Source organism: Haliotis cracherodii, unplaced genomic scaffold, assembly GCF_022045235.1.
Source record: "Haliotis cracherodii isolate W230 unplaced genomic scaffold, xgHalCrac1.p SCAF_5, whole genome shotgun sequence".
NCBI lineage: Eukaryota > Metazoa > Mollusca > Gastropoda > Lepetellida > Haliotidae > Haliotis > Haliotis cracherodii.
In genome coordinates, this window is record NW_027266308.1 from 45,021,131 (window position 1) to 45,141,880 (window position 120,750).

General features: G+C 39.6%; 5 protein-coding genes across 7 annotated transcripts in view; 3 read left to right on the forward strand and 2 right to left on the reverse strand.

Annotated features, from left to right (window-relative positions):
* LOC139442495 (PHD finger protein 10-like) overlaps nt 1-6,270 on the forward strand; it is a 21,961-nt gene extending 15,691 nt beyond the window's left edge. Inside the window, exons 10-14 of one of the 2 annotated variants that reach the window (XM_071223307.1) lie at nt 1-48; nt 3,188-3,341; nt 4,310-4,422; nt 5,030-5,154; nt 6,146-6,270. The exon at nt 1-48 is cut by the window's left edge and continues 54 nt beyond it. In XM_071223307.1, coding sequence (XP_071079408.1) covers nt 1-48; nt 3,188-3,341; nt 4,310-4,422; nt 5,030-5,154; nt 6,146-6,170 — 465 coding nt within the window. In that variant the 3' untranslated portion in view covers nt 6,171-6,270. Of the gene's footprint in view, nt 49-3,187; nt 3,342-4,309; nt 4,423-5,029; nt 5,155-6,145 lie in introns of those variants that run through there. The other variant, XM_071223308.1, reaches the window with a different exon arrangement.
* Nucleotides 6,271-7,629: 1,359 nt separating this feature from the next.
* On the reverse strand, nt 7,630-8,328 carry LOC139443706 (uncharacterized). The gene has a single exon (XM_071224642.1). It carries the CDS (start codon nt 8,326-8,328, stop codon nt 7,630-7,632), a length of 699 nt encoding a protein of 232 aa, XP_071080743.1.
* Nucleotides 8,329-9,555: 1,227 nt separating this feature from the next.
* Nucleotides 9,556-26,546, forward strand: LOC139443080 (transmembrane protein 179B-like). Its single transcript, XM_071224012.1, has 5 exons — nt 9,556-9,678; nt 12,996-13,189; nt 17,098-17,244; nt 18,367-18,454; nt 20,120-26,546. The coding sequence occupies exons 1-5, from the start codon at nt 9,577-9,579 to the stop codon at nt 20,300-20,302; spliced, it is 714 nt and encodes a 237-aa protein (XP_071080113.1). The 5' UTR covers nt 9,556-9,576; the 3' UTR covers nt 20,303-26,546.
* Nucleotides 26,547-33,078: 6,532 nt separating this feature from the next.
* On the forward strand, nt 33,079-107,229 carry LOC139444217 (mitochondrial import inner membrane translocase subunit TIM50-like). Of its 2 annotated transcripts, XR_011651749.1 has the most exons (11): nt 33,079-33,487; nt 35,641-35,672; nt 39,438-39,459; nt 40,352-40,410; nt 40,534-40,653; nt 40,905-41,012; nt 41,321-41,419; nt 53,365-53,521; nt 67,444-67,547; nt 70,082-72,477; nt 107,209-107,229. XR_011651749.1 is itself a non-coding variant. In XM_071225138.1 (10 exons), the coding sequence occupies exons 1-10, from the start codon at nt 33,079-33,081 to the stop codon at nt 70,166-70,168; spliced, it is 1,197 nt and encodes a 398-aa protein (XP_071081239.1). In that variant the 3' UTR covers nt 70,169-73,030. The 2 variants fall into 2 exon arrangements, 1 of the variants encoding a protein (XP_071081239.1); XM_071225138.1 differs by lacking the exon at nt 107,209-107,229 and having other exon boundaries at nt 70,082-73,030.
* Nucleotides 98,520-99,044, reverse strand: LOC139443708 (uncharacterized). The gene has a single exon (XM_071224643.1). It carries the CDS (start codon nt 99,042-99,044, stop codon nt 98,520-98,522), a length of 525 nt encoding a protein of 174 aa, XP_071080744.1.
* Nucleotides 107,230-120,750: the final 13,521 nt, after the last annotated feature.

Consider the following 120,750-nt stretch of genomic DNA (forward strand, 5'->3'; position numbering starts at 1 on the left):
TCGGATGGGAGTGAGTCAGAAGCTGAAGAGACCAAGGAGGAACCGCTGGTATGTACAACTGTCTTTCTTCATGTCTTTTGCACACTTCGGTCACAGGATGTTTGTCACTCGGAAAATGTGAATGTGAATAGTTTGTGAAGTCACATCTTGGTGTCTCCTAAACAGCTGCAGTTGGAATTCCCGGACAGAATTTGTGCCAAGTCACATATGCTTGTTTTACGAGGCAACTAAAAGTTATTGGATGGTCAGACGCAGTGATTTGGTTATTGTGTGTCATCATCAGCATGGGACGTTGCTCATACTATCAACCACTGATTTGGCTGGTCCAGACTTGATTCCTTAAAGCTTCAGTGATATTGTGTGAGTATTGTTGACTGCAGTGTTAAACAATAGTCACTCTATCACTCTGCTCCTTTCCCTTTCTGTTGATATGGCAGTAACATTGTCATGATTGAAACAATCACACTTAATGCTACACAAATCTAGAATCTTTCAGATAATGTTTTGGTGATCTAACCTAAACACTCTTTTCTAGGAGTCTTTTCATCTCAACTAGCCTGAATGGCCATGTGAGCATATGCCATCATCACAAGTCAGCATCCTTAAACTTTCTACATTTTCATCTTCTTCTCCAAAATGGCGAAGATGTGTGTGTGTGTGTGTGTGAATTTTTGTCACTATAAAGGGTTCAAGTTTGTTCAAAGCATCAAACTTGGAATTTCAGTATGGCTGCCAGTTAGCCATCTTTGATTAAAAACAATAAAAGTTAAAAACTCTTCATCTCAAAATCTTAAACCTTGTATAGTACCTAGTTTGTTCAAGACATCTTGATTGGAAATCAAACATGGCTGCCAGTGGTCACATTGGAAAATGCAAAAAATCATGAGTCATCCATCATATACTTATCCACCTCAGAAACCACTTGACCAATGAAGTTGAAACTTGTCATGCTCGTTCCCACCAATGAGGACACCTGAATTGGTCAAGAGCTTGGAATCTGATTTTCAATTATCATGACAACCATATTAAAAAATCTATTTGTGTCCATTACTCTCTCATTTTTGGTTTCAAAATGTCATGAAATTTGGTACATGCAGTGTTAGTAGTGGGACTCAATATATATGTTCCATTTTTTGTGATATTTTGAATTTTGACTTTCATCATGTTGATTTCGTTTTTCACTTTGACCTTGATTTGACCTTAATTTGTTTGCACTTTGGCCTTACTGAAAGCTGAAACGTCATATGGCCATTATTCACACATTTTGTTTGAGAATGGAATCATATTTGGTATATATGAAGTTAGTAGTGTGCCTCGACACAAATGTTCCAATTTTTGCAATATTATTAATTTTTACTTTCATTTGACATTTGCATTTTGGACCATGACCTTAGATTTTTTCAGCATGCATATCCTTGCACTGTAAACATCATCTGCTCAGGAAGAATTGAACCAGTAAAGTTGAAACTTGAAATGGTCCACATTTTCCTTTCGATGAATTCATATTTTGTTCAGATCATTAAGATTTTGAAGATGGGAAATATTGTTTTAGAAGAATTATTCTTCTTAGAAGGTTTATGAGGCTCAGACTTAAAACTTTGTGTGAAGTAAATGTAATCGTTGTTTATTGCAACAATTGTGCTACAGAAGTGCAGATTTAGAATTTTTTGGATAGGAACTATTTTCAAATTATTTAAAACTTTTGTCCTCAGTATTTATTCAGAACATATTTGAATAGCAATGCTGACAGTAACTTTTTTAAGTTGCTATTTGACATTATAAAGTACATTGTTGACTACATATCCAGGTGAGCTACAGTGCTTTTGCACTATTTTCTAGTATAAAAATGCTCTGAAGTGGTTGCAATTAGTTGTAAAATTACTGATGTGTCGTAAAGCAATATTTAATTAACTATTAATTCACTGTTCTGAAGGGTCTCCTCCCATTAGTAAGACAGCCCAGTTGTGAGACACCTTAAAACAACAATGTCAAACCTGGTTGCACATGTTAATCAGGTAATTAACCCCTATCATGAAAATGGACTTGTCTTATTATAGACAAAAGAAATGACTCAAGATGCTTGATACCCTCTTTTACTTTATTTCATTCAACATTTTAATTCATCCATCCCTTAAATCCACTGTTTTAAAATATTCGCCACTTAGAGTTCAGTTAAAGTTAATTTCACAGTTGGAGATATCCCCGAAAGGGGACCTGGAGAGTACCTCTTTGACTGGTAATGAACTCAACCTGCTGCAGACCTGCCATGATAAACTCATTTATTTCCTGAGAATATTCAAACAGAATTACTGGCCTACTCATATTAATTAATCTGCTAATCATGGGCTGTGACCATTGTTAAGTGGGTAGACTGGCTGTGTTTGATTAACTAATCCCACCTACTCCACTGTCTTACAATGGGTGTCTCACTAATGGGATGTCTTACTAATGGGATGTAACCTTCTGAAGTGTTATCATGATTAACTCATGTACCGTAGGTAACCTCAACTCTTCCAAACAAATAAGCTCTGTAGTAAGTGTACAGTACATCCACCTAGTGCACTCAAAACAACCCACTCGTCCCACAGTAGATGACCAAATGGGGGAAACACAAATATGTTCCTACACCCGAAACACAAGTGTCAAAACATGTGATATCACCCTGGGCAAGTGACTTACTGTATTCAACATAATAAGCACCCAGGGCACTCTCAAAATTAGAAATAGGGGACTCTTATTAGAATATCATTTTGGTGAGAGGAAAAAACAGAGTTGAAAGATGTATTTCAGCCTGAAATGTTTATGTAAGACAGATATATTTTTCCAGAATTTAATTGCCAATAATTAAGGGTGCATATAGCACGCGAGTGCATATTATACACGAATATATAAGTCTTGTGTACATTAATCAGTTGGAAGGGGTGGTAATTGGGATTGTTCACTAGCCAATATATTAGCAAATATTGCTGTAGGCGCTTATTAGAGCAGGGCGCTTATTACGTCGAATACGGTAGTTCAAATATGCCCATGTTCACCCAGCAGGGAATGGGTACCCGATTGTGAGGAGGATGTTAAAAAAACACCTGTAGGCAGCTTGAGCTTTGTATATAATAAATAAACATTGTGGGTGGACATATCGAATGTGTTCTCCTTGACACTCTGACTCACTGTGACCATCTACACCTAGGCTGAGCCGCTTCCTGAGGAGAAGTGTCGTATCTGCAACAGCACGGATCCCCCACCGCCGGAGAAGAAGGTCCCTCGGAGGAAGAAGGTGAAACAGGAGAAGTTGGCAGCTGACGACCAAGAAATGATCAAGTGTTCCGAGTGTGGGACTGTTGGTTAGTGGCAATTTAGAAGCTCACTTACTTTTCACTACCTACGCGGATATCCCCTTTTTGAAACAAACTAACACATTTGGTGATATATTAAACAGTATTAGTCAATTACTAAAAGAAAATTGCCATGAAAACGAAAATCACAGAAAGTACTCCTGCTTTTCTGTTTCCATGGTCGCTTGTCCTATTGATACAGTTACAGGACCTGTGAAGATAAGGGGTAGAATAGGTCTCCAGCAACCCATGCTTGCTGTAAAAGGCAACTATGCTTGTCGTAAGAGGTGACTAACGGGATCAGGTGGTCAGGCTCGCTGACTTGGTTGATGCATGTCATCAATCCCAATTGCGTGGATCGATGCTCATGATATTAATCACTGGAATGTCTGTTCCAGACTCGATTATTTACAGACTGCTGGAATATTGCTGAGTTCAGCGTTAAACGGCAAACAAAAAACAAACACGCAAACATAGCAGTACACATTTGTGGAATGTCAGCATTGTGTGGTGGTCCGATCTATTTCAAACCTGTTCGCTGTTACCTCTTGTCTCTAACATGTCAAGCTAAAATATAAAGCGAATTTGACAACATGCAGCATGTAAACAAGTGATGTCATGACATGTAAGATTGGACATTCTTTCATCACCTGCCTTGGTGAATCAGTGGGAAAACAGTGGGTTTCAAAACTACAACATGATAAAATAAAGTGGCAGTCGGTTTGTGATGTGTGTCATCATGCAATGCTGGCATACCTCAAGGCACATGCTCTCAGCCACTGGTTTGCCTGGCTTTGACTCAATTATCTACCGGCCGTTGTGATGTAGATGGAATTATGCTTCCTAAAACAAAACTCACTCACTCCTCCCACTGCCATGCCCCCTGTATCATTTCATGTTTGGGGTGATATTTTTGAACACACCTCCTGACTTGATATTTTCTGGTCTTATAGCATCCCCCTATATTTATGTTGCAGGACACCCAAGCTGCCTTGACTTGACCAATGCTATGGTGTCAGTGATCCGAACCTACCCCTGGCAGTGCATGGAGTGTAAGACCTGTGTGGAGTGTATGGACCCCTATGATGAGGTCAGTACATCAGATTTCATTCTTCTAGATTTGTACATGTTCAATACAATAAATCATGACATTATTTTATTTGGTTTAATATGTGCGTTTGGGGGGAATTGATAAAATATCTGAAATAAGATGTTCATAGAACCAACCTTAAAAACTTAAGAGGCTAGGGGACAGGCTTAGCTAATTATTCCTATTAAATGCATCAGTTTCATTGTTTACAACATGAAAAGGGTTCTATGGCTGTAAGTTTTCACCAGAATTCGCTACCCAAATTTTAACATTTGACTATTGCATGCTGTTGGTCAGATGAATTGTTTATATTTGTAGTACGATCTCATATGCACATTATCTTCACAAGATTTAACTCTCACAAAGTAAATTCTGTTTGGTGTTCTTCCATTCCCAGTTCAATGAAGATGGGAATGTAAGAACACCAACATAACTTACTTGGTGAGAGCTTTCCATGGGAGGAAAAAACATCCAAACTCATAATTCGTGTATAATGCGCACCCCCTTCTACACAGCTGTGTTTTTCCGAAAAAAAGTGCGCACTATACTCAAGAAAATACGGTATATCTTGTGAAGATTATGTGCAAATGTTGTGTGATTGTTGCAGGATAAGATGATGTTCTGCGACCGATGTGACCGAGGCTACCACACGTTCTGTGTGGGCCTGAGATCTATACCCACTGGCAGATGGGAGTGCCGGAGCTGCAAGGGAACAGACACACCACGATCGAGGTATTTGGGCAGGGAAACAACCCGTGTTTTTTGGCCTTTCTTTTCCATGTCACAGTGAATCTTCCTTAGTCTTGGCCCAATTGTTCCAGGAACTCCATCGACCAGCCATTATAACTGGGACCACTTGTATTTGTACATTGTGACATTACTCCGTAACCTTGATGCACTTCCTGAAATATGTAGATCTGGACAATTCAGTAGGAATGCAACTGTCCGAACTAATGGAGGTTTACTGTACACATCTTTTCCAGTGATTGCTGACCTTTAATTTCTTTTCCTATCCACTCATTAAGCAAGACTTTGGGTTGATTTGGAAACTTAGGGGTCACCTGACTTGTTACCTGTGAAATTGATTTGCCAGGTTTTAGAAATATAGTTAGAGACCTATGTAGATTGGTCGTATTTGTTTCAGGGGCTAATCTATCAAAATAAATAGGTTTGACCTTGTATTATTGTTTTTAGGCCTGACTTCCTCTTTCAGTATGCAGGAGTATAGCTGTATATAAAGTATAAACTGTGTGCATTGTGTTACACACCTGTGGGGGATCCTGGGTAAAACCATAGGCCCCCATCAACCTATACTTGGCGTATGAGGAGATTAGGTGGACAGCTTTGCTGACGTGGTTGGTTGAATACATGTTATGGTATCCCAATAGTGTGGATCAATGTTCATGTGATCAGTCACTGGTTTGTCTGGCCCAGACACACTTATTTACAGACCATTGTCATATAGCTGGAATATTGCTGAGTGTGGCATTAAACAAACTTTGTTCTCTTTGAAGACAATCTCTCTATACTTATTTCTATAGTGAACAAAAAAGTTAATGGTCATGAATATTTTTTTGATATTCATTTTGTAGTAAGGACTAAGTGCAAATTTCATAAAAATATCCCCAAAATATTCATGATCACAAAAGTTTATTGTTCAGTATAGATCACATTGGAAACCCATGCCATTGCAGTTCAATATTCCTGTTTTTCTTGTTTTCAGAAAGAGGACGACCACAGCGAAATGACCATTTCTTTTGCTCAGCTTTTTACTCATCTCAAAACATCAACATAGATTTTCTTTTCATCACATTGCTTGGCAGCTACAGTATTTATGAACAATGAAATAAATTCTTTTATTGAACAATGATATCGACAGTGGTGTTTTATTTTCAACAAGGAATCAAAGAAGGAAATATGTGCCAGACATAAACTGAGATATGATACTTTAAGAAATTCATCTTTCTTCACCAATATAATATTACTGAATAATTTGCAATGGTTTGATGTGGATTCTTGGGTTCAAATCTAAGAATAGCCAAATAATAATTCTTAATTTGTCTGGACCATATTTGAACTTGTGAGTTTCACCAAACTTGTAAACAAGCATCTCTGAACTTTCCAGCAACACTAAATGGACATGCTGTGATAGAACTTAGATAAAGTTCAAATCAGTATGAGTGTGAGTGAGTAAGTTGGGTTTAACGCCGCTTTTAACAGTATTCCAGTTATAAGTGTCAGCTTAATGTGTGAGGAAAGCCCGAAGTGATGCAGGTCTCAGATGTTTACCACTTCGGTGAAACCCACGTTGACAAACCTAGAAACATATTTGGGGCGAACCGGGATTCGAACCCACAATCATAGGTTTCTGACTTGCCCAAGGGACGCAACTCTGCACAGCGAATCATGGCGCCTTAGATGACTGGGCCACCCATGCCCCCTTAAAGCAATATGAAAGTCACTGGAGTCACTCACACAGTGGTTTCACGGGAATGTCGCCCCTACTAAAAAGCGTCTGGTACTGAAAATAAATGAATCATCAAAATGTTTATTTTTATTATGTCTCCTGATAGTATCAAGGACCCTATTATACAATAAAACATGTTATACATACATTCCATGTTGACATCACTATCAGTACTTCAAGAGGCCACCTGAAACGGCAGAAAGACTTTCATCATGTTCATATCAATAAAAAAAATGAAAAAAATGATTGACATGGCCACTTGTTTTTGTTTTTATTTCAACCGATATAAATATCCGTGAAACAAAATTAAAAAAGTGTGGCCTACTGGGTGATGTTTTGGTGTAGGTTCTAACACCGTTATCAAGCAAGTATCACTTGCTTGATAACAGTGTTAGAACCTACACTGAAATGTTACTCTTAATTGTACAAAAGAAGTTGTTCATCCATATAACAGATCCTTACTTAGTACTCCAAATTTCTAAATGCACACACTATTTACTGGTTCTATGATATCCTTAGCAGCTATGGTTTCGCTTTGGTTGAGTACACTATGATGCTTCTACATGACTTCTTGTAACTGCTGTGCTTTAGTCATCACATATTTGTCCTATGCGCTTACACAGTATTTTGCCTGGGATTCATTGTATTGACTTGTCACTGTCTCGCTTTTCACTGAACAACACTTCATTGCAGTGGGGAAAGCAAGTGAGTGAGGTGCTTCACACTGCTGAGCAGGAAAATCAAGATGGCTGCTGATCACATTGTTTTGTCATGTTGATTTCACTGGTCTTGCTGGAACTAGCATGTTGTCTAGGTTTTGAGAGGACAGTTTCAGTGATTGTACTGGTCTTGCTGGAGCTAGCATGTTGTCTAGGTTTACAGAGGACAGTTTCAGTGATTGTACTGGTCTTGCTGGAGCTAGCATGTTGTCTAGGTTTACAGAGGACAGTTTCAGTGATTTCACTGGTCTTGCTGGAGCTAGCATGTTGTCTAGGTTTACAGAGGACAGTTTCAGTGATTGTACTGGTCTTGCTGGAGCTAGCATGTTGTCTAGGTTTACAGAGGACAGTTTCAGTGATTGTACTGGTCTTGCTGGAGCTAGCATGTTGTCTAGGTTTACAGAGGACAGTTTCAGTGATTGTACTGGTCTTGCTGGAGCTAGCATGTTGTCTAGGTTTACAGAGGACAGTTTCAGTGATTGTACTGGTCTTGCTGGAGCTAGCATGTTGTCTAGGTTTACAGAGGACAGTTTCAGTGAATGTACTGGTCTTGCTGGAGCTAGCATGTTGTCTAGGTTTACAGAGGACAGTTTCAGTGATTGTACTGGTCTTGCTGGAGCTAGCATGTTGTCTAGGTTTACAGAGGACAGTTTCAGTGATTGTACTGGTCTTGCTGGAGCTAGCATGTTGTCTAGGTTTACAGAGGACCGTTTCAGTCATTGTACTGGTCATCCATGATTGATGACTGTTGTCCTTCATTAAGACCCTGAAGGTTAATCACTTAAAATAAATCAGTGTGAAGTGTAAGGTTATAACTTAAGGGGGAAGTTCACACAATTAATTATCTAAACTAATAATCTTTCACTTTTTGGGGACAAGATATATTAACCTGATTGACATGGTTCTGAAAATGATAAAAAAAATAATACATTCTTAAACTTAAAGATACCTAAATTGATTTTACATATTTCATGTTTTACAAAATTATATCTAAAAAAGGGAACTTCAACATGGCTCAGTTCTGCTTGATAATGTTGCACAATGGTGCCTACTGGGTGCCATAAGTTGATATTTTCATGTAACTATACTAGTGTCTGTCTTGCAAATAGAAAGAAGGCCTCAAGAAATAATTCACATATTGTTACATTTCATCAACTCTGTTATTAGCCACATGTCATTCAGGAGTAAGGTGTATAGGTGTCATATTGAGAAATATTGAAACTATTTGCAACTTCAGACATGGTTCGTGATAAAACATGTTTGACTTTCACCTTTGAAACCACCTCATGTATTAAAGATTGTCAGTGGTTGTGTCGTTGGTCTAGTTCATTATCATTTAACTTTTGCCCTTGGTGACTGTGTGATAGGCTGGCCTTGAATAGCTGCAACATTGGTTATGCAGTGTTAAACAATATTCACTCAGTCACTGTGATAAAATGAAATCTGATTTAAATCTAGACAGGAAGTAGACCACGTTTAAATAATCATTTGACAAAATAATATATATACCTAATCAAGGTAGAATTATATTTTATTTCTCTTCACTTGTTTATTAAGAAATCTTGTACCAGCACACTGAGGAGTTTATTTTATTGATAAAACAATAATACGTTTTGTTGATGATACAAATATACGTGAGCAAACTTTCTTTAACTTTGCAAATAATTCGAACTGAATACTGTAATCTCTGTATAAGGGAAATAAGGTAAAACGCTGATAAATTACAGAATATCTCATAAGACATAATTAGTAATGCAACGTCAATTAGGCATGCCAATTAGAAACCAATCAGAAACAGTGCGTCTATATCCTTTCTAAGTGATACAATGAATAAAATATATAACATGTAACTTATTCGTGTTGCGCAACACCTGTGATTTCCCTGTCGATTGCGTAAAGACAACAAGAGTTGCCTCCCCTTACTCTCATCGTAAGAAGACTGCAAAAGATCGTCCTGTCGCTGTCAACATGCCGTTCATGCTGGATGTACAGCTTATTGTACAGGGATTCCTGTACTTGACAACTTTTGTCTTGGGTTTTGTTGTGTCTATACCACTCGGGGTTACCACGGTAGGTGCTGTCATCCATGTATTCTTGTGAATTTTACGAACAATATCTTGGCGGGTCGTCGGGTCATGGCGACGCCCCTCAGGGTTGTGCTTCATTTTGTTTGGTTGTAGATAAGATATCACCAGCTTTTCGGGTGTTGATAAACAAATCGAAACCTCCAATGTAGTCCTAAATATTATAAACGAGTTCGGTGACTGTATGCACCTTTTCACAAATTTCGTGTTCAAAAGATTACAATATTTGCCTTGAAAAAGATTTAACCTAATCAGGAAACGAACATAAATTCATTTTTTGTGCGTGAAATAACTGCAACATCGCTACTATACATCACAAAATGTGTGTGATTTGGATCTATGCGATAGCAAATAAAGGAATGTTAAACCGTGCAGGAAGTAAAGTCCTTTTTTACTTGTCCCTGTATTTTGAAAATTGACCAGTTTTATATTTGCACACTTGATCTATTCACACATAGTTTGTAAGTTGTAAGTTTGTAGCCCTATTATTTTTGTGATGTTACATGAAATGTAGATTCTTTATATTTAAACTTGTTCAATGTCTGTAAATTGAAAAAGAAAAAGTAAAACAAGTCATAGGATGTGTAAACTCTATGAACTTTGCTCTCTCTTAATTTGTTTCCTGAGGAAGAAAGATTTTACCTTGACTAAAAATTGGAAAAATATGTTATTCACGTTGAAATCTATTGCAGACTAACCACAGGCCAAATATAATAAATTATCACATAAATTGGGAGTGAGTGAGTGAGTGAAAGCTAGGTGCTAAATGCAGCTGTCAGAAATATGTTATCAGCAGCCTGTAACTATTGGTTGGTTGGTTGGTTTGTTGTTAAACCCTGCACTCAGCAATATTCCAGCCATATGACAACGTTCTGTAAATAATCAAGTCTGGACCAGACAATCCAGTGATTAATGTCATGAGCGTTGATCCACGCAATTGGGATCGATGACATGCATCAACCAAGTCAGCGAGCCTGACCACCCGATCCCGTTAGTCGCCTTTAACGACAAGCATAGTCACCTTTTATGGCAAGCATGGGTTGCTGAAGACCTATTCTACCCCGGAATCTTCACGGGTCCCAGTTAGTTTAACCATGGACTATTATTATCCGAAGTGGGAGGTGGATATAGGAATGGCTTCTGTCTGTCTGACCTTCCATCCATATTGTTTCGTTTCAGAAGCAAAACTCGGAAAACGTTTAATATTTTATTATTAATTTGCATTTGTATCAAACAACTGAATTGGAGCCTTTTGAATTTGATGGTATTTCTTAAAAGAACAAAACAGTTTTTGTGTTTTTTAGGCAACAAATTCAAATACATGTAACATTTGTTTCTGGAACATAACTTGGAAACTGTTTAATATTTTATCATGAAACCTTGCATATGTATTAAACACATGCTGAACTGGTATGTTTTGATGTTTTGGTATTTCTAAAAAAGATTTTTTCATGACACTTTGCACTCACACAGACCAGATTGTCAGATGGTGCCTTTTGCTACTTAAGGGTGTTTTGAATTTATATTTTTCCGTTTAAATAGCAACAAGTTTGATTTTGGCTCTGTTCATAGTGGTGTCTACCTGACAGGAATATAAAGTTCGGAATCCCAATTCCATGCTATTGTTTTGATAGCTCAATAACTATTCTTGTATAGGGACAGACAGATTAGATAGAAATTCTCTCATCAAGTTGGACTTAAAGTAACAGTCAGATGATTTGTTCTTGCAAATTCCTGTTTGTTTTTAGTTTCTACTTGCTACATAGATCAGTCTAGTGGTGAACTAGTGCCTTTTGATGATTTGGGATTGATGAAGACAAATTGGACTTGTACTGAAAATGAGGATAGTGCTCGTTTCAGGAGCAGGACTCCAAAACTGTTGAATAGTTCTAGATGAAACTTGTACATCGTACCAGTGGTGAACTGGTGCCTTTTAATGATTTGGGATTATTTAAAAAAATATTTTTTTATGTTTTCTGGATGATAAGTTGGACATTACTGAAAATGAGGGTAGTGCTCATTTCACGGAGCAGAACTCCAAAACTGTTGAATTATTCTAGATGAAACTTGTACATTGTACCAGTGGTTAACTGGTGCCTTTTAATGATTTGGGATAAATTTTAAAAATAATTTTTTATGTTTTCAGGATGATAAGTAGGACTTTACTGAAAATGAGACTAGTGCTCGTTTCCGGAGAAGACCTCCAAAATTGTTGAATATTTCTGGATTAAACTTGCTATTCAGATCAGTCTAGTGGTGAACTGGTGCCTTTTGATGATTTGGGATTTTTAAAAAATACTGAACAGCATTATTTATTTCTTCAATGAAGGTATCCAGCGGCAGTGAACCAAAAGTGGGGTACTTGATTTCCAAACTGCACCAGACCGGGGGTATATGTCATCTGAAGACTCTTTGTCGAGATGCAAAAGCACCAATGAAAAAAAATAAAATCTGAAGCCTTAGTTTCTCTATGATTCGTGGAGGCATGGGTGTCAAGGTCGTCTGAAGCGGCGTGATTCGCTGTGCAGAGTTGCGTCCCTTGGACACGCCAGATACCTATGAACGTGTTTTCGAATCCCGGTTCGCCCCGATTATGTTTCTAGGTTGTTAGCACTATACCCGTGCTCGTGGGTTTCACCGAAGTGGTAAATGTCTGATACCTGCGTCACTTAGGGCTTTCCTCCCCCATAAAGCTGACACGCCGTGATATAGCTGGAATACTGTTAAAAGCGTCGTTAAACCCAACTCATTCACTCACTCTATGATCAGTAACGTCTACAAACACTTGCAATGCCTCATGCAGATTCTCATTTGCAAAACAAATCAAATAAATACATGTAGTCTTAATTCATAAAAAACTTCATCTTTTGGACCTTGCATTGTTTGGCAGCCTTCAAAATATTTACTAGCATCTAATGGCCTCTTCTTTGTCATAGCTGCATCATTATAATGATTTGTGAAATTAATCTAAATGAATACTGTGGCCTACACAATAACATTTGTTTTTTTTTCATCTCTATTTGATATTTCTACGGAATGAGCTTCACATAATGCTACAAATCTTGTGACACAACATTTTCAACATTCAACCAGTGGATTGATGGGTATGGGTAGCCTAGTGGTTAAAGTGTTCCCTCGCCACACCGAAGACCTGGGTTCAATTCCCCAAAAGTACAATGGGCTTCAACCCATTTATGCTGTCCCCCGGCCGTGATATTGCTGGAATATTTCTGAGACCAGCAAAATATATACTCACTTACACAATGGGTTGATGATGCTGAATTTGGAAACTTTTTCTTTCAGATAAACTTCGGTGGACAGTGTATTCTTTATGGAGACATTAAGTGGCAAAATGCAACATTTTTTAAGTACACGCCAACAGACATGCACAACTGCAACTTTTCAATATATCTCAATGTGTTCGGGTGTATCTTCTACAGCCTTGGGATGGTAATCTACCATGGCTATGCCCTGAGAAGGAAAGACCCAAACATCGGGTGAGTGGAGCTTTTTCATTTCCTTATGTGAATATTGGTACCATGTAGAGACTATAGCAGCTTGTCTGGTTACATTTGTCCTCCATCTTGGGTAAAGTTTACCTTTTCTATGGGCGGCCATTCGGTCAAAAAATACAAAGTTGAAAAAAGGACAAAAGTACGCAATTAAGGTCAAATATTACGAATAAAGAACTAAATGTTACTGCTAAAGGTCAAAATACAAAACAGACAGACGAAGGTTAAACATACAAAGTTGAAATAAATGTCAAAAGCACGAAAGGTAGTTGACAATAAAGAACGCCAGATGGCACTGCAATTTGTAAAAACATTCCGAGTTTAATCGGCTTGTTCCGCCATGTATATGATAACTGCATGTCGAGGTGCACAATGTATTACGTCATTCCTCGTGCATTCACCGTCTGATGTCACACATATATATACATGTATTTATAATGTATAATGAACACTTTGTGTATAAACATGTTGCGTTTAAGCTTTGTCACCGATAAAGGGCCTTTTCACAAATACAGTATACTGTGTAATCCAACATCTGCCTAACATTAGTACTTGTATTTTGTATACAACCTTCAAAAAACACTCACTTAACGTTAATCTAGGACTCATCTACAATGATCCAATAATTGTTCATGATTGGTGCAACACTATGGTGCTATGATGCCTAGTTTTGTTTCAGATGCACATTTTCATCTGAAAAGTGATCGTTGTGCGAGAATTTGTATTATTTAACAGCTTTTCGGAAACTGTGCGAACAAAATGCTGCCTAATATCTGAACAACAAATATATATGTCAAAAAAGGTTTTGTATGCATATGTATAACTTAGACATTCATTAGGAAAAATAGCTCGCCATAAATAAAAAAAATCGATTTTCATCTATGATGCCAGAGTTTGTTTTCAAACCATATTTATTTCGCTTGTTTACATCCACATTTATATTTGTGACGTCAGACAGTGACTGCACGAGGAATGACGTAATACATTGTGCACCTCGGCATGCAGTTATCATATACACGGCGGAACAAGCCAATTAAACTCTGAATGTTTTACAAATTGCAGCGCCATCTGGCGTTCTTTATTGTCATCGTTCTTTCGTGCTCACTGACATTCTTTATTGAAAACGTCCTTTCGTGCCCACTGACATTCTTTATTGAAAAACGTCCTTTCATGCTCATCGACGTTCTTTCGTACACATTGTTTTTCTTTTCTTATGACGTCTTTTCGTAACATTTGACTATTAATATTGCAGACTTTTGACATTTATTTCAACTTTGTATGTTTAACCCTCGTCTGTTTGTTTTGTATTTTGACCTTTAGCAGTAACATTTAGTTCTTTATTCGTAATATTTGATCTTAATTGCGTACTTTTGTCCTTTTTTCAACTTTGTATTTTTTAACCGCCCATAATTTTCCAATTCTTCACCCACAATGAGCAGTGATGATTTTTATGTTTGTCGCACCATTGGCATTAGATGCTTTACTGCCTTAATTCTGCATCAACTTTCCAGTTGAAAAGATGGTAAACCTTCTGACTGGGAGTCTTTTTTATTGTTGTTTTATTGTCATGTATATGGTAGAGCTGGTAACATATATATGGCATAACCCTTTTGATCACAGATCATGCAGATGTGGCATAACCCTTCTGTTGTTTCAGTTCACAGAGTGAGTGAGAGGTAAAATTGAATCATATCATCCGTTTTGCAGACTTATGGTGATTACCTTCTGATTGTATCAGGTCTTAGAGTTGACCTAACCATTCTGATTGTTGTTTCAGGTCATAGAAGGTGGCGCAACCCTCCTGAATGTTATTCAAGGTCACAGAGGTGTTTTAACTCTTCTTATTGTTGTTTCAGGTTACAGTGTGAGTGTGTGAGTTGGGTTTAACGCCGCTTTTAACAGTATTCCAGTAATATCGCGGCGTGTCAGCTTAATGAGGGAGGAAAGCCCGAAGTGATGCAGGTCTCAGACGTTTACCACTTCGGTGAAACCCACGAGCACAGGTATGGTGCTGACCAACCTAGAAACATAATCGGGGCGAACCGGGATTCGAACCCACAATCATAGGTTTCTGACATGCCCAAGGGACGCAACTCTGCACAGCTAATCGCAGCGCCTTAGACAACTGGGCCATCAGTGCCCCCTTCGGGTTACAGAGGTAGTATAACACTTCTATTTGTTGTTTCAGGTCACAGAGGTAGTATAACACTTCTATTTGTTGTTTCAGGTCACAGAGGTAGTATAACACTTTTATTTGTTGTTTCAGGTCACAGAGGTAGTATAACACTTCTAATTGTTGTTTCAGGTCACAGAGGTGGTATGACCCTTCAACTTGTTGTTTCAGGTCACAGTGATGGTATGACACTTCTAATTGTTGTTTCAGGTCACAGAGGTGGTATAACAATTTTAACTGTAGAAGGTGGGGTAACACTTCTGATTGTTGTTTCAGATCACAAATGTGGCATAACCCTTAAAATTTTTATTTCAGGTAACAGAGGTGGTTTAACCATTCCGAATGTTGTTTCAGGTCACAGAGGTGGTTTAACCCTTCTGAATGTGGTTTCAGATCACAGGTGGTCTAACAATTCCAAATGTTGTTCCCAGTCACACAGGTGGTATAACCCTTCTGAATGTTGTTTCCAATCACATGTGGTATAACCCTTCTGAATGTTGTTTCCGGTCACAGGTGGTATAATCCTTCTGAATGTTGTTTCCGGTCACAGGTGGTATAACCCTTCTGAATGTTGTTTCAGATCACAGGTGGTATAACCCTTCTGAATGTTGTTTCCGGTCACAGGTGGTATAACCCTTCTGAATGTTGTTTCCGGTCACAGGTGGTATAACCCTTCTGAATGTTGTTTCCAGTCACAGGTGGTATAACCCTTTTGAATGTTGTTTCCGGTCACAGGTGGTATAACCCTTCTGAATGTTGTTTTAGGTCACAGAGGTGGTATAACCCTTCCATTTGTTGTTTCAGGTCACAGAGATGGTATAACCCTTCTAATTGTTGTTTAGGTAACAGAGGTAGTGTAACCATTCTGATTGTTGTTTAGGTCACAGAGGTAGTGTAACCATTCTGATTGTTGTTTAGGTCACAGAGGTAGTGTAACCATTCTGATTGTTGTTTAGGTCACAGAGGTAGTGTAACCATTCTGATTGTTGTTTAGGTCACAGAGGTAGTGTAACCATTCTGATTGTTGTTTAGGTCACAGAGGTAGTGTAACCATTCTGATTGTTGTTTAGGTCACAGAGGTAGTGTAACCATTCTGATTGTTGTATAGGTCACAGAGGTAGTGTAACCATTCTGATTGTTGTTTCAGGTCACAGAGGTAGTGTAACCATTCTGATTGTTGTTTCAGGTCACAGAGGTAATGTAACCATTCTGATTGTTGTTTAGGTCACAGAGGTAGTGTTACCATTCTGAATGTTGTTTAGGTCACAGAGGTAATGTAACCATTCTGATTGTTGTTTAGGTCACAGAGGTAGTGTAACCATTCTGATTGTTGTTTAGGTCTCAGAGGTAATGTAACCATTCTGATTGTTGTTTAGGTCTCAGAGGTAATGTAACCATTCTGATTGTTGTTTAGGTCACAGAGGTAATGTAACCATTCTGATTGTTGTTTAGGTCTCAGAGGTAGTGTAACCATTCTGATTGTTGTTTAGGTCACAGAGGTAATGTAACCATTCTGATTGTTGTTTAGGTCACAGAGGTAGTGTAACCATTCTGATTGTTGTTTAGGTCACAGAGGTAGTGTAACCATTCTGATTGTTATTTCAGGTCACAGAGGTAGTGTAACCATTCTGATTGTTGTTTAGGTCACAGAGGTAGTGTAACCATTCTGATTGTTGTTTAGGTCACAGAGGTAGTGTAACCATTCTGATTGTTGTTTCAGGTCACAGATGTGGGTGATGCCCTTCATCCTTGTGAATGCCCTGTTGACTGTTGTAATATTCATATCATCCTGTATGATCAGTGTGGGCTTCAAGGAGTTCTGTGACGGCCTGCTCCGAGGCAAAGATAAGGGTGCTTCTGTCTATAGGTGAGCATGCAGTTTTATACAGAAATGTACCTTGGGCGAAATCCTGAAACAGAAATGTACCTTGGGTGAAATCCCGAAACAGAAATGTACCTTGGGCGAAATCCTGAAACAGAAATGTACCTTGGGTGAAATCCCGAAACAGAAATGTACCTTGGGCGAAATCCTGATACAGAAATGTACCTTGGGCGAAATCCTGATACAGAAATGTACCTTGGGCAAAATCCTGATACAGAAATGTACCTTGGACGAAATCCTGATACAGAAATGTACCTTGGGCAAAATCCTGATACAGAAATGTACCTTGGGCGAAATCCTGAAACAGAAATCTACCTTGGACGAAATCCTGATACAGAAATGTACCTTGGCCGGAGTCCTGATACAGAAATGTACCTTGGCCGGAGTCCTGATACAGAAATGTACCTTGGCCGGAGTCCTGATACAGAAATGTACCTTGGTCGGAGTCCTGATACAGAAATGTACCTTGGCCGGAGTCCTGATACAGAAATGTACCTTGGCCAGAGTCCTGATACAGAAATGTACCTTGGCCGAAGTCCTGATACAGAAATGTACCTTGGCCGGAGTCCTGATACAGAAATGTACCTTGGCCGGAGTCCTGGTACAGAAATGTACCTTGGCCAGAGTCCTGATACAGAAATGTACCTTGGCCAGAGTCCTGATACAGAAATGTACCTTGGCCAGAGTCCTGATACAGAAATGTACCTTGGCCAGAGTCCTGATACAGAAATGTACCTTGGCCGGAGTCCTGATACAGAAATGTACCTTGGCCGGAGTCCTGATACAGAAATGTACCTTGTCTGAAGTCCTGATACAGAAAGGTTCCTTGTCCGAATTCCTGATACAGAAATGTATCATAGCTGACATCCTGTATACAGAAATGTACCTTGTCCGAAGTCATGCTGCAGATATGTACCTTGCCAGAAGTCATGCTGCAGAAATGTACCCTGACTGGCCATGGCACAGCTCTGGACAGGCTAGTTGGTCCATTTTGGTGACCATTTTTGTCTGTATCCAACCTTTACTTAAAATTGATATGACAACTAACCACTCAAGTATCATCCTGCTGGTATAAGCAGCAATACATTGTCTTGTGTTTCCTTTCAGCTGTGCAGATGGCCAGAGGTGGAACTGGAACAAATTCGGCACCAACTACACGACTGACACCTACTTCACCTATCTCACAGTGACTCAGGTGGGTTCATGCAACAGTAGGATTGTCACAAAACAGGAAACTGATGTACACTAACCCCTGGCAATAAGTTGTGAGGAGTCTAGCCTAAATCCTGATACAGAAATATACCTTGGCTGAAGTCCTGATACAGAAATGTACCTTGGCCAAAATCCTGATACAGAAATGTACCTTGGCCAAAATCCTGATACAGAAATGTACCTTGGCCAAAATCCTGATACAGAAATGTACCTTGGCCAAAATCCTGATACAGAAATGTACCTTGGCCAAAATCCTGATACAGTCTCGGCCCCGTTCTATAAAGTGATAATAGCAATCGTAAAAGTCTGAAAATGCAAAAACAATTATACTGATATCTGCAAATAGAATTAGTTTATTAGTATTTTGTTTTGCATTGCTACACTAAATAGTGCTGGAGAGATTTACTGATTAATAGGTCAATAATTATTATCGAAACATCTGTCATGTCTAATTGACCACAATTAACTGTGCAGAGTTATTTCCCTTGGGGGTGCCCGAGACATATCATAGTTTTGAATCCCAATTTTCCCCGATAATATTTCTAGGTTTGTCAGCACTGAAGTTGTAAATGTCTGGAACCTGCATCACTTGGGACCTGCATCACTTCTGACTTTCCTCCCACATGAAGCAGACACATCCCTATAGAACTGAAATACTGTTCAAAGTGGCTTAAAATCAAACTCACTCACTGTATCATGTCAAATTAATTGTTAAAAAAAGCAAAGGCACATAAAATATAGGATATAGATCTGCATTCCTTTTAGATATAATTTCAATAAACATGGTGAGAAGTAGCTGCGGTAACTATCTCTGAGTTGCTCCCTATGTTGATGTTGACATGTCGCCACACAGGTACCTGTGAAAATCCTGGGTAGAATAGGTCAACCCATGCTTGCCGTAAAAGGCGACTATGCTTGTGGTAAGAGGCAACAGGCTCGCTGACTTGGTTGATACTTGTCATCGTATCCCAATTGCATGGGTCGAATTATATGATATCAATCACTGGATTGTCTAGTCCAGACTCAATTATTTACAGACTGCTGTCATATAGCTGGAATATTGCTGAGTGCGGCGTTAAACAATAAATAAATAAACAAACAAACGCCACACAGAGCTGTTCCATAGTGTTTTCCTAATTGCTTCACGATTAGGAACTTACTGCACTAACAACCCTGCCATCATGTTAATAAATCGTAATTCCACGAAAAGTGCAACACCGTTCACTTCCAAAAACTCTTGCCTTCAAATACTTTTATTTCAATCAGGCAACTTTCAAAGACATCTTATTTGGTTGGAAGCATCGAAAGAAGTTCCGTCATTGCCAAGTGGTGTTTAACTAACACTTCAGTTAGTACAGTCAGAGCCACGGCCAGAGACAAAGGAACAATAGTTTAAAATCAATTAGTGTACACTGTGCGAGCTCTGATTATCTGATTTTGGGTAAGAACATAGCAACCCATGCTTGTTGTAAGAGGCGACTAAATGGATCAGTTGGTCGGGTTTGGTGCATGATGTCAATCACCGGATTGTCTGGTCCAGACTTGATTATTTACAGACCGCCATCTTATAGCTGGAATATTGCTGAGTTTGCTGTTAAACTTCAAACAAACCAAAATCAAAGACCAATGTGTGTTTTGTTCTTCACAGACTGCTACATGGATATCGTTCCTGGTTTGGGCAGCTCAGGTCATCCTGGGAATATTCCGATTTGTTCGGAACCGGCGCTTGCGATCTAAAGACCAGTTCCAAGACCCAGCACCCAGCATAGATTCGCCAAACAATACACCATCAGACTTGGAGAACTTCGCATCGGTACAACCTTCAGCGTGATGCTAGTTTCAGATAATTACGTGACACCATTTCAAGCATGGTGGCTAGTAGGAGGATAACGATACGCCTACCTCGCGTATCAACACATACTGCGATACTTGAGTCATGGCATGATATGTATTGCAATACTTGGTTTGTGCTGTGTTTGTGTGAACTTCACATTCCAGGTGGCCTGGCTAACAAGTGGCTGTAATGTCAACAAGCTTATATTTAACTTGGGTTAAATTGATGATAATATTCTGTTTTGTGATAGTGGACGGGCCTTAGGGTAATGCTAGCCTGAGTAGTTATCAGGCTGGCTTGTTGCAAAAAGCCAACCAGCTTATATATATCTTGGGTTAAATTGATAAGACTCGTTTTTATTATAATAATATTCTGTTTTGCGATAGGCAGACGGGCCTTAGGGTAATGCTAACCTGTGTAGTTATTAGACTGGCTTGTGGCAAAAAGATACTGTGTTAACCCTCAGGCTGCCACATAGAAATATCCTGTGCACTATCGCTGTGCTGAGTTTTCTTGCGATGTTTGGAAAAATGCATACCTTCGTCTAAAAACTACACAACATTACAACGGCAAAACCCACAATTTCCAAATTCCACACTATAACAGTTCAATAATATCTCTAACTTACTATGTAAATATTATAAAGCTTTAACTTGATTATGGGTATATAATATCTATTGCAAAAGTGAAGTTTAACAAAATGTCCAGGGTGACTATTTTGTTCACATTGGGTCATTAGTGCGTTTCATCAGGTTCTCTCATGAAAAGTACTGCAAAGCGATCTTCAGGTTCAGCTGCCATTTTGTGTAAGGTTTCAACAAAGCAGTTGCGGCACCTTTTGTGTTTTTGCAGACTTTGAGGTTTAAGAAGCGTTAATGGAATATCTAAGCATACATATCAATATGAAAAATGGCAATGTTTAACACAGACTGATGTTTACAGATGTCAGTATGTATGTATGACTGAAGGATTGTTTTGTATCACACTTTGTGACTCAATGTGAGCAACATTATCTTGTACAAATACAGGGGCGGTCGAATACCCTAGTGGTTAAAACATTCGCTCGTCACGTCGAAGACCTGGGTTTGAATCCCACATGGGTACAATGTGTGAAGCCCATTTCTGGTGTCCCCCGCCATGATATTGCTGGAATATTGCTAAAAGCGGCGTAAAACCATACTCACTCACTCACTTGTACAAATACAGTGAAGAAAAAAGCAACTGTGGGACATATAGCCAGATGGCATCCAGGGGGTTAAAACATGAACTGGTACATGGGTAGGCGTATTGTGTATTATACTGTCAGGTGGAAATTCATGATGGATCTTTAGTGGCTAGAACATGTAACATAAAAAAAATTCTCTATTTTTTACAATGTTCATGTGTACTTATTTACAAAATGATATTGTCCAAAAAATATTTTCATCAGTATTGAAGGCAAATGTTATAAAATGTTCTGGATAAATGACTTTGTTCAAAGTGTATTGTAGTTCTAGAGTTGGTGGCAATTCATTGTGCAGAGTTGTTCCCCTTAGGTGTGGCAGAATCCTATGACTATGGGTTTGAATCCCAGATCCGCGCTGATCGTGATGTCAGCACCATACCTGTGCTCATGGGTTTTTGCCATCTTAAACCTACATCACTTGGGGCTTTCTTCCCACATCAAGCTCACACGCCATGATATAACTGAAATACTGTTCAAAGTGACTAACCAAAAATCACTCACTTTTAGAATAAAACTTGATTGTGATGCATGCCCTAACGATTGTTTTGTCCATATACAAAATGTGTCAATAATCAAACATAGATTTGTTGCAGGGGTAGCTTTCCTGCACTATTCAGCAATAATCATGATGTTGTATTTCACACATTTCTACACATTTAAAGGGTTTTTAAGCCCCTCCACTTCAGGCACATACTACTTACCTGTGTTACTTTCACACAACTGTCACAACTTGTTTGTATTACTGGCTTCGTCCCAGACTGGGTTACAGGTGTCATGTGAAGTTTCGTTGAATATTAAAGCATTTATTTTTTTTAATTATTTGTATCATGAAAATTGGCAAAACGTATTATTATTTTTGTCTTGCATTAGGACTTATTGAAAACTTGGAGCTCATTGACATCACTATATGACATGACGCTCTTACACTGACAGTGAATAGATGGAAATAGTTGTTCTTGGTTAGTATGTTTTAGACTTGTGTATTTTGGGGGAATAAGAACTGCCTCATTCTCAGAGAGTGTTATCATGGTTATGGTTGTAGGCTTAGATTCCTGTAAGTTTCCCATCACCTGTTTGAATTACTACATAACTCAGTGACAAATATAGGAGAGTTTCTGTATATTAATGTCACTATTTCTATATGTTGTGTCCCTGTTGATGTGTTCACGGTCAAGAGGTAAGAAACATTATACAAGCAGGCAATATCTTGTTTTGGTGTAGATATTTGGACAGCCTGGTTGTCAAAGTAATTATTCAATATTTGTTATTGTTATTTTTAGTAATTATAATTAAGGGGAAAATGAGATGCTGAAGTGTTTGTATGAATCATACCCATGTTGCTGTAGTTTAGTCCATGAAGCTTTCATTTTTTTTTGTCACAAATGTTTTCAAATGTTCTATATATATATGTGCCCATATTTTATTTTTGTTAGTGTTTAAGTCATAATACTGTATGTCAAGTGTGATATGTCATACATCCACTATACATTTGTGAATAGATAATAATGTTCTTTTATCAAGGATATACTGAAGATCAAAAGAAGCTTCTCCAGGTCCCTTATTTCCTGCGATCAGCATATCTGCATATACTTCTTATTAGCTCAGATATGTAGTATGAGTATTATTCCATGTCTTGAAATACATGAAGAAAACAAGGATGTAATACTTAAACATGTACTAACAAGCAAAAGTAACTGTGATCATAATTTATTGATAACTGGAAATTTGTCTTCTACCTGTACACAACAAAACACTTGTCAGTACTGTGAAGAGGTTCTGGGATGACAATTTTGGAGTTTTGGCATTAAAAAAGAATGTGTTCTTTACTTTTCCAACTGCTATACATCGCTTATGGGGAATGTGAAATAATCATACATTCACCATAATTTGTGTTTAAAAACATTTATTAGCGCAATATTAAATTTTTGTTCAATTTTATTGTAATATACATACATGTATATATATCAAAAGCTTTTCTTGTTCACTGTCCCCCCAACACACTTGATGTCTTCTAAGTTTTCACTTATGTGCTTGTAAAGAGTCCATACAAAAGAACATCACAGTTACTTTTACCTTTGAGCATGTGCAGTACCGTTAAGTTATTATTGGCAATATATCTGCATGATATATAATAATATATAGTATGTATGTACACCCATACACCATATATTACAAGTTTATAGCATCATTGTTATTAGAGGAAAATTGTTTGTAAACTAGTTCACTTACATTTGATATTGTTTTGTTTGTGTATATATATTGTTTTTCAATTTGTTATCGGTTGTTTGTAATAAATGGTCTTAAGTCAGTGATGAGACTCATGTCAGTCAGGCAGCCCTCACTACTGGGTGTATATCACAACTTAAAGCAGAAGCAGTATTAATGACATTTAATGGTTTCCTTGTTATAGTTTTGAAGTTATAACAGAGGGACATTATGAGACATGGGATACACTTCGAAACATTCATATTTGTGATGTTACTGTGAGCTGCATTAAATCAGCTATTGGTCACATGGACGCCTATTACCACCTCAGTAGAAAACAAGAATAAGAGTTTACTGTAGATGTGTTAATGTCAGTTTAAAGTTCATATGAATTACTGTTGATGCTTTTATTTGATTGGTGCGTTCAGGAATTTGTGCATGTTATGGGATTCATGCGCCTTGTTTGAAGCAATTGTTATGCTAACTTTCTGCATGTTTTAATGTGATTCTGAATTGAGGTCACATGGTTGTTTGGTTGAGGATGTGACTTGTTATCTATGCATTTCATTTTTATCAAAACTTTTTGATAAACTGTCAAAGATATTTTTGTGTCATCAAGATAATATTTTGTGATGATCTTGGACATGAGAGATCTATTTTGTATTTTATACAAATCTGAAAACATCAAAATATTGTAGGTGCTTCTAGATGATCAGAGAATACAGCAGTTGATTATGGTTGCACATGTGCAGTATATAGATGGAGTGTGTTTCATTGAAAGTAGATGTTTTCCAGCTTGTGGTCTTTGCACATGTTACACTATTTGTCTGACTATATTTTTTCTTCAATCTTATGTCTTCTTAAATTTGAAGGTGGTACGGCTTATATCATTTTGGTTGGTTCACATGACCGACCACAAAAATATAATTAGGAAAAAAGCAGACTTTTAACTGAAAGAATTTAGGTTGACCTTGAGCTACATTTAAGTGAAAAGAAAGAGTAATTCAGACAAAAATAATTAATTAATTAAATTTAATTACTTCCCACGTTGAAACCTGTTTGTTTTCACTCATTGGTAGCAATACAAATCTGGAAGTTGAAAATTACTGTCTCATTTTTTCCGACCTCCTAGATTGAATTCTAGGCCAACAATTTTGTAAACAAACTAATAAGTAATAAGAAGTATCTACGGAAATTTCGGCTATCCAGTTGGATGCTGTCACATGTTCCACTGGACTAATGGAAATACAGGTAGCAGGGGTCCAGGCACACCGATATGTGAGATCAGTATGAAACAAGGGTTATTCCGGGTACGCCATCCTCGATTGTCCAGGGTATTATATCTCCATTCAGTTATGATAAATACCCTGGACCAATTTGCCACAAAAGCTTAGTTTTTAAATTGATGTCACCATCTCGATCTCTCTTATTACTATTATCTTGTAATTTGAATCAAGTTTATATTGAAGTTTATGTCAAATGGGTCCAGCGTATTTATCATAATAGAAAGGAGATATGATTCCCTGTATAATCAAGGGTAGAGTTCCTGGAACTGTAGGCTATAGAATATGGTCAGATATTTGATATTAGTCATGTGCCACTATTATACTACATTGTGACCATATGTATTCATTTTAATACTGGGCCTCGATTAAACACAAGGCCTAGATAAAACACCAGGGGTAAGGAGTGTCTGAAAGAAATATAAATGCCAGGGCATTTAATTGAGGAAATATGGTATTGACAATGTTATTGATGATGATGTGTACATTTCTATGATGATGCTGTATATGGTGTATTGACATTGTCTCTGTGAGAGAGATTCTCATACTCTCTCATCTAGTCTGTATTCACTTTCAATCAATAATCTTTTGTGATTATAAATGTAATTTTATTTAATAGTAGTTTTTTCATCTGATTCAAATGCTCAAAGTATTGCTGCAAGCATTCAATGTATGTGTACATATATGTTTTATAGAAGGAATCTGTTGCTTTACAATACTGATAATCTGATGATAAAACTGTCAATAAATACTCGAACACTGATGACCTCTAAAAAAGTAATACTGTATTCGACGTAATAAGCGCCTAGGGCGCTTTCAAAATTAGAAATAGGGGGCTTTTATTAGAATATTATTTTGGTGAAAAAAACAGAGTTGAAAGATAAATTTTGTGGTTTATGCTGACGGCCTGAACTGTTTATATACGACAGATATATTTTCCAGAATTTAATTGCCCATAATTAAGAGTGCATATTATACAGGAATAAATAAGTCTTGTGTACATTGATCAATCGGAAGGGGTGCTAATTGGGATTGTTCACTTGCCAATATATTAGCAAATATCGCTATTAGAGCGGGGCGCTTATTACGTCGAATACGGTATATTACTATTGTGCTACATGTATCACTAATTTTGTTGCGGTGGATAATCTTGAAGCACATGTAGTATGCAATGAAACCCAGCTGATCCATACCCCGTTGGCCTTGAAACTTTGCCTTTAAATTTTCCAGACAGTTTTGCTTGGGAATGGCTAGATCAATCTCCAAAGGGACATTACTCCATACTCAGGAATCATTAATCTGTGAAGTTTTGAATTTGTTCAATTTAAGAAGGCAGTGCTGTCTGGATATTAACAGTGATTGACAGTAATCCTGTTGCAGGACTGTAGGTCATCCAGAAGAAAACCAAATGCCGGTTATGTTTTAAATGCTCCAGTAACCTTGTAACCTATGTAAGTGTCAGGAGCACTTACTTTGTCGAATACAGTAATACTTCTTTTCTTGTAGTCCAGTTTTTGCTGTATTTTTAAACTGTTGGATTGAAGGATTGTGACTGGGAATGGAGTTACTCTGGTATATATATATATATATATATATATATATATATATATATATACAATTGACACATTATTTGTGCATTAATAATTCAAGTCATCTTTCAATATCAAAAAGTTTTTAATACAAAAGTATTGATTTTTATAGAAATGATAAATAATACAAAATAGTATTGATTTTATAGAAATGATAAATAATACAAAATAGTATTGATTTTATAGAAATGATAAATAATACAAAATAGTATTGATTTTATAGAAATGATAAATAATACAAAATAGAATTGATGTTATAGACATGATAAATAATACAAAATAGTATTGATTTTATAGACATGATAAATAATACAAAATAGTATTGATGTTATAGACATGATAAATAATACAAAATTGTATTGATTTTATAGAAATGATAAATAATACAAAATAGTATTGATTTTATAGAAATGATAAATAATACAAAATAGTATTGATGTTATAGACATGATAGATAATACAAAATTGTATTGATTTTATAGAAATGATACAAACGTGCTGCTGAAGTAGTGTTGTAGCGTGTGTGAGTCCTGATTCCTATGGTAATGGGTTACATGGTGCAATGGTTGGAGTGAAATGGTTCAAGTTGAGTAGGCAAGTTAAAAGAGCTTGACACAGCTGTGTTATTGGAGTGAACAGAGTACAAGAATAATACAGAAACCAGTTACTTCTGATGTTTCTTCAAGCGATGGTAGTAACAGGAATAACCCTTAACATTGCTGGAGTGTTCAGTACATGGAACCAGGGAGTTATCTAGACCTTCTCAGAGAACAATATTCTGGCTGAAGTCTACAGCAAATGTCAGTAGAAAATTCCAAAATTGGAAATGTTGTTTGGTTATAGCCAGTGATAACTAATGCTTTGTATGGGTCATTACGTGCACCATTTGTCTCAGGCAAGGAAACAATTTGTGATTTTTTATTTATGATCATGAATATCAGGCTCAGCATTGATAAGGCAAAAAGAAATAATAGTCTTGGTTCTCAGGCACCACTCGAATCATGATAAAGTCTGCCGCACATTTTGTTTTTATTTCCATTTTCCAAAAAATATAAAAATCCTAATTCTTAAACACAAAGCACCAAAAAATTTGAAAATGGAAACAAAAACGAAACGTGCAGTGAACTTTATGATGATGTGGGCAGTGCCTGAGAACCAAGACTATTATTTTTTTTTAGCCTAAACAAAAACATATTTACACATTCCAGTGTTAGTACTGATTGATCCTTAAAATTAGTTATAATGAATAAAAGATCTGTGTTGTTTGGTGCAAACACTATAGTTGATATTTGTGAACAAGAAGGTTTGAGCTTATTGTACATCAAGACTCACTTTAAATGTTTATAATTCTAGTGAATACCACACTTCCATTACATCATAACCATGATCCTGTATTTTGGCTGTAATCACAGAATAAAAATCTTTATATTTTCAACAAAAGCCCTCTTCACTGTCAACTATACGTGATTAGTTTTACCCACAATAGCACATATCTGGCCACTTGCTTCTTTCCAATACCTGCCTACTAAATGCAGATGATTGGGGAGGTGGGTGGGAGTGCTTCCTATGTAATAAAGTAGTATTCTTTTAGATATTAACAATGATAACTAGTGTTTTGATTATTAGGTGTTTCAAAACTCATTTACTAATGCTAAATCATGAAATAGCTTTCGGGTAATGATCGGGGAGTCAATTTCCTGTGATTAGAAATCTTGTTTGTGATAAATCATGTATAGAATCTCTAGTCATTCTGTCATCTCAGGATTGGACCACACTGTCTCGGATAGTGGATAGTTGATAGAGTGTCTGCCAGTAGAGAGGGAGGTCAGTGGTTTAATCCCTGTCCGCATCATACCAAAATATGTTAAAAGTTGGTACTTGTTGGTTTCCCTGTCTGCTACTCGGCATTAAGGGGTTAAAATAAAGACTGGCTGGCTTGGAGTCAGAAAAATGTGTCTGAGTGGGTTTCCATGTTAAATTGCGGCATGGCGTCTCAGTGAGCTAGCATTATAACACTGGCATTAGTCCAGACTAGTACAAGCAGACACACACATATACACACATATGCATGTACATCGCTATATAAGTGCAATAATCTTGCACGCCTATAAAACCGGCATTAGTCCCTACTTGTACAAGCAGATACAAACACGTCCCTATAATAGTGAAATAATCCTGCACGCAATGTTAATCCCCATTTGCTTCCTCTGGGCACGATGATTGTGGGTTCGAATCCCGGTTCGCCCCGAATATGTTTCTAGGTTTGTCAGCACCATACACCATACCTGTGCTCGTGGGTTTCACCAAAGTGGTTAACTGAGACCTGCATCACCTCGGGCTTTCCTCCCACATTAAGCTGACATGATGTGATATAACTGGAATAATGTTGAAAGCGGCTTTAAACCCAACTCACTCACTTGTCCAGACCCCTTAACACATAGTAAGTCTACTTATTCTGTTACTAGAGAATACAATTAATTCATTCCGGAGTGACTACAAATGTGCCTTCTTGCTTAATGACAGCTTGTGTGTGTGTTGAATATACCTGCCTTGGATAACTTATTATGTATTGCTGCGAATAACTGCAAGATGGCTGATCCAACATTAAGCAGTAATGCCTCGCTATCGTGTACTTGTTCTTGTGCAATCAAACCTCTTTGTTTAAATAAACTGATGTCTCAAACCTTTTCATCTTCAGGGTGCAGTTGTACAAAGTGATCTTAGCGCTAAGGTGATTGTAACTCTCATATCTTAACACAGTATAGCTGGAATGTTGCTGAGTGTGGAGTTAAACAACAAACAAACAAACAAACAAACACACACTTACAACATTCATAGCTAGGGTTCTGTTGTACAACAACACCCAGGACTCTAGTGCATAATTGGTTCATGTCATACTTATCAGTTCTCACGATTAATCACAACAATATACCACATACCGTATTCGACATAATAAGCACTCGGGGCACTCTCAAAATTAGAAATAGGGGGCACTTATTAGAATAAAATTTTTGGGAAAAAAAACAACAGAGTTGAAAGATCGTAAATTTCGTGGTTTATTCTGAGAGTCTGTAATGATACAAACGAAAAGTCTGTGTGTATTATATATTTTCCAGAATTTAATTGCCCATAATTAAGAGTGCATATAACACACGAGTATTATACACGAATAAATAAGTCTTGTGTACATTGATCAATTGAAAGGGGTTCTAATTGGGATTGTTCACAAGCCAATATATTAGCAAATATCGCTGTGGGCGCTTATTAGAGCGGGGCGCTTATTACGTTGAATACGGTATATGTTCATTTATGTTACTGTATCCTGAGGTATCCAAATTTCTATTTCAGTACAGTCCTGATGCACTTTGCCCTTACTGAAACTATGGGTACAATAATTCCAACTACTTTCAGAGTTCATTGTTCTGGTTGTATATCCTTGTGCTACTTTCAGACAGGATATCATCAGATGACCAATCAGAGCAAATTCAGTACACATGAACCTCATTAACCCTGAATCCTTGATAGCTAAAAATAGTGCAAGAATCTCACCAAGTAACTTACAAGCCTTGGAGTTTTCGACTTATATTAACTCGTGTTCGTGTATTACATATCAAAAGACATGAGGTTGAGATTCTATCTATAATCCCAATCTCATTAAGATCAGACCTCAGTTCTTGCTACCGCTAAACAAAGATCTGAGGACATCCCATTACGGGTCACGTCAGAACGACCTTTCATCCGACTAATCAGAGCATCGCTTACCAGATTATGAAAGTGACAGTCGGAATGTGATTTCTGATCATGCAGCCTTGAAAACATTAACTCCGAACGATAGTTACGGGTTTAACGACTGTATCCATACAATTTAGACCATCTATTAGCCATTCCAGAATGTTCTTTTGTTCAGGTTTCAAATTTGTAATCGAGAATTTGTCAAAATACGTTTCGAGGCGTGGTTGCCAATTTGAAATTAGTGCCGTAAAGCACGAGAAAGCTGCCTTCTGATTGGTCATTCCATTGGTCGGTCAAAGTTCGTGCAAGGTCGGTCTGACGTGACCTGTAATGGGATGTCCTCAGATCTTTGTTTAGCGGTTGCGTGAACTAAGATCTGATTTTAATGAGATTGTCTATTATGCAAAATCATTCTTCGAACGGTTTCAGTTTGTAAATTCAGTTATCCAGATTTCGCAACAAATAACGTACCAAAGTTGAAACAAGTCTTGAGTCTGATGAAAGCATCAAGTTATGTTGTTTTACACACAGTATCAGTTCAATGGAGTTTGAGTCAAGGAGCTTTCAGTTCAAAACAAATAATCTGAAAGGCCTTTGGTTGTATTTGGAATTTGTTGTTGCCGGTAGTTTTATGTATGTGTTCATTATAACCATAATATATCAATAAAATGTGTATATATTTTTGTAGCCTTTGTTTTTCTTTTCATAGTATCAATAGTACTCACCTAGATGTAAGGAATGAGTGAGTGAGTATGGTTTTACAGCACTTTCACTGCAGAGGACACCAGAAATGGGCTTCACACATAGTACCCATGTAGGGAATCGAACTTGGGCATTCAGTGTGACGATCAAACATTGTGACCACTAGGCTTCAAGGCTGCTCAATCACCCCTGTAAGAAAGGAAAAGTGTCACACCACCAAGTTCATTGTCAAAATTAGATTTTTATTCCCTGTCACGAAAGGGGGATATAGGTATGGGTGCTGGCCGTCTGTCCTTTGTCCGTTTGTCACGTTTCTTTTCCAGACAATAACTCGGAAACTTTCATACTTCATTATGACACTTTGCACGTGCATCAAACACATGCTGAACTGGTGCCTTTAGATGTTTTGGTATATCTAAACAAAATATGTTTTGTGTTACCATGGCAACAAACCCGAGTAAGACTAAACACATGTAGCATTTGTTTCCAGAGCATAACATGGAAACCATTTAATATTTTATCATGAAACTTTGCATATGTATCAAACACATGCCGAACTGGTGCCTTTTGATGTGTTGGTATTTCTGAAAATATTTTTTGTGTTTCCTTGGCAACAAATACTCGTAGCATTTTTTTTTTGAGCATTACTTGAAAACCGTTTAATATTTTGTTATGATTTTTTTGCATGTGTAACAAACACATTCTGAACTGGTGTCTTTTGAGGTTTCCTTGACAACAAGTTGGACTTAACCCCAAAACAGGTTATTTTTCGTTACCAGAGTGCAGCTTAAAAACCAGATGGGTTGTAGTGTTTATTTCTGGATCATATATCCATAGTCCTTTTAATATATTATCCATTTAACTTTCTATGCACATTAATATATTGTTTTCAAACAACAGTAAATTAGTCAGAATAGTTTAGTTAGAATAATGAATGAGTGATTGAATTTGGTTAAATGGAACCATGAACAATCTTTCAGTTATGTCATGGGGTGCCAGGGAAGAGAGCTTGACATGACAACACAGGTGAAACGCACAAGCATAGGAACGGTGCTTACAAACCAAGGAGAACCAGGGAAGCTACCAGAAAATCAGCAGATCCTGGCATGACTAAGGGACACAATTTCAAACAGCAAAATATTTTGCTCCTTTGACCACTGGTCGAGTTATGTCACTGCTAAAACAATGGTTTAGATGTAATGGCAACAAAACAATGGTATAAGATTACAATATATAGTATGTTGTAAGAATAATTATATATGTGTATACTGAAACACTGAAAAGAGAATGCTGATTTACAAACAATTTTAAAGAAATAATTATTATTTAGTCTTTGCTTTTTCTTTGACAGAAAAAATATACTCTACAAAAATACAGATTGTGTAGTTTTGGTCATGTGACCCTATACGCAATAATCTTCAACACAGACATTTTATGCTTTAATTGGCATTTTATAAGCCGAACTGTCAGTGACGACAATTAACTTGTGGATTTCTATATTGTTTTATTAATACTACATTTTAGTACTGGTGCTAGTGCTCTTTATAAGGATAAAAAGATGTATACCGAAACATCACATTATTGAAATAATATAGACCAGAGACCATATGTTCTCTGTATAGATGTTGAAGACTTCTTTTAGTGCTTCAGTACCATTAACAACTGTATAGAAAATTTGACGCTTCCATTATATATTTTGCTGTAACTAAAACAATAAATACCATATAAATATATTGAAAGTATTTCATTATCATGTTTTATTTGCATAATTTTAGTCACTAGATCCAACAAATATATAAAACAGTAAATACTCAGGAGAAAATAAAAAATAAAACATTGTCCCATGTCAATGATGGTTGTAACAACATGATTTCTAAACATACCAAAAGGGTATGTGAAAATATCAAATTGAGAGATAAGTTATAAACAAAAAGAAAATGCTTAAAGTTTTAGAGAGGAGTTACATTAGCAAACACAATCAGATTTCGTTCTAGGTTTCGTTTCGCAATCCCACTTTTAGAACAGTGATGATCCAAGATGGCAGCCTACAGTGCGTGCATGTGTTTTGTGCAAAGATGTCATTTGCTTAAGAAGTCTGTGTCTCTTGTGACAGTATATAACACCCGACAACAGTGTCTTCATTCACAACATCTTACACAAAGGAAAATCATTCCAACACAGTCCAGCATCGTTTTACTATATTCCACTAAACAATCGGACAATGTCAAGGGACTTACTGATGAAATCTTGAAGGCCAAAATTCTTGCAGAGAAAAGTAAAGTAGAAGGCTCTTCCGATAACAAAACTAATTCTGAAAAATCCAAAGAGGAAGACTCGAAACAGTCACGATGGTCAAGGTGGACAGGGAAGAATGCATGGAAGCTCGGGTTGGGTCTTTTAGGAGGATGGGCAGTTATGACTGTAGGAGGGTTTGTTCATCTATATGGTAAGAATCTTCACCTGTCGCAAGGTTTATGAAAATGACAGTGACTGGCGTGTTTAGAAAATTACATCATGACCAATAAGTTATTGGAAAGTATTGTGCACTGGTTTCATGTGTAATTGCAAGGTAGGCATGATAAATAGGTAAGCATGATATATCTGAGGTAACTTGTACCCTTGTAACTAAGATGGATCCACATGATATAAGAAAAGGCAGTGGCCAGTCAGTTGTCAATGAATTAAACACATTGTTGATTGTTTTGATATTTTGGGAAATCTGACCAAATTACAAATATTGATGACATTTTTGCAAGTGAATTTGGGAAATTCAAGGCTAGCAGTAGCATCACCTTTTCGTCTCATGATGAAAGCATATAAAATGTCTGTGGAAATTGAAGAGATACTGCATGGTTTAAAATATGTTGAACACTACAGTCAGCAATATTTCTGTTTTATCGCTGTGGCCGTAAATGAGCCAGGACCAAACAAACCAGTGACTGATATTGTGACAGTGTGAGCAGTGTCACTCACAATCTAGGTATGATGACAAGCAATCACTGAGCTTGACCACCTGATTCTTTTAGCTGCCTCCTCTGACAGGCATTCATTGGTTTTTAAGTGATGCATTGATACTCAAACAATATTTCAGCATTTTAGCCTACTTACCATGTAGCATCTATGTTGTTACAGGGGGCACGGGTGGCCCAGTTGTCTAAGGCGCCGCGATTCGCTGTGCAGAGTTGCGTCCCTTGGGCACGCCAGAAACCTGTGATTGTGGGTTCGAATCCCGGTTCGCCCCAATTATGTTTCTAGGTTTGTCAGCACCATACCTGTGCTCGTGGGTTTCACCGAAGTGGTAAACGTCTGAGACCTGCATCACTTCGGGCTTTCCTCCCACATTAAGCTGACACGGCGTGATATAACTGTAATACTGTTAAAAGCGGCGTTAAACCCAACTCACTCACTCACTATGTTGTTACAATCAGTCTTTGACACTGACCAAAATTTGTCTGTAGAATGAGAAACCAGTCAAGAAGGTAACCACTGTACAGAGCTGATATATCACTAATTTCAAAAGTTGTACAAACTAATATTGATATTATTTTATCTTATCCTGACTCATACTTATTGCTTATCTCTCTCTCTTCCGAATAGGTAGTGGAAACTTCCGGTGCTGTTCCCAAAGAACAGAGAAAACAGCTCACCCAAATGCACCCTTATTCCGCGCATGCGCATCAGAACCATGTGACCAAGCCCAATATCACGTAGACTTGTTGACGTCAGGTTACTGTTCCATAACCAACGACTGAGAGACCATGCCCCCTGTTTTACTATGTAATTCAGCACATGAGTGAGAAATGATTGTATTAAGATTATTCCTTTTCTCTTAACACTTTAATCATTTAAGGTGAACAAGATTTTAATCTTAGAAACCTTATAAATCCACAAATCTATATGATTTACTTCCATTTTGCTGCTCACAAAAAAAAGGAAGGTGGTCCCCAAATAAATAAAAAAAAAAAATTTACACAGAAGATTAACAACGTTCTTATGGGGTTTATAGAACAGATCGACGTTAATCACATATACAGGTGGAACCTACCACCTACTGTGAGATTCAAGCAACAAGTATGAGTCAGGATAAGATAAAAGATGTATTTTTTAGAGTAAAAATATCATTTATACTTATCCTGACTCATACAAATGAGTACCCTCCCAGCCTTCCCCTCTTTCCACTGATGTGTTCCGACCATTAAGTAGGAAATAAGAGAGAGTGATGAGTTAATGGGCTTGGTCACATGGTTCTGGTGCGCATGCGCAGAGTGCGGGTGCGTTTGGGTGAGCTGTTTTCTCTGTTCTTTGGGGACAGCACAGGACGTTTCCACTACCTATTCGGAAGAGAGAGAGATAAGCAATAAGTATGCCTCAGGATAAGTATAAATGATATTTTTACTCTAAAAAATACATACTTTGTGTGTCTTCAAAATAACACTAGACTTCCAAACGAGCATCTATATTATTTTACTGGTCCTCAGGGGAAAATATACCAGACTCGGACCTGTGGACACTGACAATAATAAGTAACTGAAACAATGTGTTGACTAAAGATTGCTTGTGTGTTTGACAAGCCCTAAACTGTCTGCTTTCTCCTGTCAGGTGCACCTCCAAGAGACCCTGATGGAAACATAGTAAGTAGACATCAACCAACATGCCAATGAACCTATTGTGTGAAGTAGGCCTTCTGTAGATTTTGTAGTTCATGCAGTGTTGCTGACAAATGTCTTGGGTTTCCTTGGCAACAATATATATAAAAAATCTGTGTTTGACCATTCATTGTCATTTACTATGAGCATGGCTGGTGGGTTTCAGCATTAAAAGCTGTTTTTCACAAATGTATTCATTTTTTAACTTATCCTGCTTTACTCCTTAATGCATTTACTGCTGTTTTTTAACAGAAAGACGAAGGTGTGAGGACCAGCTGAAAAAGTAGTTGTTCCAACTAGTTGTGTGGCTAAGTCCATCACACAGCGTCCATGTGACCACAGAAGTGATGACGTCACAGAACCTCACATTACAGCTTGTCAACCCGACTGACAAGTCCTGTATGATCAAGCTGTAGCTAATCTACTGGCATCCCTTTGCTTGTTTATTGTTCAGCGATTGATATCATTATTATGGTTTGTGACTTCACGTCTTACCAAATATTTTTGCAATCACATTAATATATTGTGCAGGCCCTCAGACACCCAAGGATGTCAGACTCTCAAGACCCCTGCCACGTCCAGTTTCATATTCATGCTGTCAGCTTCAGACTGGAAGCCGTCCTCGTCATCTACATCAAAGAGCGCTGCCTCTCCAAGCCTCCTCTGATGCCAATGACTAGGCATATAGCTACACCTCCCAAGATGCTGATAAGCACACAGACGCCTATGCCTTCCCAGGGGCCTTCGACTTCCCCAATGCCAATGCTGCCTAAGCGTATCATCTGCTGTCAGCGCCTGCGCCTCGGGGGCTCTACATGACACCTCCTCAAGCACCTGCACCCTCGGCCCCTCCAGGGTTTGGTCCATCATCTGGCTTCCTGTCAATGCAGATCCCGTTCAAGCAGGCACCACTACAGTCTCTACTGGCACCTTACATGGACCCAGCTTGGAAGCAAATTTTTATGCAGTCCATGTTTCATCAGTTGTTGGTGCTCAGCTGGTTCCTCTTGTGATTTGCTCTACTCCAAAAGCTGCATTGTCGCACAGGTCGGCATCTCCTGGATCTTCCTCTAGACGTAGCTCCAAGTGATCAAGGTCCATTTTGGTGGACAGCATTGGACAAGGACTTAGTGAAATTATCTCTTACTCTGGCATTCAAAGGCTACTTGAATGCGGACTGTCTGCTGATCCACCAGGACTCCAGTTCCGGATCCACAGGTTTGGGTTGTATACATTCTCAGCATCCCTTGGGAAGGCCTAAGAGCGTACGCTTTTGCGCCACCTGAACTTCTTCCCAAGGTCCTTTAATAGATCAGAGCAAACAAGAGCCTTACGCTGATTTTAATTGTGCCTTGGTGGCCTGTGAGGGGCTGGTTCGTGGATCTCAAAGACCTGGCCACAAACAATGCACTCGAACCACCAGGGTGGCCAAACACATCCACACAGCAGGTTACAATACCCTTCTCAAGGCAGGTTTCGTTTGCCCTTCTGGTGGATCTTCAGGGGCCTTAGGCATGAAGGGCTACCCGGCTAGAGCAGCCCAAACCATAACCATGGCACACAGACCTTATACCCATGGACCCTACAACGATAAATGGCGATCCTTTTAGTCCTTTTGTAAGGAGAAGCATCAGGACCCTACTTCAGCATCTCCCCAATTCTAGGCAGAATTCATTCTGTTTTTGTTCAGCAAATGACACCTGAAGGTCAGCACCTTACTGCCTACCTGGTGGCAGTTCAGGAAGATCGCAAAATGACAAAGGTCACTGAACTCCAAGCATTGCTGTGCTCCTTCAGACTAGAGGATCAGAAGGCCAAGTTCAGACCTACTGCCTTGGATCCAAACATGGTTCTCAGTTTACTACATGCTGCTCCCTTTGAGCCTATACACTCAGCTTCTTCACCAAGAAGACGGTGCTCCTCTTGGCTTTAGCTACAGCTGTGAGGGTAAACAAGTTGCATGCACTTGACATCACCTGTTTCCAGTTTGTGCGCAGGGAGCTGTTCATCTTGGGCACACTGGGACTTTTCATGGCCAAGAATCAACTCCCAGGACAGCCTGTAAGGTCCTTCACCATACTGCCCCTCTTCAAGTGTGGGGACTGAAGATGAAGAGGAACTACACTTGTGCCCGGTTTGAGCACTGAGTGTTTTCACCCGATGATCTAAGGCCCAACATGGATCAAGGAGGTGACTATTCATCCTTATGGCCGACCCGTGAAGATTCCGGGAGAGAATAGGTCTTCAGCAACCCATGCTTGACGTAAAAGGCGACTATGCTTGTCGTAAAAGGCAACTAACGGGATCGGGTGGTCAGGCTCGCTGACTTGGTTGATACATGTCATCGATCCCAATTGCGTGGATCGATGCTCATGATGTCAATCACTGGATTATCTGGTCCAGACTTGATTATTTTACAGACCGCCGTCATATAGCCGGAATATTTCTGAGTGAGGCGTAAACAACCAACCAACCAACCAACCAAACACCCTTATTGCCACAGCTTCCCAAACGGATGTTAGCCATAACACAATATCTTTGTGGCTACACGTGATCCACCTTCAGGCTTCTGAGGCCGCTATCCTAGATCCTCCCCAGGCAAACAACCCTCACAAGATCTGAGTGGTCACATCCACCTTGTCTCGCCACTGCATCTGCTCCATCAGATCCACCATGAAAGGATGCTTTTGGAGGTACAACACAGTCTTTGTCAGCCATTACCTGAGGATCCTGGCCTTGGCAGATGTCGAGGGCATTCACAGTTTTGGTCCTCCTGCTGTTGCCCAGCAGGTCATCAACCCCAAACACCATTAATTTCTCAAGCAGTCCAGAGCCAGCTTTCTAACTCTCTGGTGCTTGCAGTCCAGTTAAGAAGGCTTTCATGCTGCAGGCATTGGCTCTCATTTTCCCTCTGGCAGGAATCGCAGCCTGGGTTCCGGTCATCGCAAAGGATGCTGTGATGGTTGCATGGACTTTTTGACGAGGGTCATCCGCCTCCATACTATCAAATTCAGATGCATTAAGGAGTGATGCAGGAAAACTTAATTTTTTAAAGTTTATATCTAAATATTTTTTACATTTGTATACTTATCCTGCATGACGATGTCTAATGTGGCCCACCCGTCGCAGAGCTGCCTCCCCACAGTGTCCTCAGATGTTACAATCAAGCAGTAATGAGAGGTTCCGCGACATCATCACTTCAGTGGTCACGGGCATGTGTGAAGGAATTAGCCATACAACTAGTTGGAACAACTTCTTTTTTCAGCTGGTCCCCTCATCATCGTCTTTCTGTCAAAAAACAGCAGTAAATGCATTAAGGAGTAATGCAGAAAAAGTACACAATTGTTAAAAAATACTAAGATTTTACTCACTAAATGTAAGCTAATTGCATATCATTTGACATAGCTTTAAGACAAGAATAGTATGACTAAATATCCCAATCAGAGTCCAGAACCACAGTTAGTTTGTAGCACTACAACATTCTTAAGTCTATGATAAACTATATAGTTACGATAGGTTGTAACGCTACCAATCTCATTAAAATCAGACCTTAGTTCCAGCTACCGGTACCACTTTGTTTAGCGGTAGCGAGAACTAAGGTCTGATTTTAATGAGATTGTAACGCTACAAACGCTTTGTGGATCTGGACCCAGAATGGTAAATACACGATAACATGATGAATCATACCGTTGAATCTTTAGCATATCTATTATTACATGTATAAACAAATACTGTTCTTTTGTATTGTAGGTTGAAGATGAGTTTAGTAAATGTAAGTATACTGTTACTATTATTTTTGCATTTCTTAATTTATGATCATAGAGCACTGAGATTTAGAACATTGAAGTAATTGCAAAAACTATGACTATATCAACTGTACACGTGAGAATTTTGATCATTTTAACTTTCTTAAAAAAGGAACCTGACATACATTGATATGAATATATACAATTCCAGGGGGTATTAAGCTGTGTCTGAAATAATTGCCAGCCCACCTGCCCGTGGCTGGTAACTTTTCTGTCGGGCAACATGAAATTTTCCTCCACCTGCCGGGGCGGTCAGGTAGCCTAGTGGTTAAAATGTTCGCTCATCACGCCGAAGACCCGGGTTCAGTTCCCGACATGGGTACAAAGTGTGAAGCCCATTTCTGGTGTCCCCCGCCGTGATATTGCTGGAATATTGCTAAAAGCGGCGTAAAATCAAACTCACTCACTCTTCCACCTGCCCGACTGTCTGATAGATAATTTTAAGACTACTTATGTATTCAGTTTTATTATAACCTTTTTAGATTCTCAAGAAATTATTTGACATGATTTTTCTCTTAGTTGTTGCAACTTTTCAATATTCATAATGTCTGAAAGCAGGCAGGTGACCTTGAAGATGGGCAGGCAAATACTTATGGGTCACCTGCCCGACTGTCTTGTTGGGTCTTCGAACACTGGTATTAAGCCTGACTCATTCATTCACTTCATATATTTTTATGACCATGATGATACTTTGAAAACATTTTCAAAATTGCAAGCTTACTTTCATTACAGGATGTTGTTGCTGAGTAAGCTGTAGGAGCATCATAAGCCTGCTGAATATAGTACAAAACTTACCCTGGGGGTATGCGATTACATGTGTTAAATACTCCTCTCATCTTGTTTGTTTGTTTGTTTCAGTGTCCAACGTAGAAGCTCACATGAGAAGGGCAGCAAGAGAAGTGTCAGTGTTTAGGAAGGTAGGATCTCTCTCTCTCGCCTCGTGCCTCTTGCCTTTCACCTTTCCTCAACTTTATAGCATCTATGCAACCTTTTAGTTGAAGTTGTGTGTACTTAATAAGTGGTACTGTGCTTTCTTTCAGACGATACAAGATCCATCTCGCGACAAGTTGTTACCAGATCCCCTAGAGTACCCATATGTCCAGCCACCCTACACTCTGGTCCTGGAGATGACTGGGGTACTGGTCCACCCTGACTGGACAGTAAGTATCAGTCACATCTGTGTTTCATTGACCAGTCTCTCCACCCCCCTAATGTCCACCCAACATCCCGGTCCACGCTGACTGGACAGTAAGTGTTCGTCACATCTGTGTAGCAGTAGAGTGCTGGCGACCTATTCTAACCTGGGTCCCCATGGGCCAAACTTCCATAAAGATTAATTAGATCAGACGTCTGAGATGAGACTTCTGACCTCTTTGTGCTAACTGACTCGATTCTCCATGCTTGTTTTCAGTATGGGACTGGCTGGCGTTTCAAAAAGAGGCCGGGTATAGAGTACTTTCTGCAGCAAGTTGGGCCCCCCATGTTTGAGATTGTCATTTATACATCTGAGCAAGGCATGGTAAGTGCAAGAGTTATCTCCCTTCCACTCATCGAGCAAGATTCTTTTGACAGTGCCGGCCATGTGTTTTTGCAATACATATGACTGTTAGACAAAGGTAATAACACATACCTTGGTCCTGTTTCACAGAGAGGCGTTAAAGCTAAGTTTTTGTGAGTTACCATAGATACACCAGTCGTGGTTCTATTATTACAAGCCTTAAGTTTCACATTCATTGTTTTGTTTGGTTTATCTCAGACCATTTGTTTGCATCTTGAAATTGAGGTATGGTGATATTTAGATTTGTATTATCAAACAATGTTTTTCAGACTGCCGACCCATTGATAAACAACCTTGACCCTAATGGCTTCGTGATGTATCGACTGTACCGAGATGCAACTCGCTACTTGAATGGTCATCATGTCAAGGTAGGGGATGTTTTGTTGTAGTGTTTGTTGTTTAATGCCACTCTCCGCAATAATCAAGCTATATGACAGGCATCTGTAATTAATTGACCAGAGGGGGCACGGGTGGCCCAGTCGTCTAAGGCGCCGCGATTCGCTGTGCAGAGTTACGTCCCTTGGGCACGCCAGAAACCTATGATTGTGGGTTCGAATCCCGGTTCGCCCCGATTATGTTTCTAGGTTTGTCAGCACCATACCCGTGCTCGTGGGTTTCACCGAAGTGGTAAACGTCTAAGACCTGCATCACTTCGGGCTTTCCTCCCACATTAAGCTGACACGCCGTGATATAACTGGAATACTGTTAAAAGCGGCGTTAAACCCAACTCACTCACTCACTAATTGACCAGACAATGCAGTGATTGACATCATGAGCATTGATCTACACAATTGGGATACGATGACCTGCATCAACCAAGTCAGAGCCTGACCACCCGATCCGGTTAGTCACCTTTTATGACAAGCATGGGTTTCCCAGACCAAGTTCACGATTGGAGGGTGGATTCGCTCACTGAAGTCGCCGCAAGACATGGTCGTTGCAGACAGTGTCCAGGCATTAAAAGAGATGCCGAGCAGATGCATGTCCATGGGAGATAGTGTCATGCTCTGTCCTGTAGAATCAGTTGACTGGAGCCCCCTCATGGATCGATGATTTCTGTGCAGTTACACAGTCACAGTAACAATGTCACACTTGAAAACATGTTTTGCATATTGTACCTGATCTCATGGGGATCATATCATGGTTAAAATATTTTATTTATTTCACTGTTTAGAACCAGCTTTCTCATGTACGTCTCACGGTTGTTGTCTTACAGGCTAGGGTAACTGTACCACCATCCAACCGTGGGAAAAATGCAAAGTGTGAGATAGGATATGTTTAAAAATATTCCAATTGTATATTTATATACTTATCCTATCTCACACGCTATATGCCCACCTAACCATCCCTGCATCTCATCTCCTCTAGCCTGTTAGCCCACAAGGGAGGTGGGGTAGCGTAGTGGTTAAAGCATTCGCGAGTTCGATTCCCCCACATGGGTACAATGTGTGAAGCCCATTTCTGGTGTCCCCCGCTGTGATATTGCTGGAATATTGCTATAAGCAACATAAAACCACGCTCGCTCACTCACTCACTCACTCACTCACTCACTCACTCACTCACTCACTCACTGTTAGCTCTGATGAAAGAGAATGAAGTGACAGACAAAGAAGGCACATGATCAGGTTGTGTAGGTTGCTATGCACGAGATTACGTGTGTGTCCCATTTGTTTTGGGGGTGACCATGGTGATGCTGGGGTGTGTACAGGTGGATTGTTTTTTAGAAGCTGGAAACTCTGTTCAAGCACATTTCCACATAGGATTGAAGAAGAAAGAAGAAATGCATAGTGTGAGATAGCACAAGTATATAAATATACTCTTTTTTTTTGCCATTTCCAATTCTAATCCGGGTCTTCACTGGTCTGATGATGGCAGGGAAAAGTTGAAAAAAATATTATCCAAACATATACAGTGCCAGATGCCAGTATGATAAAAGGCTCACACTGGCACTTGTAAACTCTTAGTCTTTCAAAGTCACTGTTTGCAAGCTTGTGTGTTGATGAAGCCTGCAAAATAATTTGCACAAACACAACATTAACTGTATCTGTAAGTGAAAACCATGAATAATTATGCAGATATGGGCTCACATGGCATCATGTTCATTATAGTATCGGATAGCACTCCGAATGTTGCAAGTTTGACTGATTTTCATAATACTTGTACCTTGTCTCAGCTGAGGTGCTGAATTTTAAGTCTGCTCCCAAGTGCTCCTAACAAGGCAGCAAGTTAAATTACATTAAGTAATACGTTAGCACTGTTATACCGAGGCTGTCGTCTCCCACAACTGCTCTTATAGTGAAATCTGCCACAGAGATCTCAATTGCCTCATGTAGCACGTGCGTAGCCACCTCAGCTGCCATGTGACACCCTTCACTCTTGTCTCTTCACTTGCTCCAGCAAGACATACAATCAAGACTGCTCTGAAGCGTTCCTGTTTCTCCAACCATTCGGTGATATTTATTACTATTTATTGTCTCAAATAAACTGTGCTTTTACGGGGCGTTTGCTGTAACTACGCTTGGAAATATTTTTCCCACCCTTTTTTCTATATACTTGCAGGGTGTCTCGTATGCACGTTGCGTCTTACGTTCCCCTGTTCTAGTATATCTTGGGGGTTTACATCACTTATTTCTTTATATGCTATATGTGTATGTTATATGTTCGCATTGCTCGTTTATTTTCTTGTGAAAATGCTCGTTTGTGAATATTTGTGGTGCGTGTGTTGTAACCATGTTTTACTCTTTGTTCATAGTAAAAACAATATCTGACATGGATGTCTCGCCGTCCTCCACCCCCTCTACCCCCGCAACCAGGAGTTGCGGAGTGTGCCGTAAATTCCTGTCTTCTCAGGATCCCCACGATCGTTGCCCGCTGTCCAGGGTTCCTTGCGGGAACACCCGGTGCACCCTGTGCGAGGGTCTGGAGCCTGCGGCGTTCGGGCGCTACAGGCTGTACGTGCAGTCTGTTTCCACCCCTGTGGTGGGCGGCTCATCCGGTCGGGGTCCCCTTGCAGGTACCACTTCCACGGCTACGGCGGATCCCTTGGCGGCCCTTGGGCTGTCCGGGGATTCTGTCACAGTGTAACTTGCTAAACTAGTGGACTCCAAGCTGGCGGCCTTATCTCAGGATAGGCCACTGGCTGTTCCGTCCCCGGCCTCCTCGGTGGCCGCGGGGTCCACCGGTATGGCCGTGTCTCCCGTGGTCACCGGCCCTTCCCCCGAACCGTTACTCCCCTTATCGGTTAAGGACCGCATGGCTGTGGTTTATGACCTCTTTGAGGACATGCCTAAGCCCCTGCCGGTACCGCAGGGAATCCAAGGCTCTGTGGGTTCCGCCTAGTTATTCGAGGAGTCTTCCGACAAGGCTTTCCACGCATCACCCTTGCTGCACGGGATCAAGCCTTCCTTGGAGAAAAGCTTCGCGGCGGCCTCCGGTGGGGTCTCCCATTGCCTCCCCTGTCATGGAGAAAGGGTTCATTCCCGTTTCATGACCTTGCCTTTCCCAAGGCTGGTCCTACTGCGGAGGCCCATGTTGAGCGGTTGGATGTCCGTGCCCCACCGGCTGCTACGATAAAGCAGGCTACCTTGCAGCAGCTGGACATCCTCGCTCTGCACTCCATGCTTGCCATGTCTCACGGAGACACTTACTTGGCTGCAGCGGCCTGTCTCCCACGGACCGAGACCAGCACATTTACAACTGCTTGCTTGGTTTAAATGCTTCCCTGGAGTACGTTGCCGGGGCTTCGGCCATTTGATGAGGCGCCAAGCGCATCTTGCCGCCTCGGGGTTGGACTCACTCGGCCCTGGACAGTTGCGCCTGCCGCAGCCTGTCAGGGCCCCCTCTCCTTCCCCGGTGGGAGCCAGACTCCAGACTTACTGGGAGAATTGGGAACAAGTGTTCGACGACCCGTGGGTGGTCAACAAGATCCGGTACGGCTATAGGCTAGATCTCAAAGCGGATCCGCCGCTCACTGTTGCCCCGTTGGCAGGATTCTATTCGGAAACCGAACTTCCCTTCCTCGCCGATGCCATCGGCAGGTTGGTGGAGAAGAGGGCAGTACCGGAGTAAGACCTACCAGAAATAATACCAGGGTTTTACTCAAGGATATTTCTCGTTCCCAAGAAGGACAGTGCAGAACTCAGAATGATTCACAATCTGACATCGTTCAACAAATTTTACCTGCACAAGCCGCCCAAGTTCAGAATGTTGACCTTGGCGGACCTGAAAGCTCTGATCAAGCCCGCCGACTGGCTCGCATCGATCGACCTGAGGGTTGCTTATCTGCATGTTCCGATCCACTTGGACCATCACAAGTATCTCAGGTTTGTCTTTCAAGGCAGGCATTACGAGTGGGTTGCACTCCCATTCGGCCTATAGTCCGCTCCCTGGCTGTTCACCCGGTTAACCACCCCCATAGTGGGGTTCCTCCACTTTGCGTACCTGGACGACTCGCTAGTGGCAAATCAGATGACCGTCGTGCTGTCTCATCAACTCGATTTAGCACTTCGGCTCTTGGAGCAATGGTGGTGGATTGTCAATGTCCCCAAGAGCGAGTTAACCCCCTCTCAGAACTTGAAGATCATTGGAGGTCGGTTTGACACGGTGACCCATCGTCTCTTTGTCCCCCAGACCGGTGGCACAAGATTCAGGTGAGGATTGCCAAAGTCTTAGCGGTGCAACAGACTGTTCACTTTTGGGCTACTTGTGTCAGCCCAGGACTGCACCAAACGGGGTCGTCTCCAACTCCGCCCGCTGCAATGGTTTCGAATCCAGTTGTTAGCACAGGTGGAGAACAGTGCTTCCGTCGCCCTCCCAGATCGGCTCCGACCGCATCTGGAGTGGTGGACAGTCCCTTGCAACGTCTTATCAGGAGTCTCTATGCGGCCCTTCCAGGCCACGTTGAACCTGTATACAGATGCCTCTCTAGTGGGCTGGGGCGCCCATCTAGAGGAGGAGGTGAGCTCAGGGCTGTGGTGCGTAGACGAACTAGGTCTTCACATCAATTGCCTCGAGTTCAAGGCAGTGATCAATGCAGTCAATCACTGGAAGCATCGTCTCTTAGACACCAGGCTCATGCTGGCGACCGACAACACGACGGTAGCCTCACGATCGAGTTTTACGCTCTGGTGGACAGTTTCCCGTGCCAGGTACGCGCCCGTCACATTCCCGGTGTGCGGAATGTACTGGCAGACGCTCTGTCGAGGCCTCAGGATCAGAGCCCCAAGGAGTGAATGCTCAATCAAGTAAGAAGTGTTTCTGTGGCTGTGCAAACGCTGGGTCGTCCGATGGTCGACCTGTTCGCAATCAGGTTCAACAATCAACTCCCATTGTTTGTATCACCAGTCCCGGACCCGAGGGCCATCGGTCACGATACTCTCGCGTTAGACTGAACGGGCATGGACGCTTATGCTTACCCGCCGACGGCGTTTATACCACTCATTCCATTGCTGGCCCAGGTCACGCAGTCGCCACTTCCACTGCCTGTGAGACCGGATCTCCTGATCCACCCTCACACCCGTCAACTTCATCCAAACGCAGGGCAGTTCAATCTGCACACGTGGATGTTGTCACCGAGCGACTGAAGAGTAAAGGTTTTTCTCGTCGGGCGTCTCGGGCATACGTTAGTATGCATCGTGATTCTACCCAGAAGGTGTATAATGTCCGTTGGGCTATTTTCACGAAGTGGTGTCGTAAACATCACATTCATTCGCCAGAAAAGGTATCTGTGCAGGATATTGCTCGTTTCATGTCTCACTCTGAGAGACCCGGAAACTCTCCGGGGGTTCCATTGCCAACTATGTCTCTTCCGTTGCTACGGGACGTTGCTTTGGGTACCAGTCTCTCAAAAGAGCCGGTGATTCGGGGTATTATCAAGGGTTTCAAACAGCAAGATCTTAAGAAAGGCCGCCTTCCGGCTCTGGCCTGGGATCTTTCCTTAGTGTTGAAATCACTTACGGAAGCTCCATGTGAACCCTTGGATAGTGCTTTGTTTCAGCATGTGACTTGAAAAACAGCACTTCTCCGGAGAGAGAATTCACTGTAAGATCACTCAAGGAAATCTTACATCCTGCTGATACTGAGGACAGATCACTGTGTCCCGTAAGGGCCCTTAAGTATTATCTTAAGGCCTCGAATGAACGTAGACAAGGGCGTGACCGTCTGTTCATATCGTGTAACCCTAATCAGACTGCTGACATAACTCGCAACTCGATTGCGTTATGGCTTCATTCTGTCATCAATCTGGCGTACCGGTCTCGGTGGTTACCGGTTGCGGGGTCAAACCCGCACGAGATCAGGGCGCTAGCGGCAACATTTGCCCTACACTCCAATATCTCTGTTCACAGAATATTGAGAGCTTGTTATTGGCGTTCTGACTCGGTTTTTTGCCAATCATTACCTCAGAAAGGTTTCTGATGACGACATGGAAAGTGTGCACCGTCTTGGGCCGCTGATCTAAGGGGTGTGCCCAGCGCAATTCCGTACTCCTCAGACGTCATACCTTGCACGGTGGTCAATCTGGGTCGACTCCAATGTTCCCACTGCTGTGGATACAGGAGTGGGGATCCCGCAAACCAGCACACTCACACCACAGGTGAGGGCAGCTTTTTGTGTGTTTTGTCCTTATTTGTATTTTGACAATTATGTATTTAATTGTCTGTTGTGTATTCCAACCTTGTGATGCCTGCTTACAAATACTGGAATTAGGTCACCCGCCTAACACGAGCAGTCAGGCTCGGGTTGTAGGTGCTCCCCACTGCCTACTGTGGTAATCAGCCTCGGTATAACAGTGGTAGCGTATTACTTAATGTAATTTGTAGAATTTTCCTATTCAGAATATTCTATAAGTAATATGTTACCACTTGGGCTGATGCCCGCCCGACTGTCACCAGAGCTCTTGCTCTCGCTAGAGACGAGTGAAGGGTGTCACATGGCAGCTAGGTGGCTACGCACGTGCTGCATGTTAGCAGTCCTCATAAAATTATAGCCAATCCATCCATAGTTTTGTGCTGTTGTGGTTTTTACCTGCAGGAACGTCAGGTTTTGCTAGTAGATACAGGTACCAACTTTTCCTTCAGGTTAAGATGGCTGGCTCAGGTGCGATCAGACACACTTGTGTCCTAATGTACGGTTTTCCTACCAGCACCTAGTATCCCCAATACAAGTGGATGATCATTGACGCACTGAAGACTAGTGAATGCACTGATGACTAGTGAATGCACTGAAGACTAGTGAATGCACTGAAGACAAGTGAATGCACTGAAGACTAGTGAATGCGCTAAAGACTAGTGAATGCACTCAGCAGCAAGCTATGAAGTCTAGGGGGCAGAGGTGGCCCAGTCGTCTAAGGCGCCGCGATTGCTGTGCAGAGTTGCATCCCTTGGGCACACCAGAAACCTATGATAGTGGGTTCAAATCCCGGTTCGCCCCGATTATGTTTCTAGGTTTGTCAGCACCATACCCGTGCTCGTTGGTTTCACAGAAGTGGTAAACGTCTGACACCTGCATCACTTCGGACTTTCCTCCCACATTAAGCTGACACGCTGTGATATAACTGGAATACTGTTAAGCGGCGTTAAACCAAACTCACTCACTCACTATGAAGTCTAGTCCTGCGTTTGGATTCGGTCACACAGAGCCTTGTGTCAGTGACCCCAGCACAACCACCAGGCTGTGGGATAATTGCACCCTGTCATTGCAGGATAGGAGGAATTTACAGGAATCTATTCCATATATGATGAACTTGCTACCTGCTAGACAGGGGTTAGGCCATCCAGCCTCCACTCATGCTGTTGACTGTCTCCCCTGTACTCTTGAAGCACGAGAACATCAAGGGCAGCTAACTCAGTTTTCACACTGTGGTATGGCCACTATTGGGTACCCTTTTGGTTAAAGCATTTGCCTAAGGTCCGGGGGGTGGTCGGGTAGCCCAGTTGGTTAAAGCGTTCGCTCGTCACGCCGAAGACCCGGGTTCGATTCCCGACAGGGGTTCAATGTGTGATGCCCATTTGTGGTTTCCCCCTGCCGTGATATTGCTGTAATATTGCTAAAAGCGGCTTAAAACCATACTCACTCCATTCCACTCCTAAGGTCCGGAATTCAGTTCCCCACATCAGTACAATGTGTGAAGCCCTTTTCTGGTGGTTCCACCATGTTGCTGGCATACTACTAAAAGTGGCGTAAAACAAAACTCACTCACTGTGGTATGGATATCGAAGACATGAAGCTGATTCCACATTGTCCTACAAAATATGGAATACACAGATTCCTGTAATTTTCATTGTTAATCCATTATTTTGTCAGTTAACAGTGGTAGTATTTCAATGAATGGTTAGGGGCTGTAGGGTAGCCTGGTGGGTAAGGCGTTTGCTCATCACGCCGAAGAATTTTAATAAGTATATAACTTAATAACTAGCAAACCTCTCTGTAAAATTAAATCGCTTTTAATTTTGACAATATACACATGGTTCATTTTCCTCGTGGATCAGCTGTTTGATGATTAATACTGGCACTTTGACACTTAACTTTGGGGAAAATACACACAAAATCCGTGCTACGTCGTAATCAGTAATTGTTCAGTTGGGTCAAACATAGTCACCTCAAAATGCCTAGCAGTGACACTTCTCAACAGATGCCCACATAGAGATCTGTATCATCATCCTGTCCCCTGTCTGGCTAATTATCATTTTGATCAGTCAGTTGTAAGGAAAACATTATTCTTTTGTGATAAATTTGATTACTGTTACTGAAACATGACACTTACGTTGAGAAAGCTATGAGATAGCTATCAGTTGCTTAACAGGATGAAATGAAATGAAATGGTTTCAAATCATTGTCAATCAATGATGACAAAACTAATGTTTGCTTATTGTTTATTGGTTTCCATGGTTGTGAAGCAGTGTGTGTCATTTATTTCCAATATCTGTTGTTTTGTTAAGTAGGTCGTGCTGACATTGTCAGTGAGATTCTCGACACTTTTTTTTTTCACATGAGAAAAGTGCAGACTAATCATTATTATCAGTGTTTCTTGGTTCAATAATTGATTAGGAAAACAGTCGCCCCCTTGCATGATTGCTGTTTTCAGGGTGGGTCCCATGAACAGAATATTTGATGATGATTGTTTCAGATGAAAAAGTATGATCAGAGTTATTACATTAACAGTGTGCGGGCGTGTGATTATTTATGTATAGGAGAAAATCATGAATTGTTAATTTGTCGGCAGGAAGAGTTGATTGTGTTGTCTAGTTCAATAGATTCTCTCCTTTAATTAAAATGAAAAAAGAAACTGTCTTCAAATTTAGAACAATTTTGTGCCCTTTCGGTCCCGTAGATGTATTTTATGTACTTTTGTCACACGTTTATTCCGTGATAATTTGTGCTTAGTCAGAGCAGACTTAGCATACTTAGTATATATGTTTGTTTGTTTGTTTAATGCTGTACTCAGCAGTATTCCAGCTATATGACGGCAGTCTGTAAATAATCATGTCTGGACCAGACAATCCCGTGACTGACATCATGAGCATAGATCCTCCCAATTGCTATGCAATGATATGGATCAACCAAATCAGCGAGACTGACCACCTGATCCTGTTAGTCGCCTCTCACAACAAGCATAGTCACCTTTTACGGCAAGCATGGGTTGCTGAAGACCTCTTCTACCCCTGATCTTCACGGTCTATGTGAATATATAGGCGTTGCAATAGTCATAAGATCGTTTTGTGTAATGTTGCTTTTTTTAATGTTGCTCAAGTGTCATCTATCTTACTGCACAAGGTGGTCAGACTCTCTGACCTTGTTCATGCATGTCTTGGTTTCCCAATTGTGTACAGTGATGCTGATTTAATTATTTTCATGTCTGCGTCATATGGCTGGATTATTGCTGAAAGCGACACTACGCAACAACAAACAAACCAGCATTTAAGGGCTGTAAGATTTACTCCTCTACAAATCACAGTTTCACTACATATCTTGATAGTTAGGTGGCAATGTGGAGCATAGTATGATTTATGAAAAGGGAATATGGCCCAAGGAAAATAAATTATATGTATTTATTTGACAGTGACTTGAGAACTTTCACACAAACTGTCAGAAACTAACATTCTATGATCCGGTTACTTGCCATTTTTGCTGTCCTTTTGACGTACTTTGTCATATACTCTTTGATGAAGCAATGTATTTGAGAAGTTGGTGTCAGTTGCTGATGCCAACATAACAGAAGGGTATGGTAATCAGAGCTGTATCACACACATCCGCCATATTGTTGCAGTCATTTAGGGTGATCTCCCTTTGTTGCTCTGTGGTCATGCTCCTTCCTAGCGGGTGACACCTTCGATAAACTCCTGGTAGTATAGAGAGCTCCTAGAACAGGCTATCGCTGTGAGGAGCTTGCTCTGTGGTCATGCTCCTTCTTTGCTGGTGACATCCGTTACACTTCTGGTAGTATAGAGAGCTCCACGAACAGGCTATCGCTGTGAGGAGCTTGCTCTGTGGTCATGCTCCTTCCTTCCTGGTGACACCTTCGTTACACCTCTGGTAGTATAGAGAGCTCCTAGAACAGGCTATTGCTGTGAGGAGCTTTCTCTCTTGTCTTGTGCTTTCAACACGGCCGCCTGCTTGGGACAAAGGATGCTGAAGAATGTTCCGATAGTTAGATTATTTTAAAATTGATAATGACCATACATACTTTCACGTTAGTTCACGTCATCTCGATCAAAATGTCGCTTTTGCTGCAGAGTTACATCCCCTGGGCACGCCAGAAACCTATGATTGTGGGTGCGAATCCCGGTTCGCCTCGATTATGTTTCTTGGTTTGTCAGCACCATACCTGTGCTCGTGGGTTTCACCAAAGTGGTAAACGTCTGAGACCTGCATCACTTCGGGCTCTCCTCCCATATTAAGCTGACACGCTGTTATATAACTGGAATACTGTTAAACTCGGCGTTAAACCCAACTCACTCACTCACTCACTTTGGCTTCAAAGTAAAATATGGTGGTTCTACATCACTTTACATTGATGGTGATTTGGGGGTTACTATTTTTTTTTATTGTTGATGATGACCAGATACTTTAACTTTGTATCTGTAAGGATGGTGATGACATCCGACATACATCACTTTAATGTTGAACACCTAATGACACAAGACATACACCCTGACACATCTGTATTGATACACATTCAACATCCCACTCACTCCCCCAGCCTTCACTCCATTGATGACACACAGTATGAAGAGAATGGATGATTGCTCACACATAATATATTCTACTTCACCCAACCAATAATCATGATAATAGCAAAATCGAATGGTTTCTGTATTCACCGTATTAAGCACTTCAAAGTGAGTGAGTAAATGTAGTATTATGCTACAGTCTTCAATATCTACTGGGGCGGTCGGTTAGCCTAGTGGTTAAAGCGTTCGCTCGTCACGCCGAAGACCCGGGTTCGATTCCCGACATGGGTACAATGTGTGAAGCCCATGTCTGGTGTCCCCCTGCCGTGATATTGCTGGAATATTGCTAAAAGCGGTGTAAAACCATACTCACTCACTCACTCACTCCGGGACAAGCAAACCAGTGGTTGATAGTACGATTAACATCCACACCATCATACACAATGACACTTCAGTGAAGACCAATTAGTTTTTGCTGTCATTATTATAAGTATTGTACTCTCAACTGATCTCCAACTGGGCTGTAGAGGTTTAGCTGGCCCAGTCTAACATGTCTAAGGTGCCACAATTCACTATGCAAAGTTGCAGGAAACGTACAATCATGGGTTTGAATCCCAGATTCACCTTAGTTAGGTTTGTTGGCACCCTACCCATGCTTATGGGTTTCACAAAGTGCTAAACATCCAAGTCCTGCATCACTTCGGGCTGTCCTCCCACATCCAACTGACATGGGGCGGTCGGGTAGCCTAGTGGTTAAAGCATTCGCTCGCTACGCCGAAGACCCAGGTTCGATTCCCGACATGGGTACAATGTGTGAAGCCCATTTCTGGTGTCCCCGCCGTGATATTGCTGGAATATTGCTAAAAGCGGTGTAAAATCAAACTCACTCACAAAACTCACTCACACTCCAGCTGACACACCTTCATATGACTAATGTACTGTTAAAACCAGCAATAAACTGGCCTAACTCACTCACTCTGACTGGCCTGACTGTTGCTTTGCTATTTGATGACATTGACTGGTGCTCATGCTGTTGACCACTAGTTTACCCCCATTTCAGTGAATCCGCGACTCATTGTGTTGACAATCGTGTAAAGTGACATTCATTCATCTTGCATTCATTCACAACCTGTTCTTGCCCCCAGGACTTGTCCTGTCTGAACCGAGACCTGTCCAAGGTGATCGTGATAGACTGGAACAACCGATCCTACCAACTCAACCCAGCCAACGCCTTCCCCATTAAGAAGTGGAGCGGCAGTGATGAGGACCGAGACCTCATTGATCTCGCACACTTCCTACGAGGTATGTTCAGGATGAGTCGTGAAATATGCACACACATGCTTCAGATTGATGGAAGTCTGGGTCCTCGACCTCTGTATACATATGACCATCAATGTTTTAGACCGCATTTCCTTATATTGTAACACATGGCCCATTATTTATACAGGTGACGGGTCACCTTACATGAGTATGATACACAATATGCCTTCACATGTATCCATTTAGGATTTCATTCCGGATCTATTTTCAAAAAGTAATAATAAAGTTTTTAAGTAACTGGGCGGACGACTCAGGCTGTCTTACTGCATCTTACTGCATCTGAATGCCTATAACAAAACTAGATTCTTAATCTGCATAAGACTACAGCTCTAAGACTGCAAACCTTATTTCACTAGCCCTCAGAGTTTGTAGCTGACCCTGCTTGAACGAGACAAAACTACTGTCTGTGTTACTAAGTTCCAATGTGTAGGAAAATTGAAGCATGGACACCTGGTTCAGTATTACCTGGTTCAGTATTTACAGTATAAATTCATCTAGTCTGTAAGGACTACCATCCTTGGATATTTGCTTATCCTCAGCACAAGTTAGTAGTCTAGGGGGTAGGTCGGGTAGCCCAGTGGTTGAAGCATTCGCTCGTCACGCCGAAGACCCGGGTTCGATTCCGACATGGGTACAATGTGTGAAGCCCATTTCTGGTGTCCCCGCCATGATATTGCTGGAGTATTGCTAAAAGCAGCGTAAAACCGCACTCACTCACTCACTCACTCATCTAGGGGTAGTGGACCAGCTTTTATTTTGAAGGCTTATACTACTAAAGGTCTTAGGCAACCCATGTTTGCCATAAAAGGTGACTATGGTTGTCATAAAGGGCGACTAAAGGGATCGGGTGGTCAGGCTCGCGGACTTGGTTCATGCATGTCATCGTATCCCAATTGCGTGGATCGATGCTCATGATATCAATCACTGGATTATCTGATTCAGACTTGATTATTTACAGACCGCCCTCATCTAGCTTGAATATTGCTGAGTGCGGTGTTACACCGACAAACAAAACAAAAGGTGTGGCTGGGTTCATTCTTCCTATATATGGAAACCATGAAGAAAAATAATAAAAATTGTGTTGAGAGTGTACAAAGGTATTTTCGCCTTCTACCAACCAAACAATTTGCTTCAGGATGACACAAAAAGTCATATAAGGGGCAAAATAGTTGTTTTAATAAAAAAAATTAAAAAATTAATTATGCAACTTGGGGAGAGTTCCCTTTGTCATTTTGGTGCAAATCATTATTACATAACAGGAGCCATACAGAACCAAACATGTATAATATAGATTACCAGTGTAAATAGTCTTCTTTCTCAAACATTCACACAGAGTTTAGTACAAAACATAAAATGGTTACCAGTTTGTTGCCAAGGATTTGACCAGATACGTTTGAAAGTTATTTTGTTCAGGCATCAAAGTTGAAAAGTTTAAATGGCTGATATCTAAAAGTCAGGTCATTGCGGTTTGGATCTCAAGGTATCCACACAAGAACTCGTTGTTGGTCAGTTTGTGAAATATGCAATCCCCAGGCAGTGTAAGTAAAGAGATGTTTCTAATACCGTAATACTGTATTACTAGGGCTGGGACGATACACCAACTGAGAGATCTGATACATATCACGATACCTTACTCATGATCCAATGTGTATCACGATACTTGCATGTGCTCTTAACTGTGGTGCGTAAGCCATCTTTTTCATAGACAGGATGGCCAAATACCTGGCACACTACACAGTTTACATTTACAGTTGGCAGTGTCAAGTATGGCACAAGTATGGCACAACAAATGAAAATATGTATGTTTTCACTATTAACATGCACAACTGATTAGTGTTTAGTGGAACAGTTATTAAAGCATAAAGTTAAGGTCAGAATAAATATATTTTACTTAGTGTGTGACTGTGATCGATACTTGTATCGAGAAGTAAAAACTTGCAATCCACCGATGCATCATCCCACCACTATAAATTACTCTATCTGACTAATAATGAGTTCCTGTGTACTCAGCATACGTTAACTCATTGTTCTTTCATGAGTGTTAGTGAAGAGATGACGTACAATGATAAATGGGAAAATACACATCCCTTCCTTGAAAAGCTGCATCTTACCCTGCAGCGTGAAAGCAGTGTTTTTTTTTCTGTGAACAGCCTTTGGGGAAGAAGCCATTGCAGAAACATTTTGGGTTGACATTTTATGAAAATGTGCACCCCTCTCTCCCTGAACAGCTGTATCTACCCCTATACTATTAGACCAAACCTAAATAAACCCATCTCGAGAGTTGAACATAGACTGGACGATAACACAACCTCTTGTTAAGCCCCCATTACACTATCAAAAACTTAGATAAAAAACTTGGTCAAAGTCCATTTTGACAAAGTTTTTGATAGTGTAACGGGGGTTAATTTCACACATTGATAAAGTATTGCAATATATATTGTATTGTGACTAAACCTTGACCTTATCCAGTCCTGATGATCTGCGGAGTACCCTGAAGTTGGGGATGCTTAGGAAGAATTGCCCCCCCTCCCTCCCTTATTACACACAGGTCATGAGAGCAGACTAATAGGATCGGGTGTCTCAGTGACTTGGCTGATTGCTGATTGCCCACTGCTCACACTGTCCGTCACTGGTTGCCTTGTCGACTCTCGACTATCTTCAGGACAGTGTAATTTGGCTGAAATATTACTGACTGCAGTGTTAAGCCACAAACACAAACTCTGTCCTCGTTTGCTTTGAAGTGTGTGAACTGGAAGACGAAAGTCGAAGGTCATACTCATACCTCTAACATGTCTTGTGTTAAGAAATGGATATTTAGGGATCCTGTTAAAACACTGAAACTCAAAGATCCTTTGCCACTCTTAATTTTCAACATTGTCAAATCTTCAAGAGCATATACCATTCTTCTAGCTTTCCTGTATCCTGTTTATAAATTACTTTCACGAAGAAATTTACCCCGTGAAGATCTTTTTAGAATTGGTCTTCAGCAACCCATCTTTGTGGTAAGGGGAGACTAACGGGATCGAGTGGTCAGCCTCACTGACTTGGTTGATGCATGTTGTGTTATCCCAATTGCGAAGATCGACGCTCAAAATGTCTGGAACGTCTAGTCCAGGCTCAATTATTTACAGATCACCATCATTTAGCTGGAATATTGCAGAGTGCAGTGTTAAACAACAACAAAAAACACAAAGAAATCTGCTTCTCAAATCCTTTTGGAAAAGACTGAACACAGACATTGACAACACCTTTTGAAGCACATCTATAATCTCCATATTGAAGCCGTATAATGTGAGAATATGAAATAGTTTTGTCACTCTCGAAAGTTTGTGATTTGTTTTTTTTCTAAGTGGTAAATGCATTCTTCTGGTATTGCTGAAGGCTTTCCAGTGATGTTAGACGGGCTGTCATCTTCTACGCCTTTGCTCAGCCTTCTAAATGCTTGAGTCAGAAACATTAAACAGATTTAGTCTGCAACAATCGGCTGCAATCTCAGACATGCATTTCCTTTTACTATTTCATTTTGCATCTTAAGATATGTTTTCTTTTAACAAGATATTATCATTATGTTGTTTCTGAAGAACTTGTTTATCCTTCCCCCTTTGAAATATGAAATTGGTAACTTGAAGCTTTGAAGATTTATCAGACAATCCCGCTTTTATGTCAACTTTTTTTTCCATTCAGAAAGCATCCCTGCTTGTGTTGTCCTGTGCATGCTGGGAAGGATGTTTTCGATGCACTCATCAAACAGTGTGCACAGAGTTAATTGTGATGGGATAAAATCTGAAAAATATGTATTTGTCTAACTGTAGGAATTATTTGCAGTTTTTCTTGCATGAAAGCCAGAGCTGACAGTGTAGATTCCAGATCAATTGAAAGTTATTGACAGTTTTGTTTACTTTCTGAATTTTCTGATGATTTCCGAATAAAGCTTAGCATGAGAAGGCCGGGGGCGGAAGTGAAATAATGGAAGAATGCCAAAGGCTGTTTAATATTGATTGTAGTTAGCAGCATGACATGCCCTGCCTGGTTTGTTGATAGCAACACATTAATGGCAAGGCAACTGTTGGATATGCTAGGGAAGTGTGACAGGCATTTTACCTGTCACATTCTTTAAGGTGTCCATTACTGATAATTCCCCAGTGGTTTTCTTATTCCAAGGAAATTGAGACATTAGCTGCAATTTGTGCAGTGATCTGTGGTAATTGTGATTATGTTTTTCAATTTGAATTTTAGAGAGGCAATACTGTAGTTGTCATTGTTACCGGATGCTAACATGTGACTGTCAACCTGCATCTCGCAACACACCAGTTGCCATGGTTACTGTAGGCCGACATGTCACTATCAACCTTCATCACACAACACTGGTTGTTATGGTTACTGTATTGTGACATGTGACCATCGACCTGCGTGGCACAACAGACAAGTTGTCATGGTTACATGGTGACATGCATCACACCACCCACCCACACAGGTCATGTAATGCAATTCTGATCAAGCTCATTACCCTGCTTCTTCTAGAGTTTTGTTCCTAGGCCAAACATAGTTGTAAAGTTTCTTAATATAAGGGTGTCTGTGTGTGTGTGTGTGGGGGGGGGGGGGGGGGGGCAGGGGTGGACCAGCCAGTAGTCTAAGACACTGCTATCGTCTGGGATCATCTGTGATTGTGGGTTTGATTCCCGGTTCTCCCTGTTTATGTTTCTAGGTTTGTCAGCACCATTTCCATGCTCGTGGGTTTACCAAAGTGGTAAATGTCTGGGACTTGCATCACTTGGGGCCTTCCTCCCATATTAAGCTTATACGCCGTGATATAACTGGGATACTGTATTCTTCGTATTTGATACAAATTTACAACTAAAATACAAAAATGTGATTTGTTCCTTAATTCATAAGAATAATATGCATATCTACGAAACAAAATGACATGGACTAAATTTTCATAAACACTTTTTTAAAGAGAGCCTCTTTATCATGATTATGTAACCTTACAGTCACACTGTCTGTTACAAACATGTTTTGTTTATTGACTGGTTTGAAGTGTTGCATCTGTTCAATCAAGATACTCCTCTGGTGTTATCGGAAGTTGCTGTAGTTGAAATAGAAATTAAGTGATATAATTATCAACGGAAATCCCATAGCTGTATGCTGTACTGTAGACGACAATTCTAACAAAGATCTAACAAAATACTGATTGTAATTTGGGAAAGTTGGCAGCTCTCAGCATGATGTCGTGGGCCATCATACCAAGTGTTTGTCAGTGCCCCAGCTCTCAGCTGTGATTGGCCGAATACCAATGTAGAGAATAGGTAATCAGCAACCATACTTGCCATTAGAGGCGACTATGCTTGTCGTAAGAGGTGACTAGCAGGATTGGGTGGTCAGACTCGCTGACTTGGTTGATTCATGTCACCGTCATATAGCTCGAAGATTGCTGAGTGCAGCGTAAAACAACAAACCAACCAACCGTATCCCAATTGTGTAGATCGATGCTCTTGGTGTCAATAATTTGTTGTCTGGCCCAGACTCTAATATTTACAGACCGCCGTCATATACCTGGAATATTGCTGAGTGTGGCGTAAAACAATAAACCAACCAACCAACCAAACCAACCGTATCCCAATTGTGTAGATCGATGCTCTTGGTGTCAATAATTTGTTGTCTGGCCCAGACTCGATTATTTACAGACCGCCGTCATATAGCTGGAATATTGCTGAGTGTGGCATAAAACAATAAACCAACCAACCAACCAAACCAATCGTATCCCAATTGTGTAGATCGATGCTCTTGGTGTCAATAACTTGTTGTCTGGCCCAGACTCGATTATTTACAGACCGCCGTCATATAGCTGGAATATTGCTGAGTGTGGCATAAAACAATAAACCAACCAACCAACCAAACCAATCGTATCCCAATTGTGTAGATCGATGCTCTTGGTGTCAATAACTTGTTGTCTGGCCCAGACTAGATTATTTACAGACCGCCGTCATATAGCTGGAATATTGCTGAGTGTGGCGTAAAAAAATAAACCAACCAACCAACCAAACCAATCGTATCCCAATTGTGTAGATCGATGCTCTTGGTGTCAATAACTTGTTGTCTGGCCCAGACTCGATTATTTACAGACCGCCGTCATATAACTAGAATATTGTTGAGTGTGGCATTAAATCACAAACAAACAAAACCAGTGACACCCGCAACTGGTGTGTCTGCACCAGAATGAAGTCCTGTTGCTGACTAGGCTCCATTCTCTGACTGTGTACCTTGTCACAACCATCATCCATTCAGATGTTACCAGGGCTGCTGCCAGACTATCCTAGTGCACCGCTGTCATGCTTATCTTCCAGGTGCCACCATGCTTCTGTCTGATCTCTACCATTGACAGCTTCAGGTTGTGTAACAATGGGAAAAAACAGCACTTTGAACTGGTGTACAGCGTCTGATACACACCCCGATAATACACAAACTCAGTTCTGTTAGGTTCATTATTTTCGTTTATTGCTTTATGAGCCACAGAAGAAACAACTTGAAGAGAACGATGAAAGAGAGTTTTTTAGTCATTACTTATCTCAAACGATGGTTTTCACTTTTGTCATCATAATAAAATCTGACTTGTTTCCCCGTTCACATTGTACTTGTTGTATCACCTGTGATGGTTTTGTCATCCACAATTTGCTAGGGGATACAGAAATGGCCCCTGGCTATCCATGCTTGTGTACATTATATGGAGGACTACATCAGCCAAAGAATGGTCACGTGTACATAGGTTGTAATCACACTGATTGCCTCTGTGGTGTGGTGAATACAGCATCTGCCTGGAGAGCGGAAGGGTGGTGGGTGGTATCCCCTTCTCAGCAGTGACAGCCTCCTTGGTCTAGTGGATTGAGCATCTGCCCGGAGAAAGGTCGGTGGTTCGATTCCCTGGTCACATCATATCAAAGGAGACCCCTGAAGATCCCGGGTAGAATAGGTCTTCAGCATACCATGCTTGCCGTCAAAGGTGACTATGCTTGCCGTAAGAGGCAATTAACAGGATCGGGTGGTCAGGCAGGCTGACTTGGTTGATGCATGTCACCGTTTCCCAATTGTGTGGATCGATGCTCATGCACTCGGCAATGTAAGATGATCGTAACTCCCATGATTTAACGTTGGCTTATGATAGCTGTAGCGCTAAGATCGCTTTGTGGAATGGGGCCCTGGGGTACTGTTACTCCCCATGGTCCTTTGTGTTGTGGCCTAACTTTGCTCATTGGCAATCTGTACCAAAATGTATGTTGTTTTGTTTTATAGTTTAACATTTTTTTATTTACTTCGTCATTTATATCCTCAGGACAGCTAGGGGTTACAGCAAATATTTTGGGAATTGGGACTTATCTGAAGTTAACAGATGAATCCCTTCAAATAAGTCAAATTGCCAGTTTCTAGTGTCAAGTCACAGAGGTAATACTCTAAGGATCTCAAAAATGTATTTGTGGGAAATGTTCTGCGCACACTTGGAACAGCTCCACTTTTATAGTCAGCTTCCAGCACTTTCTACACAGTGCCAGACCAGTCAGTGTCTCTTGAACATCACAGAATATTCCACGTTTCCATAATGCTTGACATCCATTCATGCTATTCCAGATGAACAGATAATTTGAGCAACTAAATGTAATAACTTCCTCACCACTGCTTATATTAAATGGTACTACATTAATGAAAACTAATCATTGTCCAAATACAATGCAGTGAACTTCTACTCAACTCAAAAGAAACAATGTAATACAATAACAGTCATTGCTTAACAATAAATTACACTGCCATATAACAATATTCAGATATGAAATACTCTAGTCATAATATGGCTGACATACTGTCAAGGGGACTATAAATCTCTCGCCATCCATCACACTTCACTTCATCACAGCAGTAAGACAAAACATCTTCATTGCACAAATGTTAACATAGGACTGATGTGACAGTGATAGGAGTTTCCAAATCTGCAGTTCTTGATGAAGTCATAACAAGGATAGCAAGGAGAAAGTTTTTGGAAATATTCTCATCAAACTGTCCACATATCAAGCCACTTGTGCCAAGTTTCGAACTTCATGGCATTTCTATCAAATCTTGTGATATGCACGGCAGTAAACACGGCAGCTATCACCGCTGGTTTATCAGTTACAGACTTGAGGACTGTATATTGTTGGCTTACAGAATAAAATGTCATTTATTCAGAGCCCCAGGGTAATTATTTGATAGAATTGAACAAGCTAAATCTTGATAAGATCTCCAGAATAAGTGTTGTTGAATTGGTAACATTTCACACCAAGGACCCTGAGTTCAGTGCCCCACATGTGTAAAAATCCTATCTGAGGTCCTCAGTGGAGTGATGGGGCTGGAATATGTTTGAAGCTGCATAAAACACTCACTCACTCATATTATTTCAAAATAGGCAGGCTTGTAGATTTGTAGCCTTTTCTTTTTCATTTCAAAACCTGTAACAATTTTGGAGAACTGCTGTTTGGCATATGTTTTCATGTGTGTTCTGATTCGTGAGGGGGGCACGGGTGGCCCAGTCGTCTAAGGCGCCGCGATTCGCTGTACAGAGTTGCGTCCCTTGGGCACGCCAGAAACCTATGATTGTGGGTTCGAATCCCGGTTCGCCCCGATTATGTTTCTAGGTTTGTCAGCACCATACCCGTGCTCGTGGGTTTCACCGAAGTGGTAAACGTCTGAGACCTGCATCACTTCGGGCTTTCCTCCCACATTAAGCTGACACGCCGCGATATAACTGGAATAATGTTAAAAGCGGCGTTAAACCCAACTCACTCACTCACTCACTCTGATTCGTGAAGATATGCCCAGAATAGGTCTTCAGCAACCCATGCTTCTCGTAAGAGGTGAATAATGGGATCAGGTGGTCAGGCTTGCTGACTTGGTTGATGCATGTCATTGTATCCCAATTTCATGGATTGATGCTCATGATATCAATCACTGGATTGTCTGGTTCAGACGTCATTATTTACAGGCCGCTGTCATAATGCTGAAAAATTGCTGGGTGCTGCGTTAAACAACAAACAAACAAATAAACCACGTATGTTCTAATCTTTTCCAGTGAGTACAAATATGACTGGAATCATATTGTTAAATCTGACTTTCTTGTTGTATAGAACTTTTATAGAAATGTGAACATGGTGAAGAAACAGCTTTGATTATATGACTCATTATATGACCAAGCTACTCTGTCTCAGGGGCAGTCGGGTAGCCTAGTGGTTAAAGCGTTCGCTCGTCACGCCGAAGACCCGGGTTCAAATCGAATCCCGATATGGGTACAACGTGTGAAGCCCATTTCTGGTGTCCCCCCCCCCCAATGATATTGCTGGAATATTGCTAAAGGGGCGTAAAACCATACTCACTCACTCACTCATGACTCTGTCTCAGAATACCCACGGAGTCATCAGTAGGAGAAACATGATCCGTCCTGATACTAACCGGATCGGGTGGTCAGGCTCGCTGACTTGGTTGATGCCTATCATTGAATCCCAATTGCGTGGATTGATGCTCATGATGTCAGTCATTGGATTGTCTGGTCCAGACTCGATTATTTACAGACCGCTGGAATATTGCTGAGTGTTGCGTTAAACAACAAACAAACAAACTTAATGAGCTTATGAACGTTGGTTTCGCAGGCATGTGACTAACATCTCGACCAATGGGAAAGCTGTATATCGTGTAAACTTAACTTTCAAAATATATTTGTATGTAAGAAATACCAAGCTCTTATTAGGATATATATGATTAACTCTTTATCTGTGGTGAAATGTTTTTCAGATAGCAATGTTACCAGTATCTGAATTCGTTGCTAAGTTTTCAATCCTCACTGGCTTTCTGATAGATGAGGAAAGCGTGTGGAAAGGGAGGCCGTTTTTCTTGACTTTGCAAGTCTCTATGCCATGTACTCACTGCCGTATAGTTGAGTGAGAGGTGGTCTATGTGATACCTCACAGACACATTTTCCCATGCACACCGACACAATTTATCATGACAGGGTCGTGGAGGTTTGCAAGAAGTGCACTTGGGATGCACCGAAAAAACACTTGCAATTGTTACTTTGAGCACCTGTGTCTTACACGCCGGGTCAGCTTGAGAGGCTGCAGCATGCTTTATACATGGTCCTGTCTAAATACTTTCCTAAGGAGCCCTGAACTAGCATGAATGTTATCATAGTTGTGTTGAGCTGTAAGTCAAGAGTATGTTGATAAATAGACGTCACACTGGGTCTTGGTTTGACACACTGCTTCAGTTTTATGTTTGCAAGGGCAGGATTTAACTACTAGACAGTATGTAATGGGGGACTCTAAGCTGAAGGCAATTGTTGTCAGGAGTTATGCCTCCCGAGCATGTCTCTGCATTGAGAGGAGTGGGAGAATGCTACCATCACCTAGGTGCAGTCAAACCCTGGACTCTTTAAAGGCTAATTATAGGTCCATGGTAGAGGAATATTGCCAGTTGACACTGGATGTGAGATATATAGCAAAGCACCGCCATTGTATTGTGTTGCTATCGATATATATGTTGGAAATTTGATGTTTGGATCTTGAAAGGGAGGTTACTCTTATTCTTTATACTGAAAGGCGATATGTCGTTTGATTATAAAGTAACCTTCATATAACTGTGGTGTTGTTTTTTACTGATTTCCAGGGTACATAGGATGCATACTGGCCATGACTGATGGTTCTGTAAGCTCATGATGTGTTCAACGTCCTTAATTGACTTCATCTCTGAACCAGCTGAAGGGATGAACCAGATTGATTAGGATTATATTTCATGGGGGGAAAAATAGTTGGTGTTTTTCCATTGATTAGGATTATATTTCATGGGGGGAAAAAATAGTTGGTGTTTTCCCATTGACTAGGATTATATTTCATGGGGGAAAAAATAGTTGGTGTTTTCCCATTGATTAGGATTATATTTCATGGGGGGAAAAATAGTTGGTGTTTTCCCATTGACTAAGATTATATTTCATGGGGGAAAAAAATAGTTGTTTTTTTCCCATTGATTAGGATTATATTTCAGGAGGGGTAAAATAGTTGGTGTTTTCCCATTGACTAAGATTATATTTCATGGGGAATAAAATAGTTGGTGTTTTCCCATTGACTAAGATTATATTTCATGGGGGGGTGGGGGGTGGGGAAATAGTTGGTGTTTTCCCATTGATTACGATTATAATTCATGGGGGAAAAAAATATTTGGTGTTTTCCCATTGATTACGATTATATTTAATGGGGAAAAAAATAGTTGGTGTTTTCCCATTGACTAGGATTATGTTTCATGGGGGGAAAATAGTTGGTGTTTTCCCATTGATAAGGATTATATTTCATGGGGGGGAAAATAGTTGGTGTTTTCCCATTGACTAAGATTATATTTCATGGGGAAAAAAATAGTTGGTGTTTTCCCATTGACTAGGATTATGTTTCATGGGGGGAAAATAGTTGGTGTTTTCCCATTGATTAGGATTATATTTCAGGAGGGGTAAAATAGTTGGTGTTTTTAAATGATTTTTTTTAAAATTGTAAAATATCTTTAAGAATTTCAATTTAAAAACAACACGGTCTGGTTGTCCTAAACTTGTATATGGTTTGTAAACAGTAAACATGATAAATTAAATACAGTAGGTTTATACAGTATAAAATATTAGTAAGATTCAAATTTTAAAAATCCTTAAGAATCTTCCGTTAAACTTGAGCAGCTGAAAATTTATGAAGATGAATTGGGCCATAATGTGACTTGAATTTGTTCACCATATGGAATTGAAAGAATGAGTTGTTTTAACTTACAAAATATTCCATGGTGGAAAATGTTTAAGACATAATTTTTTAGTATTAGACTCCACTGTTAATAACACTCCAGTTACTCTTTGAATGTACATGGTGGGCAAGAGTGCCCTGGTACAATATTGTCGCTTGGTTTGAGTCTGCCGAACATTTTAATTCAAGAATTTTCCAAAAAATAAAGCTAGGCTATTTTGCTGACAGTTTTATTAAAATAAGTTCTACTTGCCCCTTCAGCAGGCTCAGTAAGAAGAAGCTGAAAGGTAACTGATGGATAGAGAATGACAAAACTCTTGGTTCTGGTGAATTCTTGAAACTTCTTTACTGCTTATTGTTCTGTTTTAACAGATCTCTAGAAAGGTAATTTTGTGAGGAGGAAATCAAATACTTTAAGCACAGAATTTCTTAGAGCCCTTCATCTTTCTCTGGGGGCACAGGTGGCCCAGTCGTCTAAGGTGCCGCGATTCGCTGTGCAGAGTTGCATCCCTTGAGCACGCCAGAAACCTATGATTGTGGGTTCGAATCCCGGTTCGCCCCAATTATGTTTCTAGATTTGTCAGCACCATACCCATGCTCGTGGATTTCATCGAAGTGGTAAACGTCTGAGACATGTATCACTTTGGGCTTTCCTCACACATTAAGCTGACACGCCGTGATATAACTGGAATACTGTTAAAAGTGGCGTTAAACCCAACTCACTCACTCATCTTTCTCTTTAGAAACCTCCCCTTCCTATGGTTTACTAGAAAACTGGTGCACAAATAGGACTTGAGTAGGTCGTGTAGCTTCTGTATTAACAAAAAACGTATTTAACACATGTAAACATCATTGAGGAAATTGTAGTATCATTGTATTGTACATGAGGAAGAAAGGACATGTTCTTTGAGTAAACATTTCCCCATTCTTAATCAATGTCATCAGCAAAGCTTACACTTGACCTCTGGCAATGATGAGCGAACGCACTCTTCCCCATAGCTGTTGTACTAAACACCAGCAGTTTAGAGATTTTGAGGGCATGGTCAAAGGACGTAAACTAAATTATACCGTGACAACTGTGTTTTCATTGACGAAATTCATCAATTACCTACTCACAGACAGCCCCTCCACACAAAGATGTACTCAATGAATACAGAATCTGTTATAATTGAAAGTAGCTGGGTATGTCCATCTCAACGTTTCTATTTTTTTCCTTTAAAATTAGACGTAGATTGACCATTTGACCAGGTAAGCTTAAGATACTGCACTTCAGTTGTTCCTCACGTATCAAGGCACCATTTAAACTATAGACATTGCACGATTTCAGCTCAGATATGCACGAGGACAGTTGATTGGGGATTTCCTCCTCAAGACTACTCTGCTGGTTGTAATAGAGAAATAAAGACCTCTTTAAGATAGCCATGCTACATTTTAAACATAACTCAATCCCCAGTCTATGCAGTGAAGAGGGGAGAAATCCCAATTATCCTATCCTTTGTAAGAGGTGACTGTATAGGGCATACAAGCCGTGTCAAAATGATTTATGACAATAAAGACATGAAATGGCTGAGGAGACATGTTTGTAGATGTGTAAGGTACATTTCAGCACTATTTATCATAATATTAAGATGGGGGCACAGGTGGCCCTGTCGTCCAAAGTCTGCTGTATTTTGTTGTGCAGGGAATCGTTCATTTAGCATGCCAGAAACCTGTGATGATGGGTTCAAATCCTGGCTAGCCCTGCTTGTTTCTAGGTTTATCAGGGGGTGGTCAGGTAGCCTAGTGGTTAAAGCGTTCGCTCGTCATGCCAAAGACCCGGGTTCGATTCCCGACATGGGTACAATGTGTGAAGCCCATTTCTGGTGTCCCCTGCCGTGATATTGCTGGAATATTGCTAAAAGCGGCGTAAAACCATACTCACTCACTCACTCAGGTTTATCAGCACCATACCCATGCTGGTGGGTTTCATCCAAGTGGATCACCCCTAAGACCTACTGACTGACTTGCTGTGATATAATTGAAATACTGTTCAAAGAAGCGTTGACCCCAACTTACTCACTCACAAAAGACATTGAGACCGTTAGGAAGATGTGGATGTGTACAGTGTATGGTATGTTTCAGCACTGGCTTCAAGTGGCGTAGAAGACATCCGTCCTGTGATGGAGTACTACAGCCAGTTTGACAACCCCCTCGAGATGTTCAAGGAGAACCAGAGGAAACTACAGGTAACATTCTCCACTTCTTCAGCTAGGGTGGCGCAGTAGTTGGTGTGTTTGCTTGTTATGAAGAATTACCTAGTTTAATTCCCCTAGGTAAAATGTGAAATGTGTTGCATGTAATACATCCTTAGGTCTTGTAGGTGTTCTCCTTTGCATCTGATGAGGCAGTAACACTCTAACAGTAACATTTGTAACATTTAGAGGTGTGATCCTGAGACACATTAAGGCCGTAGTTACAAATGTTTGTACAGTATCACTTGTCCCCAACTTGATTCAAATAAAACTGTTTTCTATTAAAAAAAATCCAGGGGCAGGGCCCCCCTGGCTGGCTACGGCACTGCACATTGCCTCTGCTGATCAAGGGTTTAAATGCCAGTTTGCCCGGATTATATTTCTAGTTATGTCAGCATCATACCTGTGCTTAGTTATGTGTTTCGGCAAAGTGGTAAGCATTTAAGACCTGCTTCTATTCAAGCTTTCCTCCCACATCAAGCACACACCCTGTGATATAACTGGAATACTGTTTAAAGCAGCATTAAATCTAACTCACTCTCTTCGTCCTTAGGTCATGTAGATATCCCTCCTCTCTATTTGATGGGACAATAACAATATTTAAACTAACATTTGTCATGTGTTTGTACTAACTTGAAAGTTGTGTCCCTCAGACACATAAGGATCTGCTGATCATGGCTTCAAATCCCAGAATCTTCTCAATTATGATCCTTGACCTGTCAGAATTATAAGTTAAAAAGTATTGTATTGACTTAACCAAAGTTATGTGTCCTGCCCTACTAACCTGACATTCCAAGATATGGCTGATATACTGTTTACAGGAGCCCCAAACCCAACTAACTCTGCTGGTATGGGTTGTTTTACTACTACCTGTGACACAGACAGAATTGTATTCCATGAAGACATTATTGTGTGGAAAGTTTGTAAGATTTTTCTGTACTGTTGGTTAGGGGTGGATAGTCATGATAGTGGCAGAAATTCTTTATTGCAATATGTTGTTGCAATACAACGTGCTTTATTGCGATATGGTTTGCAGTATATTGCAACTTCTGCTTTGTAACGATTTTACCGAGATGATTTCTTAAGCCCAAATGTTTCCAAATAGATGCCTTACCACGTTGTTCAGCACAGCCTGGAAATCGGGGTCGGGTTTATTATAAATTTAGTTTATTCTCAACAATTACCAGTGCTATATACAACCTTTAATGGAAACTCCTCAAGTGATTAGACTGTATCGTGAAAACCAGTTTAGGGCGATTTTTATCATGATTTTTATCATGATATGTATTCACAGACATTTTGGGTTGCAATTTAGAGGAAGACTGGTAACACCCCGCACCCCTACTGTCGGTAGTAATGGAGGTATTCAGCGATTCCTGCAGGTTTTCTGGGCTAAGATGTGTAATGTTGTGGAGCTATCTTTGTGTTTATCTTGCTGAAGTGGTAATAAATTAGTCGGGCTCATCGAGTGTATCAAGAATCCATTCCTTCTCCAAAACATGTTACAGGAAAATTCACCAGTAAAACTGTTAGAAAGGTAACAAATAATTGTTTCCAGAGCATCCTTTATGTAGAAAAGAACTTGCTACCCAATATTTATTGCAACTCTTGATGACTTCATAGTATTACCTAATAAATCAGGTAGGGAAGTATTGCCAGAGTAAGGTGGCCATTGAAGGCGGTCTTCCAGCTGCTGCTGTCTGACACAGGGCTTGTAGAGCTGTTTATAATACTTCCTTAAGGTTTGTCATAACATAAATCAGTCGTGTGCCTTTGTGATTTATCCAGTTGCGATAAACCCTGTCATGTAATCTCCTTCTCACCACCCTGTTCCTTCAAGTTCTTCACGGAGGCATTTACAAGATCTGTAGCAACTGAAGCAACTTGTTAAATGCTGTCCACGCTTTGGGACAATAGAAAGTTATTGCTAAGAAACATAGTGTAAAATGTTGAAGAACAACTAAGGTTATCAGCCAATGGAGACAGATTATGTCATTTATTTTGTTAGGACGTGAAACTAAACGTGAAATAAATCATTTGCTAGTGGAGGACTTGTTGAACGATGCTGTTTTAATGTTGAGGATGTCTTGGTGTTTGGTTGTTCAAGGGTGGGGATTTGTGTGTGATCAAAAAGAAGCATGACAAGTCACAAAGGTGTATTATACATTATTATGACAGTTTTTTAAATAAAGATGCAAAGATATTGGTTACATAAATTACAAATTCCATCACAAAAGACCCATGTTTTTTTATTAGGCAGCCTCTGTGAAACAAGAAATAGATTTGTCCAACCATTGTGAATAATGTACGGTTACTTTGACTATAGTAGATCAACCTTCTTACAGCTTGTTGAATAATATATCAACATTCTGACAACATGACATGGACAACAGGTATCTTACAGAAAAACTACACCTGGACATGAGCCTGACATGTAAGAGTGCTGCAACTATCCTTGGTTTCGGTTTAATATGTAGCAATTTAAATTGTAATAAACGTTATTTGCCACATTGCTATTTTGTTTTCAGGCAGAGCAAGAAAAACAACTAATGATTCAGCAGGATCAACAAAAGAAGAAAGTGGGGTCTTGGGGCCTGAATCCATTCCGTAGATGATGATGTGGATGATATAAGCCAATCACGTCAAAGGATTTTGCTGCAGCACTATTACTACCAGGATGAATATTATATATCAAATGTGTGAAGGAGTTATAAATACAGGAAGTGTTCAAGGTGTGCATGAATTGATGGCAGGATCAACTGGGAACTTGAGTCGGCTGCCATTTTCTGAATTATTGTGTTGGATGTCAAATAAATTCATTGGCTGAAGGAGCGTTAGTAAGGGTGGTCTTCTCTTGGGGAGTTACTTCCATACATCACATACTTCTGTCTCAGATTATTCAGTACTTACTGCGTTACTTAATCATATCGGCATTGCATGAACTTGGAGTGTAACGATATATATCAAACTTTTGATGTTTAGCAATTGTTTGCCCTACTATTGTACTATATTGATAGATATTTAAGAAGCCAAAAGAGTTGTTGATGGTATGCATAACAATCAATAGTTTCAATAGTCACAATAAGTTATGAATAAAACATAAATTATGCTGAGAAGACTCACTTTTTACACTTGAATTTTAGATGTGTCCTGTGTTACTTAGCAACGATTAAGACAACTTAATATTAGAGTTACTTCCCTTGGATTTTAGTAGAGACAGGGAGGTAAATGGCCGACTTTGACATTGTCGACAATACTTTATTTATTTCTATCACATTGATTAATATAATTATCAAGCCTAAAAGTTGGTTTAAGTTGGTTTAATACTACCTCAGTACTATTGCAATACAATTGCAATTGTAAAAATAGCCCCAGTAGTCGTCCCTAGCATCAACAGCAGATTTGTAGGCCAAAATAAACTTTTTTCTGGAAATATATCATAATACAAAACACTGGTTCCAGCATAAAGTTGGTTTCACAATAGTTGTGAAATAGACTGGACCATCTTTGCCACCACGGTTGTGAAACTGGATGCGGAGTTGTATCCCTTGGTATGATAGGATCCGCTGGTTGTAGTTCGAATCCCAGATAAAGATCTTGTCTGTATGCAAACATCACGTAAGTTAGTGGGTTGCAACGTTTTATGTATGAAATTTGAATGTATTGTTTTGAACAAAATCTATCAATGTGAATTTTTTTATTATTTTGTTAAATCAACTATAATGCTGGCATCATCATGCCCCTTCTTGTAGACTTGCTTCTGACGTTGGTGGGAATGCGGGCCGGGTCACAACTGCTCTCACACACTTGTTCGCGGTTCTATTCCTCACATTCACTTTGTGTGATACCAGTTCTCTATGTTCTTGTAATGGTACGACTGCCATTTTTTCTTCAATAGCTTTGCACCTTCTCATTTGGCCTTGGTGATAAACATTATGTCTTAAGATCTGGAACCGATAAAGTAAGGTAGAGGTTTTAAATGTTAGAATCAAAATAATTTAGTCAGGGCAAGGGAGACCAGTGTCCGTGAATGATTATACAAAACCAGTAAAGTCAGCAGGTCTCATCACCAAATTCAGTTGTAACCCTCATGACAAACAGTCAGAGACAACAACAGTCAAACCCTGTTGTCTCAAACTCAGATGTATCGAATCCTCGGTTGTGTTGAGCTCAATGTCTGGTCCTGGCAAACTCTATTATATTTGTCACTATTTTAAACCAAATGTGTTGAGTTCCCAGTTGTCTTGGAATTCAAACTAACGGGATCGGGTGGTCAGGTTCGCCGACTTGGTTCATCATATAATCCTAAATGCATGGTTCGATGCTTACATTGTCAATCACTGGATTGTCTGGTCCAGACTCGATTACTTACAGACCGCTGTCATATAGCTGGAATATTGCTGAGTGCGGCATTAAACAACAAACAAACATTTTGAACTCTTGAAACTGTAAATGAAGGTAAAACTTACCCTGATTTACCTACCATATAGATGTAATAGTGCATGTCTTAACAAAGGGTTACCCAACAATGGTAGAAATTGGTACAAGTCCTGTAGTCCTTGACAAACTGCCAAATAGTAATACCTTAAGAACTAGCAGAAATTTGCCATTTTTAAGGGTTTTTGCTATATGTTATCATTATAGGGACTAGTGGACTAAAACTGTTAGTTTCTACCGCTACCCTAGCACTTGAAATGCCAAAATATCCTAGAATTTCTGCATTGTGATTTGTATTGTCTAATGACATAAGTGCAGGGTGACAAGTAATAATGCTTGTCGTAAGAGGCAACTAATGGGATTGGGGGTCACGGGTGGCCCAGGTGTCTAAGGCGCTGCGATTCGCTGTGCAGAGTTGTGTCCCTTGGGCACGCCAGAAACCTATGATTGTGGGTTTGAATCCGGCTTCGCCCGATTATGTTTCTAGGTTTGTTAGCACCGTGCTCGTGGATTTCACCGAAGTGGTAAACGTCTGAGACCTGCATCACTTTGGGCTGTCCTCTCACATTAACAGTGATTAAGCTGATATGCCGCGATATAACTGGAATACTGTTAAAAGCGGTGTTAACCCCAACTCACTCACTCACTCACATGTCATAATGATAGTTGATACACTTTGTCATGAAATCGGTTGAATTTAGTAACTTCCTGACATTCAGTTCAAGTATCACGCTCCATCAGCCAGGTATCTGTTCGCCCTTTTATTGGAACACAGCAGCATGGATATTCAGTCTGTGCCAATAACCTTTGGAGTCGACCACTACCAACTTGGCATTCGGCATTATTTGCAGTAGGCAGGTAGGTGTTCACCTATGGTGGGACAGCCTCTATGGTGTGTGGATGAGGTCAGAGGTGATGACTCATTGTTTAGTTCCAGTATATGTTATACATATTTAGTTGTTTAACAGAGTGCTATGTGTGTATGTATGTATGTACATATATTGACTGATTACTGCCTGTGATGAAATGTTTATGAATGACTCCTAAGATAGAAAATAAAAACAATTTGTAGAACATGTTTATTGTTGTTTATTTGATTTGGAGGAAATCGTTACATACAGGTAGTTGGACACACAAACTGGTCCAATCGCACCGTCACATTGCACCAGGTAAGCGTTGCCATCGAGCCTGGTGTAACAAAGACACTGTACCACAATGTTCTACTAAAATACAATTGCTAAGGAGGTACATGCACATTCAGTGAAGAAGTTGTACTGCTGATATGTGCAGAAAGTGAATTCCATTGTGATGTATGCTACGCACATTAAGTGAAGGAACACCTGATTCTTTCATATTACTATAGTTAACCTGTCATGGCATGACACATTAACTATAGTGATATCTTCCATGGCAGATTAACTATAGTAATATGAAAGATATGGGTGGTCCTTAACTTTTTTTTAGTAGTATATTAGGGCCAGAACTTCCATTCCCTTGATGACCACCTCTAAAGAGGCGCTAATGGTATAAGAGGTGTGGCCCTCGTGGTTTGTTCTCCCTGCAGTGTTTTATTGTACGATAAACAACTCCCATGAGTCGTCTATATCTTATATGAGATATCAACATTACGTACAGCCTCTTTAAGGATGTTGATACAAATCTACAAGCTTTAGAAATGTTTACCCACATTATAATAATGATGACTCCCTGAATAGAAACAGACCTCGGAAATGTCTGACAAGTACATTTTAAGAACAGGTGGGTTAAGTTTGGTATTTCCTGCATATTCTCACAATCCTCACGACGATTATTTGTACCTTTTCTCCCAATACCGATTGTCATATCTTGTCCACTTTTGGATGCGATTGTCTGGTCACTGCATTTATCTGTGTAGACCCAGCTATAAGGCACCTCCCTCTCTAAAACAACACCCTCCAACATATGACTTCTTCAAATTGCAAATTTTATTCAAATCTCCAGAAATGACGTCATGATAGAATAATGTTTTATTGTGAAATGAACTGTGCTTCTCTTTCTTCATTGTGCTTTGCGATTTATCACGTAGCCATTCTTGTATTTACCATTTGGTCACAGATAAGGATAACTGAATTAGTTTTAAACATATGTCAACAACTGTGAACATGAGGGTAACATCATGAATTGTTGGAACTATAAAGAATGTTGCAATTCCATTGGTTAATCCATACCACGTGACAAAACAATACATTTCAATGTAGACCCCCAACACTGACACTGAAGTCGATTATTGACTCATCACATGATCAGTACTGACATGTCACGTGATGAATATTGACTCATCTGCTATAAAACCAGATCAAGTCCGGTACTAACATTTCACAGCTCTCAGCTAAGTTGCTGTACTGAAGCATAGGAGGGTTTATAGGCTTCATAAACTTTAAGCTGATTTTTGGTATAACAAAAACGAATGATTACTCTTGACGAGGTCAGTATGGGGAAACAAGGACCCTTGGTCAGTCCAGGGGTGGGGTTCAGCTGTAAAAGGCGACTATGCTTGTCGAAAGAGGCAACTAATGGGATTGGGGGTCACGAGTGGCCCAGGTGTCTAAGGCGCTGCGATTCGCTGTGCAGAGTTGTGTCCCTTGGGCATGCCAGAAACCTATGATTGTGGGCTCGAATCCTGATTCGCCCCAATTATGTTTCTAGGTTTGTCAGCACCATACTCGTGCTTGTGGGTTTCACCAAAGTGGTAAACCTCTGAGACCTGCATCACTTCAAGCTTTCCTCCCACATTATGCTGACAAGCCGTGATATAACTGGAATACTGTTAAAAGCGGCGTTAAACTCAACTCACTCACTCACTAACGGGATTGGGTGGTCAGACTCGCTGACTTGGTTGATGCATGTCATCGACTCAAATTGCATGGATCGATGCTCATGATATTAATCACTCGATTGTCTGGTCCAGGCTCAATTATTTACAGACCGCCGCTGAATGTGCTGGCAGAATGCTGGACAATGGACATCTTTATAACTAATGTTATATTTGGGATAACACTTTCTTAGTAAAGTACAGATTCTAGTACTTTTTTGGGTTGAGTCCCGTCCGGGATTCGAACCCACACCTGCCAGGGTGAGGCACCTAATCGCCAGCGCACAAAGTCAGCGATCTAACCCACTCAGCCACCGAGGCTTCCACAAAAATGGAAGTCCGACAACTGGTAGTCTAGATCACGTACTTTGAGTACCCCCCTGACAAGTGTAAATTGGCACGACTCCCATGGCCGAAAGCTATGAATACATACACAATGCCATTTAGAAAGTGGTCAAATGTAACTAATGTTATATTTGGGATAACACTTTCTTAGTAAAGTACAGATTCTAGTACTTTTTTGGGTTGAATCCTGGACAGGACTCAACCCAAAAAAGTACTAGAATCTGTTGATCAGGCTCCTCATGCCTGTCCTGGATCCAGGCTCACACTATCACCTCTGGTTAGTCATCTACCAGTAATAAACAACAGTACAGCAAGTAGGGATTAGCAACGCAAGCTTCAGTTTTATCCACCATGTGGTTTTAATGTTTGTTGTTAAATGCCATATTCCGCAATATTCCAACTTTATGGAGTCGGTCTGTAAATAATCGAGTCTGGATTAGACAATCCAGTGATTGATATCATGAGCATTGATCAATGAAACTGAGATATGATGACATGCATCAACCGAGTCAGCGACCCTTACCACCCTATTACGCTAGTCGCCTCTTACAACAAATATAGTTGCGTATTACGGCAAGCCTTGGTTGCTGAAGACCAATTCTTACCCAGATCTTCATGGGTGTGGTTTTTATGATATTCAAGAAAATGGTATAACTGGATTCAACTTTACTAGCAAAGATCACAAAATTGTTGAATACAATAGTTTCATGTAAACATACTAGCAAGGATTATAGGCAGTATGACAGTCTTTATGGACAAAATATATTAAGTGTATGTAGGAATTCTTTTGGCCAAATCAAAATCAAGTGAATTTTGTTTCATTGGTTGAATTCATACACAGTGATACTTGCATGGTTACTCATCCTTTTTAGTCCACTGGGAGCTGCGAACACAAGTTGGGTGTGTTTGTATCTGACATCACCTTGGTTGCACCAAGTTATAAACAGGTTTCAACTACAAGCAGCAGATTGTCTTTAATGGCAACAAATTGCTGCATTAAATTCCATTTTCTCCCTCGCAATACATCATGAAATCAAAAAGCTAAACTGGGAATGATTAAATCACAAATATGCACCATCAGCACACTTTATGTCAGTTGTCATTACAGGTAGCACTTACCTGTCGGACAGGTAGGAGGACACTGTGCCCCCGACATATTGATCATTCCACCTCATCAAACAACTCCCCATTTAGTATTTCATGCGCCGTCTCCTAAGTAAATTAAAAACATCCATATATAGCCAATTCTGGTTGGAATAAAGAAGCGAAAGGTTATGCAAAACCTGCGTGGGAGATGGCAGTGTTGTGTTGCAGTCAACAAACAAAGGAGGAAGTGTGTCGTCAAGATGTCTGTTTTGAAGACCTGTGTGTGAATTAACCTCTGCTGCAGTCATAGACAACAGCAGTCACTGTTTCATATGATCCACATCAATACTGTTATCAAACGCTGAAACTCAAAAGGACTGCGAAGCATGAACAGCCGAGAAAGTGTAAAATGGGAAAAGCTGACAATGGAGAACGATTGGCATTCTTCTAACTTTGTGAAATCATTTTGTCAATACACATGTAGAAATTTACGTTTTTTTTGTTTCCAAATATGCAGAAATATATACTCCTCAGATAGTGTCAAGCAACAACAATTATTTTGTGGATAATATATTTATTAAAACAACTGTCAAATGATATGTGAGTGAGTGAGTTGGGTTTAACACCGCTTTTAACAGTATTCCAGTCATATCGCGGCGTGTCAGCTTAATGTGGGAGGAAAGCCCCAAGTGAGTCAAATGATACAGAACAAACTAATATACTGTACCTTAAAAAGGCATAAGAGGTCACAATAGAATAGAATGTTAAGGAGCACCCAAATAGTGGACACACTTGTAAGCTCCACTTCATAAAGCCAATTTCAAGTTATTGGCTGCCAAAATGTCTGATAAGTTGTCAGGGCGGTGGGCTAGTCTAGTGATTAAAGCGTTCGCTCATCATGCTGGAGACCCAGGTTCGATTCCCAACATAGGTACAATGTGTGAAGCCCATTTCTGGTGTCCCCAGCTGTGATATTGCTTGAATATTGCTCAATGCGGTGTAAAACCATACTCACTCACTCTGAGAAGTTGTCCATTTTAAGGACAGGGCCCCATTCCACAAAATGACCTGAGGGCTGCGACTGTCATAAGTCTATGTTAAAGTATGGAAGTTAAGATCATCCTAGTGCTAAGATCATGTTGTGGAACAGGGCCCATGATAAGAACCTCTGGCGCACATTTTAGTCTCTTCATCATTGGGAAATGAGTGAGTGAGTGAGTTCGGTTTAACGACGCTTTTAACAGTATTCCAGTTATATCGCGGCGTGTCAGCTTAATGTGGGAGTAAAGTGATGCAGGTCTCAGACGTTGACCACTTCGATGAAACCCACAAGCACGGGTATGGTACTGACAAACCTAGAAACAATCGGGGCGAACCAGGATTCGAAAACCCACAATCATAGGTTTCTGGCGTGCCCAAGGGACGCAACTCTGCACAGCGAATCACAGCATCTTAGACAACTGGGCCACCCTTGCCCCCCATCACTGGGAAGACCGCCTCCATGGTCTGGCGGTAGAGTCTCCGCCCGGGGTTCAATCCCCAGCCGCGTCATACCAAAAGACGTTAAAAGATGGTACTTGTTGTGACCCTGTCTGGCGCTCGTTAAACTGTGGCATGGTATCTCAGTGGGCTAGCACTATAAATCTTTATATCGGCACCAGTCCTGTCTAGTACAAGCAGCCACATACACATAAGTGCAATAGTCTTGGACGCAACGTTAAACCCCTTTTCACCTCACCTCACCTCATTGTTGGGAACATACATGCTAAACATCCGCTACTCTAGTGCCACGATCAGCAAGCTATGAGATGAACACTCCATAGTTTACTCCATGCTTATTTGTGAAAGGTGCCAAAGACAGGATTCATTTGGCTGTGACTAGTAACATATGTCCAACTGTCTAGTAATATATGCCCAAATATCTAGTAAAATATGTCCACCTGTCTGGTAATATCTGCCCAACTGACTAATTAAATATGTCCAACTGACTAGTAAAATATGTCCAACTGGCAAGTAAAATAAGTCCAACTGACTAGTAAAATATGTACAACTGACTAGTAAAATATGTACAACTGAGAAGTAAAATATGTCCAACTGACTAGTAAAATCTGTACAACTATCAAGTAAAATATGTCAAACTATCCAGTAAAATATGTCAAACTATCCAGTAAAATATATCCAGCTGACTAGTTTGTTTGTTGTTTAATGCCCCACTCAGCAATATTCCAGCATTATGACGGCGATCTGTAAATAATCGAGTCTGGACCGGACAATCCAGTGATTGACATCATGAGCAACAATCCACGCAATTGGGATTATATGATGAACCAAGTCAGTGAGCCTGACCACCCGATCCTGTTAGTTGCTGAAGACCTATTCTACTCTGGGATCTTCATGGGTCGAATAACATATGTACAAATCCATAATGCATTTATTTGTCTGTTTCAACAAATCAGAAAATACTGATGACCTTGATGTTGGATTTGGGTTAGAATAGTTCCTCAGCAAGTGATGCAGTGTTGGGTGGGCAGCAGCTTGATTTAGTATGTGTCATCATGGGACATGCTCATATCAATCAATCACTAATGTGTTTGGCCTGGATCTGATTATTTACACAAAAGCCTGCTCATAAAAGCACAAACACTACAAAGTATATGTAAACCATTATTAATTTTACTGTAACAACTGAATCAACATGTTATCATGATAGGCAATGTACATACACAATATCATCAGATGTGAAAAAGGGGTAGTGGCCACGCCCGGAACACACAGACACACACACACAGACACCACACACACAGACACACACACACAGAGACACACACACACACACACACACACACACACACACCAGACAGACGGACACAGAAGATATTTGTTGAGTGAGTGAGTGAGTGAGTGAGTGAGTATGTAAAACCATACTCACTCACTCTTACAACAAGCATTGGTGCTGGTGACCTGCCCTGGAATCTCCACACCAGAAAGATAAGTGTCAATGTCACACACTCCACTGCTGGATAAATTATGCTGAATGTACCAAGTGATTGGTTGAAAAACAGTACCAGTAACTTGTTTTCAAAGCCCAGAAATCTCCCCATTATTTCACTGGGTATGAGTTTTTGACAAATATTATGTTTACAACTTGAAGAACATGACAATCAGCATCACAACATGAATATAACATTCACAATATACTACTCAAAAGAAGTTACCCGATCACCCGATTCATTCGTATTATTATAGTTAATCTGACATAGTTGGACACAGAACATAAACCACTCAAAAGAAGTAAAAGAATGTCCAATTCTTTCATATTACTATAGTTAGTCTGTAATGCTATGAACATGAATGAATCAAGTGTTCTTAACTTCTTTTGAGTAGTATATATTGTGTTTGATTAATATCTATCAGAAAAACTTAGATTTAGTTTACTTTTCACAGCACTCTTTCATTGTTTCATGACGTCAGAGTATTCAAGAGTGACGTGATGCATTTAACCCAGTAATGGAGTATGCAGAGTAAGAGAGTGCCATCGGAAAATAACCTCCAACTTTTTTGTATTTACAAAGTCGATAACCATTACGTAATAGAAGATCTGTGGGTGTTATAGGGATTTGTTGCATGAATACTCAATAACACCCACCAATATGAAAACACCTAATGTTTATACCTTAACTAACGCATAGCTGATGTAACAGATCGTCAAATCCTCATAACGGCTGCAAATGTTTCACATTTGTCAACTTAAGTGCTATTAACTGCATTCGGGTGATTATTTCTTCAACAAAAGTGATTTAAGTTAATTTTCACAAAAAGGTTTTCCATGATATTTCCGCTGTGCCTAACTACATAATTTCCTCCATCAAAGTGATGGTTATCTTTTTCTGTGTATAATGTCCATGTGTATTGATTACAGATGGGGTAGGGATGCTGTTGTTGTTGCTGCTGCTGCTGCTACATCTGCTGCCATTAGAAAAATACTTGTGATTAGTAAAATATTTTTTTATTATGTTTTTAAAAAAAATCAAACTTAGTTACAAATATTCAAAAAAAAATAACCATCTCATCTGTATCCACTTCATCTATGTGATGCTGTATACCTTGTACATGAAAGTAGAACTATAAAATATTTTTGTAAATAGCCTACAATTAATAATGTGATTTCTATTGTGCAGAATAAGAGCTGATGTACTTGACGTAATAAGCGCCCAGGGCGCTCTCAAAATTAGAAATATGGGGCTCATATTACAATATTATTTTGGTGAAAGAATTGAAGGATTGTTAATTTTGTGGTTTATGCTGACAGCCTGAAATGTTTATATATGACAGATATATTTTTCCAGAATATACTTTCCCTTAATTAAGGGTGCATATAACGCAAGAGTGCATATTATACACAAATAAATTTGTGCTAATTGGGATTGTACACTAGCCAATATATTAGCAAATATTGCTGTGGGCACTTACTAGAGCAGGGCGCTTATTACGTCGAATACGGTAATATGCCCATGCATGATCATGGCCTTTTACTGACTAAAATTGTCTGTCTTTCTGTCTGAGTAGAATGTTGACAGTATTTCTGCCTCAAAGGAGAATGGGATGGCTATTGTTTGTCTTACCTGATATTTTGAAGAGAAATGCTCCACTGAAAAGAAATTAATTCATGTCTGTTCCATGTCAGTGCTTCATCTGAAAAATGATGTTCAATGGGATTTGATGCCAGAATAGTTTTTACTGCATATCAATACTTTTCAAAATAAGTAACCTTTTCAAATCTCAATCCCAATTTTGAAAAACAGTGCCATGTCACTGTAGCTGACATCTGGATATGTAGTAAGCAGTCAAAGATGTTAACAAAGACAGCCACTTGGTCAGCATTGATAATCCAATATTATCTGCAAAAACACTCACGACCTATTATGAACAAAATTGATGCAGAAATGGCGACAAAAAGTACATGAATACAAAACCATGATAAAATACATGAACTTTCTCCACATTGACTGAACAGCTTACTTGATATTCTTGTAGTACTGGATATTTATGTGTTAACAAAGATAAAAAGACAACAATTTACAGGATGTCTGACATTCAACATAAATCAATAAATCTTTGATTCAAGATGAAGATAGATATGAAAAAAGATGATTATGATTGAAATGACAAGGTCATAGGCTTCTTTTTTTTCAGTGGGCAGAAAGTTTGTTTGCAACCATGGTAGCATGCATAGCATGCAAGGAACGATAACTCTTCGATTACAATCTGGACCAACAGGATATTCATAAAACTGGTATTATACGAGATATTTTACAAGACAAAACCAAATATTATTGTCCATCCTGAACAGTTATTGCTTACAGAGTATAAAACAAATTACTAGTCCAGACTCTTTTTTTCCAAATTGACTTACAGATTCCTCTGTTCCTGAAAGAAGGAAAAGTTGAAAACATCTGAAAAGTTTATTTGTTCTTTCATCACAAAAAAACAAAACAAATGTGTATATTGAAAGTTGTAGCAGCATCTCTAGGGGTATATGCGCTCTATGTATCCTGCCTTAGGTTTAATACCACAAGCTTGAGAAGATGGTTGCATTAAACAAATATACCCCTTGTCATATTGCAACAATGAATTTATCTTGAACTGAAAATTGATAGAAAACAGCTGTTTGATTGAGCTGAGGTCAACTTGTGCTGTGTCATGTGACTTGCATTGACTCGTAAGCAACATGCAGCTTTTTTCTTCGTAGTGGGTATAAAATATTTTCATGCTCAGAAATCCATGTGTAGCCTGTCTTCTTCATGGTGGGGTATAAGGTATTTATTCACCCACTCAGAAATGTTTATTTCCCCTCAAGTGGGATATAGTATACCAAGAATGTTATCTAGATCATGTGATCTAAAAATACTGACCAATGAGGTACCGGAGGTAAGATAAATTTGATAAACTTCAAGACAATAGGTTACATCAGGTTAAACAATGACAAGCTTACAGCTAACACAGCACATAGGGCAACATATTCAGATAAATGCTAAAAGAACTAAAAATATAATCAGAAATTTATTTCTTTCTTTCATAAACAGGTCAATAAATCAAAATCTGATTTAAAAACATGATAAACTCTCATGGCCTAATAGCTAATAAATAAGGCTGTGTGTATATTTTTAATATTAATTACATTTACAGATTTGCTGGAATTAAATTTAATTTAAGGTGGTCCAAAATATATTTTTTATTTCTACTTCCAGATCATAAACTAATGAAAAGCAAACAAAGTTTTAACATGATATAATCTTGTACTTTTTTAATACCAGTATTTTATCTAATTGTAATTCAGATTCAGCCTAAGTCTTTTTTGTTTAAACCATTATATTAATTTTATTATTTAGGCTTTTGGGGGTTGGTCGGTCTTATAAACCAACTAAACATTTTTTATAAGGCCTTATGTGTCACAGGCATTCTTTATAAACTACCTTAATTGTATCTCACTAACAAATCTAGAAGACAAAATTCATAGTTCTTTTGACAAGTGTCCCTTCAACATTAACCCTTGTAACAACCTTCACTTCTCAGCAGAGTGCATCCCAAATATTAAAACAATAAGCCAAGCTAGGTTCAGAAGTTTTAGTTCCAAAATAGAAACCTCTGAATTGACACACTGCGCCTAGAGGGAAACAAAGATGGCCACTTTGAGGGTGCCCTAATAGGGGAATGTCAGGAACTGAAAACTTGCAATAAAAACTTGCAGTTTAGGTCCTGACAAAGATGGCTTGCTAGGAGGTCCTATCGCTGCAATCAATAGCAGGCTCAACAATACGCGAGATAAATTTGCTTTGCAGAACAAGTGTATGACTTTCCCATGGCTGCTGTGAATTGTGATGCACTGTGTGTTGCACATAACCTCCGCCAACGCCAACACCGACAATGTTGTGACCCTCACACGGAATACATGTCAGAGAGGGCCCTCCTCTTTCTAAATCTTAAACTTCGGCTTTTCTGACACCATCTGACGGAGTTATCAGGCTGATTTATACAGGTAGGGCAACTTTAAATCATTGTCAATTTTTTGAATGTTTCAATTAGTTTGTGTGAATTTCAAAAACATTTTGTCTTTACAGATGTGTTTTAAGGATTGATGCTGTTATAATTCACACATCCAAATGTTCACTAAAACATGTTTTTGTTATCACAGTTGTTTTCTGGTATATATTAATAAGCAAACTTTTAAAGAATCATAGACATGCAGACTTCCTGAAGGGAGGTAACTCCTAAAATAAATGTAAATTTTCAAGGAATCAGGTTAATGTATTTATTGAGTGGGGTTGTTGTAAATATTGAGAGCATACACAACTTTGTTTTTTCACCACAAATGGCGGTGGGGGAGTTTGTTCCCATGGATAATTAACACATTTATGTTTTGTAAATTTGTTTTCGGAAGAACATGGTAAACTTGTGGAAGCATATCCCACTTCCTCTTGTGAAATTTGGTATTTCAAAGATTTTTTAAAGCTTCTGTGTGTAAATTGTTTTTTTATTTCTAAACTTAGAGTCACATATCCCATTTTAAATATGTTACCATGCTTTCATATTTCCTTTTTGGATTTTATGAACATATAATTGAACACATTAATATAAATATCTTAACTAAAACATTCTACGAAAACCGTAATTTTCACACACAAGTATCGTCAGAGATTCCCCTGCTGTGTGAACTGTAGGCTACTAAGTCCATGCATATGATTTTTAACTGCCTAATATTGACATTGAAAACGTGGAGCATACAATGACAGAAGCAAGAATGCAATGGCGTTGGCACCGCAGTGCATCCCCGTCTGATGACTTACAGGAAGTGCAGTCTCATTGCTTGCATCTCATTGGAACAACATTGATTTTAGAAAAACCTCCTCTTTTAAACTTTATTGGCTTGTAACCAGAGTCTGACTGTTTGAAATTCCTCAAACTGTTGAAAACCTGCGTTAACAGTTACCTAAAGAGAACTACGGAACGGTGTATGTCAACAATAATGTTGTCTGAAGGCTTACCATTCTTTTAAAGGTGTGTGGTTTAAATGTATATTGTATTGGCGCTAATACTAACTGTTAAGAGCTTGTCTGTGCTTTTTTTTTACACATGCGGAAATTCATTTTTTAGTATGGCTATTCCAAGACATACTTACAGGACTGGTCACTTGTAAATATTTTCAAGACGATCAAGAATAATATTATGAAACCTATTCATCACAGTGATACAAGAAAACTCACATATCCATTTGTTGGTATTGGAATGTTTGAAATATTTACTATATTAAAAATGACTTCTTCCCATATTATACATGTGATAATGCAAATTCCAAATGAGACCATCCACTTGCATTTATTGTCATACTAAATATAACGTCAAAACCGGAGAATAACCAGCATCAATTTACCGATGAAACAGATTCCATTGGGCGTAAAATGCAAAATATCGGTGAAAGATAAATGAATGGATCAAACAAGGTTAAATGAATCTTACAATTGTCAGTTCAATAAACTGTTCAGTACAATCTTATAATTGTTCTACATAACCTGATGATGACTTGTAAATTATCAGAAAGTAGGCTTCTTACACCATGTACATATAGCATGATGTTTATTGTTAAATATTGTTACTTCACAGCCATTTTTAGAACAGAACACGATATTCAAATATTTTGGATACACAATATGGCCACTTTAAATTATCAATACTATTTTATAGTACCGGTATCATATACCACCATTCTCCGTATACACTCATTCCAACAGACTTATATTAATCTGTTCTTGAACCAAGTATACTCTTCAACATCCACTTATGTTTAAGTAATGTAACTATTGTCATTAAAACTATAATAAACATAATGATATTTATTCAGCCTCTGTGAATCAATAATATATTATGTCAGTGGGAGAAAAGCTACTTACCTACAGCTACTTCTATACAACAATATCATGACAACTACTTGCATATATATATATATTACTAAATCAACATGAATATCAATATGTCAGACAAAATGCACTTAAAGTTACATGAAACTAGACTATTGCATGTAACACTTTGTCTAAGAACCTATATAGGTGACTGATCATAGTTCTAAAAATGGTTTGCTGATTATTGCAAGGAGTTGCTGTGTTTACATGACAATAATGATCCAATCTGTGCATGAAGTTTCAAATATTGAAAGTATCACCTTTGTCTTGAGGTTTACTTTGATACCTGAGGTATACCAAATCAATCAAGAAACCCTAGCAGACAAAAGGTATGTTTGCAGAATATACTGGGTGCGCAGAATATGGGCATATGTTTTAGTGATGTTTGATGTGAGAGTATCTGCAATTATCAAATGAGGAAGATAATCAATATACCTTTTAACACATCCTGCACTTGTCAAGGACCAGGACATAGATATATAATTGTTGATCTTCACTACGCACCTGGTGACCATGACATAGGTTGCATGTAGGTGGAAAGCACATGAAAGATGCTTTGAACATCATTAATCAGACAGTATAGACCTTCTGCTTCAACTGCCTTGAAAGATACTTCACAAGAGTGAAGAACAATCGCTTCCATTGCGATTAATATTTGCATGAGGCACAGTAAATGTATATTGTATTCAGATGAAAGATCAAGAACACATAAGCGTCCATTCAGATGACTTGTTAATGCATTGGAACGAGTTGCACTTACCACACCTTCTGGTACGTGGTTATGTATAGAAAAAAAATGAAAGTCAGCAGATTTCGGAGAGATTTTTTTTCTCGGAGACGAGGTACCGAGTACAATAAACATCATTGAAAAAGGATTCTAAATGATTTTGTAAACATTTGTTTTATATATTTTTCACATTTTGGAGAACTTGCTGCACCAGTAAACATGTTATTGTGTTAATATTTTTCATAGAGTGTTTATCTGCATGTTTGCACTGAGGGTCATCTGCTCGGTTCTAGTTAATTGTGTTTTACTTTCAAAATATATTTTCGCAATAAACATTTGATTTGAAATTATTTTTTTTGTAAATTCTCAAACATCATAACCAAAAACACTTTGTAAATGTTTTTCCTTAGGAAACACTTGAGTTTCATAATTATCAGTTCACAAAAATCGACCAAAGATTATGTTTACATGATTGAGACTGTAGGTAAATGGAGGGAAACAAACATTTCAGGGTGATTATGGAGGAAACTTGAACTGAAGAATCACATGCCCCGAACCTTTCCCTGCAACCTTGTGTAGTGCAGGTCTAACTGTTGACATCGAGAGATCAAGCCAATCATAGGATTTTCTTGTGCACTATAGAGCCTCTTTGGACAGTGAAGTAATGCTCACAGAGGGGATTGTGCAGGCCTCAATATACAGGCTGCTTTGTTTGTACCTTTGTTCTAGGCAGGAAGAATTTCCAGGTTTTGGTTTATGAGTGAGTGAATAACATAAGATCATTGATGAATGAATGCCATTTTACACCACTGCAAGAAAATTTTACAGATAAAATGAAACCTTGCGAATATTCGAGACAAATATGTTAGTGGTTGATGGCTTGAGCAACGATCCATTCTATAGGGGCATGACGACACACTATCAGAACATTAATTGTTACCATGCAATCTTCATTCATTGGGGTACTCTGGGCTACCGTGGACATTTCCTGCTCAGGAGTCAATGTGGATGGTGTACCAGGAGAAGAAGCCATGACTCTTCATTCCTGACTTCTATAACCGATCAAAATATGCTTCTTTCAAAGATCAAAGACCTCATCTGTTTTCACAAAGCCATGCCCTCCTTTTGCAAATATGTCTGGAACGTACACTTATTTTACCAAAGATCCCACTTGAACCAACAATGAAACTAGTCACAAATATACACATATTCACGATGCCGAAAATAACTGAACATTCATGTAGCTCATGTTGTAGGCACATACACTGACAGGAGCTCACATAGGCTTAAGTTCAGGTGAGCTACATGATACTTAGACAATGGAGATAATCATTGTTTTTCCACAAAGATGTTTTTAGGTGCAATACAAGCATCCTATTACAAGGGGTGGCTGAAAAGTTGTGAGCCAAACATGGACTGCATTGAGAGAGTCGGTTGCTAATTCAGGCCTTCCATTCTACTGGAGTGAAATGAAGAAAATTGGAACTAATTACCGATGCATTTGTTATAAGGCTGCATTATTTGATTAGAAAGTTGTAGAAAAGTGAACACATTGAAATTGTTCAGAAGGTGTTCTCGGACAGGTTACTGGGACGTCTTTCGAACGCACCAGCTTCACGGAATCGACCAAATGTAACCTACTTCATGGAATTCGTATGTCTCCTTGGCGGGTTGAATGTAACACATGACCGATTGAACGTGTGAGATGAGATTTAGGGCTGATAGGAGTAGGACGGATCGCGAGATGCTCCTACTCATAGCTTGCATGTTTTCAGAGCCCTACTAGGGATATTCTTCCAAGTGCATACTTCCATACCAGGGAAGTTCAATTTGTACATAATGTCTAAATATCGTGTGGGTTTATTAAAAGATTGAATTTCCGTTTTCAGTTAGTTTTCATTTGAGGGGTTTCTTCTCCTCAGAAATAGTATAGGATATAAAGCCATCTACAGCGGAACACATACACAACTAATAACGGATCAGTGATACGATTGCAATGAAACATATCCGTTAAAAACTATCTTAGCTGAGCTACGACACCATTTCCGGAATCATTAAGAGAAGAAAATGGCCGACAACAATAATTTCAGCCAACGTCACATTTTCATTTTCCCATCTTCTATGTCTATTTGTAACTATCTTTCATGTTAATGTGATTCAAGCAAGTCCAAGTATTAATATGTACAATGGCCAGCCAGGTTTTGTGTTTTCAGTAAAGACAAGAGTGTGAATGTAGTGTGGCAAGTCATTTGACTCCAAGTGATTCCCCAAACTGTTTCCCAATTCCAACCCACAATGTTTAGTTTCTTAAGTATGGAATATAATGTATATTTTTCTATTTCATTCATGTCATAATATTCAATTGCCCCACAATAAATATTCTGAGGGGCCCATGGTGAATTTAGACATTAAAAGCAACTCGCACTCGCCACCAGATCTACACCCTGTACAGGAATATGGCTATGAATGTTTATCACATTCATCAAAGTTATCATTGTCAGTCAGTGTTTTTAGATCATGTTTGTAATTCTATATTTATGACACATTAGAAATTTTGCCTGCTCTCAACCTTAGCGAATGTCCGCCATTTTCTCTCGCGCATTAAATTCCAGAAGCAAGGCAAATTCATAATTATAAGCGCTTTTATGACGGAAACGAATGAAGTGTTCCCCTAGAAGATGAACGCACATCCATTACAAATGGCTTTGTTTGCAAGGTATACAGCTTTATGATCTAATTTTTTCATTTTTACGTAGAAATTCCTCGCACAATATGAGTGTTAATGAGACCACTTTTTCTTCATTTCACTCCGAAAGATATGAAGGCCTGTAATTATTATTGCCCACCAAGGTCTGCACCTTCTGCCTGTATCCTTATGGTGTAGAAGGCTAAACAATCCTCCTGGTGGTGTAGGGGCGGTCGGGTAGCCTAGTGGTTAAAGCATTCGCTCGTCACGCCAAAGACCCGGGTTCGATTCCCGACATGGGTACAATGTGTGACGCCAATTTCTGGTGTCCCCTGCCATGATATTGCGGCATAAAACCATACTCACTCACTCTCTCTCTCACTCCTGGTGGTGTAGAGAGTCTTCCACAGAGAAATGACATCATCATTTTGCATAATGCTTGCCAGACAGTTCTTTCTTCAAGTTTGGGAAGAGGTCGAATTCTGACGATGCCAAACCTGGTGATTGCAGGGATGTTCAATGAGTTCAAAGCCACAGTCATGCACTGCAGCCAAGGTGCCTTCAGACTTGTGCACAAGTACATTGTCCTGGTGGGACAACGCAGATCTAGTGAGTTTTCAACGACATTTTGCCTTGATATTCTCACATGGTTGCCTAAGTAGATTTGCATAATTTTGTCCATTAATGGCCTGAATTTTCAGTAGGTACTGGTAGTCCCCCAGTAGGATTCCTTTGGAACTGTAGAAAATCAAAGCCATCATCTTGCCAGCTGATGGGACAGAGTTTGCCTTCCCAGTGGAGACGTTATATCCTCTGCTTTGAGTGTTGTTTAGTCTCTGGGTGATAGTGGTGAACCCAAGATTCATCCATGGTTACAATTCAACAAAATCCCCTGTCTGCTTCAAAACAATGTAAATTCTCATGGCTGTTGATGAACCTGCAGCATTTTTAATCAGGAGTCAGAAGTCTTGTAACCCAGCATGCGAACACCTTTGTCCTTACATAGTTCATTCCTCAGAATGTTCTCAAGTCTATCTCTGAGAGATGCCTGTGTGATGTGTGGTAATCAGATCATGTGTTTTATTTTAGTTTTATTTTCCTCAGTGCTGGGAGTTGAAGGTCTTCCTGATCCTGAATCATCAATAAGGCTCTCTCTTCCCCTCTTGAACTCTGCTGCCCACCTCTAATAGTCAGTGGAGTTAGCCCTTTCAGTTGGAGATACTTACTTGATGACAGTGCAGTAGTCAATTTTGTCCATTTTCATCAGCAGAGAATATTTTGTCCCTTTAGAAATATACTGCCTGCTTGTGTATTTGGTTCAAATAGTCTGTAAGCATGGAAAGTATTGTACGTAATGCATGCTTTATTTGTTTGTTGTTTTACGCTGCACTCAGCAATATTCCAGCTATATGACGATGGTCTGAAAAAAATCGAGTCTGGACCAAACAATCCAGTAATTGACAGCATGAGCATCGATCCACGAAATTGGGATACAATGACATGCATCAACCATGTCAGTGAGCCTGACCACCCAATCCCGTTAGTCGCCTCTTATGACAAGCATAGTCGCCTTTTCCGGCAAGAATGGGTTGCTGAAGACCTATTCTACTCCAGTCCTTCACTTGTCACTTAATGCATGCAAACTGTTAAGGGTGTACTATACATACTTTGTAGTTTGGATCAGCACTTTCAGCCACCTCTTGTATATTGTTTATCTTTATTTACAACTAATGAATACACAGTTGATTAATGGGTTAAAACTTATATCCAAGACATCTCATACTTTTACCATGTTAACAGTAGGCAATATTGTCCTTGATCATTCGCTATTGTGTCAGTCAGCCAACCGATGTGGCTTTGTCCCTGTTCCGAGTTGATCTATTAGGTAGATACAGAGGACAAGACAATCAGGGTATGCCACAACCAGCTTGGTGTCTTCAACTATCAGGTACACTCGCACACAAATCAACCCAGTGGCCTGTGACCAATCTACTTGTATCCTTATACTATTCTCTGCAAAGTACTGTGAGCCTAATACTATTGTCTACACAACTACTGTGACCCTCATACTATTGTCTACACAACTACTGTGACCCTCATACTATTGTCTACACAACTATTGTGATCTTCATACTGTTGTATGTACAACTACTGTGACCCTCATACTATTGTCTGTACAACTACTGTGACCCTCATACTATTGTCTATAGGCTATTGTGACCCTCATACTATTGTCTATACAACTACTGTGACCCTCATACTATTGTCTATACAACTATTGTGACCCTCATACTATTGTCTATACAGCTACTCTGACCCTCATACTATTGTCTACACAACTACTGTGACCCTCATACTATTGTCTATACAGCTTTTGTGACCCTCATACTATTGTCTATACAGCTACTGTGACCCTCATACTATTGTCTATACAGCTATTGTGACCCTCATACTATTGTCTATACAGCTATCGTGACCCTCATACTATTGTCTATACAGCTATTGTGACCCTCATACTATTGTCTATAGGCTATTGTGACCCTCATACTATTGTCTATACAACTACTGTGACCCTCATACTATTGTCTACACAACTATTGTGACCCTCATACTATTGTCTACACAACTATTGTGACCCTCATACCATTGTCTATACAACTATTGTGACCCTCATACTATTATCTATACAACTACTGTGACCCTCATACTATTGTTTGTACAACTATTGTGACCCTCATACTATTGTCTACACAACTACTGTGACCCTCATACTATTGTCTATACAACTACTGTTACCCTTGTATTATTGTCTGCACACCTTCTGTGAGAATCATACTATTGTTTGTACAACTATTGTTCATACTAGTGTCTATACAACCACTGTGACCCTCAAACTAGTGTCTGTACAACTGAATGTGTCAGTTTTTAGTTTCATCTCATCTATGTTGTATCTTCTTTTAATAGCTGCAAACATTTTCATATTTTTTTCTCAGTGGCATTCTCTGGAACCATTCCTTATGTTTGTTTGCAAGTTTATACATTATGGAAAATATTAATGTTTCGCTAACTATAACTTTATTTGATTTTGTTCATAACAGAATCCTTCACTCAATCCTATTACATTCTCATTTTATACTCAACATATTATGAACTTTCACTTTCAAAATCTTAACCTGAACCATATTCATCTTGTATCAATCGGTCAACATCACTGGCTTTTTGAAAGTATATACCTAATGGTCCACTTAATTTATATCTATACTTAAAAGCAAAAATTGCTTTATGTTATAATACTCTAAACATTAATGTACCTTAAGCAAGTAATTTACCTAAACATAAAAGCAAGTTCTTCATAAACTTCTCGCAAAACTATTAAGCAGTATGCAAGCAATTTCAAACCCTACAGCAAATTCAGGTAACATTATGCAGTGAACAAATCCAACTGAATTGAATTAATTCATTACCTTCCTAAACGTTTTGCAATGATTTGTAAAGGTTTTCCTCATTTTTTAAATTATTTTAAAATTATTCTGAGCCCTTATCACATCTTGTCCTTTCATCATATCTAATCTCTTCCATATTATATTCTACCCTGAATCCAGTGCATAAACTGACCCACTTCTGACAAATTATGCTAATCTTAAAGCCGTCGGAACTTGTTCCTCCACACCGGTGTGGGGACAATTACAAGTTTCAAAAGACAAAGCCCTGCCCTTAGCAATATGCAGATGAGATACACTCCTCCTCGGAGGTGCGAGACAGGCTGATCCCACCATACAATACTGATCAATGCATGACCTGTAGTGGTAGACACTGGGAGATTAACATTCCACTTGATTATTGAATATCTGTGTGAGCAATCATTGTATCAGCAGTGTGAACTTGAGATCTCAGCCTGCAGAGATCAGTGGAGGTAAGGAACACCTTGCTGTGGTCTGTCTTAACACCTCGTACAGTTATCACACAATATCATCTAATGCACCTCTTATATGTTTCAGTTTACAACTTATATGTTTCAGTATACACAAATATTATCGTCTACATGTACCTCTTATAATGCACAAATGTTTGATTTTACACCTATGTTTCATTCTTCTATATGTAGCGGCCATAAAATTTCCGAGTCCCGTGATGGGATTCGAACCACGGACCTTCTGATCAGAGGTCGGACGCCTTGTCCACATGACCAAAGAGGTTAACCCCGTCAGCAAGCTGACAAGGTAAGGATGTCATCTTTGGGATGACTCCACGCCCTGCTACATACTCCCCCGTCAACAGAAGGCACGTCCCGGGCCGCATAGTAGGGTACTGAGGCTTATTTTGCTCAAATTTGATATGAACGTGCTCAGCCCCACGTTGGGCGCCAATGTAGCGGCCATAAAATGTCCGAGTCCCGTGATGGGATTCGAACCACGGACCTTCTTTCTGTGAAGCCACTTTCTGGCGTCCCCCGCCATGATATTGCTGGGATATTGCTACAAGCAGCGTAAAACCTCACTGACTACATTATTTCTGTTTTAGTTACAACATACCTGCTTCTGGATACACAGATATTATCATCCTTTCATATTGCACCTTTAATATTGCACAAATGTTTAGTTTCATAGCTGCTGGAGTATACACATACATGTATGTTAATTATGATAGCATTTAGTGATTAGAACTAAATGCCTTTATGTTAGGCTTGGCACAGTTGCTAATATTATTACAGCGAAATACCTTCATTCCGTGCGGCTACGTGCCGTTTTGCATGGTGCCATCGTCTCTGGCCTAGATCCGCTCTTGGCACGTCCGGTAAAGGAGCGCTTAATTTGAAGTTCCGCTATCATGCATGATGGCGGAGCCTGTCATAATGGAGCCATGTCCTTATATAATTCTCATACACCTCCAATATCTCACAAACGTTTCATTTATAGCATGTACTTTTCAGTAAACTCTCAAATATCTCCAAATAATACACAACTCATCATTTAATAAATTGTTCATCCTACATTAGACACAATCTTGGTTCGCCCCGATTATGTTCCTTGGTTTGTCAGCAACATACCCATGCTTGAGGTTTTTACCAAAGTGGTAAACGTCTGAGACCGAATCACTTTGGATTTTCCTCCCACACATTAAGCTGACACACTGTGATATGAGTGGATTACCAGTAAAAGTGGCGTTATACCCAACTGACTACATTAATAATGTTTCCCTGACATCAACTTTAACATGGACAACAGGTTTCCACATCTCCCATACAGGGCTGAAGCTGAGTATGCAGTGAGCACATGCATGATGATACCTGCTCTTAAACACATATACCGTATTCAAAGTAATAAGCGCCCCGCTCTGATAAGTGCCCACGGCGACATTTGCAAAAATATTGGCTAGTGAAAATCCCGATTAGCATTCCTTCGGATTGATTAATGTACACAAGACTTATTTATTCGCGTATAATACACACTCGAGTGTTATATGCACCCTCAATTATGGGTAATTAAATTCTGGCAAAAAACAGTATCGATCTGTCGTACATAAACATTTCAGGTCGTCAGCATAAACCATGAAATTTATGTTTCAACTCTGTTTTTTTTTCCATCAAAATATTATTTTTATGAGAGCCCCTTATTTCTAATTTTTGAGAGTGCCCTGGGCGCTTATTACTTCGAATACGGTAGGCCTTTTATTTGTAACTAGCTTGTTTGCAAAACTGACATAAAGATATGAGATAAAAAAAATAAAAAAAGACTTTTGAGAAACAAAAATCAGGCCAATAAGATAAAAAATAAATGGTCTTAACTGGTGGTATTTGTATATGATTGGTTGGTTGGTTTAAAGGTTTATAAATGTCTTCTGGTTTTTTTGGTTACCTTGATGGATAATTGTCTTGATATCCCATGAATAATTATTCCTTACTATATCAGTTGTAGTATTAATTATCTTGTATCTTATTAGCGTACCTATATGAGTGAGTGAGTGAGTACGCCGCTTTTAGCAATATTCCAGCAATATCACGGCAGGGGACACCAGAAATGAGCTTATCACATTGTACCCATGTCGGGAATCGAACTCAGGTCTTGATATCCCATGAATAATTATTCCTTACTATATCAGTTGTAGTATTAATTATCTTGTATCTTATTAGCGTACCTATATGAGTGAGTGAGTGAGTACGCCGCTTTTAGCAATATTCCAGCAATATCACGGCAGGGGACACCAGAAATGAGCTTATCACATTGTACCCATGTCGGGAATCGAACTCAGGTCTTGATATCCCATGAATAATTATTCCTTACTATATCAGTTGTAGTATTAATTATCTTGTATCTTATTAGCGTACCTATATGAGTGAGTGAGTGAGTACGCCGCTTTTAGCAATATTCCAGCAATATCACGGCAGGGGACACCAGAAATGAGCTTATCACATTGTACCCATGTCGGGAATCGAACTCAGGTCTTGATATCCCATGAATAATTATTCCTTACTATATCAGTTGTAGTATTAATTATCTTGTATCTTATTAGCGTACCTATATGAGTGAGTGAGTGAGTACGCCGCTTTTAGCAATATTCCAGCAATATCACGGCAGGGGACACCAGAAATGAGCTTATCACATTGTACCCATGTCGGGAATCGAACTCAGGTCTTTGGCGTGACAAGCAAACGCTTTAACCACTAGGCTACCCGACCGCCCCTGTACCTATATGAGTAGGCACATGTTATACACAGAAGATCCTCAATTTTCAATAAATTATTTGGAATAATTTCAATGCCGTATGTTGGGCCATGTGTATCTTAGCATGAAGATTAATATCAAATAACCTGCGTGGTAAAAACTTCTGACAGCTGACTTCACATTTTTATGAAAATTTTGAAGACATCATAAAGATAAAAGAATCCTTGATTAAGGAAGTATTTCTAGACACCGAATGGTGACTTAATTTAACAGAGGGTTTAAAAAGGCATTTTTTCAAATCTTTTGGCCCCATCACTAATCAGCCGTTTCTGATATCGAACACAGTAGAAAGTGGGGATGAAGCATAGAGCTTTATGTGATTCTTTGCATTTCCAGGCTTCAAGTAATTATACAAGTTATTTGTTTCAAGTTCTGGGACTGACACTGTTACCAACTTTCTTCTGAAAGAATTACCTAATATGACACCGTATACGGCAACTAAAGACACCATAACAAATTTATTATGCCGAAAAGTTTACACTATTTGGTATCTGCGTCGCACATGTCATGTCAAAATGAAAACTTGACACTTACAACCAGTATAAATGACAGGACAAGTACATATGTTTCCGATACAATGCATTAATGTAAACATAAACGTTGACAATGGAATATATAATGCACTAAATGTGAATGTTTTAAGTTCACATAGCTAAAATGGATAGAATTATCATAAAAATGCCCGCATGTCAACAGAAATCTGCGGGCCAGTGTAACTTGATAGCAGTCTGCTTTCCCCTGACAACATGCTTCTATCTATGTTCTATTGCCATGTGACGTCATTGGCGTCACGTTTTTTGTTTGTGACATCATCCTTTTGTTTGTTTGTTTGCACTCGGCAATATTCTAGCTATATGACGGCAGTCTGTAAAATAATCGAATCTGGACCAGACAATCCAGTGATTGACATCATGAGCATCGATCCACGCAATTGGGATCAAGGACAGGTATCAACAGTCAGCAAGCCTGACCACCCGATCCTGTTAGTTGCCTTTTACGACAAGCATAGTCGCCTTTTATGGCAAGTATGGGTTGCTGAAGACCTTTTTCTCCCGGAATCTTAACGGGTTGACGTCATCCTATAGTATGTTCTATGACGTTGCTATTTGTAACTCAGTAACCTCTGTTGTAAGCTTTTTTTCTCTATAATTTTTTATAAATAAAGTTACAAATGTGGTTTCTTTAATGAATAATGTCTTTGCTCATCACAATTAATGATATTAAAACACAAAACAGTGTCGAATAACGAATTTCTGCACCAGAATTTCCATGTGAAATATGTGAGGTGGGTGTTGGAAAATTCAAAATGGCTGTTACTGATGGTATACGGTCTCATATTAGGTCAGTAACAACCATCTTGGATTTTTACTGACGGTATATGGGCTCATGTGGGGTCAGTAGTTCTGCTCTCTGATTGGTCAATCTCACTTTGAGGCATAATACGAATATTTATACATCCATCTATTTGTTAGTGAGGTTACTTACAGTACTTTAAAATAAATAAAATATTTTTCATTTTTGTAAATTCATTCCCCCAACCCGAAACAACCCAAGGAAATAAAACCAAAACACACCTTAACCTGGCCATTTACCAAATATAAATAAAATGTCAACACCTGGGATAATGGTGGAAATTATATGAATGGATCACTGATAATCAGTGATAACACTAGGTGTCAGGGCAAGTCCTTGGCCCCGTTCCTCAAAGCTATCTTAGTGCTACGATGATCGTAAGCCTATGTTAAAGTATGGGACTTACGATCACCTTAGCGCTGAGATCACTTTGAGGAACAGGGCCCAGCTCTACCAGTAACACCTACCACACACGCTTAACTAACATTTCCCTGTGTCACACATGCAAAGGACTATCAATACCTCACATACCAATACATCAGGGTCTATCATTACATTTGATTGACCAATGAGATCTGTGGCGGGCATATGACAGATGTCAGGTACAATTTAGTCTGGAATCTGAAATCCAATGACGTTGCCTGTCACATGTTAGTAAATCAGGCTTATTTGGGAATTATAAAAGATTAGGGGGGAACATAATATTTCAATCATATTATGAATGAAATGCAAAAATCAATGAGGAGATGGGAGGGTAATGTTTTGGTTTTATTCATGCTGATATTCAGCCTGGACCTCCCATGGATCGGATTAATGGATCGGTTTCTTTCACTAGGACAAATGGAAGGGAAGGGTTATTCATGAGAAACATGGCCATTAGTTCACTGCCAATATAATCCAGCTTTGAAATAAATGAAATTTGCAATAACTGATTGTCAACTTTTAAAAGGATTTGACAAATACAGATTCCTTGAAATCTGGTTATGTAACTGTGGGACTCTGGGCTTGCCAGTGCCTCTTTAAAAAGGGATACCCGTGAATTCCCAGTATTAAGGGTTCATTAAAGATTTTCGTCATTCTTACTGAATATTTTTGTCTTGATTACCTAGTGGGGATTCCAAGTGAGAAGGAATCCACAATACCCTATACTGGACGTAGTTTAGATTTGTATCCAGATATATGTCGCAGTCTGTAAATGATAGAGTCTGTTCCAGACAATCCAGTGATTGACAGCATGAGCATCGATCCACACTATTTGACATGCATGGACCAAATCACCTAGCCTGTCCACCCGATACTCATAGTTGCCTCTTATGACAAGCATGGGTAGTTGCGGACTATATTCTCACACGCAATCCCCACAGATCACTGAGTAATGGGGGAGGCTGGGGACAATGTCTGACCAGCTGATTGTGTGTCATTGAGCCAAGACAATGCTGACCTTTCCTAATGCCGTTGACCATTGTCTGGCTCAGATTTCATTCAGAGAGGTTGCTGTGACACAGCTGGAATATTGCTGACTGTGAAATATAACAACATTCACTCACTCACTCTAATCAGATCATTAACAAAATTCATAATACTTCCTTGCTAAAATGGATAACCTTCATACAAACGGTTGGAAGAGATAGTTTAATGTTACAGGGCGGAACGATATCCTCCAGTGAATGTCATGTATTGTGGTATGTACTGATTCAGATTGAATTGATACCTGTGTTCAAGAAGCATGACTGATGATACAGCCACATTTTGTGTCAATATAATCTCAGGTTTTTTTCCTTTAATATTCCTTGGACGGCTTCATTTTAATGACTGAAAAGTGGAGTGGAGTGGAGTGGAGTGGAGTGGAGTGGAGTGGAGTGGAGTGGAGTGGAGCAGGTGTGCATGAGTGGAGTGGAGTGGAGCAGGTGTGCATGAGTGGAGTGGAGTGGAGTGGAGTGGAGCAGGTGTGCACGAGTGGAGTGGAGTGGAGTGGAGCAGGTGTGCATGAGTGGAGTGGAGCGGAGTGGAGCAGGAGTGCTTGAGTGGAGTGGAGTGGAGGGGAGTGGAGTGGAGTGGAGTGGAGCAGGTGTGCATGAGTGGAGTGGAGTGAAGCAGAGTGGAGTGAAGCAGGTGTGCATGAGTGAGTGGAGTGGAGAGGAGAGGAGCGGAGGGAGTGGAGCAGGTATGCATGAGTCGAGTGGAGTAGAGCAGAGCAGGTATCCATGAGTGGAGTGGAGTGGAGTGGAGTGGAGTGGAGCAGGTGTGCATGAGTTAGTGGAGTGGAGTGGAGCAGGTGTGCATGGGTTAGTGAGTGGAGTGGAGCGGAGTGGAGTGGAGCAGGTGTGCATGAGTTAGTGGAGTGGAGTGGAGCAGGTGTGCATGGGTTAGTGAGTGGAGTGGAGCAGCTGTGCATGAGTTAGTGGAGTGGAGTGGAGTGGAGCAGGTGTGCATGAGTTGGTTGAGTGGAGTGAAGCAGGTGTGCATGAGTGGAGTGGAGTGGAGCAGAGTGGAGTGGAGCAGGTGTGCATGAGCAAGTTGAGTTGAGTGGAGTGGAGTGGAGTGGAGTGGAGCAGGTGTGCATGAGTTGGTTGAGTGGAGTGGAGTGGAGTGGAGTGGAGTGGAGTGGAGTGGAGCAGGTGTGCATGAGTTGGTTGAGTGGAGTGAAGCAGGTATGCATGAGTCGAGTGGAGTAGAGCAGAGCAGAGCAGGTATCCATGAGCGGAGTGGAGTGGAGTGGAGTGGAGTGGAGTGGAGTGGAGCAGGTGTGTATGAGTTAGTGGAGTAGAATAGAGTGGAGTGGTGCAGGGTGGAGTGGAGTATTGGGGCATGAGTGAGTGAGTTTCATTTCTATCAGGGAGTGTCAGCTGAATGTGGGAGGAATGTCAGAAGTGATTCAGGTCAAAGATGTTTCCCACTTCTGTGAAACCCATGAGTACAGGTATGGTGCTGACAGGCCAAGGATCATATTTAGGCAGGGAAGGAACACACTGGCTTATCTATATGGGAGGTGCAGACAGGTGCATCCCCCATTTTTAAACATGCATGTCAGCCTGTTACGGGTTTTCTTGACCCACCTCTGGAACTATTCGACACAATACCATGATATTAGATACAATGAATGGTTTCTTTGTCCTTTCAATGGATGAACAGACTGTTCCAATAACTAGGGTGAAGTATTCTGCTGTATCATGGTGCCTGTACACAGTCGAGTCCAGGACAGACAAACCAGTGGTTGGCTTATTGAGAATTGGTGTATGATGACACACATTCTGACAGGTCAACCTGTGACCATTCTTGTGACCTCCCACTACAAGCTTGTGATGCTAGGACCCCATTCTGACCTAGAACACCCAGAGGGGTATATATGCCTCAGAAAACAAAACAAAAATAATTCTTTAACAATGGTTGACTTTTTTCACAAAAGTTTACTTTTCCATATTGCTGCTTCTGGCATAGTCCCAATGTTGTCTTGGATGTCCAGTATGTTTCAGTACATATGCTAATACCTTTATCCAGTATGTTTCAGTACATATGGTAGTACCTTTATGAAGTATGTTTCAGTACAGATGCTAGTTCCTTTATGAAGTATGTTTCAGTACATATGCTAGTTCCTTTATGAAGTATGTCTCAGTACAGATGCTAGTTCCTTTATGAAGTATGTTTCAGTACATATGCTAATACCTTTATCCAGTATGTTTCAGTACAGGTGCTAGTTCCTCTATCCAGTATGTTTCAGTACAGATGCTAATACCTTTATCCAGTATGTTTCAGTACATATGGTAGTACCTTTATGAAGTATGTTTCAGTACAGATGCTAGTACCTTTATGAAGTATGTTTCAGTACAGATGCTAGTACCTCTATCCAGTATGTTTCAGTACAGATGCCAGTACCTTTATCCAGTATGTTTCAGTACAGATGGTAGTACCTTTATGAAGTATGTTTCAGTACAGATGCTAATACCTTTATCAAGTATGTTTCAGTGCAGATGCTAGTACCTTTATCCAGTATGTTTCAGTACAGATGCTAATACCTTTATCCAGTATGTTTCAGTACAGATGGTAGTACCTTAATGAAGTATGTTTCAGTACATATGCTAGTTCCTTTATGACGTATGTTTCAGTAAAGATGGTAGTACCTTTATCCAGTATGTTTCAGTACAGATGCTAATACCTTTATCCAGTATGTTTCAGTACAGATGGTAGTACCTTTATAAAGTATGTTTCAGTACAGATGGTAGTACCTTTATGAAGTATGTTTCAGTACATATGCTAGTTCCTTTATCAAGTATGTTTCAGTACAGATGCTAATACCTTTATCAAGTATGTTTCAGTACAGATGCTAGTACCTTTATCCAGTATGTTTCAGTACAGGTGCTAGTTCCTCTATCCAGAATGTTTTAGTACAGATGGTAGTACCTCTATCCAGTATGTTTCAGTACAGATGGTAGTACCTTTATGAAGTATGTTTCAGTACAGATGCTAGTTCCTTTATCAAATATGTTTCAGTACAGATGCTAATACCTTTATCCAGTATGTTTCAGTACAGATGCTAGTTACTTTATCAAGTATGTTTCAGTACAGATGCTAATACCTTTATCAAGTATGTTTCAGTACAGATGCTAGTACCTTTATCCAGTATGTTTCAGTACAGGTGCTAGTTCCTCTATCCAGAATGTTTCAGTACAGATGGTAGTACCTCTATCCAGTATGTTTCAGTACAGATGCTAGTACCTTTATGAAGTATGTTTCTCTACAGATGCTAGTTCCTTTATGAGGTATGTTTCAGTACAGATGCTAGTTCCTTTATGAAGTATGTTTCAGTACAGATGCTAGTTCCTTTATCCAGTGTGTTTCAGTACAGATGCTAGTTCCTTTATGACGTATGTTTCAGTACAGATGGTAGTAACTTTATCCAGTATGTTTCAGTACAGGTGTTAGTTCCTCTATCCAGTATGTTTCAGTACATATGCTAATACCTTTATCCAGTATGTTTCAGTACATATGGTAGTACCTTTATGAAGTATGTTTCAGTACAGATGCTAGTTCCTTTATGAAGTATGTTTCAGTACAGATGCTAGTTCCTTTATGAAGTATGTTTCAGTACAGATGCTAGTTCCTTTATCAAGTATTATTCAGTACATATGCTAATACCTTTATCCAGTATGTTTCAGTACATATGCTAATACCTTTATCCAGTATGTTTCAGTACAGGTGCTAGTTCCTCTATCCAGAATGTTTCAGTACAGATGGTAGTACCTCTATCCAGTATGTTTCAGTACAGATGCTAGTACCTTTATCAAGTTTGTTTCAGTACAGATGCCAGTACCTCTATTACGTATGTTTCAGTACAGATGCCAGTACCTTTGTCCAGTATGTTTCAGTACAGACACTAGTACCTTTCTGATACCTTTTTCAAAGTATTTTCGGTAAGGTGATAGTACCTTTATCCAGTATTTTCGGTAGTACCTTTATCCAGAATAAAGCAGTTGAAATCCATAAGTTATTTTTGTCTGTTATTGATACTACAGCTTTGAAATGCCACTTAAAGATTATGAACGTACCCAGTGGTGGGTCATTGCCACCCTAGCCATGACCATCCCAATAGGCAATACACTGTAAACGTGACAAGAGCTCCAGGTGTCTCATCCTAATTCTTCAAGCCGCAAGGTTAATCAAGTTCAATATGGTAACTGCTGAGACAATTGCTTCATTCTGTAGCCTCAGCTGGCTGTTTCCTGTGTGGAGATCAGGCAATCTTAAATATGCTGTAAAAACTAAGATCAAACATCAACTATCAAATAGAATTCCTCTTTCATCTGTATCAATGTCCATTTATTGGTTGGCAAACAGTTTTCAATGATGATACAATTCACACAGAAGCATTAAAATTTCCATTATTTCACAGGTATAATATTTTGTCTGAGAAAGATTGTTGCTTCAGGTATGGATGGATATACTTCAGTTGGGACCGATTGATGATTTAATATTTTTACATGTGATGATTTTTTATTTTTACATTTGTACAACAGAAAGATATCCGCGATCAGCATATATAAATTGCATTGCGAATATAATAAAAACCTTTAACTAAATAATGATAAAGAAAGTTAGGGAGAAAATTTTGTATGATAATATCATTAATGTCCATAACTGAAAAATAAACAGAGTGAAAAAAAAAAGAAAGTTAGCTCTCCTCATATATCTTCAATTTAATAATAGATTATATGAACAGCCCTGAATTTAAGATCAATATTATCCTACATTTATTTATAAATTGAAGTCAATAATCATGGGATAAATCACTCCAATTTTCATTCTTACACATTTCAGGCCATGAACAGTGCCAAATATTCTGACTACACATTTTTCACAGATTTCAAACTCCAAATGAAAGCGACCACTCCCAGGAAGTGAGATGAGTTGAGCTATGACATTTTCTGCTCTCACACAAACAATGTATTGGAATTCAAAAACAAAAGCTGAAGCATGTTGAACAAAATATTCTCTCTATAAGGAGCAAACTGAATTAACAAATATTGGTATAATGCAACTATTCAAGATGGCTGATCATATGCATCGTTTTGATTGGATCGCTTATCAATCGTCTAGGGCAGCAAAACAAACACAAAAGGTGGGTGGGTGTTGGATGGCCAGAGAAAAGACCACATTATTAATTTGTAACACTTAAGAATTTGGAGAAAATGAGCTATCCAAATAAAATTCATGCGTTTCAATTTGGGCAAACATTAGTGTATTTGTTCATTAATCTGTGTGTGGACTTTCAAGGGAAGGCTATCGGAAAACAAAAGCGAAAACATCTGTATTAGTTCCTTAAACAAGCGCCAGGGCAATGCAAGACAAACTTTGAATGTGTGCTAGCTAACCCCTTGCGAAGCAATGCGAGATATTTGAGCAGCTAGCTTGCCTGCATAGGCTTCATATGTATGATGTTGTCCCGAACTAGTTGGCCAGTATCATCTTGACCCCCTGGTTCGTGGGATGGCTGAGTTCATGAATGATGAACCACAGAACCTTGATCTTATAAGGGCCAGCTTAACATAATTAACATAAAGGATGGCCAAAACTCATATTCTATCAATTCAAAGCAATTCAAAAATAGATTTCAAGTATAAAAATATAGGCCTACACCAAGGTATTTTGGACACAATTATCATAATTTGATATCAGAAAATATAAAGTTAATTTAGTTCCCATGGGTGATGAACTAAAGTGGAATAGATATCAGTATGAAATTCAGTTAAGCAAAATGAAAAACAACGATATGAAATATTGAAAAATGAAAAGCAACGATATGAAATAAAGCAAAATGAAAAGCAATGATATGATATATAGCAAAATGAAAAGCAACCATATTGACTATAGCAAAATGAAAACCAACCATATCAACTATAGCAAAATGAAAAGCAACCATATCGACTATAGTAAAATGAAAAGCAATGATATCGACTATAACAAAATGAAAAGCAATGATATTCAATATTGTTCACTGAAAGGCAATGATATGCAATATAACAGTATGAAAAGCAATCATATAAAATATTAAAATATTGCAAAATGAAAAGCAATGGTATCCAATATTGAAAAATGAAAAGCAGCTATCTATCATCAGGAATCAATGAAATTGGTTCTACTTGTAATGTCAATTGTCATAAACAAATAATACACCGCAATTATGACAATAATGTTAACAATATGCAAACACATACAGCAAATACCATTGGAGTACCACATCACTATATCGGAAATTGAGTCACTACTGTGCAGAAGTGGCTTGTCAAGATTTTTCTATCTTAGAAATTCTCTTTGAGGAGACTTAATCAAAGACAAATTCCTGTGAGTGCAATTGAACATCTACCTTAAAAAAGTTGCATAACCAGCAGAAATTATTCTGGGGCTGATCAATAGATCAATGATTTCAATCACCCCCACCCTACACATTGGTGCTATTGATTTTCACGCCTTAAGAAACATGTGATTACCAAAACGGCATCTTGTTGACAGACATCTTTAATATTTTAGTTGGTGCATCAGTTCCCGGCATCTGAAGCACACTTACCTGTTGTTGCCATGACAACACAAACACACCACTTTTTATTGGCTATCAATGCGTGAAAAAACAGTTTTCAAAGTTTCATGAAGACAGGTAAAGCAAACGTGACATCGATTTTGAATCAGTGCTCGGGGCAGTGGAGCTGCCAGTCCCTTCACCAGCAGCAGACATCAATGATCGATTCCTGTTTGTGTCATGTCATCATTGACACGAGTACATTAGTGTGAGGTATACACAACAGAAAAAGAAAGGAGACATATACACAAAAGTATGCAGAATGATTTGTCCACGAATATCAGCTGACAATAATGTAATAAGCTGATACTTGCATGATGAGCTGACACTTATGTAATGCACTGACACTTACGTCATGCACTTACACTTAGGTAATGCACTGACACTTAGGTAATGCTCCAACACTTTGGTAATGCACTGACACTTATATTATGCTCCAACACTTTGGTAATGCACTGACACTTTGGTAATGCACTGTCACTTAGGTAATGCACTGACACTTACGTAATGCACTGACACTTAGGTAATGCACTGACACTTATATTATGCTCCAACACTTTGGTAATGCACTGACACTAATGTAATGCACTGACACTTAGGTAATGCACTGACACTTATTTAATGCACTGACACTTATATAATACACTGACACTAATGTAATGCACTGACACTTATATAATACACTGACACTAATGTAATGCACTGACACTTATGTAATGCACTGACACTTATGTAATGCCCTGACACTTTGGTAATGCCCTGACACTTAGGTCATGCACTGACACTTAGGTAATGCACTGACACTAATGTAATGCACTGACACTTAGGTAATGCACTGACACTTATGTAATGCACTGACACTTAGGTAATGCTGTGACACTTAGGTAATGCTGTGACACTTATGTAATGCACTGACACTTAGGTAATGCCCTGACACTTAGGTAATGCACTGACACTTATATAATACACTGACACTAATGTAATGCACTGACACATATATAATGCATTGACACTTAGGTAATGCACTGACACTTATATAATGCCCTGACACTTATGTAATGCACTGACACTTAGGTCATGCACTGACACTTAGGTAATGCACTGACACTAATGTAATGCACTGACACTTAGGTAATGCACTGACACTTATGTAATGCACTGACACTTAGGTAATGCTGTGACACTTAGGTAATGCTGTGACACTTATGTAATGCACTGACACTTAGGTAATGCCCTGACACTTAGGTAATGCACTGACACTTATATAATACACTGACACTAATGTAATGCACTGACACATATATAATGCATTGACACTTAGGTAATGCACTGACACTTATATAATGCCCTGACACTTATGTAATGCACTGACACTTAGGTAATGCCCTGACACTTAGGTAATGCACTGACACTTATATAATGCACTGACACTTATATAATGCACTGACACTTTTATAATGCACTGACACTTACATAATGCACTGACACTTAGGTAATGCACTGACACTTATGCAATGCCCTGACACTTTGGTAATGCCCTGAAACTTATGTAATGCCCTGACACTTATATAATGCACTGACACTTATGAAATGGACCGACATTCATGTAATGCATTGACACTTATGAAATGGACCGACACTAATGTAATGCACTGACACTAATGTCATGAGATGACCTTATGTAATGGAAAAAGCTGACACTTATGCAATGAAACATTTCAGATTTTTTATTTAGAGGCTGTCCTTGTGTGTATCGTTTTTTAAGCTTGCCTGGGCATTTAACCTATTGAATTCCTTTATATTAATGTATGCACAAAGCTTTGGCGGGGCACACATAAGTTTGGGTATGGCAGAAATAAAAACAATAGTGCTTTTCAGATTTTTTATGTTTCCCTTTTCCCTTTTCAGAGACAGCAGATTCTGTAAAGCAATATGAAACATTCTTGCCTGATGTATGTTGTCCTTATTGTGAGCAGACCTGTTTACCCCTAACTTGCCATTCCAGTAGCTCACTCAGTAAAGGAGCTGTCCGTAGTTTCAACTATTTGTTAGTAGTCATGCTTACCAGCATGCGAGCAGATGAAGTTAACATCACACACGTCCCAATGAATGAATGACCTTGCCCTCTTTGAGGCAGTAAGACACGATCAAGTTTTGTATGCATTTTTACACAGGAATTTTAAGTATTTTGTTCCATATTAGAAGTAATATTAATTCTTCAGTTAAGAACTTGATTTATATGATATTCTTAAAATTGGTAATCTTTTCATCTTATTCGTAGTCCATGTTTTTCATTCAGAATGGGGGCATGGATGACCCAGTCGTCTAAGGTGCCGTGATTCGCTGTGCAGAGTTGCATCCCTTGGGCACGCCAGAAACCTATGATTGTGGGTTTGAATCCCGGTTCGCCCCAATTATGTTTCTAGGTTTGTCAGCACCATACCCATGCTCGTGGGTTTACCAAAGTGGTAAATGTCTGAGACCTGCATTAATTCGGCTTTCCTCCCACATTAAGCTGACATGCCGTGATATAACTGGAATGCTGATGAAAGCGGTGTTAAAGCCAACTCACTCACTCACTCGCTCATTCAGTGTGTGTCAGCTTAATGTGGGAGGAAAGCCCGAAGTGATGCAGTTCTAAGACGTTTAACACTTCGGTGAAACCCACGAGCACGGGTATGGTGCTGACAAACCTAGAAACATAATCGAGGCGAACCAGGATTCGAACCCACAATCATAGGTTTCTGGCGTGCCCAAAGGTCGCAACTCTGCACAGCGAATCGCGGCGCCTCAGACGACTCATTCAGAATGTGTAGGAACTGCAGAGAAACCGTAGGCATAATCAGGTCTGTACAGTGTGATGTCCTCCCACAGAGGACTCCTGTAGTTCTACTGCCATGGCATCCTGCTTCAACAGCAGAATAGAGTACAACACTTCCGACTGGAGGGTGTAAACCTATTGCCTACTATTGCAAGAGTTGAACTATAAGAGTAGGAGGATATGTTCAACTAGTAAGGTCATTTTGATTTTGCGAGCAAGAGGACTGATATATGTCCAACTAGCCTCATTTATCCATTGTTATCATTTTCCTATGCAAGATTTGGATTGTCTTCATGTCATCAAAGATGTATAGACGTTGATATGTCTTTGATGTCATTCACACTTTTATGAAAACTTGACAGAACCGACAAAACAATGCATCTTTTCAGCATATCAACTAATCTTCCGAATCATAGGTAAATAGATACATCTACCCTAATGCTAGCTGAACTGCCATGTAAATACTACTGATGATAAATAGTCATTCCCATAGTCTTACTTGAACAACAGTTGACATATCCTACTCAAAAGAAGTTAAGAACACCCAATTCTTTCACATTACTACAGTCAATCTCTCATGGCATGACAGATTTACTATAGTAACATGAAAGAATTCGGTGTTCTTTAGATTAACTTTCGTAATAGGAAAGAATAGGGTGTTCTTTAACTTCTTCTGAGTAATATACATAACCATGTTAATAAATATCCTGCATTTTAGACAGCATCAGCATTTAATTTTTCCAACTCAAACGCCTGCACCAACAACCAAAAATAAATTCAAAACATTTTAACAACACAAATTCGTTTTACTACAGTAACATAAAAGAATGTTCTTTAACTTCTTTTGAGTAATATATTTTACTCAGGCTGAAATGTCAAAATTCACACTATACAAAACAAGTATCCAAATGATTAAATATTTCTGAGTATTAAAAACATTGAGTAACATTTCAAACAGATATTGTAATACTATCTGGGTAATGATCTGCCCATTAATCCTCTGAAACGGATCGCACGATCGGAGATAGACACTTCCTCCCCCCGGCCAGAGTCACCGAACACTGGCCCAGGTACACAAGATAGCCATGTGTCTTATCATGCACATTTCGTATATATTTATTATACATACAGGAAATAGGAGCTTGTTAATATTTTTTAAAAATTTCTGGTTTTGTTTTTGTTTTCTGAATCACACTTGAGGCATTTGAGAAATGTTGATTTTGTAAAGTGTGGGTTTGCACTGCATGTGGGAAAGTATGGGCCCACCAATATCTCCAGGGCTGCTGACACTGTATTACACCAGTAGGCTATATCAGCTGCAGAACTAATGTCAACACTTTTTTTGGGCAGATTTTGATTTTGTGATGTAATTGCCATGGGTGAGTGAGTGAGTTGGGTTTAACGCCGCTTTTAACAGTATTCCAGTTATATCACGGCGTGTCAGCTTAATGTGGGAGGAAAGCCCGAAGTGATGCAGGTCTCAGACGTTTACCACTTCGGTGAAACCCACGAGCACGGGTATGGTGCTGACAAACCTAGAAACATAATTGGGGCGAACCGGGATTCGAACCCACAATCATAGGTTTCTGGCGTGCCCAAGGGACGCAACTCTGCACAGCGAATCGCGGCGCCTTAGACGACTGGGCCACCCGTGCCCCCTGTAATTGTCATGAGCTACATGGAATAGCCTTCCAAATTGTTTTTTGAAGAGTCTGTTGATCTAATGATGAAGAACAAGGTTCTATGCTATACTATAGTAAGATGATGGCACAGTGGAATTTAACCTTATCAGAAGACAGAGCAAACAACGACATCCAAGTCATGAATAGAGACTATGGTAATGCTTAGTCTTATAAAGATACAATTTTGATACAAAGAGACAACTCCATTTAAATTGAAAAGGAGCCCCAGTGAGAATGAGAGACCTGTGGAAGATCTAGACTTGCTTCATTTCGAGCTATAGCAGTACAGTAAGGTCTGGGCGGAAGGGAAAATATATGGTTCAGAGACTGTGAGACAGACTAGTCATGAATGCTGAGGTGAAAGATCTCCATGAAACAATGGTGTGTGGGCATTGATGGGATGTTTCTGAATCATTCCTTAAAGTCGGACAGTCTTTGTGACCAACTAAAGTATCTGAAAAGCAAGTCTATTTTCTCTGCACCTAATGGGCACATGAGTGGCCTAGTCTTAGAGTGGGCACAGCAAATCGCTGTGGAGTTGTGTCCCCTTAGCAGGCCAGGATCCTATGATCATGGGTTTGAATCTCAGACTTGTCCTGATTATGATTCTTGGGTTATTAGCATCATACCTATACTCAAGGGTTTGATTAATGATATCTACCATCTGTGTCATGTTGGGCTTTCTTCAAACATCAGATGGACACACCATGATAAAACTAAAACACAGTTTAACATAACTTACAAAATAACTAAATAACTGACCTTACTGATGTTTTTCTAGGATTCCTTTTGTTTTGAAGCAAGATCATATTTGAAGCCAATGAATGGCAATGTTTGGCAGCAGCAACCATCCCCTTCCAATTGTCCATGACCTTCTGGATTTCACCAAGGTGTCCAACACCCAGCGCTGGTTTTCTTCCAAGCTGAAACATACTGATAAAACTGAAATACTGGTACTTCTGAACCCAACTCACTCGTTCTCTCACGTTTTTCTGCACAAAGTCTGTAGGTACAGCTTGTCATCATCAGAGGTCCTCCTGGAGGGTAAGCCCCCAGGACATGGTCCTTCTGAGATAAATATTTCAGTACTTCTCCATTTTTTGCACATTCATCATTGTAAGATCTAATTGTAAACAAGGGGGTGAGTAACTGGCAATTTGTTTACTCCAATAAAGTTGCACACATGGCGTACTGTTCACGCATTGAATATGTTTGGTAGGCAGGAACTGTGGAGCCTGTCTGTATTGAAAAGAAACACATCACAATGCAGATGTATTCAATGGCAGACATTTTGTTATCTGGCATCTGGAGTCTTGGATTATGAGTTACATGTGTCACTCCGGGATGTGTGGGATTTTACGGGCTTGTATACCATGAGACTGAATTTGTATGAAAAACATATTGTGAGGATGTTGGTACTTTCAAAATAGGTCATTATAAGATATATATGTTTGAGTTTAGATGGAGATCTTTTTACTGAGAAATACAGGAGTTTTTACTTAAATAAATTAAAAATTGTGTTTTGAAGCAGTGACCACACAATAATATAGTCTCTAACAAAAATCTCAGCTTGTTGTGACAACATTAAAGTCACAAAGTATTTACATTATACAACAATATTATGATAAAGCCTCCTTGACTCTTAAGTCCTGACAAGCACAAAAAATATATGGAGATAATTACTCAAGTGTTTTCAAATTGTTCATATACTGATGGAGACAAGCAAGGTAACAAAAAATATATATGAAAATTAGCTTTACTGCCAGTACAATTGAAATAGCGTGCATAAAAATTCAACACATGTCAGAATCAAATGTGGAAACGTGTTTGTGTGCATTGTTTCCAAAGCGTATTTGGTAGATAAGGCTGGGAACCCATGACAGCTTATCATTATACTGTGTCTAAAACTAAGTGTCCCTTTATTCAGTTCCATCAGTATAAATATATTAGGAATAAACATTGCATTACGCTTACTAAAGGATTGCATAATACATACTTTTTATTCCTCTGTATTTTATGATATTTACGTGTAGGATAAAGCACGTCTGAGTTTTTTTTGTATATTTAAAACCCGCATATGGTGGATAAAACCGAGGGGCGTCAGCGAGGGGAAGTGTTTTATCTAACTTATAAATTAAAAAGAAACTTAACAACATTTATCAACATTTTTATGTTTCAAACACACTTTCTCTGAACCTTAGAAAACGGGCGTAAAATATCTGTTGCTGGCGTACGGTTCTTGAAAAAGACATTCTAAAAAGCATTTTGATTTATCAGCGCCTCTGTAGCCTAGTGGTACACTCACTGGGCTACAGATATGAAGGTTGCCTGTTCGATCCTCAGGGATATAAAAAAACATTTGTTATTTGATTTTACATTTCATCAATCTGAACGGAAGTTGCATTAATAAAATACCCGGGACACTATAACACATTATATAGCAAATATGCCTGGAATACCTTATCAAATCCTGGGGAAATTATATAAAATCCTGTGGACAGAACAACATCCCAGTTTATGAGTGAGTGAGTTGGGTTTAACGCCGCTTTTAACAGTATTCCAGTTATATCACGGCGTGTCAGATTAATGTGGGAGGAAAGCCCGAAGTGATGCAGGTTTCTGACGTTTACCACTTCGGTGAAACCAACGAGCACGGGTATGGTGCTGACAAACCTAGAAACATAATTGGGGCGAACCGGGATTCAACCCACAATCATAGGTTTCTGGCGTGTCCAAGGGACGTAACTCTGCGCAGCGAATCGCGTCGCCTTAGACGACTGGGCAACCAGTGACCCCTCCCAGTTTTTGAGATTTAACCCTACTGGAGAACAATAGGATGACGTCACTGGAGGTTTAAGAAAAGGAAACACACAGAAGTAATAATCTCTTAATCGTATAATGGTGTCCGTAAAATTATGGACATTTCCAACATAATTTTAGTCAATAAAGAAGCTTAAGAAACCACATCTGAATACAATTTTTTGAACTGCCCAATTTACTATGTTGCGCCAGATGACTTGCAGCCATGTTTGTCACCATTGGGAAACCCCTTTCTAGACATATTTGGAACGTTAGTCAACAGTTTATTAAGAAAGAAGGCATCATATTGAGGTATGGAGTTTGAAAGTAGTTCCTGTCAGGTGACCTCATTTACATATTTATCGGATTGTGATACCAAGTTTATCAGATTGGTTTATTGCATTAATAACACAAGCTTTTATATGATAAATCAAGTTTATCCACAGTGTAAGACCAATAGCTTATTGATATTAGATCCCAATACTTATAAACTAAAAATTTACATTGTCTTCGTTAACATATACCACTCGAAAAAGGTAAAGGACCACCCCATTCTTATATATTACTATAGTTAACCTTTTATTGGAGTTGTATATCAAGTATTGAGTTCCATGTTTTTCAATGTTTCCAGGTACTTTAAACATCTAACATAATTAAAAAATATTTTGAATACATTTCTGTCAAGCAATCTGTGTAAAACTGAAAGATAAGTAAAACATCGCTACTATCACAGAAATCAAGTCTTTGAATGGCATTTCAATCAGTGATAATTTAAGTCCTGGCTTCCAGTTGTCCATCGCTATCATCTATTACCGCTAATTAACTGTAAAGTCCTGGCTTCCAGTTGTCCATCACTATCATCTATTACCGCTAATTAACTGTAAAGTGCTGGCTTCCATTTGTCTATTGCTAATCACCTATCAGCACTAATTATCTGTTGGCTTCCCTTGTTAGTTCCATCTTTGTTATCTCGTTACTTTTGTTGTTCTTACGTATATATGTTCTCTGCCTCATAGCATTTATTCATCTGATGAAGAAGTAAGTATATACTCTGATACGTTGTGTTCCTCATACTAAAGAAGTTGACATCCATAAATTCTCTTCCTTAATTACAGAAATGAAAGAAAATCTATGACCAAGTATAAATTCCGCAGTTAATCCCCAAACCCAATTTTCTCACATAAATCTTTGCTCCTGTCTAGCGAAATTGTCACTGTGAGCCCAACGGCTAATACCAACTAACTCCCACAATTTTCTGGCATTATACTCAACATTCAAATAAAGGACTTTTAGTGAAAGATCATGAGCAGTGTTTTGTGTGTATCTTACACATCACGCTACGGTCACCCCCAATAACACAGTGGTAGCTGACCCTTGTCTGTTAATGGCATAATGGATAGTTGCCCATTCTTTAACTAGAGAAATGCTGCAATCATATGGCAGAAACATTTGTTGACAATGTGTAATAGAATCAGTCGAAGGTGCACACCTGTCTGGGCTGAGAGGGATTTGATGCTCGTTGCTTGGACTGAAGATACTACCACGATCAGGGCTCAAAGTTGTGCCTCATTGTTGTAAATGCACTGTCGCATCCAGAGGTTGGGTGCAGGGTGAATGCATATCCCCTCATTTTTCTGACATCTTGAGAGTCAACCTATGTCAGTCCCTTGTTTTTCTTTGAATGGAGATTTCTCAAAATCCTGCACTTACCTAAATAATTTGACCTGCATTTGTGAGCTGTATTTGGCTAATGGAATGAAGTATGGTCAATAATATGTAGGTTTGGTGACAAAATAGTTTTGGAATATAAGTCATAATCTGGTTATTATTGTTTGTTTGTTTGTTTTTTAACACCAAACTCAGCCATATTCCAGCTATATGATGTCAATCTGAAATATACAAGTCAGGACCAGACAATCTGGTTATTCATGAGCCAGTAATAGAATCTATCTCTTCTTAATCAATGTGACAATTTACTCCTCACAAGGATACATTTGGGACAACAGCTATTCAATCAGTGATGATTAGATAAATATAAAAAATAAATAAATTATTTTTGACTTGTTTGACCTTATCGCAGAAGAAAAACCAGTATAAACTCAAACTGTGGACAAACCTATCCCTGAAATAAAAAGCATTACAATATGATACTGGAGATAAAAATAATGTCATTTTTGTAAATTGTTTAGAACAGTCTATTTCCAAAATCGTCATAGAAAGAAAAGGCTCAAATAATAAATTTCTTTCATCCTTTTATTATGCTGTAGCTATCTGTATGTGTGTACAACAGGGTTACTCTCTATCAGCAGTCTCATTGTCTGTCATTGACCATCAAGTCAAAATGTCATTATGCCAATCCCTCTCATTGACTGGGGCAACACTAGCAAGTCTAAATCTGCAAACTGTGACACACTCTAAGCCAGGGGTTTAGGCCCTTCCAATTACCTGTCAATTTACTATCAAGAATAATTTAGTAGTGGGTAAGAAATGTATCAATGATGGCCATGACAACCAGTTGATCACTAGTGAGTATTTTACAACAGGGATAATCACCTTGACACATGCCCGTCATAATGAACATACACTATCACTAAATGATATCTTATAATTGATTAAACTATGCTGACAAAAAATGGAAATAAAAAGTAAATGTAAATGTAAATTTTAACACTCTTAAAAATTCTGTCATTGTAGCATCTAACACCATGTAAAATTCCTTGAAAGAGATGGTGGTCATATTGATCATGTATTACATGTATATGTTAGGGGTGACTATTGGGCCTATTTTCAGTATTGCGATTGTATTGCAATAGTAGGCCACACCATTGTACCAAAATTGTCAAAGTAGTAAACCAACTTTAAGGCTTGATAATTATATTAATCAGTGTAATAGAAATGAATAAAGTGTTGGTGACATTCTCATAATCTCATTAAAATCAGATCTTAGTTCTCGCTACCCTTAAACAAAGATCTGAGGACATCCCATTACTCAACACGTCAGAACGACCCTTCATGAAACTTGACCGATTCCTATCGATATAGTACTATCGTAGGGCAAACAATTGAAAATGTAAGAGTCTGTCAATAAACATACAGGCTTGATATACATGAAGTTATTACTGTTGTTTGCAAATTAAGCACCATACAAAAGAAATGTTTACAAACTCTTCTAAATATCAATATCAACTGTAACAATTTTAATTTATAATATTACAGAAGTACAATGGCAACACACTTTTTATTCCTTACATAAAGAAATAAAAATCTTTACCCTTTACCTGTTTACAGTCACCAAATTAAAATCAAACTCTTTTTTCTGTTCTGCGCCTAAAATGTCACAAAGGGCCCTTATCAAGTCTCATTCATATGATTTGGGAAATGTATCCAATGTCGCAGCCGAACAAAAACATTCAAAGCTAACATCCAAAATCCATTTGAAAAAGAGTTGAGGTAAACCTTCTCGTGTGAAATTGCCATGAAGAGGCAAGCCCTCTGGAACAGACTATAGGAGGGGGCGCAATTCCTTCGGGGGAAGATTACATAACCATCATATTTGCTATAGGTTGGAAGCTCAACTTCTGATGCAATGAATAGAATTTAAATAGCAGAAGACACATGAGAACACTGTCTCTCTGTTCTCCCTGTGTCCACCAGTAACCATGACATACCCCCACCAGAATCAATACAAGTAAATTCAAACTGTTTGCTGGCAACTTAAGATGCTAGAAACAAATGGATGTTCTTCACGGTCCTGTTTATTTGGCCATCTGCCTCTTGTAGCAGTGTACATCATAGGTGCCAAACACTTAATGAATGGCCTAATTATACATTTATGTTAACAATCTGATTAAGTTGTCAAATATCTCGTCCCACATGCCAGAGGAATCCATGTTGGTGTTTGTTAAGATGATCTCTGTGTAGGTGGTTGGACAGAGCATGGATCACTGTAGTGATGGGGTGTTGGAATGACTGGTGAAGGAACCGTGTGGGATGTGGAAATGTGGAAATGTGGAAAGTGACATGTTTTTAGACTGTGGAATTTTAGAGACACGATTCTAAAGGATACTTTCAGAGGACTTAAGACACGAACAAGCATCACAAATACTTACTGGTACCCATCTACAGCACTCCCTTTTGGAGTGGGAGAGTTGGATGTTTCATGAGTGATACTTTCATCAGAACATCGTGAGAGACGTGATACGAAGGTAGGGAAGTTCTCTTGATACGTGTGATATGTTTATATAATGACAACTACCCTGGTACCCTAAGATTCAAGCAAATGACTCAGTTTATGAGAATATGATTTGTAAAAAGTAATCTTATTCACCTCATTAAGTGTGAAGATGGAATTCACTGAAACAATGCTAAAACAAATCCAAAAGGTCAAGAAATCAAGGTTAGATCTAAACTAGTTCTAGCTTTTTTTTTCAATTCATATTTACTTGCTAAGTCAGTGATTTGAATTTACACTCAATGCAGTCGTTCAACAAAGGTAGACTAACTCACAAAAAAGTTTATTTCTACTTCTAATAAATAACTGAATTTTTAAAATATATTTTCATTCCCCTATAAAAAATTAATGTCTCTAAATTCCTTGCTCCCCAAGTCCCAGTCTACATAATACCCAGATAAGAATTCATCGTATGAATTGATTAAAAACTACAGCAAACTGTTACAGGTATGAGAATAGACTTCCTCGGGGACATCCAATAAGTTGATCTTTAAAAGATATTTTTAATTCTGCTGAATAATCTCATAATTATTCTCATACATGCATTCCCATGAAATAGTCCAAGTTGAAAGGTCCATGTCTATCAGATAAACATAGTTTTATCACATATACAATCATCTCTAGCTCGCATATCATATTCCAATAAGCAAAGGAAAAGAGTCTTTATCCGTCTTCAATGCAGCTTTCTTGAAGCCTAACTGATTAAATGACTATGAGGTATGCTTCTCTTGTTTGGCATTAGTGGAGCAAGATCGTATCTGGCCCAGCAACAATGTGCACACTAGCGTGTCCGGCTGCCTTCCTGGCCCCGTTGTTGATGATGTTGTTGACGCATGTGTTGATTATTCAAATTTCTCTCTTTTGATGGGGCCTGAGAAAGTTGAACCATTTTCCTTGTTGATAAGACATGTGAAAGTTTTCCTCATCAAGACAATATCCCATTTCCACCCACGTTAGCCTTTTTCAATTCATAATATGATTAAAACATGGCTAGATAGCTTATGAAAATATCTAAAGATTCCACTTTACAGATGAAAGTGTGGAATAACACTTTCAAAACAGTGCATTTGGGTTAATGTCTGCATACATAACTTGCTTAGTTCAAAACTGTGGCTTCTCAACTTGACTGCATCTACTTGTGAAAACAGGACATGATAATTCAATTTGTGAAATAAGCTCAACTTCTAATTATATCAAATAGCCTGGGAGGATCCCATTGTTGATGAGGGAGCCGACCCTGTTGTAAAGATTTCTCAATTGTCTTTGTTCCCTGTTGCTCTGATGCTTGAGTCCCCACATAATCTGCTGTTATTTGCAGTTGTGGACTGCTATCAACACGAACACTGTGGTGTAAATTCAGAAGGACACACTTCTACACACAGTGTCAGTCTGTTATCTGCTTCCAGTAAACTTTTCATTATCATCAAACAGGTAATACAGGTCCCCCCTCCATGGCAGGGAGCGAGAGGCGCATGCAGCAGTGAGACACCACCTGTCTGAGGGGTGTGGTGCAGTGAGGGGTGTGGTGCAGCGAGGGGGTCATCTGTCTGCTGTTATAGTGGAGGAACACTCCCACATACACTACCTGTCTGAGGGGTGTGGTGCAGTGAGGGGGTCATCTGTCTGCTGTTATAGTGGAGGAACACTCCACCATACACTACCTGTCTGAGGGGTGTGGTGCAGTGAGGGGGGTCATCTCTCTGCTGTTATAGTGGAGGAACACTCCCACATACACTACCTGTCTGAGGGGTGTGGTGCAGCGAGGGGGGTCATCTGTCTGCTGTTATAGTGGAGGAACACTCCCACATACACTACCTGTCTGAGGGGTGTGGTGCAGTGAGGGGGTCATCTGTCTGCTGTTATAGTGGAGGAACACTCCCACATACATTACCTGTCTGAGGGGTGTGGTGCAGTGGGGGTCATCTGTCTTCAGTTGTAGCGGAGGAACACTACCTGTCAGAGGGGTGGGGGTGCAGTGAGGGGGTCATCTGTCTTCAGTTGTAGTGGAGGAACACTACCTGTCTGAGGGGTGTGGGGTGCAGTGAGGGGGTTATCTGTCTGCTGTTATAGTGTGGTGGAACACCCCCACATACACTACCTGTCTGAGGGTTGTAGTGCAGTGAGGGGGTCATCTGTCTGCTGTCGTACTGAGGTGGATCACTGCTACATACACTACCTGTCTGAGGGGTGTGGTGCAGTGAGGGGGTCATCTGTCTGCTGTCATACTGAGGTGGATCACTGTCACATACACTACCTGTCTGATGGGTGGGGGGTCAGTCAGGGGTGTGGTGCAGCGAGGGGGTCATCTGTCTGCTGTCATACTGAGGTGGATCACTGTCACATACACTACCTGTCTGAGGGGTGTGGTGCAGTGAGGGCGTCATCTGTCTGCTGTCGTTCTGAGGTGGATCACTGCCACATACACTACCTGTCTGAGGGGTGGGGGGTCAGTGAGGGGTGTGGTGCAGCGAGGGGGTCATCTGTCTGCTGTCATACTGAGGTGGATCACTGTCACATACACTACCTGTCTGAGGGGTGTGGTGCAGTGAGGGCGTCATCTGTCTGCTGTCGTTCTGAGGTGGATCACTGCCACATACACTACCTGTCTGAGGGGTGGGGGGTCAGTGAGGGGTGTGGTGCAGCGAGGGGGTCATCTGTCTGCTATCGTACTGAGGTGGAACACTCCAACATACACTACCTGTCTGAGGGATATGGAGCAGTGAGGGGTCATCTATCTACTGTGATAGTGTGGTGGAACACCCCCACATACACCACCTATCTGAGGGGTGGGGAGCAGTGAGGGGTGGGGTGCAGTGAGGGTGTCACGTCTCTACTTTAATATCGTGGCACACTCCCACATACACTACCTGTCTGTGGGGAGGGGTGCACAAAGGGGGGTGGTTGCGTAGGGTGGTGGTGTCATCTCTCTACTGTAATATCGTGGCACACTCCCACATACACTACCTGTCTGAGGGGAGGTGTGCACAAAGGGCAGGAGGGGGGGGGGGTGGCATAGGGTGGTGGTGTCATCTCTCAACTGTGATATCGTGGCACACTCCCACATACACTACCTGTCTGTTATCTGTCTGGGAGGGAGGCAGGGAGGGAGGGAGTTGCCAGCGGCAGCAAGGGTCGGGTTGACCGTGGGAGCCAGGAGAAATGAGGAAGTGGGGGTAGACACGGCAACCTAAATATCCCTATTGATCATGTAGTTAACCCTCCACAACACAGGTGTTGTAGCTGCACTGCCAGGCTGCAGTGAGGGCGGCATCATATTTTCGTCTTCATTATCGCTTCCTTTTATACATTTATGGTTCTGATAACTTCATAAAAAACAGCAATAAAGGCATTTCATATGTTAATACACATCATACTGTTATAATGGGATGCAGATTGTAACAGGGAGTAATTTGCATAATTAGTTCCCTGGTTGAGATGAGGTACAGAGGTCACATAAAGCTGAATCAAAATGGAATAAATATTTTCTTCACTTCCAAACATTCTTTAACATTCAACTGAAACAAATGACATAACGAAATCCATAAACATATCAAAAGATTTTCAATAATAATATGATAGATGCAATTTCCTGTCTACATTAAAACAGTCTATTTTCACAGACCATCTTAGTTTTATTGTGTCAAAAGACAAATATCCATACGTTGTGTAGGTATTGGTAGTAGTCTTAGGATAATATCACAGCCAGTAAGATTCTTTTTATATTGACAAATGCAGTATCAACAAAGCATGACAGATAAACTATAGTCATATGAGATAAGCGGGTGCTCTTTGACTTCTTTAGAGTAGTATATATATTCATATATATGACAAATAGCTTGTAAAAATATTTACCCTTTTGTGTTGGTCATTCTCAATTGAAATGCACCTGAAACATTCAATTATATCAGTCACAGAATATTCACTTCATTGACACAAGAATGTGCATTCTCCGAATACCTCACGCTCACAAACACAAGCAAAACTCTTTATCAACAGCATAAGTATGTTTCTCCATCATCAAATTGATGAAAGAACTTCTTCACCTATCTTCTGATACAAAATTTAAAAACTAACTACAGTGTTACCTTTTCATATGTTGATCTGGAACAATTTCCTAGAGGCAGAAGTATTTTATTAACAGCTATACCAACAGTACTCTTACTATTTGTGTGTTATATTGTACAGACAGTAAGTGTACGCCATTATCTATCTGAATAACACCTCCTTGTTCTCCCACCATTGTGTGCTAGCTTGGCCACAATAGCAGAAACAAGGCATAGGAAGCTCCTCACAAGGAGCACAATAAAAAAGAAGTGAAACTTCATGGGAAAAGCAAATACGGCTGCTATCCCTCGCCTTCACTGTAACAAGGGCTCCATGGTAAATATCACAACATCTCACAAGACATCAAGGTAGGTAAATACTTTCATACATA

Bases quoted from the DNA above. Each gene is read 5' to 3' on its own strand.
- LOC139443706 (XM_071224642.1), bottom strand. From the start codon at position 8,328: ATGACTGAAACGGTCCTCTGTAAACCTAGACAACATGCTAGCTCCAGC.
- LOC139443080 (XM_071224012.1), top strand. From the start codon at position 9,577: ATGCCGTTCATGCTGGATGTACAGCTTATTGTACAGGGATTCCTGTAC. The intron at 17,245-18,366 runs GTGAGCATGCAG...GTTTCCTTTCAG, and splicing joins AAGGGTGCTTCTGTCTATAG to CTGTGCAGATGGCCAGAGGT. The intron at 18,455-20,119 runs GTGGGTTCATGC...TGTTCTTCACAG, and splicing joins CCTATCTCACAGTGACTCAG to ACTGCTACATGGATATCGTT.
- LOC139444217 (XM_071225138.1), top strand. From the start codon at position 33,079: ATGGCAGCCTACAGTGCGTGCATGTGTTTTGTGCAAAGATGTCATTTG. The intron at 39,460-40,351 runs GTAAGTATACTG...TGTTTGTTTCAG, and splicing joins TGAAGATGAGTTTAGTAAAT to TGTCCAACGTAGAAGCTCAC. The intron at 40,411-40,533 runs GTAGGATCTCTC...GCTTTCTTTCAG, and splicing joins AAGTGTCAGTGTTTAGGAAG to ACGATACAAGATCCATCTCG.
- LOC139443708 (XM_071224643.1), bottom strand. From the start codon at position 99,044: ATGCACACCTGCTCCACTCCACTCCGCTCCACTCCACTCACTAACCCA.